This window comes from Bombyx mori, chromosome 23 (assembly GCF_030269925.1).
Source record: "Bombyx mori chromosome 23, ASM3026992v2".
Taxonomy (NCBI): Eukaryota; Metazoa; Arthropoda; class Insecta; order Lepidoptera; family Bombycidae; genus Bombyx; species Bombyx mori.
In genome coordinates this window covers 11,631,772-11,775,950 of record NC_085129.1, presented here as the reverse complement: position 1 = coordinate 11,775,950, position 144,179 = coordinate 11,631,772, and the positions used below count along the sequence as shown (strand labels likewise).

General features: G+C 37.2%; 1 protein-coding gene and 1 long non-coding RNA gene across 5 annotated transcripts; both read left to right on the top strand.

The window, feature by feature from the left end:
* Positions 1-40,099: 40,099 nt before the first annotated feature.
* Positions 40,100-43,261, top strand: LOC134201098 (uncharacterized). Of its 2 annotated transcripts, XR_009976278.1 has the most exons (3): positions 40,100-40,219; positions 42,641-42,830; positions 43,153-43,261. It is a non-coding gene; the product is annotated as an uncharacterized LOC134201098 (long non-coding RNA). The 2 variants fall into 2 exon arrangements; XR_009976277.1 differs by lacking the exon at positions 40,100-40,219 and having other exon boundaries at positions 42,431-42,830.
* Positions 43,262-52,263: 9,002 nt separating this feature from the next.
* On the top strand, positions 52,264-113,843 carry LOC101739051 (uncharacterized). 3 transcript variants are annotated; one of them, XM_038019404.2, is made up of 7 exons: positions 52,264-53,005; positions 84,396-84,434; positions 103,550-103,722; positions 104,329-104,424; positions 110,595-110,750; positions 111,783-111,953; positions 112,574-113,843. In XM_038019404.2, exons 3-7 carry the CDS (start codon positions 103,645-103,647, stop codon positions 112,733-112,735), a joined length of 663 nt encoding a protein of 220 aa, XP_037875332.1. In that variant the 5' UTR covers positions 52,264-53,005; positions 84,396-84,434; positions 103,550-103,644; the 3' UTR covers positions 112,736-113,843. The 3 variants fall into 3 exon arrangements, with proteins under 3 accessions (XP_037875332.1, XP_004932695.1, XP_004932694.1); XM_004932638.4 differs by lacking the exons at positions 52,264-53,005; positions 84,396-84,434 and adding an exon at positions 85,255-85,519; XM_004932637.5 differs by lacking the exons at positions 52,264-53,005; positions 84,396-84,434 and adding an exon at positions 96,931-97,276.
* Positions 113,844-144,179: the final 30,336 nt, after the last annotated feature.

Here is a 144,179-nt window from a genome sequence, read left to right as displayed (position 1 = left end):
TGATACATTCGATAAAAGCTTATCTATTTGCTTTGATGTAAAATTTCTTTTGATGTATTATTTCCTTTCATCGTACAACAAAATGATGATAGCTGGAGTTTTTGTGGTATTAAGTCAACTGCTATTGAAAGCCCGTATAAATATGAGGATATAAATCGGCAAAGTTGTTCAAAAAACTGCTCCGGTAATGCCATTGCAAAATCATCGAAAGCCTCACTTTTAAATATCCTGAACATTACCGAAACTTTTTAAATGTGATTTGTGGAGCTTTAAAAAAAAAACTTTCTAAATTTATTCATGATCATTTTCAGACCTTCGAAATCCAATTCAGAAGTAAATGGTGACTTGCGAGGACACGGACTTGAATTAAGTTTTTTTTACCTATAATAAAAATTGTGTTTTTCAGTGAAGTGTTCCAAATTGAACTGTGTTCCGCATTTAAAATTATGTATCTACATTTTTTTATTGTCCTTGTAGGCAGACGAGTATACGGCCCACCTGGTGGTGAGTGGTAACCGTCGCCCATGGACTTCAGCAATGCCAGGGGCAGAGCCAAGCCGCTACATTTATGTGACTTGAATTCATTTATTACTCTTTTTTTAGTTATACATAAAGTGGTTTCACATGTGAATCGTTTTGAATAACGTTTGAAGTACTTAACTTTATAAATTTTAATTTTTAGTAACAAACTATTATAAAATTTAGAAAATTACAGACATATCTGCTGACGATGATTATCACTACATAGTATAAAACAAAGTCGCTTTCTCTGTCCCTATATCTGTTTATCCCTATGTATGCTTAAATCTTTAAAACTACGCAACGGATTTTGATGCGGTTTTTTTTAATTAATAGAGTGATTGAAGAGGAAGGTTTATATGTATAATAACATCCATTAAATAGTGGAAAAATCAATAATAAATTACAGTTTCCGAAGCGAAGCGAGGGCGGGTCGCTAGTATTATATAATATAGTATTATATAATATTATATAAAACGTATGGATATATACAATATAAAAAAACGAATGGCAGCCAACTCATAAAATTCAAATGCGGGATAATATTTACAAAATATTACCATTACTCTAAATAAATATTGTGTATTAATTTAATCAATTCAGTTAATAGAATAGAATAAATACAGTGATTGTAACAACAGTTATTATTATTGATTAGCCAAAAATAACACTATCGCAAACATATCTACAAAATAATAAAGTACATCCACGATGTCGAATATTATATTATTAAAAATGCAACATTAAAAAAGATAAATGCAATTTAAGCTAACGGAAAGTTTTCACTAATATCTTTCACTACTTTATTGCTAACCTTTGTAATAAATGTAAAAAAATGTTAACATATTTACACACATTACATCTTTTACAAATACGATTTACTGGTGGTAGGACCTCTTGTGAGTCCGCACGGGTAGGTACCACCACCCCGCCTATTTCTGCCGTGAAGCAGTAATGCGTTTCGGTTTGAAGGGTGGGGCAGCCGTTGTAACTATACTGAGACTTTAAAACTTATATCTCAAGGTGGGTGGCGCATTTACGTTGTAGGTGTCTATTGGCTCCAGTAACCACTTAACACCAGGTGAGCTCGTCCACTCATCTAAGCAATAAAAAAAAACGTCCACCTGACCCCGAAAACCGGTCAAGTAGTTATAGCCAATGAATACACGAATTTTTCACACGGGGTATTCTCACTTAATTTCCCTCCCGTTAAAGAATTGGAGTCACTTAAAACTTTCTCAACATTTCGACTTCCGAAAACAAGCGTGAATAGCACCCGATGCGAAGGAGCCGCCCAAGTTACACGACGTCATGCAGTCAACTTTCAATGGACTCCTGGAGCTTTGTTTAAAACTTTACCTATTAAATAAGTTACATACATTCCATACGCGAAGGTAAATGAAGGAGGCTTTGAATAATTTCATATTTAGAATTCGATATTGAAGACACTTTAATATTTTTTTTCCAGCGTTCTGTATTCAAATTTAAACATTTTGGACAAGAACAATGTATGTATTTGATTGTATACATATTTATTATCAATAAAGAAATGTGTTTCTTCTTGATCGTACTTGTTGTATCAATTTTTCTTTATCTTAATTTAAAGCACAATATACTTTGCAACGTTAAAGTATAGTAAGCAGTATATAAACAATAGTGAGTAAATACGTATTGATAGACTAAAGCCAGCGGATTGCATAAGCCGATCTCGTAATGGGAAAGTTCTGTTGTTTCAGATTGTTCTCAACTTCCTCCGTCCGCCTTTATCTTACAATTATCTATGGTATTTACGGTATTGTTATAGTTAATCTATAGACCCTTGCAGTACTTCCAAGCTTATCGCTGCTGTTCAAATCGATTATCTGAATTATATTCATTTCAAGTATTGCTTTTTTACATTTTAAAAAGTTCACGCGTATTCAAATCGTGGACTTTTAATTTACAAACAATGTTTGTGTTTATGTAAATTACTATGTAATTAAAAATAGTTATACGATTTAATTTCACGTTTTTTACTGTCAGTACATTATTTCCGAAGTTTCGAATACTTCTGTAGTAATAGGAAATAAACTGAAAATCCTAAAACTAGTTTTAATTCCCTGCCTGTTTAACACTAATGCGTTTCGGTTTGAAGGGCGGGGCAGCCGTTGTAACAATACTGAGACCTTAGAACTCATATCTCAAGGTGAGTGGCGCATTTACGTTGTAGATGTCTATGGGATCCACTAACCACTTAACACCAGGTGGGCTGTGAGCTCGTTCTTCCTTCTAAGCAATAAAAAAAAATTAATAAAAAAAATTATATCTTTGACTCGCGGAAATCGAAGAAAATACTGGGTATATACGTACATGTATATAAAAGGTAAATGTAATGAATATTTTTTGTCAATTATCATCATCACATCTTTTTTCAATTATTTATGGAACAACGTTTAAATATTGTAAGCGCGTTACTTCTTGTACGTCAGTTTTATCGATAATAATAAATGATATATTCCATTTTTTTATTGCTCTATACGGGTACTCTACAAGGTGAAAGCCTCCACGCACTTGAGATATTAATTCGAAAACTCAATATTAATGTATTAGAGAGCAGATAAATTAGTGACATGCAAAAATAGAATAGTGTAATACGCCCAATAAATTAAAGAAGCAAATAATTTTTTTTTTTTTTTATTGCCTTTGTAGGCAGACGAGCATCCGGCCCACCTGATGGTGAGTGGTTACCGTCGCCCATGGACTTCAGCAATGCCAAGGGCAGAGCCAAGCCGCTGCCTACCAATTAAATAGTTTTATACATTTTCTATAATTGAATATTTCGAATTATCAACCCTGAGCTTAAACCCTGTGATTATGCACTGTAAGTGTTGCTCCTTATGTGCTATCAACAACAACAATAATATGACAGTACCTTTGGATCTGCACACAACATGTTACATATCAAAATATTTATTTATAGAGCATGTGACGTTTATTTAGTCGAAGCATTTCCGAAAAAAATCTCGACCGCACAATTTAATATCGCATTCACGTCGAGAAATACTATTAATAATATTCTATATGAGAAACGAAGGAGCCGTCCTAACATAGGAGCAGTTGATAAACGATGTGAATCCGTTGTTGGTAATATGCGTTTCGAATAGAAGGATCGAATTCTCAGTATCTTTAGACTTTACTTCTTGAGGTACAGGAGAGTCAAATATGGACTGAAAAATAACAAAAACAGATTTTACACTAAATCTATTTTTGTATTTTTATGGCCCAGGGCTATCGTTTATGCTTCTCGTGTGATTAAGCGTAACTTCGATATTAATACAATTACACAGGGAAAATCATTCTCATTCTCCGAGCGTGTCTATTTGGTCGATAGATCGACGCGAGAGCATTCGTAATATTGTCTAGAATCATTCATGCTAGATTTTTTTAAATCACTGGGTGGAAGTTTCTCACTTAAAAATAGTTTTTTTTTGCTAGGCCCCTTCATTCTAATATACTCTCATGAGTTTCATGTTTATTTAAATCTCTATGATGTGTATTTGAATACAAATGTTATCCCATACTTGGAGTTGAAACATCCTGTGACCTGGTCCTGTGACCGTAATATACGTAATTCTTCATGGCACGAGAGCTGTAAATAGTCATAAAATAAATTTGGAATCTCAAATTATAATAATTCCCATAAATAATTTCACTAACCTATCTAAGCACTGAAGAAACTGCCGTTAAATCTGCTTGCAAACTGTAAAAAAAATTTCAAATGCGAAACAAATATTCTTTTATTCATAAATAAATGGTTTTGTTCTCGTTCAGCCGTTTGCCATATGTCGTTACGAATATCCAGTGATGGTAATTTTCAAGCTATTCTTTCACTATTTTATACACAAAGACATACAAAATATCGAGCTTTCTGCTGTTCATTCTCAATCAAACCCCTAAATGCAATGTATGTAGATTAAACATAAATATTATAAATCTTATGATACATCGTACTAACTACGTAAAGCACGAAATCGATCAGTACTTTATAATGTTACGCCGGTAAGATTAAAGCCTTCTGTCATCAAATAGGAGCAACGAATATCAAATGAACTAGTAATATCGAGAACACTCGAGAAGTGTAACGCCATCTATTATCAAATAGTGGAAATACATATTGAAACGACTGGTCCCACCGGGAATGTCCTCGATAATTGTAGACTATAAAAGAGTTGCAAAGATGGTATGAAGTCAGTTAGTAAGCGGTTTTACTCGAAGCGAAACAGCCTACGAATCACCTGAAGCGAAGCGATAGAAGTGAATTGCGAAATTTAAGTGTTTTAAGTGCTTAGACTTTTAATTTGTACTTCGGTGAAAATTTTATTTATCCCGAGCCCTAGCGCGTAACAATAATATAAATAAGTCGCCTTCTAGCAATGAGACTTTGTCATTGTTTTTTACAAGTATTGATTGAGCATTTGCTAACGAAAGTCTTGATGATAAAAAAGAAATGAATAAATAAGATTAATTAAGCTAATTTGAAAAAAAATACTTAATTATGACTTCCTCCATAAACGAAAATTTTTTGGATGGGCTCACGGCTCACCTCGTGTTAAATGGTTATTGAAGTCCATAGACATCACAATATGGACACTATTATACACGTAGTAAGAAACGCCGCTGCTTCGCATTAGAAATAAGCAGGGTGAGGCTATGATACGGGTTCATAAGATTCTATCAGCAAGAATTACTATTCGTGGCGTAGACGAGCCGCAAATCCGTCTTCCATATACGTAGAAGTCGTCGTGGCCTTAAGGATAAGACGTCCGGTGCATTCGTTGTTGCGATGCACCGGTGTTCGAATCCCGCGGGCGGGGGTACCAATTTTTCGAATGAAATATGTACTTAACAAATGTTCACGATTGACTTCCACGGTGAAGGAATAACATCGTGTAATAAAAATCAAACCCGCAAAATTATAATTTGCGTAACCACTGGTGGAAGGACCTATTGTGAGTCCGCACGGGTAGGTACCACCGCCCTGCCTATTTCTGCCGTGAAGCAGTAATGCGTTTCGGTTTGAAGGGTGGGGTAGCCGTTGTAACTATACTGAGACCTTAGAACTGATATCTCAAGGTGGGTGGCGCATTTACGTTGTAGATGTCTATGGGCTCCAGTAACCACTTAACACCAGGTGGGCTGTGAGCTCGTCCACCCATCTAAGCAATAAAAAAAAAAAAAAAAACGTAAATGAAATAGTCAGAAAATTGATGATTGGAGAATATGAATAAAGTAAAAAATATATACGCTTACTACCATATACATTTTTTTTTTATTTTTACCGTCCGTATTCGTGTCGTAACGAAAAAACTTCACTTTTATTTCAAGCACATCGTGCAAAACAAAGGAATGAAACACGAACTACACTTATTTAATTTTACGAAATCCCGTGTTGTAATTACATAAATACAATGATCTAACATAACAGACAGGGCTTAAGCTGATAGGCTATGTTGTGAACTCAGTCTTTATCACCACCTAACGAAGCGATTATGCGTTCTGATTTGAAGTGTGACATAAATTGACTTTAATTGTCGAGGCGGGAAACGATATTGGGAACATCTAAGTTCTAGAGAGTTCTAAGTTTCTAAGTTCCAAGATATAATAACGCAGACGTTGATTCTATAGGCTGCGATGATCAAATTAACATATTCAGCTTTGAAGACACGTAAATTTAATTGGAATAGCTAATTACTAAAATTTTAATATTCGAATACTACAATTAGATAAAAACTTGACTTTCAAAGAAAACATTATATTTGTCTATTTGATTTATTCAAACGAAAGAAAGTTGAATTTCCTAATAAACGCTTGTGATAAATTTTATTTTTCCGTTATAACAGTTTTTTTTCTAATCATCCTGTTTGGACGAGATTACTATTTTCGATAATACCGACCATTATACTTAGTGTGTTGTATTTAAATGGTTTTAGTTACAAGCAATGCTTGTTTTGTGTGTGATCAAGAGTAAAATAAATACGGATAAATTGCGCGTGTTCATTTGTCATCTTTCACCCAGATCGACATCAATTCTGCAAATAAATAGTTTATCATAGTGAAAGTGAAATAACCTACTTTATTCTTCGATAATCATTAAAAAAAATATAGACACAAAAAACATAATCCTCATTAGTAATATTAGGTCCATGGTAAAACGTCATCTGCCAAGCCCGGTGCTTTGCGGCCGGAACAGTTTGCAACTGAATTCCCTTGGGTGCAGTTAGATGTCGTAGAACTGACAACTACTGGATAGAACTGCTTGTTACAGTGGATTAAGCTCATTTCGCGGCTTAAAACTAGTACTCGTGGATTCGTGGGCTGAGTGGAACTGGACTGGTCAGTTGTGTTCAAAACAATACTTCTATAGATTCAAGTGATTCAACTGACCAAACATTCGTTCACATTATTATTAGTAGTATTTTGCATTTAATAATATGTAGATACAATTGTATTTTTTTTATGTAAGTAAGTTAAAAAGGTTTTCAACTGTTTTGTTTTGAAGAAGTTGTCTAAAGGAGAAGTCACCTAATATCGATCGACGCATCAATGCTTGTGCTTAAATCCCGCAGGCAGGTAATAATTTTTGTAAAGAAATACGTACTTAAGAATTGTCCAAGATTGACTTCCACGGTGAACTAATAACATCGCGTAATAAAATTCAAAACCGGAAAATTATAATTTGCTTAATTACTGGTCGTAGCACGTCTTGTGAGTCTGCAAGGGTAGGTACCATTAGCCTGCTTATTTCCGCCGTGAAGCAGTAATGCGTTTTAGTTTAAATGGTAGGGCAGATGTACTGTAAAAATGGAGATCTTAGAACTCATATGTCGAGGTGGATGGCGGCATTTACGCCGTAGATGTCTATGGGCTCCGGTAACAACTGAAAAGAGGTGGGCCGCGAGCTCGATCGCTAAAGGAAAAAAAAAAAAAGTGTGTGTGTCCGCTCCGACGCACGACTGGAGTTTACTGGATATAAAAAATTAAACGAAACAATACGAGAAATAGTTCTATATTACGACAACACGATACACTACAGATTATTAACAAATTAACAAGACACAAAACAAACGACTAACAAATATATGAAAATACAATAATGAGAGAAACGCGCGATCAGTACGAGGCTTTGTGGCGGACTGCCGGCGCAGCAGCCCGGCGTCACCTGCAATAACGCGGCCGCGCGTTACGCATAACGCATTTCGTGTGACATGCTAGTACGATTTTGGTCCCCATAATTTTCATACCCCGGGCCTATATATGTAAATCGATTCTAAAGGAGTAAACTCCAAAAACAGAAATACATAGTTTAGATCTACTAAAAAAATGATATACGTTTTTGCGAGTCGTAATCATAATTAAAACTACTTCTACGGATGGATTAATCGTGACGAATACGAGCCCACGAAAATTGTAAATTATACTAAACGTCAAATGAAACATAATGACAGTAGAAAAACATCAATTAATTACATAGACCTTATACTTCAGTGATTAATTATTGCTAGTAAATGGTAATTTTTATTTATTTTTTTATTGCTTAGATGGGTGGACGAGCTCACAGACCACCTGGTGTTAAGTGGTTAAGCCCATAGACATCCACAGCGTAAATGCGCAACCCACCTTGAGATATAAGTTGTAAGGTCTCAAGTATAGTTACAACGGCTGCCCCACCCTTCAAACCGAAACGTTTTACTGCTTTACGGTAGAAATAGGCAGGGTGGTGGTACCCACCCGCGCGGACTCACAAGATGTCCTACCACCAGTAAAAAAATATATTGTGCTATTTGCAGTTACATAACTGCATATTTTACTCTGCCCCCGATACTTCGTAGATGAATAAAATATAAAAATATCATAAAATATTATTTTTCAAAATATTTTTATTTACGAGAGAGAGACTGTCTCATCCCCTTTATTCACTATATTCACGGTTCGTTTATATCATACTGTATTTTTGCCACATAAAGGCTTATGAATAATTCAGAGACAGTGTTCAACCTTTTTTTATGTAGCAGCCGGCAACAAAGTCGAGAAAATCACACGTGAATGCACATTTTCAGGTGTGACGAGAATTGGCTATAGTTGAAACATGATTTAGTAATTAAATAGGGCTCGTTGCTTTAAGTACCTTAATACAAAATACGATTAAGCTTAATAAGTTAAATTAGATGTATTCAAAAAAATGCTGCGTACTTTAAGACGCTTTTTTTCCCGGCAAATTGTCGTATGTTTGTATTGCATCTCAGACATTAATAGTAAAAGTAGAAGCTTAGTAGTAAAGTGAAAAATGTTCGTAAGCGCTATTGTTCAATTGTATGAATTTCTTTTATGAAGGATTTCTTCGTAGTTTGAGAATCGTTTTTAAAAATTATGTTCATCCGTTCAATAAGGTGGTGGGTACCTACAGTTTAGTGATAACTATTTTTTTTTGAAAACGTCAATAATACTTTGAAAGGAATTTATTTTAGGGTGTGCACATGAATTTAACTTAATAAAAAGGTAATATTTCGGTAGGGAGCGGCTTGGCTCCGCTCCTGGTATTGCTGAAGTCCACTTACCGTCGGGTGGGCCGTATGCTCGTCTCCCTACAAGGGCAATAAAAATAATAATAATAATAAACATTTCGTTTGTATGGAAAATAATCTAAATAGCTGATTCTTTTTTGTTAATTATAATAATTGCTTAAGCTGGTGAATGGACCGACCTGATACTAAGCCTTTACCGAAGTCCATAGAAATTTCTAAGTGAATACCGCCACTAATCTTGAGGCCTGATGTCTGTATGTCAATTGCATAAAATTAGGCAAGTTTGATGTTAATACACGATATTATACCTTTATCGTGAATATGTCTGAAGCAAGCTCTTTAGAAAAAAAGTAATTTTATTAATTTTTATATTAATTTAATTTTTTATATTAATTTAATAAATTAATTTTTTATCCCTGCAGGATTTGAATATCGTCGGTGGAGGCGTGCTGAGCGTCATCTGGCGTACGCCAAGTGGAGGGAGCGGTTGCTGGAGGAGCTTGGCCAAACTTCAGTCACTCGCCGACGCACCCTCGAGGCCCTGGTGCCCGTGCTGGAGGCATGGTCAGATGACGACATGGCGTGCTCTCCTTCCACCTAATGCAGGTCCTCTCGGGGCATGGTTGCTTCGGGAGGTACCTGTGGAAGGTCTGCAGGAGAGAGCCACATCCGGGTTGCCACCAGTGTGGGCATCCGGACGATGACGCTCAGCACGCACTCGAAGCGTGCCCGCGTTGGGAGCGCTCGCGGCGAGACCTCATCGCGGTGCTGGGGAGAGACCTCTCCTTGCGGGCTGTCATTGCCCTCATGCTAGACCAGAATTCTTGGGCGGCCATGACCAGGTTTTGCGACCTGGTCATGGCGTTCCGTGAGGCTGAGCGCGAAATAGAGTGGGATCCCTCTGCGGCTTCGCAGCGAAGAAGGCGGAGTGGGCGGCACGGGCGCGAAGCTCCCGTTCATCTCCCGTAGGGGCTGTCGGGTGCCGGGTGCGGGGGTGCCCGGTACTCGGCTGTTGGTCCGGTGGTGAGGCGGCGCAAGGTGGCTCCTGGGCACCGCTCACGGGCGCCTTATTCTTTAGGCAACGACCACTTATTTCTTCAAGGAAACTGTAACGTGTTTCATTGATGTAAAATCACAAATTATATTGGATCTTATGGTTACACTTAGCAAAGTTTAAAAAAAAACATCTTGCCACAAGGAGCATAGAGTATTTTCACGAGTGTTTCTCTGGCCTACTACGCACGCTACATCAAGTTAATAAATTCGCTCTCAGTTGAGATAGATGCATTTGCTCGTTTGTAATCGCCAGTATTATGATAGCCAACAGACAAATCGTTAAATCACTGTGTTAATTCGATGACGACGTTAATTAATTATTCCATTATTATATGTTTTAATCAGTTGAGATAGATGAATTTGCTCGTTTGTAATCGCCGGTATTATGATAGCCAATAGACAAATCGTTAAATCACTGTGTTAATTCGATGACGACGTTAATTAATTATTCCATTATTACACGTTTTAATCTAGATCGATATGCAGTCATTTACTTAACAGAGTTGGAAGTCAACGCTGTGCAAATTTAATTCATCTCCCCGACTCAGCACTTCCGATCGATGAATGGATAATGCCCACTGATTGGAACTTGCTGCTGGCTTAATAAAATTAAAATATTCGTGTATGAGAATTGTTTAACTTTCTTTTTAATGCGAAAATTATTTGTTTCCGGGACGAATCGTAAAGATTAAAAAACTTTAACGAATAAAAAAATTAAAAGATGATTGATGGATGATTGATGATGTAAAGGATGCCTTTAAAATAACTCCATTTATTACAATGGAGCGCCTTTTCAACTTTAGACTACTACAGGTTAATATTAAGGTGGACGCCAAGAGCACAATCCATAAGCTACATAAATATATACTTGGGACACAATCTACAAAAACTAGACACACGATTGAAGATAAATAAATATTTTTGTAGGATATTGGTGTTGTTGTGTGATAAGATATAAATAAATAAAATAAAATAAGAAAAAAATTGAATCAGCTAAACCTCACTCACTCACTTCCGAGGTCCGATCTCTGGTCGAGGCGGATCTCTGGTCACGGTAGTAGATAGTGGGGATCCCACGGTCAACACTACAATCAGACGCGCGCCTTTCCCGAGGGCGCAAGGCCGACGGATCCATGAAGGGGAAAAGATTTGAGTTGGCTAAGTAAAATTGTTTAATCTAGTACAATAACGACTCCAAAACCAGTTTAGAAACGAGAACTGTCTTGTACTACAGGAAATGTTACAATAACTACACTCTTAGACAATATACACCGATCTTCCCAGGAGAGATGTACGCTGTCGTTTTTTACACGGTTGAGATCGTTGGGAAATATAATACTAAAACCTTCTCAGCAATAACCTGGTTGCTCTCAATATTGGGCATACATACTACCACTACATACTTTTAATAAACGTGGTTGATACAATATCAACTCAGAATGGATACCTGGACACATTGATGACGATGGTAATTAGAAGGCTGCTTAGTTAACAAAAATGGTCTCAAATATAGCAATGATAAGAGCCAAATCTAGTAATGCACTAAAGGATTACTATAAGTAAATTTTTTAATAGAGTAATAATTTAATAAAGTAAAGTAAAATTTTATAAAGTACCTCTGTACTAACGTGTAATAAAGTATTTAGAGCTAAACTAAAACAGTTGAAGCCAGAAGGATTTGTAGAAGTCAGCTAAGACATGTACTTGGCTCCCTCAGGTTTCACTGCAGAGGAAATTTTTCACGTAAGATGAACAGTGGTCTATTTCTGCCCTGTAGCAGTAAAGCGTTCCAGTATGAAAAGTAACAGTCGATAACTTCGACCTTTCTGTCTAAAAGTCGTTAGTGCCATTCACGTGGGGTTTCTGTGGACTCCAGTAGCCACGTAACGCCAATCGGAGCGTGACGTAAACGTATATTTTGAAAGTGTTCTAAAAGTCGTAATTTATGGACTCGCCAAATTTAGACACAAGGAACAATGTTGAATTAGTTGGAATCCACTTTAATGGAATAGTAAAACTGTGTAATTTACAATCTACATATTATTATGTATAAGATATTCGTTTAGTAAACAGGGTATAAATAACAACCGTGATTCTCTTTCGCTGACAATGTAACGCTGATTAGAAGACAAAGAGCATGACAAAAGCATGTGATCTTTCTGTACGTCTCTGGCCACATTAAATCGCTAAATCATTCCAAGTGGAACTTCGAAACCGTAGGATAGTATGTGGAGTTAAGCCCACTAAACAAGTTCTCCGTCTTATTAATTACCTTGAATAAAAAGAGCATAAGACTACATCATTATTATTTTATCATTCCATACACAAGTTTAGCAGATTCCAAATTTAGATAGACTAAATCAAAGGGAGATAAATTACCTCCGTTTCTTAATTCAACGGAAATAGGAGGGAAACTGTAGGCAGATAAGTGCCGCTTCACTTTTGAGACATCGGAAACTTTGGCCGAGATAAAGCATGAATACGATATTCCAAAGCTCATTCGCTGAATAAATTTGTGTACCTACTGTAGATTCTTTTTTAGAAGCATTTTTAGATGTCCAATTACGTTATTTTATTTATATGAATGTACTTTCATGTCTGTACATATAAAGAGATCGCATTAGTTTATAAGAATATTAAAAGATCATAATATTTATTTGAATATTGGAAATCTTCTACTATGATTTATTCAAATACAAAGCTATCTAACATGGATTTTGTCGTAACAATTACTAGAATAAATATTACAATGTACAAAACTAGAACCTTATTATACATGGAAGAGAAAAAAAAATCGCTATTGTAAAAAAATGTAACGAATAGCAAGGCTTGGTAACCTTTTTTAGAAATTGATCACTGACCTTGTCAAACCGAATAGGTAGCGGTTTGGCTGGGCCCCTGGCCTTGCTGATGTTCGCGGGCGATTTTGGCTTACCATCAAGTGGGCCATTAGCTCGTCTGCCGTATCGGAGTATATAGCGATCATACATTCACATATCAAAATTTATACGTATGTATTGTATAATGTGTAAATGGATCGAAACAGTTTGTATGATTAGATTCATGAAGATTGCACTGAATTAAAAAAAAGGGCCAAGTGTCAGTAACGTATACAGTAGACTCCCACAATTTTTATTTCACCACGAAATTATCAAAATATGTTTTTGGCGTCAAAATCAATTTTCAGGTCAACGCAGAAAATTCTGGAAATTCGCGACGCTTCAAGACAATAGCTATTCTTTCGGGAGTTCGAAGTATTGGCCTCTCTATAACGATTGGTGCCCGGTGGGAGAACGAGGCTTTACTACTGGCTGTTGATGTATATATGTATTATAAAGATTTTTAAAATAACAAATAAACTATATCTATTGAAACGTGAGTTTTAATCGAACGAGAAATGTTTCCAACTTTCTCTTACGTTCGACTAGGGTAAGTTGGGTAATTTGCTTGTGCTAATTTGTTTGTCAATGTTCCATGTTCCAATACCGTAACTTTAGTTTGTAGCGAATAACCTAAACAAGTAAAAGCCGCGAAGGAAAAATCTTACACGAAGCTGGTTGTTTTCACAGACGACCAGTCCGAATTACATAGAAACATAGGTAGTTTTTACTGGTAGTAGGACCTCTTGTGAGTCCGCACGGGTAGGTACCACCATCCTGCCTATTTCTACCGTGAAGCAGTAATGCGTTTCGGTTTGAAGGGTGGGGCAGCCGTTGTAACTATACTTGATACCTTAGAACTCATATCTCAAGGTGGGTGGCGCATTTACGTTTGTAGATGTCCATGGGCTCTAGTAATGAGGTGGGCTGTGAGCACGTCCATCCATCTAAGCAATAAAAAAAATAGGTCCTACTTAGAAATCCAAGTAGGTTTTCAAATATTAGAAAAGTATAGTAACAGAATTGAATTCGAATTCGACTATAAACATCTCAAAATCGCAGGCACTACTATATGGATCTTTGAATTTTACGAGTTCATTTTAAATATAACGTAAGAACAGTGGGTAGTCTAATAGAATTATCTCTAGGAGTGGTGTTGTCGAGCCAGAGGCAACGACTTTGGCCCGACTTGAGTAGATCTCAACGAGATTGTCTTTGTTTTGTATTACTTTTCCGTGGCAGAGACAAACTTTTATTACTGTTGGATATTGTAACGGGAATGGTAATTAGTATTTTATATTGATCGTGTGGTCAACACGTGAGATACAGAGTTAAGAAAGCTTAGAAAGGTTTTTGAATTAGAAAGTCGATTAAATCCTAATTTAATATACGTATACGTTTTGTATATACTTCACCAAAAAGAAGTACATCAGAATTTTTATGCAATGTCTTTTTTTTTTTTTTTTTTTAATAGTTTCATTTTTGTTTTTATTTTTCACTAGCGACCCTCCCTCGCTTCGCTTGGAAACATTAAATTTTATTGTTAATAGCTAAGTCCTACGATGTTACCATTCCGATAGAGACACCCGTCACGTGCGGACGTGCTCGTCGTCCACTCCATCGCCCGGCCTTTGTTCGCCCGGCTTTTGTTAGCCCGGCCATTGTTCGCGCGGCCTGTGTTCGTGATACATCTGCCGACCAAGTGTGTTTCCTGGAAGTTTTTATTTGTTTTGTTTTAGTTAGTTTTGTGTTCGTGGAACATTTGCCGACAAAGTGTTTTCCTGCAAGTATTTATTTGTTTTGTTTCTTTTTGTAATTTCTGTTTTGTTGTGCTTTTTCTTTGTCCTGTAGTAATCGCGCCGCATTGCCACCTGTGTTCAATAAAACCACTCAGGTCCGAGAAGTTGGGGCCTCGCCGCAAGGCGAGTGTTTTCAAGACCCGGGGCCGCCCCACCTGGGTACTCAGCGATCATGGACGCTGTATTCGCGGAATTCCTCCGACTTCGCCACCCACAGCTCGCCTCAGAGTTTCTGGCCTTCAAGGCCAATCACACTGCGAGCCCTCTCGAGGACTCCGCCGCGCTCGCTGCTCCTGCGTCGCCTGTACCTGCGTGCAGAGCTTCTGCATTGAGCACCGCAGCCTCTGTCGTGCCTGCCGTTCCCGTGTCGCCTATACTGGCGAGAAAAGCTGCTGCGTCGTCCGCCGTGACCATCGTTTCAGCTGAGCGATCATCCGCGGCCTCCGTCGCGCCCTCTAAAACACCTACACTTGCTCGTAGGTCGCCTGCACCCGCCTCCTCGTGCTCCGACTCTGACTCGGACATGGAGGTCGACCTCGCCCCCGCCTCATCGACGGATGGATTCACCCTGGTACAGAAGGGTAAGAAGCGTGCCGCGGAGTCTCGAGCTCCCGCGGCCGCTAAAATTAGCAAAGCCGTGAACGCGTCGCGCCCCCGCCCTCAGACTCCCGTTGCGCCCCCAGCCCGTGCCACTCCGTCGCCGCGTCCGGTGGCACAAAATAAAACCCAAACCCCTCCCCCGGTTATCCTTCAGGAGAAGGCAGCTTGGGATCGAGTTTGCCTGGCCCTTAAGGCCAAAAATATAAATTTCACGAATGCCCGTAACCTCGCGAACGGCATTCAAATTAAGGTTCAAACACCCGACGACCATAGGGCCCTCTCTTCTTACCTCCGTAAGGAACGTATAAGTTTCCATACTTATACGCTCCAGGAGGAGCGCGAACTCCGCGTTGTAATACGCGGAATCCCTAAAGAGTTAGATGTAGAGCTCGTCAAGGCCGATCTGTTAGAACAGGGCTTTCCAGTGAATTCTGTGCACCGTATGCACACCGGTCGCGGTAGGGAGCCATATAATATGGTTCTAGTCACCCTCCAGCCTACCCCCGAGGGTAAGAAAATCTTCAACACACAGACCGTCTGTAGGCTCTCCGGCATCGCCATCGAAGCTCCCCAAAAAAAAGGCACTCCTAGCCAGTGCCATAACTGTCAATTGTACGGGCACTCTTCCCGTAACTGTCACGCGCGCCCCCGATGTGTTAAGTGTTTGGGCGATCACGCCACGGCCCTCTGCGCTCGCGACCAAAAAACCGCGATGGAACCGCCTAGCTGCGTCCTGTGTCGAACACAGGGTCACCCCGCGAATTACCGTGGTTGCCCCCGAGCCCCGAAAATAAATCGCCGCGTCGCCCGCCAAAACCGCCTCCGAGCTTCCGGCCCAGACATCAAAGCCTCGGCACCCTCTGCGTCGCAGGCTAAGCCAGCGTTCGTTCCGGCGGCGGTGCCCAGTGTCTCGGCCTGGGCAAAACCGCTGCCGTACACGAACACGGCTACAACTCCCTCCTCCGCGATTCGTCCCGCCCCCGCGACTCGTCCCTCTCCCGCGACTTGCCCTCCGACCGCGTCCGAAAATCTCGCTTTAGTGATCGACTTCTTTCAGTCGATCAACTTTGAGCGCGTTAACGCTTTGGGCGACGCCATTCGCGCTGCCTCCACTGCACAACACTTTATCGCCGTTGTGCAGGAATACGCCGACGTATACGCGGCATTAAATACGTACGTCCTCCCCTCACTCCGCCGGTAATCAATGGCGTATATAAGTAGAATAAAGCCCCTATCCGTAACAATAGGATTTTTTAACGCTTACGGTCTCGCAAATCAACGTGATCAGGTTTCTGACTTTTTGCGTGACCATCAAATTGATATCTTTTTAGTGCAGGAGACCCTACTTAAGCCCGCGCGCCGTGACCCTAAAATCGCGAACTATAACATGGTCAGGAACGACAGGCTCTCTGCCCGTGGTGGTGGTACCGTCATTTACTATAGAAGAGCCCTGCATTGCGTCCCGCTCGATCCTCCCGCGCTCGCTAATATCGAAGCATCAGTGTGCCGAATCTCACTGACGGGACACGCGCCGATCGTTATCGCGTCCGTTTATCTTCCACCGGATAAGATCGTTCTAAGCAGTGATATCGAGGCGCTGCTCGGTATGGGGAGCTCTGTCATTGTGGCGGGCGACCTAAATTGTAAACACATCAGGTGGAACTCACACACCACAACCCCGAATGGCAGGCGGCTTGACGCGTTAGTCGATGATCTCGCCTTCGATATCGTCGCTCCGCTAACCCCGACTCACTACCCGCTAAATATCGCGCATCGCCCGGATATACTCGACATAGCGTTATTAAAAAACGTAACTCTGCGCTTACACTCGATCGAAGTAGTTTCAGAGTTAGATTCAGACCACCGTCCCGTCGTTATGAAGCTCGGTCGCGCTCCCGATTCCGTTCCCGTCACGAGGACTGTGGTGGATTGGCACACGCTGGGCATCAGCCTGGCTGAATCTGATCCACCATCGCTACCGTTTAGCCCGAACTCTACCCCGTCTCCTCAGGATACCGCTGAAGCCATAGACATCTTAACGTCACACATCACCTCGACATTAGATAGGTCATCGAAACAAGTTGTAGCGGAGGACTTCCTTCACCGCTTCAAATTGTCCGACGATATTAGGGAACTCCTTAGAGCTAAGAACGCCTCGATACGCGCCTACGACAGGTATCCTACCGCGGAAAATCGTATTCGAATGCGTGCCCTACAACGCGACGTAAAGTCTCGCATCGCCGAAGTCCGAGATGCCAGATGGTCTGATTTCTTAGAAGGACTCGCGCCCTCCCAAAGGTCTTACTACCGCTTAGCTCGTACTCTCAAATCGGATACGGTAGTAACTATGCCCCCCCTCGTAGGCCCCTCAGGCCGACTCGCGGCGTTCGATGATGACGAAAAAGCAGAGCTGCTGGCCGATACATTGCAAACCCAGTGCACGCCCGGCACTCAATCCGTGGACCCTGTTCATGTAGAATTAGTAGACAGTGAGGTAGAACGCAGAGCCTCCTTGCCACCATCGGATGCGTTACCACCCGTCACCCCGATAAAAGTTAAAGACTTGATCAAAGACCTACGTCCTCGCAAGGCTCGCGGCTTGCGTCCTCGCAAGAAGCGGACGTTATCGGCATACATAAACCCGGTAAACCAAAAAATCATCCGACGAGCTACCGCCCGATTAGCCTCCTCATGTCTCTAGGCAAACTGTATGAGCGTCTGCTCTACAAACGCCTCAGAGACTTCGTCTCATCCAAGGGCATTCTCATCGATGAACAATTCGGATTCCGTACAAATCACTCATGCGTTCAACAGGTGCACCGCCTCACGGAGCACATTCTTGTGGGGCTTAATCGACCAAAACCGTTATACACGGGAGCTCTCTTCTTCGACGTCGCAAAAGCGTTCGACAAAGTCTGGCACAATGGTTTGATTTTCAAACTATTCAACATGGGCGTGCCGGATAGTCTCGTGCTCATCATACGGGACTTCTTGTCGAACCGCTCTTTTCGATATCGAGTCGAGGGAACCCGCTCCTCCCCACGACCTCTCACAGCTGGAGTCCCGCAAGGCTCTGTCCTCTCACCCCTCCTATTTAGCTTATTCGTTAACGATATTCCCCGGTCGCCGCCGACCCATTTAGCTTTATTCGCCGACGACACGACTGTTTACTATTCTAGTAGAAATAAGTCCCTAATCGCGAAGAAGCTTCAGAGCGCAGCCCTAGCCCTAGGGCAGTGGTTCCGAAAATGGCGCATAGACATCAACCCAGCGAAAAGTACTGCGGTGCTATTTCAGAGGGGAAGCTCCACACGGATTTCCTCCCGGATTAGGAGGAGGAATCTCACACCCCCAATTACTCTCTTTAGACAACCCATACCCTGGGCCAGGAAGGTCAAGTACCTGGGCGTTACCCTGGATGCATCGATGACATTCCGCCCGCATATAAAATCAGTCCGTGACCGTGCCGCGTTTATTCTCGGTAGACTCTACCCCATATGTAAGCGGAGTAAAATGTCCCTTCGGAACAAGGTGCCACTTTACAAAACTTGCATAAGGCCCGTCATGACTTACGCGAGTGTGGTGTTCGCTCACGCGGCCCGCACACACATAGACACCCTCCAATCCCTACAATCCCGCTTTTGCAGGTTAGCTGTCGGGGCTCCGTGGTTCGTGAGGAACGTTGACCTACACGACGACCTGGGCCTCGAATCAATTCGGAAATACATGAAGTCAGCGTCGGAACGATACTTCGATAAGGCTATGCGTCATGATAATCGCCTTATCGTTGCCGCCGCTGACTACTCCCCGAATTCTGATCATGCAGGAGCCAGTCACCGTCGACGCCCTAGACACGTCCTTACGGATCCATCAGATCCAATAACCTTTGCATTAGATGCCTTCAGCTCTAATACTAGGGGCAGGCTTAGGGACCCCGGTAACCGTACTCGTCGAACTCGACAAAGAGGTCGACGTGCAACCTAACCCATGCATCAGCCCGCTGAGTTTCTCGCCGGATCTTCTCAGCGGGTCCCGATTCCGATCCGGTAGTAGATTCATTCGCGAAACAATTGCTCTTGAGTTGTTAGGTCTCCTTCGGAGGCGCTCGGGCAGTTGTTAGCAAATCCCACCCCTCTTGGCTGAGCCTTTGCTCGCCCACCTGTCCTGGTGAAACTGGAAAGGCCTTCGGGCCATCAGTAAACTTTCAATCACAAAAAAAAAAAAATCGATGTTACCCGCGGTTATTGTCGTACCGCAGGTGACGCCGCGGGGCGGAGCTAGTCTAAAAAAAAGTAGCCTAAGTTACTCCTTATATCATCAGCTACCTATTAGTGAAAGTCTCGTCAAAATCAGTCCAGCCATTCCAGAGATTAGCCGGAACAAACAGATATGCAGACTGACAGACAAAAATTGTTTAAAAAATATTTTGGTGTCTGTACCGTATATATATTTATATACATGTAGTAAAAAGCGGTTATTTCAATATTACAAACAGACATTCCAATTTTATTTATATGTGTATAGATAACATAAAACTTAAAACGAAGATTAATGTGAATTGAATAAAGTCGAAGCTTAGTTTGAAAGCTTAGTCTTTGAAAATAAAAGTTTTTTACATCAAGTTTCCTTAACACGTTGAGCGCCATGTGTATCTTTCTGGAAACACAAAGTACCACCTTCAGGGGCCGCGTGTTTCCTTTAGGAAACACGAGCAGTACTTTATTCGTAGGCCAGTGTGTCCGCCAGGAAACACATTTCAATACATTTTACTATGAATTCTAATACCTCTGGCCTCCACGGTTATTTCGGTGTGAGTGGGTTTTTTGTACGACGTTTTGATCAAAAGTTATGTCTAAAAATAAAACCCTTTTTTTTATGACCTTTATTTAGTTTTTGTATAATCGTCTTGCATGCAAAATCCAAAAAAATAACAAATTTAGTCTGAAATTACAGAAAAAAGTTAATGGAATTTCTCAAAGCACTCTTCACACAATAAAAATTTGCACACAGAGCAAATTTTGCTAGTTTGTTTTGTAAATTTGACTTTTCCATCTACAGTTTTCCCTTTTCTTCCGTATATTTTATAACATTCTAAGCACCATCCTTTACGTTTTTTACGAGGGTTCTCCTTTACATTCCACACATGCCTGTGACGCTTGTTTGACGCTGGGCGAGGTTTTGATGTCGATGGACCTTCTTGAACTGCTGCGTATTAGCGAATCATTCCTTTGATTACTTCCTCTCTAAACTCAGTTATTTTGTGCTTCTTTTTGGGAGTATTTTCATAATACAAGTAGTGAGCATTCACGATTCTCGTACCCCACAACACCTCAAAAAATAACTTCCGATACCATTTTGTACAACGCCTCAAAGCGGACCTGTATGACACCATCTGGTCACTCAGATCTATGCTGGACTTTCCGGTGTTATAGTCTACGATGCATTTAGGCTTCACTGATCGTTCGGTTTGTACGAATTCTTTGTGAGTTATCGAGTTATCCGGTGAATCAGATAAATCAGATTGTGATTCCAGACAAAGTCTGGATTGCTACAGAATCATCGCTTGAATAATCCATCTTGAATAAACGACATGGATCATTATTATTTTTCTTTTAGAAGTTGTTTTTCACTGTATTATTATAGTCTTTTACACTGTGGTCTAGTCTTGTTTTATCTGCTTATACACTTTTTTTTCACTTTACACTTTTATCTTGAAACAAACAGAAAAAAGGGTCAAAAAACCGTTTTTTTTAAATTTCTTTAGGATTTTCTGACCCTCCTTTTTTCTGTGGTTTATTTTTTCTTCTTCTCCTCTTTACTATTTTTAAACTAAAATAATACAAAGGAAAATATTGAAGAAAGTTACAGAAAATCAAAAAAAGTTGGTGTTTCCAAAACGATACACGCGGCCCATGACAAAGATTTTTTACAAAAACTTTTTCAGGGGCCCCGTGTATCTTTTAGGCACACGTGAAAATTAGTGGAAAATCTTGGCAAAACATGCATTTATTTCATACATATTTTATTAAAATAGCATTAGAATACGAATTAGGCAAAAAAAATGCAAAGTCTAAATATCAAAAAACACGGTTTATAAGCTTGGCTCTCAACGTGTTAAAACATTAAAGTATCTCGAATTTTACAATAATAGAGTCCCACGATAAGTTTCCATGATATAACGGCGACGATTTGTTGTATGTGCTTATAAAACATTTATCACGTCTGTGTTTTCAATAATTGAATACCTAAGTTATTAGTTTCGGATAAATCTATATATATAAAAATGAAACCCGTTTTCCGTTGTCACGACATAACATGAAAACGGCTTGACCGATTTGGCTAATTTTGGTCTTGAATTATTTGTTGAAGTCCAGAGAAGGTTTAAAAGGTTAGATAAATATAAAAATATTCGGAATTAAATAAAAATAACAATTTTGTTTTTCCTTTGATGTGTCCCCCGTCGGACGGATTCCTTTTGTTTGTTTTAAGTTTATCTTAAACAAAAGTTTAGGTCTTTTATTTATCGATTGAGGCACTACGAAGTCTGCCGGGTCAGCTAGTAGACTAATAAATTTCATATAGGTACTGTAAAACTGTTTGTACAGTGTTTGGGATCACTTTATGTTATTTCAAGCTAACATTAATGTGACAAACATAAATTTTTACAGTTTTTCGCCATATCGCACATATGGTGCTATAACATCACTAATGCAATTTTTGATAAAATTGCATTGAGGATGAGAAAATCCACTATTTAATAGTTATTAGTGAGATGTTCGCTTTTATTGATGAAGTTTAAAGTTGTTGTTTAAATATTATCATTTTATTTCTTTAGTCGAGAAGAACTATATAATTGTAATAAGGTGTTGAGTTTTCAAACACTTCTACTGAAAAATTAAATAATTTGCATAAGTGACGTGATAGCACCGTATGTGCGATATGATTATAATTTTTTAAACAAAACTATAACGACCTTATTAATAGACGGAATTCTCTAGACACACTTGCTGCGCTGAAGGTCTTTTTCAACTGGTACCTACTACTTCAACAGTGTGATTGGCTAAGTTGATACAGTTTAAAATTAATTATCCTTCTTTTTTAATACTTTACCTTTAATTACTGGTGGTAGGACCTCTTGTGAGTCCGCACGGGTAGGTACCACCGCCCCGCCTATTTCTGCCGTGTAGCAGTAATGCGTTTCGGTTTGAAGGGTGGGGCAGCCGTTGTGACTATACTGAGACCTCAGAACTATATCTCAAGATGTGTGGCGCATTTACGTTGTAGATGTCTATGGGCTCCAGTAACCACTTACCACACCAGGTGGGCTGTGAGCTCGTCCACACATCTAAGCAATAAAAAAAAAAAAACAAAAAAAAAAAAAAATATAAAATGTCATAGCGAAAATTTCGATTCCATACACGATAAATACACGTTATTGATTGATTGATGTTTCCCCTTTGTCCGTGAACGTTTCGCAATAATAAAGCAATTTGACTCTTTCATTTGCAGCGCGCTGAAGCTTTATTAACAGCTGAAGCAAATTAATTGCGGCTTCAATTTTATTTTGCGGATCTATTGAGTTTTTGCTTGATGTATGTGATGGGGCGTGTGATAGTCAAACAGTATGTGCAAAAAAATATTCTCAGAAACCTGTGTTGACATCGGCTTATAAGGTTTGTTTTGCATCTGAGATTTTGGACAGACGCCGCGTCACGTTGGTTCAAGGCACGATGTCACCCGCTTGATGGAAGTCTTCCTTAGATATATGTATATACTATATCACGTCCATCACGGACAAATCACGCACCGTATGGGTACCAGAGACTGATAAACGTAATTATGTATGTGACAAAGGGCAAACAAACATATTCTTCATACAATGTTTACAAGGTGTGGGACTCCAACCCATAACCCTCGGCGCAACAGTGAGAGCCGCTAGCTATGCACCACCGGGTCAATCTTTTTTTTGCTTAGATAGGTGGACGAGCTCACAGCCCACCTGGTGTTAAGTGGTTACTGGAGCCCATAGACATCTACAACGTAAATGCGCCACCCACTTTGAGGTATAAGTTCAAACCGAAACGCATTACTGCTTGACGGCAGGAAGAGGCGGGGTGGTGGTACCTACCCCTGCGGACTCACAAGACGTCTTACCACCAGTAAAGTTTGTTTATAAAAAAAAGTAAAGTTTGTTTACCTATTAGTCCGTTTTTTTTTCATGTGTACGTAAATGATCTATATAAATCCACGGAAATAAATAACTAGAAGTATCTGATATATTAATTAAAACATTTCGTTCGAAGAAGCGCCTCGTATTTTGGTTATTATTTTAAGGTTTTCTTTTCAAGAGACTTTTTTTTAGAACGAAATCCCAAAGTACAAATTAAATTTATAACAATAAAAATGAAGTTATGTGCACCAAAGTTTTAATGAGTCTAGACTGTGTGGCTAGTTGTCTGGTCTAGGTGTCTCTGATCTGCTTTTAAGTATTTTTCTCTCCAAAACAAACAAAAAATTCTGAAGTGAATTTCTTGCAATATAGTCATTTTAACAATCTATACTTAGTCTGGCCATAAATACTGTTACAAAGCAAAACAAAAAAAAATTCTATGGCAAATAAAATTTATTACTTTTACAGCGTGTTAGTTTAATACATAAATATAAAACAATTTAAAGTATAAAAAGCTTATTCGAAGTGGTCTCCATTGGCTGCAATACAGTCCTTTAAACGTTGAGGCCAGTTATCAACAGAAGCACGCACTCTTTCCATTTGTTTAATTTTGCTTGTAAAAGTGGTTACTCAATACATCAATTGTAAAAAGTTTCTCATCCGTAAACAAAATTTTTCTATGACCTTCCTTTGCGAACCGCTTCAGTAGTTGTTTCGATTTAACCACCCTATTCTCTTTTAAATTATCAGTTAAGAAATGACCAGTACGTCTCTTATAGGCTGCAAGTCCTAAGTCATCTTTTAAAATACGCGACATGGTTCTAGGTGCTATCTTCACCTCCCGAGATAAAAATTAAATCTTTTGCTTTCAGACAGGATTTCTTCGAATTCTTTCCCTTACTGCTTTGACCACCTTTATCGTACTAACACTACGTGGACGGCCAGATCTTTTTCTGTCACAAACAGAGGAGGTCTCATTGCACCTATTAATAGCCCGGTACACAAACATTTTACTAATACCAAGCGTATGGAGAGTTTTAAAAATTGCATTTGGCTCCATACCTACTTTGTGTAATGCAATCACAGCGATTCGGTTCTCTTTATCACCCCACTCCATTTTTAATATCGCAAAATATTGTACAATGTATTGGCGCCAAAATGAGAAAACTCAATGAGCAATCATATAAAAATGACAGATTCCAAATTCAAATGTAATATTTTGTTTATTTTTAATTGTAACACTATTTATGGCCAGACTAAGTACATACAAATAAAATTAGAGTGTCTGTTTGTAATATTGAAATAACCGCTTTTTACTACGTGCATATGAATATATATACGGTACACACACCAAAATAACATTTTTTACAATTTTTGTCTGTCTCTCTGTCTGTGTGTCTGTCTGTTTGTTCCGGATAATCTCTGAAACGGCTGGACCGATTTTGACGAGAATTTCACTGATAGGTAGCTGATGATATAAAGAGTAACTTAGGCTAGTTTTTTAAGAATAGCTTCACCCCGCGGCGTCACCCGCGGTACGACAATAACCGCGGGTAGCATGAATAATAAAATTTAATGTTTCCGAAGCGAAGCGAGGGCGGGTCGCTAGTATAGTAATATTACCTTAGAGTTGGTTACACAGTGTCCCTTCTTTCATTTCAATAGTCTTCCAAAATGTATTTAGTGGGAGGATTCCGTTCAATTTTGCGTCTCTTGATAACGATAAAAAATTATTGAAACTACTTTTAGAGAAACAAGGTTATAATATAATAGGCACTAACAATGTGACTAAATGTTAACTTAACTCTCATGTTCATATCCTAAGCACACTCAAATTCCTATTGCGCGTTTATATCAATATTAGTATGCAATTCTATAATCGCCTAACGGTAAGATCAACAAATGGTGAATTAGAAATATAATAAAGCAAGTACGAGGGCGGCACTGAAAATTTCGGGAATTAACGAAGTGACACAACATTACTATTTAAAAATGTATTTATTGCTTTTCGAAGTATTCTCCGCGAAATTTGACACATTTTTCCATACGATGGAAGCAATCATTGAAGCAACCATTCCATTCGGAAGTTGGGGTCTCCAAAATGGCCGTTTTGTAGGCGTCCACAGCTTCTTCAGGTGATGAAAATCTCTGTCCACGCAATTTATTCTTTATTTTAGGGAAAGTATAGAAATCATTAGGGCTTAGGTCGGGGCTGTACGGCGGATGGTCTAGTAATTCTATGTTTTCTTGCTCTAAAAACTCTTTTGTTCTGTGCGCGGTGTGAGAACTCGCATTGTCGTGATGGAGGATGATGCGGCGGTTGCAGTTCTCTTTACGGAGTTCAGAAACGACCTATGGCAAACAAATGCTAGCATACCATTCTGCATTAACCGTTCTTTGTCCCTCAAGAGGAATAGTCGTAACATGGCCAGTTTTGGAGACAAACGTGGCCACAATTTTTTTTGCAACACTCCGTGAACGAACAACTTTTGTTGGCTTTAACTCATTTTCGAACACCCAAACTCGTGACTGGTTTTTTGTTTCGGGTTCGTACGCGTATATCCAGGATTCGTCACCTGATACAATGTTGTATACAGCATTTGAGGATCCTGCGTGGAATCTTTCGAGAGTTCTGACGCACCAAGTAACGCGAGCCGCTTTTTGCTCTTCACAGAGCGAATGCGGTATCCATCGGGAAAACAACTTTTTTACACCTAATTGTTCATGCAAGATTATTTGTATTTGACTCATGCCAATGTCTAAAGTTGCCTGAATTTCGCGGTATGTCACATGTCGATCTTCCTCAATCAGCTTACGCACAGCATCAACGTTTTCTTGGGTGACTGCAGTTTTTGGACGACCTTGACGGGGATCATCACTGAGCTTGACACGTTGAAACTCAGCAAACCAGCGATAAATTGTGGTTTTGGATGGGGCTTCATCACCAAATGCAGAAATCATCCGGTCAACACACTGTTTTTGTGTTAAGCCACTTCGAAAGTCATAATAAATCATCGCTCTTGAATTTTCTCGAGTCAATTCCATTTTCTCAACGACTAAACAAGTTTGACAAAACCTCGTGACAAGACCGAGAATCTTTTTTTAAATAAATAAATGGTATTCGATTTTTAAAACCAAGGAGTTTTCAATTAAAAAGATTTTAATATGACAGGAACAGTGGAAATATTCCATTCCCGATACTTTTAGTGCAGCCTAGTAATGAGCTACAGGGTCACCCCGCAAATTACCGCGGATGCCCCCGAGCCCCGAAAATAAATCGCCGCGTCGCCCGCCAAAACCGCCTCCGAGCTTCCGGCCCAGACATCAAAGCCTCGGCACCCTCTGTGTCGCAGGCTAAGCCAGCGTTCGTTCCGGCGCCGGTGTCTCGGCTTGGGCGAAACCGCTGCCGTACACGAACACGGTTACAACTCCCTCCTCCGCGATTCGTCCCGCTCCCCCGCAACTCGTCCCTCTCCCGCGACTTGCCCTCCGACCGCGTCCGACAATCTCGCTTTAGCGATCGACTTCTTTCAGTCGATCAACTTTGAGCGCGTTAACGCTTTGGGCGACGCCATTCGCGCTGCCTCCACTGCACAACACTTTATCGCCGTTGTCCAAGAATACGCCGACGTATACGCGTCATTAAATACGTACGTCCTCCCCTCACTCCGCCGGTAATCAATGGCGTATATAAGTAGAATAAAGCCCCTATCCGTAACGATAGGATTTTTTAACGCCTACGGTCTCGCAAATCAACGTGATCAGGTTTCTGACTTTTTGCGTGACCATCAAATTGATACAGGGTGGCCCATAAGTCCTTTGAAAAGTAAAATTTGAATAAAACGAACAGGGCGCGCGTGAGCGGTGCAGGGGAAGCGGGGGGAGTAACTTCGGTTTCTGGGAATTTAGTCGCGATGGAGCGTTTTACCGGAGCGGACCGTGCGTTTTGTGTGCGCGAGTTTTATAAAAACGACAATTCGGCAACCGTTGCGCGGCGTAAATTTCGAGAACACAAAGGTTTACACAACTTTGACGACACTCCAACTCTTCAAACGATTAAGAACTGGGTTGCTAAGTTCGAGGAGACCGGTTCGACGTTAGATAAACCGCGGTTGGGTCGCCCAAGGACGTCACGTACGGAACAAAACATAGACACAGTGACACAGTCTATTCGCGAAAATCCGACACAGTCAGCTCGTAAGCGCGCCAGAGCATTAAACGTATCCAGGACATCGTTACAACGGATTTTGAAGAAAGATTTACATATGCACCCTTACAAAATTCAGTTGGTTCAAGAATTAAAGGAAACTGACGGTATTCAAAGACAAAATTATGCGAATGAAATGTTGAATCGGTTTACTTCCTTCAATAACATAATGTTCTCTGACGAGGCTCATTTCCATCTTAACGGGCATGTTAGTAAACAAAATTGCCGCTATTGGAGCCCCATCAATCCAAAACTTAAGCATCAGAAGCCCTTACATAGTCTGAAAGTGACTGTTTGGGCCGCTATGTCAGCCCATGGTATCCTAGGGCCTTACTTCTTTGAGGATGGCAGAGGGCGCGCAGTTACTGTTACGTCGGAGCGATATGTGGCTATGATCGAAGAGTTTTTCATACCAGAATTGCAAAACTTTTCAGGCTCTAATGCCAGGACGTGGTTTCAACAGGATGGGGCCACTTCTCACACCTCTAACACTGCTATGCCCGTTATCCGTCAACTTTTTCCTGGCAAAGTTATCTCTAAGAGAGGAGACATTTCCTGGCCTCCACGTAGTCCAGATCTGACCCCGATGGATTTTTTTTTGTGGGGCTACCTTAAGGCTAAAGTATACGACACAAACCCGCGGTCAATTGAGGCCCTAAAAGAAAACATCCGCAGAGAAATGACAAGCATTTCAGCAGTGACGTGCCGCACAGTCATCGACAATTTTAGACGTCGTTTGCAAGAGTGCCGTGATCGCAACGGATTACATTTAGGAGATGTTATTTTCAAAAAATAATTCCCGTTTTTTAAGCTTTTTATGTAAATAAAAATTTAGTTCATAATGTAATTAGTTTTATTTTAATAAATTTTTTTTCATATCAAAGGACTTATGGGCCACCCTGTATCTTTATAGTGCAGGAGACCCTACTTAAGCCCGCGCGCCGTGACCCTAAAATCGCGAACTATAACATGGTCAGGAACGACAGGCTCTCTGCTCGTGGTGGTGGTACCGTCATTTACTATAGAAGAGCCCTGCATTGCGTCCCGCTCGATCCTCCCGCGCTCGCTAATATCGAAGCATCAGTGTGCCGAATCTCACTGACGGGACACGCGCCGATCGTTATCGCGTCCGTTTATCTTCCACCGGATAAGATCGTTCTAAGCAGTGATATCGAGGCGCTGCTCGGCATGGGGAGCTCTGTCATTCTGGCGGGCGACCTAAATTGTAAACACATCAGGTGGAACTCACACACCACAACCCCGAATGGCAGGCGGCTTGACGCGTTAGTCGATGATCTCGCCTTCGATATCGTCGCTCCGCTAACACCAACTCACTACCCGCTAAATATCGCGCATCGCCCGGATATACTCGACATAGCGTTATTAAAAAACGTAACTCTGAGCTTACACTCGATCGAAGTAGTTTCAGAGTTAGATTCAGACCACCGTCCCGTCGTTATGAAGCTCGGTCGCGCTCCCGACTCCGTTCCCGTCACGAGGACTGTGGTGGATTGGCACACGCTGGGCATCAGCCTGGCTGAATCTGATCTACCATCGCTCCCGTTTAACCCGGACTCTACCCCGTCTCCTCAGGATACCGCTGAAGCCATAGACATCTTAACGTCACACATCACCTCAACATTAGATAGATCATCGAAACAAGTTGTAGCGGAGGATTTCCTTCACCGCTTCAAATTGTCTGATGATATTAGGGAACTCCTTAGAGCTAAGAACGCCTCGATACGCGCCTACGACAGGTATCCTACCGCGGAAAATCGTATTCGAATGCGTGCCCTACAACGCGACGTAAAGTCTCGCATCGCCGAAGTCCGAGATGCCAGATGGTCTGATTTCTTAGAAGGACTCGCGCCTTCCCAAAGGTCTTACTACCGCTTAGCTCGTACTCTCAAATCGGATACGGTAGTAACTATGCCCCCCCTCGTAGGCCCCTCAGGCCGACTCGCGGCGTTTGATGACGACGAAAAAGCAGAGTTGCTGGCCGATACATTGCAAACCCAGTGCACGCCCAGCACTCAATCCGTGGACCCTGTTCATGTACAATTAGTAGACAGTGAGGTAGAACGCAGAGTCTCCTTGCCACCCTTGGATGCGTTACCACCCGTCACCCCGATGGAAGTTAAAGACTTGATAAAAGACCTACGTCCTCGCAAGGCTCCCGGTTCCGACGGTATATCCAACCGCGTTATTAAACTTCTACCCGTCCAACTCATCGTGATGTTGGCATCTATTTTCAATGCCGCTATGGCGAACTGTATCTTTCCCGCGGTGTGGAAAGAAGCGGACATTATCGGCATACATAAACCCGGTAAACCAAAAAATCATCCGACGAGCTACCGCCCGATTAGCCTCCTCATGTCTCTAGGCAAACTGTATGAGCGTCTGCTCTACAAACGCCTCAGAGACTTCGTCTCATCCAAGGGCATTCTCATCGATGAACAATTCGGATTCCGTACAAATCACTCATGCGTTCAACAGGTGCACCGCCTCACGGAGCACATTCTTGTGGGGCTTAATCGACCAAAACCGTTATACACGGGAGCTCTCTTCTTCGACGTCGCAAAAGCGTTCGACAAAGTCTGGCACAACGGTTTGATTTTCAAACTATTCATCATGGGTGTGCCGGATAGTCTCGTGCTCATCATACGGGACTTCTTGTCGAACCGCTCTTTTCGATATCGAGTCGAGGGAACCCGCTCCTCCCCACGACCTCTCACAGCTGGAGTCCCGCAAGGCTCTGTTCTTTCACCCCTCCTATTTAGCTTATTCGTTAACGATATTCCCCGGTCGCCACCGACCCATTTAGCTTTATTCGCCGACGACACGACTGTTTACTATTCCAGTAGAAACAAGTCCCTAATCGCGAAGAAGCTTCAGAGCGCAGCCGTAGCCCTAGGACAGTGGTTCCGAAAATGGCGCATAGACATCAACCCAGCGAAAAGTACTGCGGTGCTATTTCAGAGGGGAAGCTCCACACGGATTTCCTCCCGTATTAGGAGGAGGAATCTCACACCCCCGATTACTCTCTTTAGTCAATCCATACCCTGGGCCAGGAAGGTCAAGTACCTGGGCGTTACCCTGGATGCATCGATGACATTCCGCCCGCATATAAAATCAGTCCGTGACCGTGCCGCGTTTATTCTCGGTAGACTCTACCCCATGATCTGTAAGCGGAGTAAAATGTTCCTTCGGAACAAGGTGACACTTTACAAAACTTGCATAAGGCCCGTCATGACTTACGCGAGTGTGGTGTTCGCTCACGCGGCCCGCACACACATAGACACCCTTCAATCTCTACAATCCCGCTTTTGCAGGTTAGCCGTCGGAGCTCCGTGGTTCGTGAGGAACGTTGACCTACACGACGACCTGGGCCTCGAATCTATACAGAAATACATGAAGTCAGCGTCGGAACGGTACTTCGATAAGGCTATGCGTCATGATAATCGCCTTATCGTAGCCGCCGCTGACTACTCCCCGAATCCTGATCATGCAGGAGCCAGTCACCGTCGACGCCCTAGACACGTCCTTACGGATCCATCAGATCCAATAACCTTTGCACTAGACGCCTTCAGCTCTAGGAGCAGGCTTAGGGACCTCGGTAACCGTACTCGTCGAACTCGACAAAGAGTTCGCCGTGCAACCTAACCCATGAATCAGCTCGCTGAGTTTCTCGCCGGATCTTCTCAGCGGGTCGCGATTCCGATCCGGTAGTAGATTCATTCGCGAAGCAGCTACTCTTGAGTTGTTAGGTCTCCTTCGGAGGCGCTCGGGCAGCTGTTAGCAAATCCCACCCCTCCTGGCTGAGCCTTTGCTCGCCCACCTGTCCTGGTGAAACTGGAAAGGCCTCCGGGCCACCAGTAATCCTTAAAACAAAAAAACAAAAAAAAAAGTAATGAGCTATCATTACCCGCCTGATTTTTTTCACTGCCAACACGTATAGTTATAAAATTATTTAAAAAAAATACATTTTTCTACTCATTTGCTGGTAGCTTAAGGCGCTACCTCCGCTGTGGCTGATGGGTGGAATGATGGGACGCAACCAGAAAGAATTTGCTAACACTGACCCTAGCAAAGGTAGTGCCCAAAATCTATCACTAAATCGGAATTGCGACTCACTGAGACGATCCGCTCAGTAACTCAGTGGACTTTATCTATAGGTTAGTTCGCTCAGAGAATAAATACTTCGTCGTTATCGACGAGTTCGACGAGGACGATTATAAAAAAATACATACATAGTATTCATACGACACATTCAGCGCTTATACCGAATAACTTAGATTCAGCGCCATCTATATTGCAGGGTAGTGAACTGGCAACTCGAACGGTTCGGAGTTCCAAATAGTTTTATGTATATTGTGTAGATGACGCTTTTACTGTTTTAGTTTGATTAGTTTTTATTTTAGTTTTTTTTTTTTTATTTATTAAAAAAACGAATGATGTCGATCAAAGTTTTTTTATCATATTTATAATTGTTAATTTCAAAAATTCTAAATATATTTATCAAAACATTATCATTATATTATTATAAAATTATATTTAGTTTTGCTATTTGGCACTAGATGTCGTGCCAAACCTATAGCAGCATTCAGTTTGTTTTATCTGAGTCGTCTATTATCAAAGGTGGCAATCTGTGTATTTGGACAAAAAAATGTTATTGATATGGCGATACAGATTGATTTGAATATAATCGTCTCCTTCAAAGAATACGGTTCAAAACCTGCATTAAATAAAGTATTAACTTAACCTGTTATTTATCTAAGATGTCGGTCAGAAGAGTTTTGTGACTGCCAATGGAATACAAAGTCAATAATTCGTTTTTCTGATTTACCCATAATTGTCCAAGTCACATTGCCGGCTTTGATAATAGTCAACTCATCTATGGACTTCATTAACAGCTTCAAATTACGTGAGCTGTTAACTCTTGTGTTCATGTAATAATATTTATTTATAATAAAGATAAATATGTGGTGTCTGTATTAGTTTTACCGTCTACACTTTTTGTTTGGCAGGAATTTAATAATGATACAATAATTAAGTAAACGACGTATGTAGGTACCTAATACTGTAAAAAAAACTTCTTAAAGATTAAATCTCGCTTAATTCGAATTTGCATATTTGTATACAAGTTGCCATCATTCCAATTACAATATAACAATAACTAGAGGTCCCGCAGTAGTCGAAATTCGACTATAATTTATTGGAATTGTAAGTTTGTACACTATTATGATTTTATTTTATACTTCTATAATCACAAATTTCGCCAAGACTACACTATAAAAAATATTAACAAAGACAAACCATATTCTATTCTCAATTTGACAACAGACGTCAAGAACAAAAGTTTGACAATAAATAGTATATATATGCATGCGTGTGTGCGTCAAATACATGGTATGTAGTGTGTGTAATGTTTTCTTTATTGATCTAACTATAGGCGGGCCTTGCACGTTGTCCCTCTCGATACTCCCTCGCTCTTACATATCGAGGCGTCAGTGTGCCGTATCTCGCTGACGGGACACCAGCCGATCGTCATCGCATCCGTTTATCTCCCCCCGGACAAGCCCCTCCTGAGCAGTGACATCGAGTCACTGTTCGTCATGGGAGACTCTGTCATTCTGGCAGGCGATTTAAATTGCCACCACACTAGGTGGAGCTGCCATCGTACAAACGTTAACGGTAGGCGTCTCGACGCGTTTATAGACGACCTCACCTTTGAAGTAGTCGTTCCCCCAACTCCAACATGTTATCTGTATAACATCGCGCTCCGTCCGAGCACTATAGACCTGGCATTGCTTAGGAACGTACCTAACTCTGCGCTTGCGTTCCATCGAAGCACTGTCAGAGCTCGACTCAGACCACCGACCTGTCGTTATGCAGCTCGGTCGCCCTCACAACCCAGTCACTGTTACGAGGACCATGGTGGATTGGAATAAGCTGGGCACGTGCCTAGCCGAAGCCGCTCCGCCAATCCTCCCTTACGGCCCGGATTCGAATTGGCGAATTGACATCAACCCCACGAAAAGCACAGCGGTGTTCTTCAAAAGGGGTCGCCCTCCGAACACCACTTCGAGCATCAGACTCCTTAATAGGCGCACAAACACCTCCGCCGTTAGCCCCATCACTCTCTTTGGCCAGCCCATACCGTGGGCCTCGAAGGTCAAATACCTAGGCGTCACCCTCGACAGAGGGATGACATTCCGTCCCCACATAAAAACGATTCGCGATCGCGCCGCGTTTATACTAGGACGACTCTACCCAATGCTTTGTAGTCGAAGCAAACTGTCCCTCCGTAATAAGTTAACTCTCTACAAAACGTCATGACGTATGCAAGCGTAGTGTTCGCTCACGTAGCCCGCACCCACTTGAAATCCCTTCAGGTTATTCAATCCCGATTCTGCAGGATAGCCGTCGGAGCGCCATGGTTCCTAAGGAACGTGGATCTCCACGATGACCTGGAGCTCGACTCATTTAGTCGGTAAGTATCTACAGTCGGCATCGCTGCGCCATTTTGAGAAGGCGGCACGACATGAGAACCCTCTCATCGTAGCCGCTGGAAACTACATACCCGACCCAGTGGACCGAATGGTAAACCGTCGACGTCGCCCAAAGCACGTCATTACGGATCCTCCTGATCCATTAACGCCGCATCCACAAGCACCGGTCACCGTCCTCGTCGAACCCGTCGCTTGCGACGAAGGGCTCGACGAGCGAACTAACCCATAGACACAGCCCACTGAGTTTCTCGCCGGATCTTCTCAGTAGGTCGCGTTTCCGATCCGGTGGTAGATTCTGCGAAGCACTGCTCTTGCTAGGGTCAGTGTTAGCAACTCTCCAGTTGAGCCCCGCGAGCTCACTTACAAACGTTAGGGCGAATCTGAAATAGCTTCTCAAGGCTATCAGCATAGGTAGGAAAAAAAAATTGATCTAATGTATCTTTTATGCATTATTTTAAAAAAATATTAGCATTGTGCACTTCTTCTCTATATTCTCTATAAGTGTGGAAAATTTCATACTCCTCCGTCCGCGCAATTTTCGTAAAAAGGGATACAAAGTTTTTGCTTCACGTATTAATATATAGATGAAATAAAATAATTTTGTTAAAATTCCTGTTCTGCACTTTATATTGTGAAGAAAGCTAGTGTCGAAGGCGGCTTAATTGTGTTAGCATAGCACCGCTGTTCTCTTAAGCCACAGTGACCATTCGTCAAAAAGTGGGTCGTGGTACCATCGATACAATAAAACGGGTTACGTTCCTGAAATCAATTAGCACAACGTCCCTAGGAACTGTTTTTAAATGTTATGCCTCTCTCATAACTAATACCGGCGATGATTTGACGAGACGTACGCTCATCAGCTTATTGGGACCTTCTCGACTATTATTACCTATTCACTATTTTGACCGATAAGCTGAAAATAGCTGGTAAGGACTGAATGCGAAAGACAACAGACTGAAAAGAATAGAGTATGAAGAGATCTACACTCATTATTGGGTGGACACAGGTTGAAGAAGAAGAAAAAGTGGAATACGCTAGTGAAGATGGAAAAGCCTCCTACATTACCTATTTAGGCAGCCAATGTTTTTTTTTTCAATCTCTGTAACCTTTGACATTTCGAATACTTTACACTTTTTGTGGTCACGAACGACAACAGTCATGTAATTACAATTAAAAAAAACGAGGTCGAATCGTAAAAATTGTTTTAATTATGACCACGACTCGCAGAAATCGTAGGGATTATTAGATTGCCGTTTTTCTTTAAATTTCGCTTTTAAAGTGTCCTCAAAAATCTTTTATTTCTCTCATTCTAACTTGGGCAGAAACATTTTTGTGTGATCACGTCCAATTTGCGTCCGCCATGATGCGTGGACGCCGCCTCTTGCGTTCCACCAATGGAATGCATTCTGCATATAATGACATGCAAAATTACCCCAAGTCTCCCGAGTGAATGGTAAATTACAGTTTCATGTAGTACATAAAGTATAGGTTATGCGCGGCATTTATGCTGGTGCCTAATTATATTTATTAAAAGAAACATTTGTTTTCACTATTAAAACTCTAATATTTCATAAAAAGTTGTCGTTTATTATAAATATAATTACGTAAAATAAATTAGGAATTATTTTGGTGTGCCTTATTAACGTATATAAATATACCAATAGATGATTTAATAGTTTAATGAGGACAATTATTTAACTCTGTTTAATGCATTAGGATACTTCGATTGTTTGTTTAAGTAGAACTATTTCATGTCTATTTTAGTTACTAATACTCGTATATATAGTTTAAAACCACGCTTAAACAGCAAACCGAACTAACAATTCATTTCATCTTTTCTTTATCCCTTTGATACTGGGTATTTATAGCGAAGCTATTTAAGTGTATGTGTAATGTATAGTCATAAATTAGATTCAGATATTGTGTACAAAACATATACACATGCATATAAGCTTGCATTCTTGCACAATAAAAACATTTTAAAAGTTCAAATATACCAAGAATCACGAACATGTTTAATTAACTTAACACGATTAAACGAAGCTGTATGTAAAGTTTCTTCCAAGGTTTTTGGAAATAAGTTCCTCATGGGACGATGCGGAGGGGTACCCTTACCGGGAAAAAACGTCCGTAACGTAAGATGTTTATTTTAAAAAGAAACGAATCGCCTCATCCGTAAACTACAATTCTTGTTTGACAGGAGAATACCTATTAAATTTCTCGCCAGATTTTCTCAGTGGATTGCAGTGTCAATCCGGTGGTAGATTCTGTGAAGCACTGCTCATGCTAAGACCAGTGTTAGCAAACACTCAGGTTGAGCCCAGTGAGTTCACCTACCAGCCACAGCGTAGCTGGAATAGCCCTTTAGACTTTTATTTTATTTTATTTTTTTACTGCTTTGATGGGTGAACGAACTCACAGCCCACCTGGTGTTAAGTGGTTACTGGAGCCCATAGACATCTACAATTAAATGCGCCACCGACCTTAAGATGTAAGTTCTAAGATCTCAGTATAGTTAGTAACAGTGAATAGGTAGGGGAGAAAACAGAAGAATGAAAATCGAAATACTTTTAGTTATTAGAATTTTATTCCCGTATTCTCAGAGATACTGGTGGTAGGACCTCTTGTGAGTCCGCACGGGTAGGTACCACCACCCCGCCTATTTCTGCCGTGAAGCAGTAATGCGTTTCGGTTTGAAGGGTAGGGCAGCCGTTGTAACTATACTGAGACCTTAGAACTTAGATCTCAAGGTGGGTGTCGCATTTACGTTGTAAATGTCTATGGGCTCCAGTAACCACTTAATACCAGGTGGGCTGTGAGCTCGTCTAACCACCTAAGCAATAAATAAAAAGATAGCTGGATTTTAAACTATCATCTACATTTTCTGATCAGTTTTAAATTTGGTTATTCCATAAATTGATTGAGCTGCATGCTGCTTTCCAAACTATAGGTATATCAATGTTAGTGTTAATAGTTATCAACTTAGTGTTAAGTGGATACCGAAGCCTTTGGGCGTTAACTTCTATCTACCTCAAGACATGAGGTTGAAGTCACCAATGAATTTTATAACGTCCATCCCATCAGACAGAAATAATTAGGGCGCTGCGACCTTATACATACAGTCAATGAATTTATGCACAAGAATTACCGACCCGCGACAAAAACTCGTACAGTCAACCAAAGAAAAGTTAATCTGTATTCACTGACAAATCCTGTCATCATTAACCCATACCTCCACGAGAGTGTAGAGCCGGCGGCAAATTGACGTAATTTTCGTCGACAAATGACATGTATCGACAGTTGGAATGTCATTTCGTAAATTACCGTCTGTCATTAGTTAGTTGATATAATTGGTTGGGGTCACGCAGACTTCGGAATGTCGGTTAGGTCTTGTGATAATGTAATACGCTGTATTCTCGCTAAAATCAGCGTTACGATTTCCCTGCGTCGGATATTAAAATATTCCAACAAAAATATTTGTGGTACAGCGTGTTGTGGGCCCATTCCGGTATATTACTGGTGGTGGGATATCTTGAGTCCGCACGGGTAGGTACTACCACCCTGCCTATTTCTACCGTGAAGCAGTAATGCGTTTCAGTTTGAACGGTTGGGCAGCCGTCGTACTGTTAAATCTGAGACTTAGAACTTATGTCTAGAGATAGGCGGCGGCATTTACGTCGTAGGTGTCTATGGGCTCCGGTAACCACTTAACACCAGGTGGGCCGTGAGCTCATCCACCCACCTGAGCAATAAATAAGTAAAAAAGTCTAGAAATCTGCCTAATCCTACCGCAATCCATGTCTACACGGGACAGTTGTGATGTCAATCAATTGCAAGCTGTACATCATATCTCTATTGGCAGCGTTCAGGTTGAGATATTTATAAGTTCCAGTTACTATCGAACACCAAACAGGCCGTTGTTAACTCCATCTACACAGTAAAGAAATATGACATTATCATAAAGTTAATACAATTAAAAATGCTCTTAAAATTAAATTCGAAAATAAACAGGTACCAATGATTAATTGGTTAATTATAATACAAAATGTTTAATTATTATCTAATTAGATCACAAAATAAAATAAAGTAGACTCAACCTTTTGCATGTTTTTTATTTATGGTCTCAATTGTGTGACTATTGGCCCAAGGTTCAAATCAGAACGTATTGCTAATACGCAACATAAACAACCACAGTGGTGTTGCCCACTTAGTGTCTCGCCGGATCTTCTCAGTGGGTCACGTGTCCGATCCGGTGGTAGATTCTGCGAAGCACTGCTCTTGCTAGGGCCAGTGTTAGCAACACTCCCGGTTTGAGCCCCGTGAGCTCACCTACACGTCAAGGATAAGCTGAATTAGCCTCTCACGGCTATAAGCATATAAGATAGGGAAAAAAAAAGAAGAATCACGGTGTGAATAAGTAGAAATACGCGTGCGGGATCACAAGAAATCCTACCAGCGGTCGTTTAATTCAATGTAGCTCTTCACTTAATGTAGCTCATCTTTGAGTTCGTTTATTGCCAAACCAGTTTTGAAAGAACTCCGTTTATCTGAAATTTCATTTCACGGCTTATCACAAACGAACACGCCACCTAACACGACAGGATGAATTTCACACGCTCTTAGTTACGTATTTAATTAATTTAAAACGATTATACCTAATTAAGGAGCAGTTCAAACACTTCGAAAGAGATTAATTTGCTGTAATTGCCCTTAAATACCAATTATGTTTTTGTTTTGAAATTCTCAGTTCAAAGAGAGCTAAAACGTTAACGTTTGCGTTTTCAAAGATGGCGTTTGATTCGATATCGAATAAAATGCAATTTTAGTACCTACATTCACAAAGGAAGAATTGGAAATAGGCTTTAAAAATCTGTAAAGTTAAGCTGGGCATTGTGGTAAATATTTATGATACATCTTTACGTTAATATTCAATACAATTTTCATATAGTGACATAGAGCTGATATAGAACAGTGTGCTTAGTGCGAATTTTGTAACTTCTCGATCGCGTAAAAGCTAACTCAAATTTGTATGGAGTTGAAACAGCGCCCCTAGCGGCAAACGAAGGGTATCTGTTCCAACTCCATACAAACTCCACAGAAGATATTCGAAAGAGGCCTGAATCGCGCTAACGAAATTGGCAAGGGAAGTAAATAATAATTTAATATGTACTAGTAGTCCCCTAGTAGTCGAAATTCGACTATAATTAATTGAAATTATAACTTTGTACACTATTATGATTCTATTTGCAAAGACTTTTATATTTCTATAATCATAGACTTCACCAAAAATACACTTTAGAGAAATATTAATAAAGAAACAATATTTAATATTTTTTAAGGGATTTTATGACCTGGTAACTGAGCCCTTTAAGTCATGTCTTATTTTAATGTATATTCATATATTTACAAAAATGATATTATGGAGTGAAATGAAATGAAGATGATTAATTTGAGACATTAATCAACTGGGATGAAATTAAATGAGATGATATGAGACGAAGTATAATCTCTTTAAATGGTGGTCATTTACGAAGATTTTTTCAGTGGACTTTTTGGAGGATCCCGAGAAGTTACGTCCAGCGGCTTTGTTTAATTTTTCCACATTTGTGCACTTTCACAGATATTAAACAGTTAATAAACCACCCTTATTACACATTTAAACCCCAAGAAACACTAAATAGACAAAATAAAACAAACTTTTTGGCGTTCCCGCCAAAAAGTCATATTTAATCTATTCTCAGTTTGACCACAAACTATAAGCATTATGAAAAGTTTGAAATTAAACAAAAAGTGTGCATGCTTGTGTGTGTCAAATACATATTGGTAGTGTGTGTAATGTTTTTTTTTATTGATTTAATGTATTTTTATGCATAATTTAAAAAAAAACTATTATCATTCTGAACTCCTTCTCTATAGGTAAGTGTGGGAAATTTCATACTTCTCCGTCCGCGCAATTTCCGTAAAAAGGGGGTACAAAGTTTTTGCTTCACGTATTAATATATATGTAGATATAAAATACAAGTTCCGAACAATTTGGAACATCTTATGTCTATCGAGAAATACGACCCGTTTGTCGGAAGATCTTCCTTTTGTCGTTTATGTATGAACTAAGATTACAAGAACTGTTCCCTTGTTCAAGTCCTGTTTAATCTAAAAACCAAACAATTGAATACAAATTAATGTTCTAATTTCAACGACAATGGACACGTAATCGTCACTATCCAAGTTCTGAGAAACAAAGAATTCACTTTCAATCAGTGGCGTCGTTCTGTCTATCTCGCTGTACAGTATATTATAGTACTAATAAAATAAGTCAAATGTAGTTTTTAGAACAATGATAGTGACGCTATGCGCAATATCATTATTAAGGTGAGAAATCATAATTGTTTATGTGGTTAATTTTCAAATAATTTCCAATACTCGCTTATTAATACAATACGTGAAAAAAAAATTTTGTGTTCTTCAAAAAATTTATACTGAGCAAGTAGAATTTAATATTGATTAATTTAAAGATTTAGCTTCACAAATAATATATTGACCATATTATATTGGAGTTATAAAAAAAATAGATTTTTTTAAACTTCCTTCTAAAACGTCAATATCGTGTTGCATAATAACTGTATAATGAAAAAACTGGAATTTTATGCAACTCGACTATGGACACATTATTCAGTTCTACACGCTACAACCTTATATTACTTAAGTCAGATGTAAAAATATATCTCGTGCTAAAGGCCATTGATAGTGCAATGGATTGTAATGGAATCTTTCTGAGGTCACGTACGCTTGGAAAAGATTAATCAACCGATGACTTGTTAAATAATATTGTTTACTTTTTGGGTTTTCTTCGCGGCCCACATTTATTAATTATAGTTTCATTCGTTTTTATTTTGATTTAAAGAGGGTGTCCGCGTCAGACGGCTTGGAGACTTCGATCTAAATTTAAAGACGATCTTATTATTTGAGTATGTTTTCTTAAATCAAGTACCTACATTAGCTTTGTTGGTGTCTAAGAAAATGTGACGCGATTCAGTGGAATCGTCTATATATTTATACTATAATTAAACTAAATTTAAATTACTAGGTAGTATATTAAGGTTCTTCTTTTTTTTTCTTCACTAGAGGGGTCGGCACAGCGAATTTTTCTATTCCGTTCTCTTTCTTCTATCATCCCTCATCTCAACACTCTCTTCATTCTCATATCATCATTCACACACTTCATCCATGTCTTCTTCGGTCGACCTCTTCCCTTGCACTCTACCTTTTTTTTTTTGCTTAAATGGGTGGACGTGCTCACAGCCCACCTGGTGTTAAGTGGTTATTGGAGCCCATAGACATCCACAACGTAAATGCGCCACCCACCTTGAGATATAAGTTCTAAGGTCTAAGGTCTCAAGTATAGTTACAACAGCTGCCCCACCCTTCAAACCGAAACGCATACTGCTTCACGGTAGAAATAAGCAGGGTGGCGGTACCCACCCACGCGGACTCACAAGAGGTCTTACCACCAGTAAACCTTGCACTGCCATTTCCATACATCTCCTAGTCACATGCATCTCCTCTCTACGCATCACATGTCCATACCACGCTAACCGTCCGCTCTTTAATTTGTCAATCATCGGGGCTACTTTCACACTTCCTCTGATATATTTCACTCATTCCTTATCTTGTCCATTCTTGTCACTCTACATATCCATCGCAACATTCGCATCTCTGCCGCATATAGTACAACCTACAATACCTATAACTAGTTTATTAAGCTTATTATACTAAAATTAAACAATTGTTCAAATTTAAAAAATAAATATCCCGCATTAAACAGCCGTCAAGTAATACGAATTAATATTTTTTTAAGTAGTAATTGTACTACGTTTTAAGAATGTACTCAGATAGCACAGCAGATAAATAAATAAAAATGTGTGCGTGTACTAGTGTACACACGTAAGAAGTGAAACTTGTTTATGGCCTTATTTTTCGAAAAATGATCTACATGCAACTTTCTAGAAATTGGTTAAATAAAGTTAAATTAGATAAAGTTTAAACAAAAGGATTTTATTATCATAGACATGAATACAAATAATACAATTATTTCACTTTACCTTTTTGCTACTAAGATTATTACAGCATTTCATTAATTGTAATAGAATTATTACTATCATTGTCATTGTCATTATATATTTTTGTAATTAATGGCTTATGGTAACTGAAATATGAAATATATGGTTTACATTCCACGAAATTTAGTGACCGAGTAAAAACTCCATCAATTGTAGTGCCAGATCTTGTTGTTGACGTTTGAGGACTGTTTTTCATGGATAAATTCAATTTATCTTTCAGAAATTCAACTAGCTTCAAAGAATTTTCCGATGCAAAATTTACATTAAAATCTCCACTTAAAATCATCGGTATTTTATAATTATTGTTACCGAGTAAAGAGGCACCTTCACTTGTGTACGGCAACAATGAATGGTGAAGAAAAAGATGGCGCGTAACGGAAAAATGTGACGCGTAACCGAAAAATGTGACGGTAAATTTTTTTCCAACGCCGATAAAGAAGTTTCACTTCAATAACCGGGAACAATTTTCAGACGGTCATCTGGCCTGCAATCAGGATTGTCTGTAGTATTGGAAATCAGAGTCTAATATGTATACATATTTGTATACGTTTGAACGTATACGTTGTATATATAGATTATAGAATCAGATATTCAACACCAAGACCAAAAACAAAAGGACAAAGTGGGACACGATTCCACGGCTCTTGGTCCAGCCACGAACTTCATCTAATTATTATGGTTGTCATTGGGTGAATTTCATTATCTGATATTTTTATCTAACATCTTTCACAGGGATAGTATGGTCGGGAACTGAACCTGTCACTAACCACATGATCAACAAAGCGGTGCATCGAATTTGAAATAATTCTTAAGATTAAAAATAAAGAAATAATATATTAAAGTGAATATCATTCGTAAGATGAAACGTACAAAACAATAATAATAAAATTTAGGTTAATCTAACAAGCTAGGCGTCTTTTTCGTGAAAACGAACCTATAAATCAAACAAAAGACCATCCTTAAAAAAAATTTTGCGCAAAAAAACCTAAATACTAAAAGGCATGTTTGGAAAAGATTCGACGTTAGTCCGTATACTATTTAAATATCGAAGCTTTACTTTACAAATAATGTTTGGGGTGACCAACATCCCAATATAGTTAGAAATGCCAGAGCTGCTTAAAGATGAGCTTAGTGTATAGTTTAGTGGGAGCCCCAAAACCTGTTACGTATAACAAAAACTTGCGAACGTCGAGAGGAATACGCGCTTTGTGCAGACTTCATTAGTCTCTGAACACGTAAACTGTGATTTTCAAAAGGTCGGGTATATCTATACTAATATATAAATCTACAGTGGTTTTTACGGATATTCCGTTATAACTACTGAACCATGCATCGGATTAACTTGAAACTTGGTATCCATGTAGAAAATACATGTACTTAATGGGTAGGCTAATATTTATATGAGTGTTGGACCCCCTAATAATAATGACAATAAATGATAATGTTAATTTTAAATGCCCAGCGAAGCGAGCGAGTACGGCTATTGTTTATAAAATGAAAGATTAAATCGTAAAAATAGTTGAGTTTATGTCTGCACTTCGCGAAATCCGAAAAAACTAATGTGTTCAGTTAACTTTTCGACGCAGCCATACCTATAGCACTCGAACGCATAATTTTTTTTAACTTCAATATATTTAAGGCTAAATTTAATTGAAAGTCCTAAATTATTTATTCAAAAAGTCATTGATAGATTTCAATGACGTTGTCTTTTATTAATGAAAAACAGCTATTTAGATTAGCATAGAAGATAATTCTTTACTGCACCGTTAATTTACTTAAGAGCTCATTGTTTGATATATTATTAGTGACTTTAACTAGAACTAGGGCCCATACAAGTCTGTGGAACCTTGAAAACTACTATGACGACGCTTGTAGCTAAAAGTAAGTATTGTACTTTTTGACGAAGCATGTTGCTGATAACTCTATTTCTATAATCTGACGAAGCGTGTTGCAGATAATAATATGTACTTTTAGGTTATTAAAATAATATTTTGTGTAAATGTTTGGAAATAAATTTATATTTTGATTTGATAATAGAAAAAAAAAGAAAAAAGAAAAAAGAAAAAAATTGTATTTAAAAAAAAACCTTGAAAAGTCAATTCAATTTAAGTATCCTTAGAGCGATTTTTGTTGGAAATTTGTATAGAATATTAGACTCACTTAATCGATTAGTATATTTAGCGCAAAAACTGCAAAGCCTTCGTATTCAGTGATTTTAATCTGACCTATTAGCCCGATTACCTGACCCGCGCTAGCGTCGCGTGACAAACCACATGTTAATGACAAGCTTCATATACAGGGGGGAAGTGACGGTGCCGCTTTAATTAAAAAAAACACGCATTTTAGTAATCCTTATGAAGAAATAAAAATAAATTTACAACAAGTAAATAAATTAAACGTAAAACAAACATTAGTAGTTTTTTCTTAGAAAAAGGTCAGTGACCTTGTCGAAGGCTATAGCGTGTGTAAAATCATAGCAATCGAAAATATTATCGTACATCTGAACTATTCAGTTAATATGAGAGATTTAATGTGTTCTGTATTGAAATTATACGACGTCTACACCCTGGATGTTGAAACGATAAAGGCTATAATGGTATAGAAATAAAATTTAATCTAAATTTTTAAATAAAGATCTCTGTATGTACGTTTTCTGTTCCTTTGTCGTCGTGTAGACGCCGAAAAGGCTGGGAGATTTCGATGGAATTTTCAGAATTTTTTTAGACTGTCCTAGTGGGTGATCTTATGAGTCAGGATCTTTGGTAGCAATCCGATCAAAGTTCAATTAATGTTCGGCCAGCAAAGCGGGCCCGGCTTAAAAAATATCATTAAAAAGCTTGATCAACAAACGTTCTTTAGCTGATGACACACAAAAGTCTTCTAATATAAATAGACGTAGTAACATAATCTAATACAAAAATTATTAACGTCCAGTTTGGTATATTTTCCGATTGCAAAAAAACTACTATGCTGTAACGTGGGCGCAAGACAACATGGACTCAGAAAGTGTTTTAACACCATTTTCAAATTTAGGTATTTGGGACACACATAGCAGGAAACAAAGGAGCCGTCGTAGCCGCTGGCCTATATCTTCTAATTAATAGCCAGACAGATTGTGTAGCTCTGACCTCGGCTTGGTCAGTAGTGGTTAAATTGTTAGATCATTTCAATTTAAGGTGGCCCTTAATGCCTCTTCTTATGTGTTTTTTTATTTTTATTACTTAGATGGTTGGACGAGCTCACAGCCCACCCGGTGTTAAGTGATTACTGGAGCCCATAGACATCTACAACGTAAATGCGCCAACCACCTTGAGATATAAGTTCTAAGATCTCAGTATAGTTACAACGACTGCCTCACCCTTCAAACGGAAACGCATTACTGCTTGACGGCAGAAATAGGCAGGGACGTGGTACCTACCCGTGCGGACTCACAATACGTCCTACCACCAGTAACTATATATATTTTCTGTTGCTTTTTTTCAGTTAGGTAAATTATGAATTCGTTCAAACCTAATTGTCTGGATAGAGTATTATTGAATTTCATTATCAAGACCATCGCAAGTTTTACCAATCAATATCGAAGCGTCCTTGATGAGTGAGTCCAACAAAGGAATTGTGCTTATTAAATTTTAATACACTGTCATACATTGTTTGACCAATATCAATTGATGTTTTACATTCTGTATCGCATTGTTACGAGAGCCTTGTAAGGCAACCTTGTAAGGCCTCTGCTTTGTCTTGTTATCGTATTTAGCGTACCTGTGGGGTTTTGATACTTGGCAGAAATTCACAATATTAATGTAGATCGTCTAGTAACAAAAGTATTTTGAATTAAAAAAGAACACACGAGTCGAAACAAAACATCACTCATACTCGTAACACGACTGACCTATCAATATTTATCGAAACATTTTATCGATATCGACGTAATGAGATCGTTTAATGAAAGTATTTCCTACTGCGGATTATTAACCAAATTTTTAAGTGTTAAGCTTATAACATATAAAAAATAATTAAAAAGTGAAGTCCTATACAAACTTCCGTGAACAAAAAAACTGTAACAAGTATTTGAAACGTCTAAAGAAGTCAAATAAAAATAAGTGGCGAATTTAAACCTTAAAAATAATTACGCTAAGTGTAATTTAAAATAACAGACTAAGTATAATCAAATTTGTTTTTTATTTTAAATTATTTACTAGCTTTTAATTTCGCGTGTTTTTATTATTTAGTGACATTTAGTGGCGATAGACGAGCCTATGTCTTAACTGATGGCGGACAGTCACCGTTGCTCACGGACATTAACACTGTCAGGGGCATGCTAAGCCATAGTCTCTTAAATCACTACTTTCTGTAAAATATTATATTGTTATAAATGTAAATAGGGCGCGAATTATCCTGAACTGAGTCTGTGTAACAAAATGGACTACCGCTCGAAGTTATTTCGTTTCTAATAGCCTATTTATGCAACTTACCACATTACTAAGGCATTTACCACAATCGACATATACATATAATAGTAATTACGGTGTTTAAATAAGAAAAGACGAAATTGCCTTTCTTCTAAACAACAAGAAACAACATTTAATGCCCTTTCTTCAATAATTCTTTATCACACATTTCACAACGTCCATTAACCGAAAAATTATCTAAACAACTATCAATTGTCATATGACTGATTGACATTCAATCATTCATTACATCTCCCCCGCTGAAAAGACAATTGTAAGAGGCAGTGAATTGTTTTACAATTGTTCATCACATCAGATAGACACTGGACAACTTTGTTATATGGTAGAGGTTTGATTCTGCTTTATTGTGTCCGGTGTCAACTTCATAGATCGATTCTGAAATCTTCTTTAGTATTTTGTAAGGCCCTGTTCTCAATTCATCCATTTTCTTCCTGTTTAGTTTATTTCCAATCTCCACATAAACACTATCGCCTTCTTCCAATTTATACCCTTCTCTGTAGCATATAAGAAAGAAAAATATATTTGCTGGTCAAATATATTTTTCTTTCTTATATGCTAGAGTTACAGGAGCAGCAAACGGGCTGTAAGATTCCTCTATCCATTTTTTCTGTAGTAGCTTCGATATTTGACTTTCAATTTCTGTTCTGTCTTCAACTGTGCATCTATACGGACGTTTTTAGGACGACGTAGCAGTATTTATCTACCATCAAATCTATATGGGCTTCATAATCCTGCACAGAGCCAACATCATATTTGTCTTTAGCAAAACAGATTTGTATTTATCTACTAATTTCTCAATTTTTGATAGCTGATATAAATCTAGATGATTTACTGACATTTGAAATTCATCAATGTTTACATTCATTGAAATTAATTTCACACAATTTGATGGTATTTATAGTAGTACCATTTTTTACTATCTCAGAGTATAGTTCCATCTCTCTCTTCTCTTTCTCTTCTATTCTCTCTTTAAATGTTTGTTCTTTATTTTTGTCACCTAGTACATCAGGAATTCCGACATTTGTTACATTATTCTCATTAGAACAATCTTCATTTGAGATTATGCTTTTCTTTTCGGGATATTGTATGATGTTAAGTTCTTCATTTTGTATTAATTTGAATTTTTTTATACAATCCAAACCAATTAAGAAGTCATAGTTAAAATTTTCATTATCCACCACAAAAATATCCATATTTCTTTCAATATTGTAGATTTTTATTTTTAGCGTCACCATACCTTTCGTTTTTTTCTCACCATTAATAGTTTTTAAGTTTACAACTTGCATATCACTTGTCTTCTGTTTCTCTTGTATTTTCAATAATCTTGCATTAATTAAAGAAACATTAGATCCAGAGTCATAGACTCCAGAAACCTTCAAAGTGTCATTTATTTGTAAACTTATTTTTATTAATGGTGGTATTTCTAGTTTTTTGGGTTTGTCTCATTCAGTTCTATTTCCAATTCTGAATTATTTACTGTTTTAACCACAGCTTTCTTATTTTTTTCTTTGAACCAACAGCTGTCCTCTGGGTGGAACCGTTTCCCTTTTTTCTCATTTAAACAGATTGGGCATGGTTTCTTTTCGTCACTCTTTTTCCCTTTATTATCTAAATTATATGAGCTGTTCCTTTTTTCATATTTATTTTTCATCACCAGATATTCCAATTTTCCAATCTCATTGTAAATGTCTTCCGTTCCTTGTAATGTTTCTCTGTCAATCTTGTCCGCCACATAATTGGGTAAACCAAATGCTATGAGATCAATAATTGTTCCGGTATCCACTGTCTTCCTGACTTCCAACAATAATTTCTCCTTCTTTAAAGCATACTGAAGTAAGGATCCCGATTGATATTTAAAGGCAAGAGCATATATAGTGGAGGACCATCCTTTATTCGCAAATGTATCACAAAAAAAAAAAGTCTCCCATTTGCTCCATTCTGATTCTACTGTAAGCTTCATCAGCATACAACTGTACCAATCTACACTAGCATTTTCTAAGAAGTTCTTCAAAATTTCATTTTTTTTTATCCTCGTTTATTTGGAAACGTTCACATTCCTAATTAAAATCTTTGATCCACTGTAATGCATTTGAATTACGGCCGTTAAATTTTTCTATAATAAAATCTTTTGCAATTTTCGCTAAATTTTGTTTTTCTGGTTTCTGCTGTTTTTGTTCTTGTAATTTTTCTAACAAATTTTCAAGCATGTGATATGATCACTAGATGTCGATTCAGAACTAACAGGTTGTTCTCAAATCTCTTCCAAATAACAATCATTGAATTGCAAATTTTGTTCTTCATCCAAATATGTTTTTGAAATTTCCTCCGTCACAGTTATCCATATTTTCCTCGTTTGATGCCTTTTTACTGAAGAGTTTTTTACTCTGGTGTAGTTAGGAGTAGTTGTGATAACCTTATGAAGATTTATAGGTTGATATTCGACTGGAATTCCAAAAACTTGTCCGCTTGGTATAGCAATGGAAGTTATGTATACGAGGTTTGTTTTTCCATCCGCCGTTGATTTCATTGTAAAATCAAATCTTAATTTCTCCATTTTCTCAATATATTAGCAAAAATGTTGTTTTATAATAGTAATTACGGTGTTTAAATAAGAAAAGACGAAATTGCGTTTCTTCTAAACAACAAGAAACAACATTTAATGCCCTTTCTTCAATAATTCTTTATCACACATTTCACAACGTCCATTAACCGAAAAATTATTTAAACAACTATCAATTGTCATATGACAGATTGACATTCAATCATTCATTACATACATATTTCGGTGAAATATTCCATAGCATTCGTTACGTTGAATCATCGTGTTAGATACATTCTAAAAAGGGAAAATCACTTATTTGAGTGATTACAAAGGCTGAATGTGTCATCAATGCCTAGTTTAATTTAAATTTAAATTTAATATTAATATCGTTTCATATTTTATAATATGCGTTCACATTTATTTATAACATTCAACGTGCGAAGTGAATAAAAAAATATATTATATTTTATTAGCATCATCAATTCAATTGTATAATGGAAATACATTATACATACTAGTTTTAACTCCCTTCTTTGTTTCCATAGAATATGTTTAAGACAACGAGTACAAAAATTAATGTCCTTTTCTCGGTAAAGAATCGATTGTAATTTTTTCTGTCTTAGTTGAAGCTCTTGAGCAAGTTACAGGTGCGTAGTTAATTAAATATATTCAGGGATACTGTAAAATTATGTCACACATTTTGAAGTCGTCGTGGTCTAAGGGATAAGACGTCCGATGCATTCGTGTTGAGCGATATACCGGTGTTCGAATCCCGCAGGCGAGTACCAATTTTTCTAATAAAATACTTACTTAACAAATGTTCACGATTGACTTCCGCGGTGAAGGAATAACATCGTGTAATAAAAATCAAACCCGCAAAATTATAATTTTCGTAATTACTGGTGGGAGGACCTCTTGTGAGTCCGCGCGGGTAGGTACCAACCACCCTGCCTATTTCTTCTGTGAAGCAGTAATGCGTTTCGGTTTGAAGGGCGGGGCATCCGTTGTAACTATACTTGAGACCTTAGAACTTATATCTCAAGGTGGGTGGCGCATTTACGTTGTAGATGTGTATGGGCTCCAGTAACCACTTAACACCAGGCGGGCTGTGAGATCGTCCACCCACCTAAGCAATAAAAAAAACAAAAAAAAAACAAAGAGAAGAAAACTGAGGTTTATTTCTTTTCGTTTTACTTATAGAAAAATCTTTAAAATTATTAAAAACGTTCGTGTCGTAGGATTTGAATTTATTTGCATCACTCGATACGAGTAGATATACATAACGGGGTCGAACCCATTCCGGGCGGAGCGCTTCAAATTATGATTGAAAGCGAAAATAAATTTACTGAGGTATACGAACATAATCTATGTCCGGGGTTTTTCGGGTTCGTAGCGAGAAGAGACCTGAATAACTGGGAAAAACTCAGTGTTGTGTCTCACGTGGAAGACGGAAATCGAGGAAGATCTCCGATCGACTGACAGAATGACGTTGTCAAACAAGACAACCCAGGCAAACGGGTGAGACTGCCAGCTGCCAATTGCTCTAGTACCAAAAGTTTGCCAGTCCGGAAGCTGTGGTCGCGATCCTTACGAAGAATCGATACGAATTTTGAGCAAAATTAATTGATACTACCTCAAATTTCTACGTATAGAAACGAGACTGTCGACGATTTGCTACCAGAATGTTCTTGGTTACTTTGGTCATATTGCTCGGCGGCCACCAGACAACTTTGAAGGATTGATTGTGTTGGGCAAGGTAGAAGGGAAAAGACCCGCCGGCCGGCCACCAAACCGTTGGTCGGATCAGATAACTGCGCTCACTGGACTCTCTGTTACCAACGCCCTGAGAGAAGCCGAAAACCGAAGCAAATGGAAGCTGAGGGTACAAAGAGCCACGAAGGGCTTTCAAGGACACGACCTTCAGCAATGAAGTATTCGACTAAGAAGAAGAAGACCTCAAATTTCAGATCATCTTTTTACCATACAGATTTTACTATTCAGTACACTTTTAAGCGCTGATGCTACTTAACAACCACTGGAGTAAGTAAAAATGCCTAAAATGTAAAATACACACAAACGAACTTCATGTTAAAATTTAGATATAGTAGGTCTATTAACATTGGCTGGAGAAATAAATCAATTTGATACCTTATAGCTTAGCAGGAATATATATATACCATAAATTTGTCAAAACTCAGTCATAAATAGTTTGTCTTTATTCTCCGCTACGATCAATCTACGATCCCTGTTGGGTACGTATTTTATTCGATTTCTATTATTAAGTATTCTATACTAATATTTTGTTCAATTAGTGTAATTAAAAATAGTGTTAAGTTCCCATCTATCTAAATTTGGAGTGTTTTGTTTCCAATTTAATATTAAAACCATTTTACCATCTTTTTAATGGATAAAATATGTATAATATTAAATTCTGTATTTACTTTAATAATTGATACTTATTGCTCAATTTTTATTTTCAAACTAAGAATAATATTTATCAAAGTCAAAATGTAAAACTTAATTGACTATGTGAGATAATATTCATTACAATTCTGTAACTCAATCCATCTATATTATGCGCCAATATTTCAGCCCACCCATTAAACTGTATCTTCATTAACTTACTTGATCTTTTTGTATCATGTTACAATATATTGAATGAAAAAAATTAGAATTTTAGGTAATAATCATTAGGTACGCAATTTTGTTGAAATTAATTTGAGAAAATACAATTTTGACAATCCAATACTGTTTTCAAGTATCAAATCTGTTCAGTCGCGGCATTCGGCGTATATTAACGTCCACGGAACGCTTGGCCATAGTTCCAGTGTGCTTTGATCTGCATTTAGTCACTCATAGTCGACTAGACGAAAATAATTCGTAGATACGTGTAGCGTGGGCGCCGCGAGCCGATACCTAGTTCTCAACCGAAACGTTGGAACGCACGACGCCTCGCGTTACGCAACGTACTGTAATCAACGTAAAAGTTATGTTCGTGTAAGTCACTGACAACACGACCGGTCTCGGCGGCATTATTTTCGCGGTTATTATTGTGACCGGCTGGCTATTAAGATTACGGATGTATGCGTGTAAATTGTATACGCCTCCGATGTTAGTTTAGCTGCGATAACAAAAGGCGGACGACGTGCAGTCATTTTTAATTCGTGACGAACGCGAATATATTTTTTTTTCGTGTTTGATTTTCCAATTTTGAAACGCAACTAATGTTGCCAGTTGAAATCGAAGCGTTTCGAATCGAAAAAAATATTTTGAACTGTTAATTGTTTACGTTAAGATTCGTTATCGGTTACGCTGCAGCGATAAGAGGCGCGCTGACTTAACGTCACAAGATAGTGAAAGCAAGTGCAAGAACATTTGTGTACTTGAACGGATTGTTTTGAAATCGATATCGATAATACCGATTCATGAATAATACATACAGGAAGGAACACGCTACGCCCACTATGCTAGTTTAATACACCCAGTTAAAACTGTTAATTGTATGTGTGATTAAACAGTACTTATCGAAGTGCAAACGATGATTTAAAGTGATTGAGTGTTCCAATTGTACGCGGTAAGTATATTTATTTATTTTAAATTGAATTTAACGCAGTCTACGGAGGTTCGGCCACCGGCCCGAAACAAAAAATAGTTCCCAACATTGACACGTAAGATGGAAATTTTATTTGTTTAACTATAGAACGAGTTTATAACGATTGTATCGTTTTCGCGCCTTTCACAATGCGCTCAAAATGAGATACTCCTACATTACGAGATCGCGTGCGTAAAGCTTTTAAGTAATCTATTTTTTCTAATAATAACTAAGGAAAATAAATAATTAAAATTGAAATGTTATTAAATGTATATTTAAATAAAAATACTACATATTTCTCAGCGACTTTCTTATACTAATTCTAGAAATTTTCCTTTTACTTTTCGGCCAATTTCTAAAAATTTTGCTTTCTGTTCGGTGATTACTTGAATGGCCCCTTAGGCTACTGGCGATCAGGTAAAGAAAAAATAGGTACTGCTTCTTTTGGGACCACCTGCCCGATCCTCTCTAAGGAAAGTCTAACAGCTAAATGATAGCTACCTGTTAGACTTCGTGAATCGACCAGCTAAAAAGAACCGAGCGAAAGCACTCTATCGGCTGATATCATGGACTAAGTTTCGTGGAACTATCTGAGTTCGACGAGAATAGCGACGAGTGCTTTAGTAGCTACTAGTCTTCGAAGTATTAGCGTCCAACTACTGGGTCTATAGTCAGCGGCAATTACGGCATCGTATCGGCTTGATGTCATAAAGTAGCATTCCAAAGCCGTTTAAGAAATATGGATTGTTACTGATATTTTCAGAATATTCTCGTACCATGGTACTTCGACGACCAACGTAAGAAAGCGGGATTACAATATTTGAAGGGAGACTTGTGAGGGTGACGTTAGACGGTGCACAGGCAAAGCAAAGAGCGCCATGTCTCAGTTCCATAGAACATGGAGAGATACGAAAATATCTCTTAAAACCAAAATGAGACTTGTCCGAGCTCTGGTGTTCTCAATCTTTCTCTATGGTGCTGAAATCAGCTGATCGCTACCGCATTGATGCTTTCGAGATGTGGTGCTAGAGAAAGATGCTACGAATCCCGTGGACAGCATATCGGACTAACGCATCCATATTAAGACAGCTCAATATCCAAACCAGATTCTCTATCATCTGCCTCAAGAGTTCTTGAGTTCTTCGGTCAAATTGCCAGAAAGAGCGGTGAAATTTGACTGATTGAGCGGTAGGCAGCGGCTTGGCTCTGCCCCTTGCATTGCTGAAGTCCATGGGCGACGGTAACCACTCACCATCAGGTGGGCCGTATGCTCGTCTGCCTGCTAGGGCAATAAAAAAAAAATTTAACTGGCAAGATTGCAAGCAAAATATTTCGTGGCCGCAATCCAATGCGACCAAATCCGCACCACTCTGGATACCACCGTCTACGACGCCATACACACAGCCGAGAACAGAGGATGGCGAAACATCATCCAAAGAAGGATAATGAGAGGAGATGGTCACGATCCTCAAACACGAGGAATGCGACTCAGGGAGGATGCGTAATATTTGAATCGTTCGGAAGTCCCCTAAATTCATAATGTTGGAATCTAGCTGAACATTGAATAACGGAATGTTTTTGTAATTCATAGTCTTATGTTAATTGAATTTGATAATTTTCACATCCATGCTAATGTAAAATTGTGTTTGTTTACACAACGTATCGTTACTATAATAATGAAGAGAACTGAGGACTGGTAGCACATGGTCACCTGGTCCCAAACTAGGATTCCCCGTACTATGATAACCAAAGACTGATATATATATTTAGATATGTTATATACATTTATATTTAAAACGTATATAAATACGTATATAAACCAGACGAAGAGCGAACAATCCTGCTCATGATACAAATGTTTGCCCTTTTTTTTTTCCTACCTGAGTTAGCTAGGCTGATAGCCTTGAGAGTCTATATCAGCGTAACTCTAGCGTGTAGGTGAGCTCTCGGGGCTCAAAGCAGGAGGTGATGCTAACACTGGCCTTAGCAAGAGCAGTGCTTCGCAGAATCTACCACCGGATCGGAAACGCGACCCACTGAGATGATCCGGTGAGAAACTCAGTGGGCTGTGTCTATGCGTTAGTTTACTCGCCGAGCCCTTGACCTCGAGAACGGTGACCGGTGCTTGAGGTACTTAAAAGCACCGTTAATGGATCGGGAGGATCCGTAATGACGTGCTCAGGGCGACGTCGACTGTTTACCATTCCGGTCCACAGGATCGGGTATGTAATTTCCGGCGACCACGACAAGAGGGTTTTCGTGTCGTGAACATGGGAACCGAACCCGCGACCTTCAGTCCAGTAGTCGACACTAGCTACTGCACCACCGAATTAGTCTGTACTGCAATGTGTGTATCATTTTTTTTTTGCAGTACATACTTTACGTCTACCTATTTATTCTTTTAAATTATAAAACGACATAATAATATATTTGACTCGTACTTTTTTTTGCTTAGGTAGGTGGACGAGCTCACAGCCCACCTGGTGTTAAGTGGTTACTGCAGCCCATTGACATCTACAACGTAAATGCGCCACCCACCTTGAGATATAAGTTCTAAGGTATAGTTAGAATGGCTGCCCCACCCTTCAAACCGAAACGCATTACTGCTTCACGGCATAAACAGGCAAGCTGGTGGTACCTACCCGTGCGGACTCACAAGAGGTCCTTGGTTGTCTATTACGAACTATATTATGGTTACACTAAGCATTGATCCAAGTGGCTGTCGAGCAGTATATTGAAAATAAAGAGATTCATTTGAGTGCGTGTTCGTCTGACGTAGTGAACTAATCTAAAAAAGCAAGCAATGCTTCTTTGTATGTTTGTCCTCTATTTGTTCCTTAGTCATTCTCACGATTATGATAAAACTTGATCCAGCTATTGTCAGTTATTTAGGTACATTTTCATAGTACAATCAAAGTGCGACAGATGACGTACCAGTAGATTCAAGAATATCTTACTGGAACATCTAGTAGAATCTGAGAAAGACGAATCCGAAGATACTGAGAATGAATCTGTTTTAAGAGACCTAAAAGACTAAGACATACATTAAAAACAAAAGTTGCGAATGTTTGGCAATCCAAGCGCTTATTAACAGTTGTCACGTGTCTTTTTTCAAAGTGTGCCAAGTGAATATCTTCGAATATATAAAGAAGAAAAAAACAGATTAAGGGTTTCATATAATCATCTAAGGTTCATCTAAAGTCAAACTAAGCGGACTGGTATTTTATTGCTTATACTTACGGAGCACATTTGGCTGACGGGTAACGCGTTGTTTAATGCGATGCCATGTGGAGAAACTCCCACAGAACCATCGAGTTCACACCCATGTTGTTGGACGCTACTGGCCTTGACAAGGAGCAACTAAAGCACAGGTCACAGGTACTTGTTGAGCTTTTCGAAGACTTTGACGTCACAGTTATCTCATAACGTCAGCTAATTAAATTCATTCACGAATTAGCTGTCCTAATTGATACTAATCAATTGCTAGCTACCCCTTCCCACCTATAGTAATTATATAGTGTTATGATAATCCCCTCTAATGCTATTAGAGTAACTCTGCCAAGAGTTTAACGGATAAGCAGAAACACAAACCTAGAGTAGATTTTTTCTAATTCCAATCTAACTCGTGCGGAAATTTTTCTTGCCGGTACAATTGTACAGACAATTTTCTCACAAGGCTGGATTTGTTTAGACTGTTTTATGTTAACTCATTTCGCTTCAGACTCGTGAATTTTTTACTTACAGACATTTTACTTAAGTATACACTCTGACGTTTTAAAAAACAAAACACATTCAACCGATATATTGTATTTTGACAGTGGTATATCTATACTAATATTATAAAGAGGAAAGATTTGTTTGTTTGTATTGAATAGGCTCCGAAACTACTGAACCGATTTGAAAAATTATTTCACTGTTTCGAAATTACACTATTCCAGAGTGACATAGGCTATAATTTTTTTTTAAATAAGTGCTATAATAATACTCCAATAATGTAACCCAAGGTGTAAAAAAATTACATAAAATATTCATTACATCGCGCGCCCTGCGAAAACTATTGATGATAGAATAAAATAATGTACAACGACTTTTCAAAAAGTGTCGCGACAGCATAATAATATGTCTAACTATTATAGTTATGCCGCAATGTGTTCTTTTATTAAAAAAAATTAAACAACGTCAAATATCATTGAAATTTTTGTTAAAGACCCAAGCGGAGCCAGAGCGGGCCGCTAGTTATAAGTAACAGTAGAATTTAAAATAAAATAATACTCATAGCTTATTATTTATCCCTCATCGTAGAAGTTTCGCTCGAGATGGTATTGCACAAGTCAATTATGATATCAGGTTTAGAATAGTCGTTATGTCAGCGTAATTAAAATGTTGACCTCATGTTCAGAAATTAACAGCATCTATATAGAAATTCGATGAAATAACTAGGCAGATTTTACAAAGAATATGAAAACTTTTTAACAGGGCAGCGAATTATGTCACGAATTACAGGAAATTGAATCTTTAATCGAATTGCGGAAAATTTTAACGGTTTTTTATTTATTTAATTTAATGTAATACTACTTCTACGGCTTAATCTCGTGTTCTTTCTTCTTATTTCCGACAATTCGAATACTAAACACTTTCGTAGTTACGAATGAAGATATTTCTTTTTTATTTTTCACTAACAAGACCGATATTTTTATATTTTAAATCATAAATGAAATGTAACAACGGCTGCCGTGTTTTTTTCTTTTGCAACTGATAGATTTACAACGCCCCATCCACTCCTGCTATTTGTGTTTCCCGAAGGTTAAAGTCTGCGTGATATCAAATGTTGCGATCGAATAAATACAATGTACCTACTAATTATTAGATGTCTGAAAATATATTATATACTACAGTACATATTCAATTAACAAAAAACGATGATATTTTAAGGATCTTAATTTGAAAACATTCGTGCATTGTAAGTTTACTGTTATGGTTTATTTTTTAATATTTACTTAAATTAGGTCAATTAATATAGAATAAACAGTAAATGGGCAACAGTAATCTAAATGTAAGAACACTGTTACATCGTGCTGGAAATTCATCAGCAATTAGTTTTGAATCAAAGACAGATATGAATAAAGTTCAAAATCCTATCATTTTGTCCTACACAGTTTTATTTCTAAATCCGGTTTTGTATACATAACAACACATTATTAAGTCATCAAGGTGTAATAAAAAAAGAATTATAACATGATAAATATTACACATATATAATGATATGGAATACTTCAGAATGAATAAATAATAAAATACTTAATTACGTTTTCTGTGATATATTAAGAAAACAACATTTAAAGCTCTTTTTAATCTCTTTTAAAATTAATATTTTAAACAGTGTTATTATGTATACAAATATATAAAACTATAGTGTTTTTATGGATGTTCCGTTATAACTACTGAACCATGCATCCGATTGACTTGAAACTTGGTATCCATGTAGAAAATACATGTACTTAATGGATAGGCAAATATTTATATGAGTGTTGGATTCCTTACACCAGTTGCGGGGGCGTTAATGATGAGAATCTTTGTGGGGGTGAAAAATAATAATGTTGTATAGCTAGTAATATACAGGCAGGCGAGTGATTCCATCTAAGAAAAAAGAAAACTAAACAGTTTTAAATGTTTTAAATGATAAAAGTTTTTCTTTACAAGTTCTCGTACATATTTATAAGTAAGTATGTATAAGTTTCAGTACAAACAATCAGTTGACTGTACTATTAAGTGGCTTTATTTTTATTTGAAGCATAAATATTATAGTCTGATCGCAACAACGCAAAAACTGCGGATATCTTTGCCTTAGTAACAAAACACGAGTTCAAGGTTAATGAACTTCACTATAATGCTTTGAAGGTGATCAAATATATCGAGTCTGATTTAAGTACGTTGATATTCTAGATATTTCGAACAAAAGAAAAACATGTGTTCTATTCACGTGTGACAGGAGTGAAACCTTAGAAAGTAGTCTGTTTCATTATTTTGCCGGCTAAATCCGATTTTTTTTTTTATTGCTTAGGTGGTTGGACGAGCTCACAGCCCACCTGGTGTTAAGTGGTTACTGGAGCCGATAGACATCCACAACGTAAATGCGCCACCCACCTTGAGATATAAGTTCTAAGGTCTCAAGTATAGTTACAAAGGCTGCCCCACCCTTCAAACCAAAACGCATTACTGCTTCACGGCAGAAATAGGCAGGGCGGTGGTACCCACCCGCGTGGACTCACAAGAGGTCCTACCACCAGTAAAAATCCGATAGATAGATGTATATCCGAAATATTTTTGTCCCTTTTTATCATAATCTTCACGTTTAATCGAGTATCGAATCGCAATGGTAAATTTTTACGCAAGTTTTCAATTAAAAAAATGTTATTTGCATTTACCAATCCCAAGCAAGAATTTTCTCTTGTGTTGTATGTAATGAGCGTACATTTTTTTTTTTTTTTATATGATTGAAGGATTACTGATGGCCCGGAGGCCTTTCTAGTTTCACCAGGACAGGTGGGCGAGCAAAGGCTCCGCCAAGAGGGGTGGGATTTGCTAACAGTTACCCGAGCGCCTCCGAAGGAGACCTAACAGCTCAAGAGTAGCTGCTTCGCGAATGAATCTACTACCGGATCGGAATCGCGACCCGCTGAGAAGATCCGGCGAGAAACTCAGCGAGCTGATTCATGGGTTAGGTTGCACGGCGAACTCTTTGTCGAGTTCGACGAGTACGGTTACCGAGGTCCCTAAGCCTGCTCCTAGTATTAGAGCTGAAGGCGTCTAATGCAAAGGTTATTGGATCTGATGGATCCGTAAGGACGTGTCTAGGGCGTCGACGGTGACTGGCTCCTGCGTGATCAGGATTCGGGGAGTAGTCAGCGGCGGCAACGATAAGGCGATTATCATGACGCATAGCCTTATCGAAGTACCGTTCCGACGCTGACTTCATGTATTTCTGGATAGACTCGAGGCCCAGGTCGTCGTGTAGGTCAACGTTCCTCACGAACCACGGAGCTCCGACAGCTAACCTGCAAAAGCGGGATTGTAGAGATTGAAGGGTGTCTATGTGTGTGCGGGCCGCGTGAGCGAACACCACACTCGCGTAAGTCATGACGGGCCTTATGCAAGTTTTGTAAAGTGTCACCTTGTTCCGAAGGGACATTTTACTCCGCTTACAGATCATGGGATAGAGTCTACCGAGAATAAACGCGGCACGGTCACGGACTGATTTTATATGCGGGCGGAATGTCATCGATGCATCCAGGGTAACGCCCAGGTACTTGACCTTCCAGGCCCAGGGTATGGGTTGTCTAAAGAGAGTAATCGGGGGTGTGAGATTCCTCCTCCTAATCCGGGAGGAAATTCGTGTGGAGCTTCCCCTCTGAAATAGCACCGCAGTACTTTTCGCTGGGTTGATGTCTATGCGCCATTTTCGGAACCACTGTCCTGGGGCTAGGGCTGCGCTCTGAAGCTTCTTCGCGATTAGGGACTTATTTCTACTAGAATAGTAAACAGTCGTGTCGTCGGCGAATAAAGCTAAATGGGTCGGCAGCGACCGGGGAATATCGTTGACGAATAAGCTAAATAGGAGGGGTGAGAGGACAGAGCCTTGCGGGACTCCAGCTGTGAGAGGTCGTGGGGAGGAGCGGGTTCCCTCGACTCGATATCGAAAAGAGCGGTTCGACAAGAAGTCCTGTATGATGAGCACGAGACTATCCGGCACGCCCATGTTGAATAGTTTGAAAATCAAACCGTTGTGCCAGACTTTGTCGAACGCTTTTGCGACGTCGAAGAAGAGAGCTCCCGTGTATAACGGTTTTGGTCGATTAAGCCCCACAAGAATGTGCTCCGTGAGGCGGTGCACCTGTTGAACGCATGAGTGATTTGTACGGAATCCGAATTGTTCATCGATGAGAATGCCCTTGGATGAGACGAAGTCTCTGAGGCGTTTGTAGAGCAGACGCTCATACAGTTTGCCTAGAGATATGAGGAGGCTAATCGGGCGGTATGAGCGTACATATGTGACGAGATCAAGTATGAAACTCTTGCATTAGACGCCTAACCTAACGTGCAACCTAACCCTTGCATCAGCCTCCTGAGTTTCTCGCCGGATCTTCAGAGCAGGTCGCGATTCCGATCCGGTAGTACATATTCTCGAAGAAACTGCCCTTGAGTTGTTAGATCTCCTTTGGAGGCACTCGGGCAGCTGTTGGTAACTTTATCCCAGTTAGCCTACCCTTCAATCGAATTGTCTTCTGTTTTTTTTTGTCTAATGCTTTTCTTTGTTTCTTTATCATCATCAAGATCAGTGTGAAGCTCACGTTGTTATTTCTATGGCAATTTTAATTACATAATACGTCTCCCTCCTCCTGCCTGAGTCGCATTAATCATGTCTGAGGGTCGTCACCATCTCCTCCCATTATTCTTCTCTGGATGATGTTTCCATCCATCATGCCATCTTCCTCTGTCCTCGGCGGTGGTATGGCATCGTAGACTGTGGTATCCAGAGTGGTGCGGATTCGGTCGGACCAGCACATTGGATTGTGACTATGAGATATTTTGCCTGCAATCTTGCCAGTTACTATAAATTTTTCAAGATTGTCACCGCTCTTTCTGGCAATGTCACCGAAGAACTCAGGAACTCTTGTGATAGATGGTAAAGAGTTGGCATATTGAGCTGTCTTAGTATGAATGCGTTAGTCCGACAAGCTGTCCACGGGGTTCGCAGCATCTTCCTCCAGCACTACATCTCGAAGGCATCAATGCGTCATTCCACGTCTCAGGACCATAGAGAAGGATTGAGAGCACCAGAGCTCCCTAAATAAACAAGATTACTTTGTTAGAAATATCATACGATGAAGAACGTATCATAGGGTTGATTAGTACTAAACTTTTAAACCCATTACGTCAGGTCAGAGTCCCGTGAGCTCACCTACTCGCTCGGTTAAGACTCCTTGAGGTTACCAATATAGGTATAAAAAAAAGGAAAAAAATAAATACCCTACTACAAAAAGTCCAAAGCAAAATTATTTAGGCATCACGATACGGATCTAGTTTATTTTCTGCTAATTTATGATTACATTAAATTGTTTTGGCGTTTTTAAAAGAGGATATAGGTGCGTTTACACTCTACTTCGCGTATCGACGATTACGGCTGTGAAACGTAATAGTTATTGAATTAAATTAATATTCGTTTATAAAAATACATTCGCAATTTGGTCAGCGACTTGAATATTTAATTAATATTACTTTTACGGTTTGTTCCAACGTTTACGATTTTCGTTTTATTATTTCGGATGTTTCGAATACTTTACAGATTTTCGTGGTCACGGACAACTTTTTTTATTGCTTTGATGGGTGAACGAGCTCACGGCCCACCTGGTGTTAAGTGGTTACCGGAGCGCATAGACATCTACAAACGCCCCCCCACCTTGAGATATGAGTTCTAGGGTTCTAAGGCTGCCACGCACTTCAAACCGAAACGCATTACCGCTTCGCGGCAGAAATATACAGGGTGGTGGTACCTACCCGTGGAAACTCACAAGACGTTTTACCAGTAGACTAAGGTGTTATACGTTGACATTTGAATTTTTTTCCGCGACTTGCAAAAACCTAAGAAAAGGTATGATAATAATAATAAAATAATAATTGTAACAAACTACGCTTGAACCAGACGGAAAGTTATAGTTTACTTAATTCTGTTGTGATTTATTAGCTTAACCTATAGACAGAGCCCAGAGTTTCTCGCTGGATCTTCTCAGTGGGTCGCGTTTCCGATTCGGTAGTAGGTTCTGCGAAGCACTGCTCCTGCTGCCAGTGTTAGCAACACTTCGGATTTGAGCCCCGTGAGGTCACCTACAGGTTAAAGTGAAACTGAAATAGCCTCTAAAGGCTATTAGCATTAGGCAGGAAGAAAGTCTTGCTGTTAATAAATATTTTTCAAATTTAAAAACAGAAAACTAACGGGACTAAACACATTGAGCTGAAATAATTACGTATAGATGGCGCTAGACAGCACGGTTGCTAAGAATTTTACAATCTTTCAAATAGTTAAGCTACTCGACTATAGATGGCGCTGTAATGGAAGCATTTAATTTGAGATCTTAATTTTTAAGTTTATTACGATTTATTTTTAGTTTTTTATTAAATGCTATATTTCATGGTGTGCATAATGTATCTGACATTTATTAAGCGAGTAAATGAGACACTAAAATATTAAAGAATAATTTGCTTCATAAGGAGATGTAGATAGAAATTGTCACCATGTCATAGTTTGATTCGGCACGTAAATGAATGACCAACTTGACAATGATCATTTTGCAACATTAAGCATGAGGTTGGCACACCAGTTTATGAACTTCTAGTCGCAGCGTACATTGAGAACAAAAAAATAAAACGACGGAAAATGAGGAATCAGTGGTAAAGTGAGTTAAATTTTATAAATGTTACTGTGTAATACGACGTATTTGAAATACGTATCGTGTGATGAGTTTCAATATATATTCTTACTAATTCAAATTTTAAGAAATATATTAAAAATATCTAATTTTTCAAGCAGCCTTTTACCTATTTTATCTTGATTTATGAACAAATAAAACGCTACTTAATATTGATACTTATTAACAAAAATGGGAAAGACCATGAAATAATTAAATCATCGTTTTAGCTACCTTAAATTTCTCTGAGAACTAACAAATTTTTTCGCGTTTGTTTACGTCCATGAAATTCCGTACTGAATAATTCTGTCTCAATCAGTGAGTTTTTTTTGTATACACAATAGATACGGTAATCACTTAACGTCAGATGTGCGATTAGTTCGTTCGTGCATCTACGCCACGGAAACAAACAACAAAAAAAACACAGAATTGAATGCGATTTAATTCGGTAAAATCCCGCACGGCGCGAGTGTGTCGCCGTGACGTCAAACTAGACGTAGCCATCCGTGACATAAGTCAGTGACGTAGCTTTACGTAATAGCGACACGCTGCTCGCGAAATCAAGGTCACCGCATGCGGTAAACGAAACGTTATTATAATGTTTCGATTATGCGGTCCGATGTTACATAATTACGTTTTTATTTATGTTATGTGTTAATGATTATGTTATTCGTGACAGCTTTTTTTTTTTTTTTTAAAGAAAAATAAAACATTTTCGTTGCTTGTTTTTTTTTTTTGTGTGTGAACAGAACGTTTGAAAATTTCAATGTCGGTGGTTTATGGCCCGTGTTCACATTGTCGTTTTAGTCAATATAGAACGTTAATGTGTCTTTATTGTTTATAAAGACAATCTCTGTATACTTATTCAAGTCCGAAAACGAAACAAAAAAACAATAATTAACGTTGACCTTGAACAAAAATAGACACAGCTAATTACAATTTCCTCGTCATTATAATGGGTCATTGACTTACCAACATGAGGATAAAAGTTAATACACATATGAAGTACCATCCTTATAGTAGTGAGATAATTAATGTTCCATACTACTTATGCAGTGGTTGCGTGTTGTATTTCTTCTATTTTCTGAACAAAGTAAGTACGGTTCCAATAAGATATAAGTTCAAAAATGCCCAATTTCTTTTAATTCAACTTCATGGCGAAATAGATTCACGATGCGAAGTTTGGGCCAACGATACTGAAAACTTATAGATATATCTTGCCTAACTTCAGAGACACGAGCGCGGAAAATTTAATTAAAAAATTTAACACAAATGGAAAAAAAATGTCGTTCTTTTCCATTCACGGAGCGGTGAAAATGAATGACTCACAAATCCATTCACTATAAAGAATTAAATTTGCATTTAGAACGTAATGGAATAATACAATAGCAGGTTTCTCAGTCAGTGTTTTGCCGTCAGAAAATTACTCGATGATTCCTTCTTGGGAGTCAGGATAGAAAATTTCCTAAAGGTTTACATGTCTGAGCTGTGACGTAGTTTCCTATTCTTAGAATTTTTTTTGTATTTCTGTTGATGTGGTGTAGGTTTCACTGTCCACCCTCGATCGAATGGTTTCCGAAACGCACGAAACTCGAAAAATACAACGTAGGTGGATATTACAGATTATGTTATAATTATGCACATATATACATATTTTTTTATTTTTCTATATTAGGTTTTTTTATGTACCAATTTTATACCGCAGGCAGGTACCAATTATTCTAATGAACTACATACTCAAGTTATCTTCACTATTGACTTCCACGGTATAGGAATAACACCGTATAATAAAAATCAAACCCGTAAAATTATAATTTGTATAATTACTGGTGGTAGAACCTCTTGTGAGTCCGCACCGGTAGGTATCACCGCCGTGTCTTTTTCTGTCGTGAAGCAGTAATGCGTTTCGTTTTGAAGGGTGGGCCAATCGTTGTACTATAAAACTAAACTAACTAACTACTATAAAATGTCCCACAGTGGGAGGCGGGATTGAAGTTTTTGATGCCTATGGGTTTCGGTAACCACTTAACACCGGTTGAACCGTGAGCTCGTTCACGGATCTAAGCATTAAAAATAACATAATAATTCTAATGCTATTGCTTACCAAAAAAATATAAATTGAAGTCTCAATACCATACACAGCATTGATACCGCGGTTGTACTACCTACCATTCTGTCTGGAACATGTGGATCAGCATTGATACCGCGGTTGTACTACCTACCATTCTGTCTGGAACATGTGGATCAGCATTGATACAGCGGTTGTACTACCTACCATTCTGTCTGGAACATGTGGATCAGCATTGATACAGCGGTTGTATTACTTTCTGTCTGGAACATATGACTGATTACCGACAAGAATAGACGTGATGGGGTACGCTTAGGGAATACGCTCCGGTTGTAAGAATTCTAAACGAAGAAAAATAATTAAACCTTATATATTATTAATTTACACCGGTAAAGTGGATGGAAAAAGTTATCTGGGGCGCGTGCCAATACTTTGGTCTGACCAAATCCGCACCGCTGTTGAGTCCAAGATACAGAAACAGATGGCGAAAAATCGTTCGAGCGAAAGTAATAGAGAAGAGTCACGTCCCCACAACTTTTAGGAATTCCATGCAAGGAGGAGCATTGTTAAGCATAGGAATGCATCTGCCAAATATTTCCAATACCACCCTTGACTGATCTCTGAGCAACTAGGCATGTAACTAAAGATGATAAAAAGTCAAAATCAAAATAAATAAAAAAATTGCCCTTTTAAGCAGACGAGCACACGATCCACCTGATGGTCACCGTCGCTCATGGAAATCACCAATGTCATGGGTATAGCTAAGCCGCTGCCAAAACGCAAATATCAAATTTTTATTTTTATTTAATTTTTTTCGTTTTTTTTGTTCTTCCACATCTTTACTTTTCAGGACTGAGTTACACGATTTTATTATTTGTTTATAATAATCAAGCTGGCCTTAAAATGATCAATTCCTGTTTTCCTTATAACTTCTATTATGAATGGAAAAATAATTAGCATTATGACTAAACTGTATAACCTCAATAAGTTTCCCATTAATTATAATGGTGAGTGAGGCTATAGACGCAGTTTATGTGCAATCAATACGTTCAAAGTTTAACAGTTGGAGCGGATTCAAAGTACAGAGATCCTATGGGCTTTTAATTGTATACATTTGTATATGTTAACGTTCTGTGATTCACGCGTTGTACGTAGGAATGACTTAAATTGCGTTCCGTGAAAAACTGTTGGGACCATTTGAAATGATGATGACTGACCGTAAGCATTAAAAAAACCGTTTTCAAGAATTGAAATCTTATATATAAAATTCTCGTGTCACAATGCTAGTTACCATACTCCTCTGAAACGGTTTGACCGATTTTTATGAAATTTTATTTGCATGTTCAGTAGGTCTGAGAATCGACTACTATCTATTTTTCATACCCCTAAGTAATAAGGGTTGTCCACCCCTAACATTTATTGTTTATTTTTTGGACAATTTTTTTTTTCTTATTATGAGGCATTATGTGATTGAATGAGGTTTTGTTATTTTTATATTCCCTCATGGTTCATAGCGCTACATGCATGCCTGTTTCACTCATTTACCACATTCTTACACACACACACACACTTACAATAAGTTAGTTTTTTTTCTACTCTAGAAATTCCCTAGAAATGTTATATATGGCAAAAAAACGTTTGCCGGGTCAGCTAGTGTTTCTATAGTTTTTTTCTTTTCATCTTCGCGATAAGAGGATCCCAGACGTTGTCATATAGACGCAAAAATGCTTCGCTATCCAAGTAGGGTCTTATTTTATGACTTTAATGACTTCACTTAGCCTATGTGGAGTTAATTTATTTTTATTTACGACAATGTGAAATTTGTCAAGTCACATAAAATGGTTGGCACCACTGTCTGTACACTTTTTATGTGCCCGATTATTTTTGATGTCCGCAATTAACTCCTTATCTCCAATCGAAGTGCGTCTCTTAGTTTGTGCTATGTATGAGAATCACCACACCAGGGCCCAGCAGATGGAAGCTACACTTAACATACCTTAGGCGCTGGCTCTATCTCTTGTGTGGTCTATTGAACCATTAATTCATCGAATAAGTGGCGTGACACGATAACGCTTCTTATCATGGCCGTCTCGAGCTGCATACTCGACCCAGACGAGCGGGCAACATACAGCCGACGTCACCCTAAACTCGTCATTTACCGATTCATTCCCAATGCTTTTAGACATTCCAAGCACTGGTCACTGTTCTCGTCGAACTTGTCGAATTCATCATGCAAGTTATCTCACAGACAAAACCAACTGATTTTCTCGCCGGAACTGTTCAGTCGCAATTCCAATGCGGTGGTAGAGTAAGCGAGGCACTGCTCTTGCTAGAGCAAATATTAGCAAAGACTTCTTGTGGCTACCGGCGATTCTTCTTCTATACCGTTCCCTCACTACTGAGGATCGCGACCACATGTGATGTTTTCCACTGTGTTCGATCATGGGTGACATGGACCGCATGGTACAGACTACCACCAAGTTTTTTTTTTTTATTGCTTAGATGGGTGGACGAGCTCACAGCCCACCTGGTGTTAAGTGGTTACTAGAGCCCATAGACAGCTACAAAGTAAATGCGCCACCCACCTTGAGACATAAGTTCTAAGGTCTCAGGTATAGTTACAACGGCTGCCCCACCCTTCAAACCGAAACGCATTACTGCTTCACGGCAGAAACAGGCAGGGTGGTGGTACCTACCCGTGCGGACTCACAAGAGGTCCTACCAAAACCAATCTTACTAGATCTACCGGGGATTAGGTAGGGAAAAAAGAATATTAATTTTCACAATATTTAAATGTCAACGAATTGCCGGTGCTTTAGTTGTAAGTGACCACGACGGTTCAAAACATCCGAAATAATAAAATTAATACAATAAATGCGGAATTAAATCGTAAATGTAGTTTTAATTGTATATAACTCGCGAAAACCGAAAAGTATACTAATAAGAAAGTCTTTAAGGAACAAAGAGAGCTATCAAAGCATCATCTCTCTTATCGTATCACTTTTTCACGGTCCGCGTTATTATCTTCGTTAAATATGTTTGACATTTAAGCTTTAAGTGTATTAATCTTTGTTATGATTGTTTCTTGGCACCAAAATTAAACGAGGAAGTCCAAGCCTGAGCCATTTAATAAAATATACACAATTTTAAACCCTGATGCTACTTTAATGATTACTTAGTAGGTATAATAAAAAAATCATTAGAAATGACGCCATCCACTTAAAATATTTATTAATATATTTTACAGGTGCTTAGCTCGCACTGATGTAGATTATAAAGAAAAATGTTCTGGAAATAAAATAAAATGCTTTAATAGCAATTACAAATAGAAATAACGAGTTTGACGTGACAACGTTCTATAATTCGATAGAGCCGGCTGCACGCACGAAAAAACATGACTCAAGCGGCATTACCTCGCTGTGAGGCGTTCCGTTTAAGGCTTGAAATGCAAGCGAGAGCGCGCAATGAGCGACAAAGAGGTACAATCAGCCTCCGCGTTCGGCAGCGTTCGACATCTGTCTCTCTCCTACTTGAGTGAGCGATGCATCCACGTGGACAGCTGCTATACAATAATACATTTACATGTTTTCGTCAAGTATGAAGTTCAGTGAAATGTGAATGTGGTGTCAATTGTTTATAGCAACGATAATTGCAATAATTGAAAAATGAAACCATTCCATCAGTATTTTTTTATGACGTTGTCACGTTCAACTATCGTCAGTAAACCGACTTTACAGACAACCGATTTATTTATTTATTTGATTCTTGTTGAGATATTAAGCCATAGTAATAAAAATGTTGCGTCATGTCTCAAGGTGGTGGAAACAAGGTAGGCTCTGAGCTCCTTCACCAGAACTCTCATTTACCATATTACAAATATCATAAAGAGTAGGTAATTGAAATTTAAGTGATCCTTGAAACGAATCATTCAGGATAACGTCATTGTCCTACCAAAATTGTACAATAAGATAAATCTATGCGAGCTCACAAAGAAACTAGCAAAAAAGTCTGTTGACCATAGCAGTAAGTTGATACGTGCTGGTATATGGACCGCTGCTTATACTCCTTTTCTGTATCTAAGCTGATGGTCTAGAGAGACCATGTCTGCGTCGCCGGGCAGTAGGTGAGCTCACAGGGCTCAAACCTGAAGATGTTGCTAAGATAAACCCTAGCAAGAGTCGTGCTTCGCAGAATCTACCACCGGACCGGAAGCGCGACCCACAGAAAATCCGGCGAGAAATTCAGTGGGCTGTGTCTGTGGGTTAATTTACTCGCCTAGCCCTTCGTCGCAAACGACGGGTTCGACGTAAACGATGACCGGCTTATACTCCGATGAATTCCTTAATCACCTCATATGAGCTCCAGTGGAAGAGAGACACCATATCAGCCATATCTGATAAAAATACAAAAATGAATTGCTGTTCGTTAGTCTCGCTAAAACTCGAGAACGGCTGGACCGATTTGGCTAATTTTGGTCTTGAATTATAAATATTGGAAGTCGAGAAATTTTGGATAAATTTGTGGAAGTCCAGAGAAGGTTTAAAATGTAGACAAATGAATGAAAATGTTCGGAATTAAATTAAAATAACAATTTTGTTTCCTCCCGTCCCCTCCCGTCGGAAGGATTCCTTTTGTTTGTTTTAAGTTTATTTAATACTAGCGGCCCGCTCCGGCTCCGCTCCGGCTCCGCTCGGGTCTTTAACGAAAATTTCAACCATATTTGACGTTGTATTATTTTTTTAAATAAAAGAACATTTATTGCGGCATAACTATAATAGTTAGATATATGCTGTCGCGACACTTTTTGTAAATAATAACGTGTTCTACAAAGCCGTAGTACATTATTTTATTCTATCATCAATAGTTTTCGCAGGGCACGCAATGTAAAGAATATTTCACATAATTTTTTTACACCTTGGGTTACATTATTCTAATTTTAGTAGGGATCCCTATATTTTTTTTCAAAAAAGATTATAGCCTATGTCACTTGGGAATAATGTTGCTTCCAAACAGTGCAAGAATTTTTCAAATCGGTTCAGTAGTTTCGGAGCCTATTCAATACAAACAAACAAACAAAATTTTCTTCTTTATAATATTAGTAAAAACAAAACTTTAGGTCTTTTATTTATCGATTGAGGCACTACGAAGTCTGCCGGGTCAGCTAGTCTATAAATATCAGAATACTTAATAACAATTGTTCCATTAGACAATCTAAATTAAATTATAGTAACGATATTATAATGATCTTTTCCCAGAAATGAGAAGATACTTTTAACAAAGAAAATACATGTTAAAGGATAATAGGTAGTTTTCAACTTGAGACGATTTTCAAGTATTCTATAATACATTAACGAAGCATTTATTGTCACTGGCGTTAAATATCATAGCCTTGATGTCTCTGGACATTAAGATGTACGACCCATAGTCACAGCATTTGTTCAGCTGGTTTTTTCATTACTCATTCCCGTAATAATTTGCACAGTACTCTTATAAGATTGACTCATGTATATCTTAACGTGCCTGAAAATTAGTCATTGCCTTATTTAAAGATATCCAAACATAGTTCGCCACTATTGATAAAATCATTAAATAGTATGATTTTCTATAAATAAAAGAAATCGTATGAATATTGTTTTAAAGGTATTTATGAGAAACACTTGTAAAATAAGGTATGTACTTACGTAATTAGTGTGAAAATAAAATAGGCAACTAGTATAACATAAATATAAAAAATAAGAATAAATAGTTGAATATCTGCCTCTAATTCCCTTCTAGACAACAGTCAGAAAAGAAACAACGTTAAAGTACAGGGCCGGATTTAGAGGTCTGGAGGCCTCGGGGCAACAGAGGAGTGGAGGCCCCCTGGCTCCAAATTATTTTCCAATTAAAATGAACTATTTTATTCAGTCAGTTTTTCAATAAATAATTTATTGTGAAATCACGTAGATTCTCTTAGTATTTAACAAATATACATAAATATAATCAGAGATAAAAATTATCTGAAATTAAATTTTAGTGTTAACGTTAACGCTTAGTAATACAACGACAAAAATTAATCTTGTCGGAATTTGAAAGTTTTTTTTTCCAAAATATCTATTCTGGGGGCCCTTTGCTTGTGGAGGCCCCGGGGCTTTCGCCCCGGTTGCCCTCCCCTGAATACGGCCCTGATAATGTACTCATAGTCTTTTCTAAAAGTGAAATGTACCTAAATTTTGTAATTTCTTTCGTTTTCGCCGAGATGTAGCTTCTCTGTGTTTAATCTGGCGTTATTTTGGGAATTTTACATTAGGAACACTTACTCACTGGCAACTGTTGTAGTCATTAATAAACAAAAACTCCTAGCTCTAGCAAAAACACTTAGTCTACCACCCGATCGGAATCGCGACCCACTGAGAAGATCCCACGAGAAACTCAGTGGGTTGACAATTGTAAGCGATTCATTCACTGATACTGATACATTGTACATACTGACATATTGTAAGCGGAGAGCATCGGATTCTAAAGGATATGCCCGATTTAGTCGTATCAAACGATACGTCTAAGCCGAGTTTCAAATCAGATAGCTACCAGAACCGACTGCCCTTGACATGTCAGGTCTCTTTCTGAGGCGCTCAGTTGCTAACAACTAGCAAATACACATCTCCCAGCTGGCCGTGCTCGCATATCTACCCCGGTGCAACTGGAAAGGCTTACGGTCGCAAATAATCTTTCCATCCTTAAAAAAAAACTTAGTTGACTATTAGCATTTTGTTAAATTTAAACCACATGGGCTGCTTTAACGGATGCGTGCTGACCGTAAAATCACTGAGTCAGTTGTGTGTGATCCGGAATCGATGATTCATCCATTCATCTCACACCGTGAATGGACCACCGTGAAATCTAACGTTTTGTTCTGTAATCCGAGATTTTACTAAAGTTAATAATTTACATCATTTGAAATATTGCAGTGCTCATATAAAAAACTTATCTCTCTGGACAATTTACTTGAGGTAGAATTTTGTATCGGAAACGAATTTTTTTCATTTTTCTCTTTATTGTACCTTTATTAGTTAATTTTCATCCGGGAAAACAATGGGGACTCAATATATTATGTATGTATATTATAATAATCAATGTTTTGTCAAATAAATACTTTGTTTGAGAAATTACTCTTTTGATTCCATACGATTCGATAATAAAATATAAATTATAAAAAAATTAAGAAAAACCTTTTCATTGCTGATTAAAACAAAGTGAAAAGACATACCCCTAATACTAAGCTATAACTATCAGCTATTTTTATTTCGAAGTTATCATGAGTTCGAGATGTTACCATGTACATGTAACGTATGGATAATTTTTATATTTTGTTAATTTTTATTTTTTGCAAATAGAATGGAAGTGCTAATGTAAATATATATACTACAACTGTTTCCGTATATAGCGGGTCTTTTACGAAACATACTAAAAACTTTTTGGTTAATAATTGGGTAAAGATAGTGTTTACGAAATCTTTACTCTCTTTTGTAATTTATACCAGAGTATCATATGAAATATTCAATAACGTCACAGAATTATGAAAACTTCAAAATAACTGTAATAATGTGAGGCTTATCTTGAAAATGGCAAGCGTTACGAAATATTGAGCGGTGAGGTCACGTTTGTGGCAAGATTTGTTAATGAGTAACTAAAATAACAAATCAGTTGAGATTGTTAGAGATTTTATTCGTTACCAGTGTAGGTAACCCGGCCATGCTCTGCTGCGGCAATCGGTATATTTACTATTATTTCAACCTTAAGACGAAATACGATTAATTTACTGGTGGTAGGATTTTTTGTGAGTCCGCACGGGTAGGTACCACCACCCTGCCTATTTCTACCGTGAAACAGTAATGCGTTTCGGTTTGAAGGGTGAGGCAGCCGTTGTAATTATTCTGAGACCTCTGAACTCATAAGCCCCATCCTCATAATCCTCAAGAACCCATCATTTATTAATTTATCAGTTCAATGTCGAACAGCGGAGCAAAATTTCATTTTTATTACTTTTAACCACATTTTAACAGGCAGGGAATAGAGGAAGGAAATAGTGATCCCAACGGGTACGTAATGGTGATAACTATTTTGATCTGTCTATTTTTTGAGCGATAACGCGTTCCTAATTGAAGGGTGGACCAGCTACTATCTTAGAAAATCAAGACATTGATTTTTAGGCGGCGTTTAGGTTGTTATATCTCTAGGCTACATTAGCCAACTAACATCACGCCAACCTTAATAACATAAAGCTCATTTGCACGTCTTAAACGTATGAAAGAAAAACATAAGGAAAATCAATAAAATAAAAAAAAACAATATTTCGTTCCCATTCAAGTTACAGTGAAGCCGGTCGGATAAGTATAATGACGTAGTAACTACGTCATTACCGCCCACTGATTTTATTACGATATCAAGAAAATATAGGAATCGGGCCTGTCCCTAGTTTCTTAATCATGATCTTGTGAGAAAAAAACACAGGGATTGTGTAAACGTAAAACAAGTGAATATCGTGATTGCATTGCTGTTTTTAAAACTATTTTTTATTTTATTTTATGTTCTTTATCTTCAATCATAAGCATTTGTAAACCCAAGCCACTTTTTTTCTCCTACCTATGTTGATAGCCTTGAGAGGCTATTTCTGATAGAAGTGTGCTAACACTGGCCTCAGCAAGAGCAGTGCTTCGCAGAATCTAGCATCGAATCGTAAACGCGACCCACTAACGGCCAGTCCCAATATCGGATCCTCGATCGCGAGATCGGTTCAATCGGAGATCGAAAACGATCTCCAATCTGTGTCCCAATAACTATGGATAGCAAACATCGATCGATTTTCAAAATGGATCGCCGATCGATCTATTTTGTGAAGTTGACTGAGAAGATCTAGTCGGGAGACTGAACTAGCGGCCAATATTCCGCTAAGCGGTTGCCAGAGTTCGAATTCAACACAACGTATATGCTGCATCTTAAGACCTTAGGGCGAGTTTAATTTGTATTTATACTATTAGGATAACGGATGGCTACCCCGAACTTGAAACAAAACACTTTGTGGCAAAATTAGGCCTATTGATGGTGATGACTTTATGTAAATTGAGTCATCTGATGCTTCTCATACCGTTGTAGGAATCCGGAACAGAACTCTTCAACAGGATGCAAAAATCATGTTAGGTATTATTAGTTAGTCATCCCGGGAATTCCGATACAGAGTCGATATGAAACTGGCCATAATATTTTCAAGATAAATCACCCTTGTAAACTTTTGAGTGTGAATTGATTTACCGGATCGTTCGAAATCGAAATTGAAGATGACATTTTCAAATGCGATTCAGAAAGAGTCCTAATTAGCAAGCAGTCGTTAAGCTATGCCTGTGACACTGCTGCTGCCCATGAGCATCGATAATTGTTAACCATCGGCTAAGAGGTATGCTCGTCTTCATTAAAAAGACAATAAAATAAATCACTAGGAGCACTGGAAGTGAAGCTAGACAGGACAATGAACCCATATTTATGAATTTTGGCACGTCGTCAAAATTAAGTAACTAATAATCAATAAACTAACCAATTACACCACAGTCGGTTTTAGTGAATCAACCGGTGAAAGTGACCCTGTTTCATTTAAGAAAAGAAAAAAAAAAGCAACAAAAGTGAGTCACTATGGCAGAGCAAATACGATCAATTGATTGTTTATCCACTTAGACGATGACTTTTAAACAGGCATTCTATGTCACTACTTAGCTACCTACCTTCTACTTGCTTGCCAATAAATCTTAAATATTTTACATATTATTTAAATTTTATTACATCATGTAAAAATATTTCGAAACAATAACTTTAATAAAATAAACTTGGATCAATGTTAAAATTATATTAATAGTACTTAATATTTTAGTAATGACAATTATCTTAAAATACAAAAATTGCTTTAAGATTTCCAAAGTTTAATCTAAATGATGGATTAAATGGCACGCATATTAAATATGTGCAAAAATTTAGACAAAACCTTCACATTACATCAAGACTCTTTTATTTAGTCTAATTTTAGACTGTCATTTTAGAACAGTTATTATTTATTTGTCGTTTAACTTGACCTAAAACGGTAACATATACATACATACATCTATACCAAAAAAGGCGATTCTAAATATATTCTATATTGAAAAACTAAAATTATGTTTTCCTGAAGCATTTATTGGCAGTAGGACGTTTTGTGAGTCCGCACGGGTAGGTACCACCACCCTACCTACATATTTTTACGGTGAAGCAGTAAGGCTTTTCGGTTTGAAGGGTGGTACAGCCATTATACTGTAAAAATTGAGACCTTAGAACTCTTGTCTCAAGGTGGGTGGCGGCATTTACCTAGTAGATGAGCTTCGGTAACCACTCAACACTAAGCAAGCCATGAGCTTGTCCACCCATCTAAGCAACTAAAAAAGCAATTACTTTAAAAAATAAATACCCCTTTCACTACTAATCAAAATCAATTCAGAGCTACCAGGGAAATTTAACAAATTTGTCATTTGGACCATAGGTCACGGTTAGCCAGTTAACAAAACCATCAGCTCTCACGACCAATGCTTCATCTGAACCAATTTCAATGACATCATGATTTACACCGAAAACATTCAGTACCTTTTTAGTCTACTTTGTTTAGCGAGGAATTTCAGGTTGATTTTTGATTTTTATCTAGTCTGAATTCAGAGAACGGAAATAAGTGAGATAAATAAGTTTTTGCTGCGCCTTTTGCGTCACAACTTCGATTCCCCGGCCGGAGTTGTGACATCATTAATTTATCGGGCCAGCTATGACGTCTTATTCTCTGATCCGGTACACGATTTAAGTTTTAGTAACACTTTTCTAGATAATTGCTGGCGGATGTGGAAAACCCTTAGCACATGTAACTCTTAGTAAACGAGGTACTTAATGAACTTCAACTTCTTTAGTGCAATGTATTTTTGTATTTATTTCTATATTATTGATGAATATGCACAAAAATATTATTATGTGTCTAAATATCACGGGGTGAAAGGCTCTTTAGCGTAAGCGACATTCCGATTAATATGCGATATTTGTCTTTGTAATTAAAGGTCCGCTTTGTTTCGTATTAGCATCAACAATTCGATGTTTTTAATTGAACTTCAATTCGGTTTACCTTATTTAAATAGATGAAGAAGTGTTTTTGTTATGATATTTTTTCCAAATTTTAAATAAATTTTCCTTTCAATTTTTAATAAAGCTATAGTGTTATAAAATGCCCGTTTTCAGTTGTTAACGGTTAAATAGTTACCGATGCACTATGTTTTACTAGCGGTTTACAGCATAAATGCCGCCACACACCTTGAGATATTACACAGACGCGGATTAAAAGTTTGCTTTGATTGTTGTTATATGGTATTATTACTCCTGCATCCTAGTTTTTTTTTGAGAGGAATGATTATCGGTGGCCCGATGGCCTTCTCAGTTTCACCAGGACAGGTGGGCGAGCACAGACTCGGCCAGGAGATCATAGAAGTAATTCGTGAATATATCTTAAGTATGTACATATTTCATTAGAAAAATTGATACCTGCCTGCGGGATTTGAACACAGACATAGTAGCATCGGTTGCTACGCGTAAAAACCTGTGAATTTTATTTTTTAGGCCACGATGGCTAAGCTTCATTTTGATTTCGGAATAACATTAAAACATCGTTTTTCTAATTTGACCAAAGCCTTTTAACACTTTTTACGTGAATACGAGGACTGGTAGAAGGAGGAGGATGGTAAAAGCAAACGGATTACCAGTAATTTATAAGGTATTTTCTTTTCTTAAACTTCTCCAAAGTTTTAACATTTACTTGCGAATTACAGACACGAACCATGTTTTAGTTATTCTATTATTTCTAATATTTTTCATTTCCTAATTAATCAGAAATGTTTGCTATTAAGTTATCTTATGTATTACTATTACAATTTAATATAACAACACTTCAGTTGTATTTTAACAGTTTAAGGTACAATTTCGCGATGCGTGGGCATAGCTTCCTTTCAATAGGGACCCAATTATTTCTTAATGAAAGCGGAAATAGAATACGCGTCATATAAATAGAGAAACCTATCCTACATTACATTTTTATTAATAGCTTTGTTTCATTAAATACATATCCGGTTACAGTAATTGGCTGTAGATTCAGAAAAACTATTTTATTTATAACTGTGTCACATTATCTTTACTCGTATGAGTATACTAGCGTACTCGCCCGCTTCGCTGGGCATTTAAAATTAACATTATTATTTCTCATCCCCACAAAGATTCTCATCATTAACGCAACTGGTGTAGGGTATTTATTGTCATTATTATTAGGGAGTCCAACGCTCATATAAATATTAGCCTATCCATTAAGTACATGTATTTTCTACACGGATACCAAGTTTCAAGTCAATCGGATGCATGGTTCAGTAGTTATAAAGGAACATCCATAAAAACCACTGTAGATTTATATATTAGTATAGATTAGTATAGATTACATAGCTATTGCAATTCGAGTGCTGCTATATCGATATCAAATCTCACTTGTTCCTGAACGTCCTTTTTTTTCAATGAATTTCCCTCATCTAAAAATATTCAGGCAAGAAAAAAGAAATTTTAAGTACCATTTTCACTAATTGTCACCCGATTTTATTTGCAACGTAGATATGGCGAGTAGGTATAGATAGGTATCGTTTTGGAAATATTTGTTTTTGCTGGGTTTTTTTCGATCTTATTCATTTTTCTCGACATAGTCGTTTTTTTGGTCGGAATGTTAATACCAAAAAAGAGTGTAAATGTGAAACATAAAGTTTATATTCAATTAGCCAAACTAGAAAATAATTAAATTCTTTTATTATTTTCTTGCACGAATTAGTAATACCGAATGATGCTTAATTCGTAATGTGGATATTCGTTATGGTTATGGAATAGAATTCAGATCTGACATCTCAAGGAATCTCGAAATCCATGTAAGCGCTGGTTGTTTACCTAAAATATTTCTGTTTATATGTATATATTTTTGTCACATTTTCTCATTTTAATATTCAAAAAGTACTCATAATAAATAGTCACATAGTTGAGTTAGTGCTAAATAAGGTTGTCATGTTGGCAAATAGCGCAAGTGCGATAATTAATCTACTCGATTAAATAAGTGCATTAAACGTGTTGTAGTCTCATGAACAAACAAACATCAAAATAGTATTTAAAATAATCTGTATAAAGGACTGCCAACATTTTTGTCTATCTATTTTCTTAATTTGTAGTCGCTAACGGCTAAAACGTAATTGGCCCATGCTTTTAAATGTTACACTACGAAAATATGAATTTTAGGAAAACAACGAAATAGAAGTGTGATCAGTCTTGAACCCGCAATCTTTCGATAGAAAAGAGAATAGATGTTTCAAATGTTACAGTCATATATTTATTTGTTTGTTTATAATTGAAGTTATAATTTTATATTTGTGTGAACTAAGATTTTTATATTTAAAAATGCATACATTGATTGTTTGAAATGAGTATTCGTAAACATGATAAGGAATAATAGATTTTCATTCTGTCGCGTTGAAAGTGTATAATATAAATCAGGTTCCAATGTATTACGGAACTGTTTTCGATTAGGTACATTAACTTTGTATGTGATTCGAACTAGATAAAACTGGAAGTATATGTTCTCTATAGGCAGAGGTCGGCAATCTTTTCAGTAGCAAGAGCCAAAAATAACAATTTACAAAATTTCAAAGTTTTTAACAAGTCACTGGAGTGCTCTGAAGAATTGTTTTTTTTTTTTTACGATTTTGCCTTCAATCCGGAAACCATGAGCAAAATTTTCGGGGAAGAGCAACCGTTTTTCCGGCTCAATTCAATTTTCCATTTATTTTGGTTACACCTTGCTATAAATTCTAGTAAGTTTAATTCTAGATAAATCGTGATTTATCGAACATTACATGCACATTACATTAAAATAACCACAGGTTTCATCTAGCAAAACTGGTAGGCCTTTGATCTGTAACTAGTTATTTGAAAGTGTCGTGAATCATATAGAACGACACGCGGATTCGAAACTAAAATGTTGTTTCGTCTGACAAACCCCGTGTCTTTCAAAGGTCGGCTTCGTGATCCACCTTTCGAGGCTTTTCCAATACGTACTTCATAAGCTGCACTTTTTTGGAATTAAATTCATTATAAAGACGTATGTACAAATCAGTGACGTCAGAACGATGGAATCATGAGTCGTAAAAACGAATCAAGATATTTGAAATAATAGTTTTATGCTTCAATTCAGTTCGCCGTTTGGAAATTGGGCACCTAAATTAGTGTTGATCAGATTAAATTTACTTAAAATTAGTTATAACCGCGATGTTTTTTTCTATTTGAAATGACCGCTCGGGTTGTGTTAAAGACCAGAGGATCATATTACTGGTGGCAGGATAATGTCAACCGGCACGGGTAGGTGCTATCACCAAGCTTGTTTGACCAGCGAAATTGTTGTGGAATCTATTGGGAAGAGTTGGAACAGCCTTACATTAGCCGTAATGCAATTGTTAATTAGACCTTGTGGTTCAAGTTGAGTGGTGGCATTCACATTGTGATATCTACCATATATAGCCATATATACCATATATCTACCATAACATATGTGGCACTTAAGTAACTCCCGGTGGGCCGTGATCTCGTACAACTGTCATCACAATAAAAAGAATCATACATCACAATGTGAATCAAACTACTCGCATTTTCTCAAATGATTAAGAAGAATATGGAACTTCAGCAACATCGATTACCTATATTCCTTTACCATACGTACATACATATATCTTGGGTACTGATATTAAGGCATTTCATGGCCTTACGTCTGCTCATTCCTGCTTAAAAGCAATCAAGCCAATATGCAACTGAGACTTGAAACTAGTTTTTCAAGGCACATAACATTACGCGGACCGTGATTTTCTTTTCTCATCTGCCTTAAAATAATAAAACTAAACTATATACCTAAACTTATCACCGTTTGTTTATTCACACCTCGTACTTTGTTGTATTACTATTTGAATAGAGCTATCTCAATATTAAATAGTTGTCGTGAACTAACATGGATTCGGCTGGCGGAAGCGTGGAAGGAACGTTGTGATGTATTTGCGTCATATCCGATTCTCCGATGGGCCAAAGTACAACTCGGAAGACATTAACCGTGCTTATGGAGGTTCGAACTACTGACGTATTATAGAGAAAATGAAATAAATTGTTGATGACGTTCGTTTTATATTGCGTGCATGGGTTAGCAAGCTCACAGCGTGATGCTGCCACATACTTTGAGACATTGAAGTCTATAGTTATCCCTGATTTGATATATTACATTTAGTAAATACAAACACACAAAAAGTCTTCACTAAATACCGAACAGCTGGCATTGGTATATATCACTACATAGTATAAAACAAAGTCGCTCTCTCTGTCCCTATATCTGTCTTTCCCTATGTATCTTTAAAACTACGCAACGGATTTTGATGCGATTTTTTTAAATAGATAGAGTGATTGAAGAGGAAGGTTTATATGTATAATAACCTCGATTAAATAGTGGAGAAATCAATAATAAATAACAATTTCCGAAGCGAAGCGAGGGCGGGAGAGTGGGTGGTGGAAAGCATACTTGTCATATTCGTACATAACATACTACGTAGAATGAGTGTTATTAGGGTAGGGCGATTGTTTTTTTTTTCCTTAAAATACACTTTAACAATTCCTGGAGATAGTGTATGAGAAACAAGTCCACGGAATTAATTGAACGTTCTGGCTCGTGCCAAGCAGTTCAATTGACTCTGTTTGTTTGATGAGGTGACTCAACATGCAGATTCATATTTTGTACCTCACTATTTAACAAACGAGATTAGTTCCTACTATGAATAATCCAATTTAAGATCTCTCAGTTTTATGACTTGCTTTTCTAAATTCTCGTGAACTCATAAGAGCAAGTAAAATTTTGCTCTGTCACTTCTAAACAATATAACGAATCTTGAAGTTCATCGTTCGCTATCAAACATTAGTGCCCCGCGAACAACCTCACTCAAGGTCCTCGTTCACTGAGCGATACGTCAAGTTCATTGATGAATTGCCTTTGTGTTGCTCTCTGTACGCACACGCCGCAAACGAAAATGCGTCAGCGGAAAGTGCACTTGTGTGCTCGACTGTACTCATGGGTGCGTCGATTTCTATATCAATTCTAGCGAAGCTGTTATGTGTGCGTGTACGCATGCTTGTTTGTGACAGGACGCTTAACAATAGCCGGAATAGGAAGCGCCAACGGCGAAATGGGCGTGCAGACTGACTCCCCAGACAAGATCCGTAAGCGGGTTCTTGCCACTAGATTTAGTTTTTGTTAATTCGTTAATTAAGCGCAAACAATACCAGATCGGACGGCTTCACGCATAGAGAACACAGTGCTCCGATTGTGTAAGCGTGTTTGCCCGTCGGAAATCCTGGTTCATACTGTCTCGTTAGCAGATAGTTATTGAATACGATGACGAGACAAAAAAAAAATATCCGATTGCTTATTCCGTAATGGAATATTTTAGTAAATATTTTCTAATTAACATCTACAGAAAAATTGGACTTGTTATCAATTCATGTATGAATCAGAATGCTAAAAACTATTAACTAAACGTAGCAAGTAATTAAGCATTATAACCGTCCTTACATATTAATATACCTAGAATTTATTATTTGATATAGTCTTAATTGAGTTTGAATTTAGTATTCTTTCCAAATTCCGGCAAACCGAGATATTTTTTAATAATGTACATAAAATTGCTAAGTGATTGAATGAAGCTTGATTTTTTTATTGATTAGTTGGGTGGATAAGCTCACGGCCCACCTGGTGTTAGCCCATAGACACCAATAATGTAAATGCCGCCATCCAACTATGAGTTCAAGTCTCAATTTTATATTACAACGGTTGCCCCACCGTTCAAACCGAAGCGTATTACTGCTTCGTGGCAGAAACAGACAGGGTGATTGTGGTATCTACCCGTGTGGGCTCAAAATATGGCCTATACTACACGATGTTATTCTTTCACCGTAGAAGTTGTTCGTGAACATTTATTAAGAACGTATTTCAATAGAATATTTGGCACCTGTCTGCGGGATTCGAAACAACAGCGCAGTCGCATCGCTCAATATACGAATGCGTATATTGAGCGATGCGAGCGAATGCATCAAGCGTATAGTTCTTTAAGCCGCGACGATTTCACGATTTTGGTTTTAAATATTCACTAGAACCAATACATATACGGTTATGCTATGAAATAAAGTTGAAGGATTCCGCAGTGATAGATAATATAGTATATTTGTCAAAGGAGAGTCAGCCCAGCCACCTCGAGTATCAGACGCTTCTACATTCCTTTAGCCTATCCATAGTAGCAGAACTCTCAATTGCCTACCCAATTTTTTCTCGAATTTTCTATTTTTATCTCAGAATATCTTTTTACTGGTGGTAGGACCTCTTGTGAGTCCGCGCGGGTAGGTACCACCGCCCTGCCTATTTCTGCCGTGAAGCAGTAATGCGTTTCGGTTTGAAGGGTGGGGCAGCCGTTGTAACTATACTTGAGACCTTAGAACTTATATCTCAAGGTGGGTGGCGCATTTACGTCGTGGATGTCTATGGGTTCCAGTAACCACTTAACATCAGGTGGGCTGTGAGCTCGTCCACCTACCTAAGCAATAAAAAAAAAAAAAAGCAGACGCGTATACGTCTTACATGGTACACCAAGATTCCTGCCTTATCCGACCCAGGCGACGGGGCAACGTAAAGCCGCCGTCGCTTTAAGCTCCAAACATGCCTTGTCAGATCCCCGGATCCACTCTTGGTGCTTTTAGGCCTCTCAAGCACAGGTCACCGTCGTCGTCGAGTTTTCGTCGTAATCGACGAGTGAGCGGTGACCGATCTAACTCACCGACCGACATGGCTCACTGAGTTTCTCGCCGGATCTTCTCGGTGGGTTGTGAATCCGATCCGGTGGTAGATTCTGCTTTACTGCTCTCGCTAGGGCTAGTGTTAGCTAATTCTCTCAAGCTGAGCCCGTTAGCTCGCTTACCCATCAGGGTGTAGCTGGAATAACCTTTTAAGCTACCAACGAATAGGTAGAGGAAATAATTGTTTGACACTACCTCTGAAAAGAACCATTATTCAATCTGAGAATTCTCGCTTATTACACATCGATTGCTTCAGATCGTACAAAACCTATCGATAAATTTTCTCAAATTTTTCCTCACTATAATACACAGTAAGCGTAAAGCCTCCTAATAATGTTTTGTTTTTGTTTTATAAATATTCCGAAATTGAAAACTTACAGTGTCTCATGTTATTGCATATTACAGACAAACAATTCGTTGACAGTTTACGATCAACAAAATATTTGTTTAGAGTTTTAAAAAAAAATTAAGAACAAACAGTATCATAAATTTTAAGTTCAAAAATACTTCCATTATTTGACCTTCCCTTGTTCCTTGCGATCGTATTTGAATTATGACAGGCAGGTATTATTGTAACACACAATTACTACTCAAAAAACCTTATCCTATCTTTTCAAACTAATATGATATTTATTGCGATGCCGATTAAGGATATAATCCTCTGCGTTTAGTTTAGTATTTTCAATAGAGGTGTTTCGGAATTATTTAAGTGTTCTAAAGACCTAGGTCACGAAAACCAGTGCCTACACCCTCAGGCCTAGAAGCTAAATGCTAGAATTATTAAAGATATGTAATCACGATACCATAAAACATGTTCGAAATCTGAAATTGACTCCGTTTTTTAATGATGTGCCTTTGTTTACAGGTTGCAGATACAAATCGAGCATTAGGCGTACCTAAAGCAGTAAGTTTTTGTAAATTTTTACCTTTTATATTCCTTTTATGTTTGTACATCATTATATAAGTAATCAGTACAATTAAGATTCGTATTAGCTACAAATGAGACTGAAGTAAGTTCGTAGTCTAAAGTCGGTGTTGATAAATTTAAGGTTTTCAGTATCTTAACCCGTTGAATCAAGTAATTATATCGATTTCTGTTACGAATGCACCAGAATATCTAGTAGACTCCGGGAAAGACCAATCCAAAGATAGTGAGAATGAATCGTATTTCTAAGAGACTTAAAAGACTAAAACTTACTTTAACAAACAAAATAAGTGAAGTTAGGCACACGTCATTTCGGATCCACACGATCCACGAACGGTGCTTTCTCGTCGGATCTTCTCCGTGGGTCGCGTTTCTGATCCGGCGGTAGATTCTGCGAAGCACTGCCCTTGCTAAGGTTACTGCTAGTAATGTCATCAGGTTTGAGCCCCGTGAGCTCTTCTTATTGTTAGGTTACACTAATATAGCCTCTCATCAAAGCTATCTACCAGCTTAGACAGGAAAAAAAAATTAGGCTGTCCTGGCGCTTAGTAACAGAAATCGACATAATTACTTCATTGCGCCGCGTAGGGCACCGGTGACCTACATGGTAGTTAAAGTGTTAAAGGACTTAGTCGATATTGACGTTGGTACTGTGTGATTCTACTTAAATATTTATATTTTTAATTTAATTAAGATTAATTCACTAAACATAAATAAAAAACTTTTTTATTGTCATATCACAATTAATGTTGACTGGAAAGGAAATTTAAACTCAATCTTATACGATGTCAATACAATCATACGTCAAAATCGAATTGACAGAACACGCCGCAATCACAACGTGTTATGTGAAATTTAGAAATTGATTTTTTGATTGTATATTTTTCATTAATTTTTGAGGGAATCGTTTATTTCAATGGTAAATGGTCATGTATCATGTATTGTAAATTGTATGGAACACTGGATATCGTAATAACAGTTGGGTGACCCTAGAAGATTGCATATTCAATATGTTTACCGAATGGTTTCACCGAAGAACAAAAGTTTACGGACAGCATTTTCAGGTAGTTAAATTAAAATTATCTCTATACGCTCTCGTTGCTAGACATTGGGGCCTATTCTTCGAAATACTAACTTCAAATAATTTCGAATCCTACATAAATTATTTAAAAAGGCTATTTGCGTCCACCTTACGGAACAGTAATAAATTTATCTCGATTTTATTTTACGCAACTGGTGAAATTCTAAAAGGCGGTTTATTTTTTTACAAACAAATAGTTCTAACGGCGTCCACTTTACCCCCCAAACAACAGTCACAGATGTAGAGTGAGCAATATTATATAATAGTAAATGAAATTGATAGAACGAATTTAAATTTAGTTACCAGATGAAGGTATTGCTTATTTTGCAAAGATGTGATTCAAATTTTGTAAAAAAATATTTCGTCACAACGTTTTGAATTTCGAAATATATTTCTCGGATAATCATTTACTGTTACATATTAATATGATAAATATAGTATAAATATTTACGAACGAAGGAGAGATCTAAGAAAAAACATGCACAAAACTGTAGTACATTTTTTTACGTGCACAATATACGCAATCCGTTTTATAAAAATATTTAAAATGTTACTAATCATCCTTATGCGTCTTACCGTGTCTCGGTACCGTTACCGTAATGATCCCACACATGTTGACAAGCACTCATTCCCGATGAGTATTTTCACACAGGCTTCTTTTCCTCAAAGCTCATAGATTCGATTAATAGCAGACGTGCCACATTGTTAAACAGGCACATGAAAATAAACTACGAAACAAAACTTTGGGTTTGGGTATGATCATTGAAAGCGTGATTAAAAATTTCCTACATTGGCCGAAAATGAAGAACTACAAAAACTTTTTTTTTTATTGCCCTTGTAGGCATACGAGCATACGGCCCACCTGATGGTGAGTGCTTACCGTCGCCCATGGACTTTGGCAATGCCGGGGGCAGAGCCAAGCCGCTGCCTACCGAAATTATTCTATTGTTATTCTATTGTTCGGAAAATAATCTAAATTGGTCCTTAACGAAATTTCGATGTAACGTTATCTCAATACAAAACAGTGATTCCGCGATTGCGTGAAATAAATATATTCCTATTTTGTCAAAATAGAGTTTATTGAATCCCTTCTACATTTTCATAAATTAATCTATAAACGAAACAAAAAACAGATCACTTCCCACTCCAGTTTTTACTACTATAATGGACCTTTGATTTTAATTGTCCGGCTAATTACGACATAATTTGACGACGACAAAGTAATGTTTTAATTGTACACCCTACTTGTGTTTTCTCACTAATTAACTTTTTAATGATTACGTCATCGTCCAGTATTCATGATAAATTCAATAATAAAGCATTCGAAATTTAAAATCTTATACGTAAAATTAGAAGATTAAGGAATTGCGTTTTCGCAATTGTGGAGCCAAAGACGGTTTGCGTGAGCAGCAAGTCCTTAGTTCCGAACGGACATAATTTTCGCGTTATCCACGAATTTAGGTCTTGAAAATTGAAGGCAAAAAGGAGAGGGGCCAACCGCCGTGACTTGCCCACCCAGCCGGCACCGATACCGGCTTGCAACGTCGCTCCACCGCGGTCGTTGACGAATACCGCCAATTCCTGCGCCATACAATTTTCAATTCAATAGGACGTAGGTCCATATCGATATCCCTACGATTCTCAACTTTACTCCGTTCTGTTTAATAAATAAACTCGCTGGGCAGCAGCAAAACTAATTTTCCGACAGAGATAATGATTAAATTGTTTCGGCTTGTCAAATCAAACGAAATTATGGCGTTATATCTTGTTTAATAGCGGTACGTTTATGTTTTCTTGCATGCCTCCGTCGATACCCCCGAGTGAGATTTCTACTTTAATTGATTTCTTTTAGATATTTCATCATGTTAAGGATATTGCGGTTATCTAAATCTATACCTACATTTTATTAAAATATAATTGACTATGTATGCAATAGTAGAGCGAATTAGAGCGTGGTTTTCAGTAAAAAAAAGCTCATATCTTCAGTAAATCGACAAACAAAAATAATAATATACCATTTTACAGTCCGATTATAATACAATCAATTCTAATGTTAATAACTTGTTCAAATAATTAACCAATAACACACGTTGTTATACAATCGCCTCTAAGAAAATTAAGGTGACGAATGAAATTGCAATTTGGGTTTGTAAATAAAACTCTTCACTTTGGAATGTACGAGCGTGCTACGAGCTTTCTGTGTCATCTTAGACGCCGCTCAAGGTCGCGGTCAGTGTACAACTATGCATACGTAATAATAATTTCACTGTATGATTCTATCATCTCACATCTTCGATTCACCTATAGGCGAATTTATAAGATTTATCACACACAAGTTTAAAATGTTTTTGTATAAAAAAAAAGCAATCAATTATGTAAATGAGTTTAATAGTTATAGGCGCCGGAAATTTCCTTTGTATAATAAAATTAAATAATTATAATCACGCCTGGGCGTCATTAAATGACAATTGATGAAAAATAATAAAAATAAAGTGGTTATTTCTCGTCGAGATATATCTGACGTGATATTAAACAACCATCGTGATACATTTCAGCGTAATTTCAATTGCTTCCATTGATAAAATTGATGCAAATCATCGTGACTATGGTATTGTTGAGGTGTGTAATATAGGGAAACACCATATCCTGTATCGCTGCAAACGTGAGTAATAACGGTTTCTGAACTTTGTGATAAATACAATCGACCTCGAATTTGCGAGACGCGACCTCCATTCTGACGTCACGAATTACGCACTGAACAGGTTGATTCTTTTAGGCGTCCATTACCTTCTATGCTAACTAAGCTGTCTCGGACTGTTTGGATAGGACGCAATGGAATTACGGCTTCAGTGAATGTCTCTTAGTTATCTTGCTGTGTCCACACGTGAGACGCTCAACGTTGTGCAGTAACGAGTTACGTTATAATAGGTTATTTATTACATTGATTCCGGTCTATTTCGATGAGTCACTTATTTGATCACGTATCGAGGACGATTTTCACTTAGTTTGGAAATGCTAATTAACAACTATGTTGCGATAAATGGTGCAATGAAATAATAATTTCTTTTTTATATTTAAAAAATAGATTAAACATTCTAAGGGTTCATTAAAATGAAACAGTAAATCCACAATCAACAATCTTCTACTAACGAGGCTTGAAATCTGGAAATGATTTTAGCAGCGGCTTAGATGATCCTGCTAATTTTAATTTGAGGGGCTGTGATCCACACTTGGGCTGCAGACTCGCTTGCCACCGTAGACAATAAAAACATTATACGATCATAATCGATTATGAATTATTATAGTATAATTTTATTAGTGTTTCAAAATGTGGAACTTTTCGAAACTTAAATTTCGTGTCTTCGATGAAAAGCTTCACCTAAAGGGATATTGAAATAATATATAAGTTAACAAATGCGACCAGTGCATTTTCATCATTTTTGGACACACAAACTGAAAGTCCAGGAGTCAAACAAACAATTCGATAACTTGTCAACTTTTCAAGTAACTTTGCTGAACCATAAAGTATAATACTTAACCCTTTAACTGCCATAGGATACTGGTACCCTACGCAGCGCACTGAAGTAACTATGTCGATTTTTTTTACTAAGGTGCCGGAATATCTAGTAGACTTTAGAAAAACGAATCCAACGATACAGAGAATGAATCTATTTCTAGATCTGAATAGATTAAAACTATATGTTTAATATAAATCTTACGTTACGGACGTTTTTTCCCGGTTAGGGTACCCCTCCGCATCGTCCCATAAGGAACTTCGTTCCAAAAACAAGAGAAGGCAAAGTTAAACAATCCAGGCGCTTAGTAACAGAAATCGACATAGATACTTCAGTGCGCTGCGTAGGGCACCGGTGACCTACAGTTAACGAGTTAAGGAAATGCTAGACTGTTTTTTTTTTTTTTTTCGAGTAATAAACCATCCTATTAAGTGTTGTATAAGGCGTTCGAATACAAACATGTTAAATAAGTGACGATTCCTTGCAAGCAAATTATGGTAGAAGCAACATAGATAGTATGGCATTGCACAAAATTCCATCCGTCCTAGTTTACGATCGTTCCAATCGCCTAGGTATTTCGCAAGCAAAATTATTTTCTCCGGCACTATGCAACGCTGGGGATTTACGTTGTAATATGATGAAAGTTCTGTTAATCATTCACTTTGTAGAAGTGAATGTGGACCTTGTAAGTTCATGATTAATATTTTTAGTGCATTCAGTGATCGGAACAAGGCTTTTCACGAGCGTCTACAAATACTGTCACTGTGAATGTCCCTACCCACCTTGAGACATGAGGTCGGAATTTTGGTAACGTTGTAATAACGGGATGCCTTTGTGTCTTAGGTTAATTCATCTGTCAAAGATAATCAATCATAGTACTATTTTTTCTGTAATGAAAATAAAAACAAAAAATATATATTGAATTTAGAGTTTAAACTAATCTCAAATATCGTTTGACGCAATATTAACCAAATTCATTCCTACCTATACCAATATGAATAATAGTCTTTATTACAATGTATATACAATGTTTTTTTCTAACAACACGAACGGACACCCGAATAAACTAGTCTGACAGCCGTAAACATCTCAATAACGCACTAACTCACCTTGAAATTTCCACATAACCTTAACCATGACTTGTATATCTCAGCGTGTCGCAAACTTGTCTGATGCACTGATCTACGTAAAAAATTTTTTATTAAGTCCACGTCCGGTAAGTGGGCGTATTGTTGGTGTCGTACAATTTATCAAACAAACATCCAATGATACCTTTATTCACACCGTTTTGAAAATTTCACGGTCGCCTCTTGTAACGAATTTAATTGTGTTGCGTGCGCATTCTTCATTGTGATCCCTTCGTTTATAGATCCGCCGCGTTCGAACTCACAATGGTAAAATTCTCGAGGCAGTCGCAAGAGTTTTTGTTCGAAGAGACCTCCGATGCGTTTCAAAATCTACTACCGTTAAAGCAAAAACAAATAACGCCCTTAAAATGGGATTCGTCACAATGGCCTCGTTTATTGTCTCATATATTATGATGTAGTGAAAGTTAGCGTTCCTTTTGTCTATAATGGAAGCTTAAACGGTAAACAAAATATATCGGCAACGGAACAAAGGCACAACAGAAGTCGAACTGGCTCGTAAACATTTTGCAAACATTTAATGTCTCTCTATACATCTTAATGCATGATGCGGCAAGAATGACGCGTTGCGAATTTTAAAAATATGTATTCACTTTTGTTTCAAAAGTGGAACGGATTTGTCTAAGTTCAGTATATATGTAAATAGTATCTAATAACATTTTAGAAAAAAAAGCACTTAAAACAATAATTTATTTATGTATTTTGAAAAGACGGACATTTCACAGTTTGTTTTTTAAGTTGTGTTTGGCGTCAAATCTCAACGTTGAATTTCGTGTTATGTAATGAAATATTTATAGATAAACTAACTACAAAAGTAGGTTAATACGTTGAAACCTCTGGTCTGTCTTTGCACGATCATTGTAAGTCATAATTTAAACACAAACCGTGTCGGGAAACTGAAAATTCAGTGTGCCCGTTCAGTATTTTCAGCGCAGTTCAATGTTTTGTAACAGTGTATTCTGACAGATTTAGCATTACTATGATGATGTAAGTGCTACTTCTTGTCGATAATACGTACGAAAAGAAAATTTTTCGTTCAGTGACGCTTCAAACATAAACTAAGCCAGTGTGTTTTGAAGTTTTATGTGAACTTTATATTTACGTTAATGTAAGTTAATTATTTCAAATTTCGAATTATTTTATCAGTAAAGGAGAAAAGGATAAATACCCATCTGATGGTAAATTTTTACTGCCGTTTATGGACATAAGGAGCATTACTAATCTCATACCGCTGAAAAAGGACCAAGGGGGGAATTATCATCCGACGAGTTCATTCTGAAGCATGGTTGTACGTAGCACTCAGTATAAATGAAATTAATGCATCTCTTAGGAATGAATATTCCTCGGTGGTAGAGTGAATGGTAGAGTGGTAGAGTGGTGAAGAAATGAGATTCCCCAAATGATTATAATGATTAGAACTCACCTAAGCTGCCCTCTGCTAGCATTCCTAGTCCTATATAAGACTTATTAAAGATAATATTTTAATTAGCAAAAAATTCAAAAAAAATCTTTTGTCAAAGATGAGCTCGTCTATCGACGATCCTACCTACTTTTTTTATTGTAAAAAGTCAAAGTAATAAAGATAAATAAAAATAAGAAATACCTAAAAAGTTATTTCACAAATTGTCGGACAGTGTACTAAACGTGCCATAAGAATATAAAATATCAATAATAAAGTCATAACGTCGAAAGATTCACTCTTTAGATGAGTCACCAAAGTTTTCACGATGCTCTACGTGACTCGTTGCAAATTGTTCATCCCATCCCATATTCTTTTTAAATTAAGCAATATGCATTTTTAACGGGTAAAATGTTCAATTTAACCGGTCAAAATTTAAACTTACTTATGTTAGGTATACACTAATAGTGTTATTATGAGCCTTTACGAATAGATATTATCACTATCTAGGCTGTCATTGCCACGAAGCTAATATTCGATCCATTTTGAAGATAGTATACCCGTAAAAATTAAGACCTAGACCACGTATTCTAAGGTGACGACAGTATTTACATGCATTTCTATGAGCTTTGATATTCACTTATCATCAAGATGGTCATGAATTCACCTACCTCCACGAGAGCAAAAAAACATTACATTACAAAGTGAGTTTAAGTTATCTTTAAAATAATTTAATTCGACATCCTTGCAGGATCGATTCTCATTTTTTTCTTCGAAAAATCATTTCATGTTTGCATTGTTATCGCGCGTTCGGATTTACCAAGTTATGAAAAAATGTTTAGTACATGCGGAACATACGTAACACATTCGGTAAGAATGTGTCACACCTTTAATATGTACATGCATACCCTTGATTACCCAAATATGTTTTCTATGAATGTACTTATTACTAGTTCCTTTTTCGCTTTTTTTCTTTTAATTCAAGGATCATCTATATATTAATACGTGAAGCAAAAATTTTGTATCCCTTTTTAAGAAAATTACGCGGACGGAGGAGTATGAAATTTTCCACACTTATAGAGAATATAGAGAAGAAGTGCACAATGCTAATATTTTTTACAAATAATGCATAAAAGATACATTAAATCAATAAAGAAAACATTACACACACTACATACCATGTATTTGACGCACACACGCATGCATACTATTTTGTCAAACTTTTGTTCTTGACGTCTGTTGTCAAATTGAGAATAGATTAAATATTGTTTGTCTTTGTTAATATTTTTTATAGTCTAATCTTGGCGAAATTTGTGATTATAGAAGTATAAAATACAATCATAATAGTGTACAAACTTCCAATTCCTATTACTTATAGTCGAATTTCGACTACCGTGGGTCCACTAGGTAATTTAATTATTTCAATAATATCCCTTGTTATATTCAATGGAATGTTTTTTTCTATCGCGTAGCCCACTGAGTATCTCGCCGGACCTTCTCAGTAGGTCGCGTTTCTGATCCGGTGATAGAACCTGCGAAGCACTGCTCCTGCCAGGGCCAGTGTTAGCAGCACCTCCAGTTTGAGCCACGAGAGCTGTTTTGCTATAAGATGTAGTTTTAGCAGGTTTTTTATTATAATAATAAAATATATGTAGTGTATTTGAACATTGTATTAACGCAATATAGAATAAAATTATAATTAAATATTTAATATGCATTACGCAGAAGATTAACACATTCCACAAATCAAGTTTATCCCTGGTTCCAAAGTTTAGTTCTGACGTCAATTATTTCGAAAATGTAACGCATAAGTGGAATAAGATTACGTTCTTGTTGAATTATAGAAATAACGCGGAATATACATAGAAATAACTGTAAATCATACGTGCCATTTAAGTCAGTGTCAATACCGTAGAAAATCGTATGTGACTCTGGTCGTGTGTGCCAAGGATTTTTGTCGATTTGGAAATTTGGAGATTCTCGTGACGAACGATGGTGTTCTTATGAACTGACAAAGGTGTGGTTCTGTTGATACTAGTTTTAGTGACGTCTTTAAGATTTCAAGAATCTTATACATCATCTATTTGTCTTTATGTTCGATATGATATATCTATTTTGGTTCTAGGAGCTTTGAACATAAATGCATCAGAGACTAGGAGTGAGAATTGTAATCGAAAAGAAAAACAGTAGATGAGGATATATTTAAAATGTCGATTCGGATTTAAGTATTAAATTGTGGGTGGTCGATCGTTTAGTCGTCTACGAGGAAAAGTCGAGGTAGACTGCCGGTCGCCATTCTTATCAGTGAACGAATGTGCGATTCTCGTAATGACTTTTTATCAACAGGAAGCTCTGATGCAGTGCTTCGTTGTTGCGCAGGTGTTACAGCGTCACCTCGATGCTATATTCCTTCAAGGAATCGACCGATGACGCAACTCTTCCGTTATAATGTAGGTGGTGTTCGGCGGAACTGTATCGCTGTGTGTACAGGACACCGCGGATTCTCGACGTGGCGAATAGCTTCATAAATAAGATTCGCACAGCAGCTGCCTTACATCGGATACTGATCATGCAAATAGTTTAAGAACTTTAGTTCACATAACAGGCGTTGTGCATTTCGAGAATCGTACAAAGTAAATAAACCCTAATTATTTCGTGGAAAAAAAATTTGATTGACAGATTTCGATATTAAGGTATGGCATAGTCAGACGTGTCATCGTTTTTCTAATCTAATGCAATTTGTGATAATTCAATCTTATATCAACCGAATAGTTTTAATGATACGCACTGTTTACGTTAACTATTATCTGAGTCAACTGTAAACAGAAGTGACTAAATTGCTGTGAGCTATGTGTTTATGACTCAAGATGAAATTTTACCCTGGAGAAATTTCAACAGATGCCAAACAAAATATGTTTCGCATCACAGACATGCCATTCGAATTAATAATCGTTTAGTATTTTAAATTGAGAAACATATTTTTTTTGCTTACTAGTTTTCAGATAGTGTCGCAGCCCACCGGAGCCTTGTGTTATGCTGATAGGCTTGAGAGGCTATATCAGCGTTACCCTAGCGTGTAGGTGAGCTCTCGGGGCTCAAACCGCAGGTATTGCTAACACTGGTCCTAGCAAGACCAGTGCTTCGCAGAATCTAAAAGATCTTTTGGCGTAAAAAAACTATGGATTTAGGCATATTATGAACCCGAACACCTGAACATGGGTAGATACCAATCAATTGATATTTCGTAGTCATAATCGTGGGCTTGGGTAGCTATTTAAAACTAGGTGGGCCGTGAACGCATCTACCTATTTAGTGCAATACAAAAACTGCTATTGTACCTTTATATCGGAAATTTACAAATAGAAACAGTTAGAACTACCATATCTACACCAAAGAGTTTTTGCAAGGAAAAATGTACTGGAAATGCTGAGCCCGGTCAGTAAATTAAGTTAGAATAATTAAATTTATCGTATTATCATCGGTTTTTTTATAGCTATGCAATTTTTGGAGTGTTCAGAAGATGTCTTACCTTGAATGTTTCGGTTACATAGATACAAGTCAGTAAAAATGTGTTAATAAACACAATATGTATGTAGTGTTCATGTGGATTTTTTAAAATATTGACACATGCTTTCTAGTAAACTTTTAAATAATAATTGATAATAAATGCGAATTGGTTTGGCAATACGCCATGCAAACATCATTTAGAGTATTTTGACCTATTCGATTTTTACGACGGCTACTAGCCTTGACGTATTTCTAATCATAATCATGATATTAATAGTGAACCAATTAAACTAGTTGAAATCATAAATCTAGAAAATTACGAATAATAATTGTGCATCCATTAAATGCCTTACTCATAGAGATTCCTTACATTCAGTCATAGTGTCTGAGACAATTAGGAAATGAACGCACCATTTTTTCTAAACTATGATACAAAAATTTTAAACAAAAATTTAATTGTCAAAAATTTATTTTTCTTTGGTTCTACTACATACTGTGTACATTAAATACTCATTTCTTGAGTATAATTAGTAAAATTGGATGAAAAATGTATTCAGTATCGTGAAAAGGATTAATTTTTATGATAACGTTTAATAGTGCCTACCTTTAATAGTGGTAATCATTAAATAACAGATGTTGCACAAATTGACGTCACGTCACTATCAAATTTATTTGGGATATCTATTACATAGTATTTTTTGTTTATTAAATCAGTTATGTTTTACGTCACAGGCATGTACGTATATCTGTTTTGGGTTTATTCTGATTGTTTACTTTCCATTAAATTTAAAAAATATTTAAATTAACAAGAGCTTCGTTATGTGTGACTGATTTAGTCTGTATCGTAAAAATGTTTGTATTTAAATTTAAATTAAACTTTTGTCGATTTTAGTTTTACATTAGTATTATTTTTAGATTGTCATTTCACTGCGGCAACTTGACAACTTGAAAGAAAATCTCACCATTGAAAAATAGTGCGCGTAAATCAGTAAGATTAAAATTGTAAGCGGCTTACATTCTATAAGCTATTTAAAAACCATCGTAGGTTTTTAAATTTTTTTGTTAATTTTTATTTAATACCGAAACCATCTTCGTATTATTTTAACGGGCACTAGAGATTTAGGAAGAGAAACAAAAGAATGTTTAAGAGATTTGAAAAAACAATAAAGTTCGGAACTTAATCTTTTTTTAATGCCGCCATAGAAATTGATATTTGTTAAGTTGTCTGAGTTGAGTTTAGCGTTTTCTATGATTTAAAATTTATGACTGTTTTTAAATGCAGTGGAAGTTTTTTTTTTTTGTATTGAAATCTATTTTTCCCTACTTAAAATGATAAGCAAAATGTTCAATTAAAATATTTCACTTTATCTTACGCTTCGTAGTGTTTTTAGTACAGAGAACATACATATATATTAGCACAATATATCTTAGAACAATCTGACAATGAATGACTCACAAGGCTCAAGTTTAAAAATTTCAGTCTTAATTTCGAAACGCTCTCGTCATAGCGTAAAAACCCATGAAAGGCTCCTTCACTCTCGTTATAAATCGATAATTTATAAATGCATCTACGCAATAATCGAATTATCGATTAAAAAATAAACAAGTTATAAAAGTCATCCCTTATCTACTGGGGCTTAGGCTAAATAGGCCCCTCAACATATAAAGTCGGTTTAAACTGGGTGTGAATGGGTCCCGCCCCCTGCAGCCGCCGCCCACCATTGGCCGCGTCGTGCCTACACTGGAGAGCCCCTACGTCGATTCGTCATTCCTTGCCCCCCACTGCCTTCAATGTATGACAGTGTACACTGGCCTTTATCTTACGCGCGGTCACACAAATCCATTTAGTCTCTGACACGACACGACGCGTGCGACATCGCAACATTTTGGGGGATGTCAGATGCGATCGTCAACTGTTATGGATCATACTAACATACCAGCTTGTGCTTTGTACAGACATATCGGTACTGTTATAGTAAGGCTGAAGATGGAAGTGTCAACCATGCTATGTTGGAGTCGGGATGTGTGCCCGGCGTCCGGTTGTCCGGAATCTATGCACAGGCCCTCCGGATGTGAACAATGCGCTAGGACTAGATTAAATAGCAAATGTTGTGACTGTGATAGTGTGCATGTGGATAAAAGCCGACCTTACAGATCGAGCACAGCAAGAAGTAGTAAGCAATCACTTTTAATATTACATATATTTTCCGTGTTTCGACTGCTTTCATTTAATTATGTTCTATCCCAAATCAAGTTGCTATCTTTTTTAAATATTTAAAATTCGTTCCAAATTAATATTGTAACAAATAAAAATATATTCGAATTTTTTCGAATTTATACTGTTAAAGTGCTAAGCTTTTTTGAAAAACAGTTTACCGAGTTGCCATCATTCTAAAACAGATATATAATTTGATTATGGAACTTAAATAAGGAAACACAAAACTAAGTTCTATCTACTTTTCCAAATTAATAATTAATTATAAATGTAAAATAATAAGCATTAAATTGTACTAGTATATTTGACTAGTAGGTACTATATAATAATTCTGTATTATAAACAGTACATCCGGTCGAGATTGATGTTTATCTAACTATTTGTGTTCGATACCGGCCACGTGACATATTTAATTAGCTCCCATCCTTGATATAATCGCAAAATAGGCTCGATTTCATAAAAAAAAACTATCACTCAATTCTTCCTTATCGCACCTTTCACATATGCTTTTTCCTCATAGGAATCTGTTTTAATGATGATGAGAATTATTTATTATAATCTTCCAATAAATAACAATCAAATGAGTATGAAATCGAGGCTACAATTACATATTTTAATTGTAAAAACATCAATAATTCTCGAGACGGAATTAAACAAGATCGATGCAGTCTTGTGTCCTTAAGCGGAAATCAACCGCACAAAATTTTGTTTTTCCGTTAAAATAAATTTATTAAAATGGAAAATTGTATAGTTCTAAAATGTTACACTTATGTATTTTTTTTTCTTTTCTTTGATTACTCGTAATTTCGGGACAAGAAGTCAACTTCGTTCATTATAATTTTTTAATGTATTTTTAAGGCTTAGTTATATTTTCCAAAATCATACATACGCCTAAAAAGAAATTTGAAAATTAAATGAAGTTTTTTTTTAGAGTCGTTTTTTTTTTTAAATTTGATCCATAATTAAAATAAAATTCCCTCTGCCGAAAAAAAAAGGGTTAATTATTCCAAACATTCATAAGCAATCGAAAATTACATTTTAAAGTTGCAAATTGTAGAAAAGTTGTATGCAATTAGCTTAAAAATAGGTTATATGATTTTTATGCCTAAATAATACTTTGTTATTTGGAGACAAAAAAACGGCCAAGTGTGAAATACTTCAGACAATTACAAATTAACCACACTCAGGTAAAAAAAGCTTATCGTAACTTAATTTAAAATCATAGTTATGTTTAAAAAATTCAATACTCGCTAATAGCAAATTAGTGACCACTTTAATAATTAATAAAAATAAAACATAATTTCAAAAATATAAGTTTAAAAAAAAAGTCAAAATTTACTTTTTTACGAAAAGTTTTATTTTTAGAATTTTAGGATTGTAAGGAATATTTTTAATTGTTGTTTGATTCGTTTTGGAAAACCCTCAGACGTCATAAATTGTTTAATGAACACGTGAGTCATTCAAAGTAATCAGAGCATAAAAAAATTTGATTGAGAAACTGATATTAATGTCCTGGCGTATACAATACTGACACAAAACGTAACCTCTCGCAATGTTTGCTTTCATGCTGACGTACTCGTACAAGTATAGATATGGACCTTCAAAGTTTTAGGAAAAATGTTTATTTTTTTATGTCGTCTATCTAAATCGCTGCCTACTCTTTTCAAGCCGTGTCAAAAGAGACATATGAAATAGAAACGCTGAGCTAGAGGCCCTTGTAGGATTTCATGGTAGGACATACTAAAATACTGAAAATGCACTGCCCATATGTACAGGAAATGTTCATAATGTCTGCTCCGAAAACGCGACATACATATATGTATATACTAACATATTATCCAATGCTGAGTGGCATCTGCTAACCAAAACATAGATATGAAAGCATTTCTTTCATATTAAATTGCATTTGCGTTGAAAAACATGAAAATGTTTGCACATATTTCATGTTAATTCCTATAACATTGATGAGCGAATAAGTAAAAGTGTAGTTATCCCTACGAAATGTTAGTCAAGTTCTGATTGAAACCATCTAGGTAAGAGATTGGTAGCACGATATTCATGTCCGAGTCATTAAAATTTTTTACACGATAATTACCGAGATTTTCACATAAAACCATGTTAAACGAAGTAAGTCAACCGATCTAATTATGAACAGTTATGTCAGTGAGCTCGTCCCGTAATTATGGTGTTTAGCTGTCACGCATTTAGTAAGAGATGTCGAACCCGGCTTAGACTCGCTTAATTAACCCTTTTTATCAACTTAAATAAACAAGAACACAAGTCTTACATGTCGGGAAATGTTTCGAATTACAACGTCGTGTATACACGTATAGGCACTTCGTTCAAAATGATCTCTTAAAGAACAGTTACATAAAATTAATACCGTCAGTTTTTACGTTATTAAAATTAATTCGAGAAAGATTTGCGCTTGTTTTTGTTAATTTCGAAGCGGACGGGCGAAAATCGAACATCATCCTCGCAATGCTATTACCATTTAGAGAGGTTTTCAGTTAATCAAGAGTGGTATCACAGGGTGTCTCGTGATACGCGCCGCCACGCGCCTCTCCCGCCGATAATCGCACTTATTATGCGCAGTCAAATTTTACGAGCGCATCGGTTGTTAACCAGCTATTTAAAAAAAATGGCATGATTCAAATTAAGACTGTACCGGAAAATAAGTGGCTTTTTCTATAGACCGATCAACACCATTCGATATTATTATACTAATCGATCCAAAAATGCGTATTACCCTTTTTTATTAACAAAGTATAATCCGATCGTGCTGTAACGTTGATTTGACAATTTTGTAAATGCAATCGAAAACATTAAACTGAATGCCAAAAACCAGATTTCGACATAAATTACCGAAATTTACATAATTATTCCAGAGGCGCCTGCAACATCCGGGCCTCCGAACTTTTCTTGGTTTTCGAGTCGAAATTCTAGTTAGCGGGTGCGCGATTTCTTTTTAAAAAGGTTAACAAGATGCTCTCGTTTGATTCGTTTTTCGTGCCGCGAAGCCTTCTTTTGTGAACGGGCGAGCTGTTAAAAAATAAACGAACTCTTTGTTTCTCGGGGAGTCGGACCGACCTCCGACGCGGTCCCTGCTTTTTTATGCCCCCTTATAACCTGTGTAATACCTACGTGTAGGTATCTACAGTTTTTATGGTCGCCCGGTCAGTTCTTCAATGGGCTAAGGAATTCGATCGAGTCTCATTGTTCATCTTAAATATCTCCACGTATCGCTGTTTGAAGGCTACAAAGAGGATATCAATTACTTGCCGTCCTTTCAGAAAAAGCTCCCGTTTGTTTTAATTAATGTCAAATAAATCCTATTTAAAAACATAAACGTTTTGAAAAGTTCCTCAGAGCCATTATGATAAAGAAAATGACTAGCATTAACTGAAATGTTTATTTTTTCAAAAAAAAGTTTGTAATTCAATTAAATACATACTGTTTTAGAATTAAATTCACATCGTTACGTTTCAGTTTTTTCTAAATATTCATGCGACGTTAAATCGTGATGTTATTCAAAATGATTCAATTAATCCCCTATTTTTTCATTCTATCTTAAATGTGATCTCAAAGAAAATATTTGTCCCACAGTGACTCCACGTCTTTTACGAGCTGACCTGTTATTTTTTTTACATGAACTTTTGACGGAACGGTCTCGCGGTTGCTTTTGACCGGCGCACTAATAAAATGTTATGATCGTGTGTTTAACGCGTGTTGTGTGTGTCGGGCCTTCCTTTTGACATGATCGTTATTGCCCCTCTGCGGTCTTTTGTACCTTCAATAGTTACAACATTATTATCGTGTCAATTTGAGGGCAATATAAACCGAATCACGGCTAGTTAAAGGTTCGATACTTTTTTGTTTATGCAAATCGTGATCGTGTGTTGAGATAGGATCGTATCGTTTTCTCTTTCGCTCGTAAGCTGAGGGCGGCATCGGGACTTCACAGGCTCTAGTTAAATAATAAGCGGCAAGGCGCCCTGTAACTATAATTTTCTTTTATTTGACCGCCGCTCTGCCTCCGGCTTCGGAGCGAAATCGACGCAAAACGCTAACGAGATGTAGAAAAAAAATACACGCACACATTATTATATGGTTTCGTTGTGTGAGTGTGTATTGATGAATTTGACTTTGGGCACATCTTGGGTTATTTTCGACCGTTCCCACACGTTAATCAAGTTATGTGGAATCCCAACAGAATTAAGGTTGTTCCTTATTCTAATTGTAACGTTCCATGAACAAAATTAAATTTTAACTAATATTTTTACAATCTTCATGTTTTGTTAGTTTGAAAATGATGACTTAATCGTTTATATTGTGGAGAATGTGATAACGCTACGAGATAGATTTCTGTTTATTTCACGAAGATTTCGCAGTAAATAATTATGTTTTCCTTAAACAATGTCGATGATTGCATTGTACATTTTAGCACAAATAACTGAACAGTTTATGTCATTAGTCACATCTAGACGCAACACTAATGATTCATACGTAGACTGAAAAAATAACTTTCTTACTGAGTAATGAAATTTTTTGGCTGATCAAATAATGTAAGCGGCATCGTTTATAATAATAATACCTTTAATTTTTTTTCATGGTAAAAAGACCTAAATTGTTCGTTCAATAAATATTGATGGGCACATATAATTATCGAGCTGATTACAGCACTTGAACTTTAAAATACTTCTTACATCAGTTATAAGCAGAATCGATCTACATACTACATATACACGTGTAATGATATTTATTCATTGCATTATTCGCTGGACATTCGCACGAGTGTTTCCGATAATTCGATTTATCGTCACGGGAATGTGACCGCGTAATCACCATATTTGTTTCACATGATGCTGATTAATTAATGATCTATATTAACGTAATATTTTCTTTGCCTAAGCACAGGAGTCGTTTACGTTTTTAAGCGAGCGCGATGTAGACGAATTTCCTTGGCAAATTTTCAATGAAACACTTCATATCCAGTTTTGTATTTAAATAATTGGATGAACACTTTAATTGTATATTTAAATTGGAAACAACAGATGCACGCAGAGTACACCCGTAACTTAATGAAAAAACACGTCAATCACACATCAAATTATTACCTTTAAAGTATATAATGTATTCGATTTTAATGAGTCAAAGTTTATCGTCTCGTTAAATGTATCCACAATCTATAGTACTCACAAAGCTGGCAACTGCCAGTGTGCCTTCTCACACAGACAGATGTGGCAATTTAAATGGTATTTTAAAAAAAATTCAACATACATATTTACATTTTATTCAAACCGACCATTAATCTCATTATCACCGAGAACTCTAAACTATTAAATTATTCAAATAGTTTTTAATGCAAAAACTTGTCCATTAGATATTATCCAATTACGACGCAGTGAAGTTAAGTAAAGTGTGAAATACAAAAAGCGTCGGTCGATCTTAACATTCAGAATGCATTACAAAATTTATAACATACCATGTAAGAATTCGATGACATTTTAAACGAGTTGCCTTAATAAATAAATAAAACGGTACACCATTAAAACTTGATAATCAAGTGAAAATTTATAATTCACTTCCTTCCTGGACTCAAACAATGCAGCCTTAGAGTTATTATAACTGAACGCGAAAGCGTTTCGACCGGTTATCGAACTACAAAAAAAAAAAAAAGGTTGATACGATTTCGTTATCGATAACAGAAAAAAATCGTGTTAGTGATTCACACAAGTTCAGTGGACAATTAGCAAAGGCTGTCCACCTTTGGGCCGAGTTGTATTTATTCATCGGATGTTTAACGATTACCATAATCGATAACATCGCGCGTGCCGCATACGGAACAAGCTCTCGAGCGTTCATTCAATCAGATGCTACAGAAAAAAAATATATAAACGTGCGCTTTCATTGAAAAAGACAAGACCGAGTATAATAGAGTCGATTTCACGAAGGAAAACGAATGTCCACGAATAGGGTTGAAACTCGACGATATCGACTTAAAAATTTATAAAAATCCATGATCAAAATTATTTAGTCTTTGTTTCGGTTTTATAACCTTCATTTGTAAATAATAAAAATGTTACTTAATAAAAATTTCATTTTTCATATATTAAAAAAATATATTTTTTAGACGTGAATTATTATTAAGTGACATTTTTAGAGTTGGGGGTACTCAAAATGATAAATAGTTGTTAACACAATATTGATTTATACTTTTTCTTTTACTTAGGATACGTCAACGTTTGCGCGGCGGTTTGCCTGTTATTACTTGTCGGGGGTCTCACGCCACAGTCTTCAGCAGCACCTCGTAGAAGCCGCAGCACAATGCAACGACAAAAACGTGCAGCTGATACATCTGAAAACCACCTGTGGAGCAACCCTTGTGACCTTAATAACCTTACTGTAAGAATATATATCTTTCATAGTATTTTAGTTACGATAAAAATTTAGAATTAAATTAGCATTCTACATTCGACGACTTTAAGGAAAGATTTGCTCCTGTCTTATCGGTACGAGAAACACACAGGATATGAATAGAATATGTACCGTATTATGTCACTATGTATGAGAAGATTGACTTAGTATATTATCTTTTGTTTCTTACGAATATGATATAAAGTTATAAGTTAAGCGGCTCGGAGGCTTGGAACTAGAGCTAGACTCTAGGTCTGCGGTCGGGGAACCGGAGTAAATTACCCCAAATGGGGTAAAATGAGATTTTGGAGGGTAAAAATGAAACTATTGTGAGTAAAAAGTATATATTGAAGTGAAACTTATTTAGAATAGTCGTGATTTCAAATTCGATGAAAACCATGGGGTAATCATCAACTTACACAAAAATATTTTGGGGTAATACTTAAAAAAGTTCCCCGACCGCTGCTCTAGGTCATACACCTAATAACAGTACAGTAAAATTAAACTATTAAACTCATTTGAAATATAAGTAGTTCCTGTTTAAGTTTAAAGATGATTTTTTTCGTTCACATTTTTACTCGTCAATCTTTACAGACAGTCAATGTACCAGATCCAAAAACAGTCGCGCCGAAGCTCATCGCGCAGGCTACGAGCGCCTACAGGTCGGCAACTAAATACAAGGATACATTGGTAAGTTTAAAAAACAATCTTCGGTTTCATAGACTGATTCAATGGCATACTAGTTAGCTTCCCAGATTTCTAGGCCGATGTTCGTGGGTCCGATTCTCACATCGGGCATACATTCATGTGATTGCTTGCTCTGTATTAATAATTGGGTAATTTGTCTAAGCGTATATGAGCATGTAAATCAGTCTCTATTTCCTGTAGTACAGGGAATACTAAATTAGTTAGATGACCGTATGTGACTTGTCTCCGGTTATTATTTTTATTCACTGACGCAGTTTGGCTCTGATTAATGTATTTAACATTTTGTATATACATATTTATCACGACAATGGTTTGACGAGGCGGCGTCAATTAGAAACTATACTGACTGTAACTATACTGAGACCTTAGAACTTATGTCTTAAGGTGGGTGGCGCACTTACGTTGTAGATGTCTATGGGCTCCAGGAACCACTTAACATCAGATGGGCTGTGAGCTCGTCCAGCCATCTAAGCAACAAAAAAAAGCGAACGTATTCGAATTTATAAATGAGCGAGTAATTGAAGCTTATTAGAAAAAGTCGCATTACTGTACACGCTGCTACCTACGGCGCAATGACGAGACGCGCGCGTAGTATTTGCGGCCGAATCTATATGCCCGCCGCGTCGCATTAAATGAACGGACGAAGCTCGCGACCGACCATTACCAATAAAACTTAGTCAACGTCGTCGCATGCCTTCGGTGCTCATTTGCACGCAGATATTATTGATTTATGTACGGGAGATGGTACTTTTCCAAAGGCACCGAACAACTCAAAGTAGGACGTCCTGTGCACCCTTTCGATTCATGAATAATTCTAGAACTAAATAGATTATTTATGGGAAAGTTTAAAATCGACACATTATCATCAATTTTATGGTTATGATTGATTGAGTATCCGGGTAATAAATTTTCAATTCGCCATTGTTATCGTGTTGGCGTTGTGCATAATATGGCTTTCGTTTGTGTCAAAGAAGTCTCCAAAAAGTTAGCATTCATATTCTTGTATAAGCGGTTATAGATAAACAAATTGTACAATGAAATACTGGTTGTGAGATAGTCAATGACACCATTAAATTGAAATAATCGCCGATGTTGAGGATTAAAGAAATCTCCATTAGATCGGTACACTGACTTGTTGTATCCATCCATCGCAACGTAGTTTTATGTTTCATGAGACGATTTAAATCGGTGTCCTATATGAGGCAGTCAGCGCAAAAGTGTCCTAAGCTTATCATATTTGGTATGGAGATAATGAGGTTGGAATTGATTTTTACACTATAGGCAAAAACAATACGCGCAAAAATAATGTTTGCAAAGCCATCTTTTCTCTATGGGTGAGACTATGGATAGACCGGTTTTGCATCAATTTTTTTTATGGTTTAAATAAATTGCAATGTATAAGCGCGAATATGAAAAATGTTGGGCTAGGCCACTTTTGCACTGACGGTCTCATATAGCTTGAGTAATAAAATGTTGCAAATGTAAAAAAAATGGCCTGTTTAAAATTCAACGTGTACACGTATTTTGGTGAGGTTTTCTCACCGTTGCGAGCGATGCAGTTCCGAGATTGCGAGCGTCGCTGTCTTGCTCGCACGTCCGGTCCGGCTGCGGCCGTTTCCTCCCTTTTCAATTATAATTTCGCATTATACTACTGTCACGTTAAAACGACTATCGGCGACAAACTTTATTTTACTAATTTTTTTTCCTACCTATACTGATAGCCTTGAGAGGCTATTTCAGCTTCGTGCTTCGTAGAATCTTCCACCGGATCGGAAACGCGACCCACTGAGAAGATCCGGGGAGAAACTCAGTGGGCTGATTTATTTTACGAAAATTAGTTTAAAAAGTCGTATTACTCCTAATATTGTAAGACTAATGCGACTCTCGTTCACAGAGATTTTAAGAACCTTGCGTAATTTGATATTTCATTTAATAATAATTTTAATTAGAACGGCGAAAGAACTAAATATATTTAATATTAACAACCTCAGTTTTAATAACTTGTTATTATGTTAAATGTCAAAGTCTCAAATGCCTTTTTTTAAATACATCATAAAATGTTCAAGCCAGAAATTTAACTAAATAAAAATGGTCTAGCTTTAATACGCATTTTCAAGATTTTATGTCTTTAGTTAGAAAAGTATATGAAGTCTTATTTCAGGGCCACACAAAGATCGCAGACATTTCAACCTACATTCATGAATTCGTAAAACATTCACGAATTTATTAGAAATAAGCGTTCAGCATTTTAATACAACGATTCATATGAAGGTTCTACGATTCTGATCCGAGGAATATAATAATTTCCGAATCGGAAGTAAGGTGGACCGATCAACAAGAAATAATAACGTGTCGATGTCGCGCCTCGAATCGCTTATGGACGTTTCTTCACCACGAACTGTGATACGATAGCGAGACAAAGCTCGAAGCGTTTACATTTCGGCGATTGTATTGATATTAGATCGATTGAACGGGTACGCGGCCGTCGATGGTATCGGAACAATGAACGATTTTATGATGAATGTATCGAGTTATCGGCGGCGATGTTCGCGCAGTAGGTATGGTAGCATTGTAATAGGCTCGACGGTCGTAACGACGGCGACGTCCTGTTCGCTGCCTCCTCGTAAAACGACATTATCGACTCACAGTAGCCGGAACGAGGTACAGGACGGTGCGCATACGCGTCGAATACTGATTGCGCATTAGTATTGCGCGACACACCTGCCCGACGATTTTTTTCTGTCTCTGCCCATAATATCGGTCATTCGTTACTAATGTCTCATATTTATTGCGATTTAGACATAGGCCGGTGACGATGAACCACCATTGTTGCCCACGTTACAAGGACGTTTACGTCTTCTTTGTTTGATCTCCATCGGTTACCATCCGAAATTTCGTAGTTAGCATATTAGGCATGCAGTTTGCTTCGCGTTTAAATTGTGCTTTAATTTAAAAATTGTAATAATTTATCATAAATAAATCAGACAGTCACATCTGTCGTCAAGCCCATTCCGTATAAATAATAACTGGCCGCGTCGTACTAAGAAGGCAATAACAAATTCAACGAACTCTACCGGTACTGTGTGACTGGCCACCGTGTGAATGTGTCATAACACTCAAGCTTTTGACTACACCGGTGTCACGTTATCGCATCAGATTTTCGACAGCGGAATCCAGTTCGCTTCCTTAAAACGTCCCCCGAGTAATTTTGAAGGTAATTACTATAAACGAAGGTAGCGCGATTCAAAGTGTGTAATCCAATCGCGCGACTTGATTTGACGCGGCGCGCCTCACCCCGTGTCGCAGTTGAACACGTTTTGATTACTGCTTATGCGACGATAATCATTGTAATAGTGTCGTTATATAAGCATGAATTACATAGCTATATATACGTGTACGTACATAGCGCGATAGTGTTGTTCACACGGCGACATGCTGTCTGCAGTGTTGGATGTGTACGTGTGTCGTAAATATATCAATGTGACGCGTATGTGTGGGTGAATGTTTATTTGATAAGCTTCCGATGTTTCGAGCTAGACATTCGGATGCTAAGTCATCGGATACCTTACTTGACTGCCCACCCACGGTCATTTTGAATATATATTTCTATTATATAATCGATTCCCGCTCTATATATATAGAACATATTAGGTCGGCTATCAATACTCGAGTTTGTTAATAGGGCTACCTATTAACAAACTCGAGTATTCTCGAGCCGTCAGCGACATGTTTTAAAATATGTTCGTTTTACATTTCAAAAACAAAAAAATGTAAAAATACCGTCTTTAAAATGAATATCTGGTAGAGGTATTCATTTATTAATTTCAATATGATTCCTAGTAGCATTTTATGAGATGTTAGCGATGTTTTATTTACGCATTTATGCCATGCTTAAGCAACTAAAAATCAAATTCTGAATTAATAAAATAAAAATTACATTTCGAATATTCAAAAGTAAATCCGAGAATGCGCTAACAATTCATAAGCAAAATATTACGATCTCATTGCTCGCTGTAGGTAGATTTCGGACATGGCGTGATGGACCGGACGCGCACCTGTGTATTTAGACCGCCACTGACTACATAGCACATTCCATCTCCTTGCCATGTCAACTACATACATACATATGTATATACTTATATATGCTTTATTGTTTTTGTCTGTTTGCAATATTCTGTTTGCATTAACTGTCCTCGTTTTTTTTAACTTTTTTGTTTTTATCTTGGAAAGCAGATGATCATAGCTCACTCGTAAGTGAGGGATCACCGTCGCTCATAGGCGCCAACGATGCCAGAGTCACAGTTATGCGAGTGCTTATAACCACTAAGAAATCTTTTCAAATATCGTTTTTATATTTCGTAAGTTTTAATTTAATCTCCGTACAATGACTAAAATGAAAGCTCTTAGTATTCAAATTTACTCTAAAGGCTCGTATTACGTGAATGTGCCAATATTTTTCAACGAGCTTGTATTAATTCCCTTAAGGTCGGTATTTAACAAACGCTCGGCTAATACGTTTGTCCATCCAGTTACCTCATATCAGATTATTTCGAACATAATAATCGTAAATTCACTTCATTACGTCTATTATCAACGCGTTTTACATTAACCGGTATCTCAATTTCGATCGTACAAATTAATTTTTGTGCGACGCTTTTGAAAATTTCAATTGGTTTCCGAATATCGAGATGTCCGTTCGCGATAGCATTATTGCACAATGCGGCGTTTGCGGGGGATTGTCGCCTTTCCGAAATCGATTTTAATTAATCGGTATTGTTGGTGTGGAATGTTTTCAAAGATGGGGATGGCGTTCGTTACATCTGCCGCTGACCGTTTGATTCGCATTCGTTTTTTTTTTTATTTTTTTTTATCGAATGTTTCCGCTTTCGTTCATACTTCGAACGCGTATCGCAGTGCACTCCCGACGAATGTCATTTATTGATTCGTCACCGAATAATTTTAATATCGATTTCAGTCTCAACTTACAGGCGACCTTCTTATAAATAATCTATGCGTCGGTTCGTGTGACGCTATTAAGAACATGAAACCTTAATACACCGATGTACTTATTTTTTATAAGTATCGGACAGTACAATAAGAGAACCACGGGGTCTTTGGGTCAATAATTAGCTGGCTTAAGATACCCTCGTTTATTGAATAGATGATTATCTCGCATCTAATGTCCACTCTACCGCGAACCTTCACTCTTAAGCAGCATCATCCAATTAAAGACTAAACTAATTTGGTCCGTTCTTCAATCCTAGTATACACGCTTCTGATTTCTAAGAACAATTTGCGACTGGTAGTGAGTGCGTGTGGGAGTTTAATTTGATATGCTCTACTATTTATAAGAGATTAAAACGCTATGACAATTATTTACCATTCATTGGTTCAAAAATGTTTTTAATTCAATAATTATCTTAATAAAACATAATAACCAATTTTTGACCTACATATATGAACTAAAACTATTCAAGAGCGGTATATGGGTCGCGACCGTCTGGCGTCTAGTGCGAAGTGGTTACCAGAGATAAGTATCAACAACAATAAAAAAGAACACGTGCTTTTAATGGCAGAAATATGCAGAAAATATAATTTCCTATTCCACTCCCTATAACAAAACACATTGCTTCTTAGAGACAGTACCTAATTAGCACATCGATCTTGTTATCAAATCGAATATAGCTCGTCCGAGTCGGGAAAGTCTTGCGAGAAGTAGCTTCCGGTGTGTCGCCCTTTTCTACGAAACTCAATGAATTGTTATATTAACATAATATTCTATTTTCATCTCTCATAGAATTGAACGGGACTAAAAAAAACATTGATTCATTAGGATACTCTTATACGATATATATTTTTTTATTGCTTAAATGGGTGGACGAGCTCACAGCCCACCTGGTGTTAAGTGGTTACTAGAGCCCATAGACATCCACAACGTAAATACGCCACCCACCTTGAGATATAAGTTCTAAGGTCTCACGTATAGTTATATATATAACCGTGATTCTTGTATTATACATATATATATTTTACCATATAATTATGTTTGAACGACTTTCTACTGAATATGTTGCATTAATATTTTCGTCACTCACATTATGTTGAATTGAACGTAGTTATCAGTTATAATTGTTATATTTCTTTTGTTACAGGCGTTGCAACTGCACAGTTTCCAGAGCTTCGACGAATTGATAACCCAATGGGTAGGAAACGAGTGGCTTAGGAAGTTTTCGTTCTCTGCAGAGGTGCTGCCTAAAGATAAAACACTTTATAAGGAGGCATCGGAGGAACAACTTGAGAGTTTAATGGTAAGTTGTATTTTTTTTTATTCTCGGTCTCGCTCGTGTAGAGTCACTGTTGTAGAGATGCCTGTGCATACCATACGATGATGGAGGAAAGCAACGTCTAAGTCGTGTCCTGTCCCTGCTGATGTCCATGAGGTTGAACCGTGGCCACCGAAACCAATGAACTGATTCCAGGATCAAAAATACGTTATCCACTAAAGGATGCATTCTTAGAGCCTTTCTTCTTACTGGTGGTAGGACCTCTTGTGAGTCCGCACGGGTAGGTACCACCGCCCTGCCTATTTCTGCCGTGAAGCAGTAATGCGTTTCGGTTTGAAGGGTGGGGTAGCCGTTGTAAATAAACTGAGACCATAGAACTTATATCTCATGGTGGGTGGCGCATTTGCGTTGTAGATGTCTATGGGCTCCAGTAACCACTTAACGCTAGGTGGACTGTGAGCTCGTCCACCCATGTAAGCAATAAATAAAAAGAAGCCTGATCTGTGTGAGAAAGAAGAATAGAGTTGAGCACAGCAAAACTGTTTAGTACACAGTTGGAAGACAGTTGGGTTCTCGTATTGCACAGCCCAAGAATCAAATAAGTAGCCGATAAAGTTTTACGGTCATGAACGGGGTCATATTGTTGTTACCTAAACGAAAACAATGATCGGAGAGCGATGTACGTATTCGCTGATGTCAAAAACGTGCATCCGTATGTGTTTTTCGATCGATTTCAAAGAAACGACATCGTCGGTGGCACTCATTGTTGTCCGCCGGCCATCGTTTACGTGAGAACCGTAATATTTCGCAACCATATTAACGTAACCGTCGGGCGCAATCAAACTCCTTCAGAAAGATAATCGACGAACTTTAAACGTATTATCTTTTACGTATTTGTAAATATATATTTTTGCATTTGTAAATTGATTGATTTTTCGTCATTGTCTTTAATTGCAAAAAAAAAAAACTTATCTTAGGTTACGATATCATTTGCGATAGAGCACGTATTTTTTTTTTCTCGCTAATTTGTTAATTCTTGCTTTGTTCTGTCTTCAGGGTAACATCGATACTGTTCTTCCATCGATGTACAAAGCTCTAAAACTGATAGTGGCTGGTTTGCACGCGTTCTCTAACGGTCTCAACGACAACATCATAGCTGACGAAGCTTTGAAGGAGAACACCAATCAAACTATGCACGATGTTCGAGCTGTTCTCTGCTACTTTTCTGTGAGTATGGTTATCTATATATTAATACGTGAAGCAAAAATGTTGTACCCCTTTTTACGAAAATCCCGAGGACGGAGGAATATGAAATTACCCACACTTAGAGAGAATATAGAGAAGGAGTACACAATGCTAATATTTTTTTACAATTAGGCATTAGGAATACATTAAATCAATAAAACAAATATTACACACACTACCATGTATTTGACACACACGCACGCGCATTTATACTGTTTTGTTTATTGTTTAATTTTCTGTGGTCAAATTGAGAATAGATTAGTATTTAGTAGTCTTTAATATTATTTGTCTATAGTGTACTATTGGCGACATCTGTGATTATAGAAGTTTAATAGTATTTGACAATAAAACCATCATAATGGTCAAACTTATAGTTTAAATTAGTAATTATAGTCTAATTTCGACTACTAGGGAACCACTAGTGAGTTATAATTTTGTCTACGTTGTTCAGATGAATTGCGTATATTCAGACGTTTCTTTTAGATTTTTCATAGCATTTTAAGTTACTTGAAAGAAATATTTTTATTATATAAATGAAAAAGTTATTTTGAATTTCAATACGTACTAATTTAACTAACGAATACAATATAATTTTGTTGCAGGACATTATGAGGGCGCGAAATCTTGAACTCATTCCACTACCTGAGTCTGAGGTTCCGGTCATACCATCGGATAATATGGTGACCGACGGACTTCTCATCTACAGAGACACTCTCAACTATTTGGAATACTTGAGACAAGTCTTCAAGAAGCTGTATGGTTAAATCGTTTGAAAGCTCATGACTGGCCAAGAGGCTGCCAATGAAGAGTGCTTCCTCCTGGCTTTCCACGGCTATCGTACTTATTCTTTGGTGCTTAATAACCTTAACAACTATACTCTTCAGTTGGCGTATAATGTTGGGTTATTAATCTCATTGTAGTTAAATTATTCGCACCTTTAGATATTTTAGCTTATGAATGTAGTAAAAATGTCATTGCCATTACTTTGCCATTTTGGTCTAGATCGAAACAGTTCCTTTGTTTTTTGTGTAAATAGTGACGAATTTAAAAATAAAAAGTATGTGTATTATTTATTACGTGCAGCGAATTAACTTTCTAAATTTTCCGATTATCCTAGTCAAGGTCTAACTTATTTATTTGGCGCTTAAATTCCACTTTAGTTTCGGTTTTTTTATTTTTTTATTTATATATTATTTAATTTAGATTTTAATTTCCCCGTCTTTAGTGTTGTGAAACGTATTTTAAATGTGCTAATCGATAGTTTATATTATCATAGAGTTTATATTATCATAGAGTTATGATAATATAAACGATATATATGAGATAGTTTATATTATCATAGAGACTTACTGTACGGCATACGTTCAAGCAGCCTTGATTGTAAAGTTTGAAGATTTAAGTGGAAAATACGTTTCATGAGCACTCCGAAGGCAGGGTGGTGGTAAGGCCCAATCATTCCGTGGACGTTGATCGACGACAATGTTGGTCAAATTGTTTTGTTGGCCCGTGCCTGTCTCTTGTGAAGAATCATGATTGTGAAATTCGATAATTAATTCTATCGAAACTAACATTTATTGCTACGACCACAATAAAGTCGAGGCTACATTACTCCGTGAACTTACCTTTTAATTGTATATTTTAATTCCTAATTTCACAGTATTACTTGACACTTTGTTAACTATTTATACTGTTACGGAAATCCAATCAAATGTGTCGTCTAGCTTTAATAGAGCTGTTAATTGTATAATTGTAAAGTACAGTGCCAGTGTATTTATGACTTAATCATTATTTGTACAGTTCAAATGGTACTTATTTATAACTGGTGCAAACACTGGGATTTCTGTGTTTGTGAAATTAAATTATTATTGCATTTATATGTGTTTTTTTTTCTCCATTGAATCCCTCGCATTTTCGATTGTAACGTCATATTTTTTCCACAGAACACTTTGATACGTTACCGACAACTACTCGCAAACGTTAAGAAGTTTCTTAATTTAAGCAAAGCATAGAAAATTACAAAAATGAAAATAGAAAAGGGAAACATGTACTGAATGTGAATGTGTACAATTAAGTAAAAATAAATTATGAACATTGCACATGCACTTAAAAAATTACCACTTTATATCTTAGCTTCTTTTGCTTTCAAAACAAATACAAAAGGCAACACTAAACTTTGTTCCCATGAAACGTATGGAAACAATTTCACGACTTTACACAAGACATTCACGACCTCATATTTGCGTTGGTGACTTAGTCGCCCTGACAAATTAGTGACTCTACGACGGGAACTCTGAAAATACTAACAAAAAAGATTACAACAAATTTTATTCATAACTCGCACAAGCAAAAGTAGATTTTATTGCGTAGCCTTAAAGCTTGAAGTCGATGGATTCGCTTGGTCTTGTTTAGTTCTTGGGGTGTAAGCTTTAGCTACTGATCACGACCTCTCAAACGTCCCCGCTCTATTTACTTAATGTGTTAGTGATGACGAGGTCATAATTTGTCGTCGGGAGTCCACTAGGTGTAAAATTTGGTTTGTGGATTAAGCGGGAGAATCAAAGTGTACTAATTTGGCCCCCTGCATTGCGACAGTTCTTTGAAGGATGTATGCTGTTAACTACGTTTGAATGATGGAGATCTCCCAGGAGTAACCAAAGCTAACATTTCTGTGGATCACGACCAAAACCTTTTTTTTTAATAAGCCGTAACGCTTACCAACACATGGATCGTACTGTGATTAATAGATGTAGATTTCTAGGCCATCTCATAGTCCACGTAGTGTTAAACGGTAGCCCAGGGATCGCTACGTCAATATTGCCATATACTTTGGCAGTCGTAGTGGGCTGTGATTTTTATTTTCTTATACTCGTACATATAAAATTAATACAACTTTAAGAAAGTAATTTAAAAGAAAAATTCACTTAAGCTATTTTTAGTGTATATAAAAATATAGATTGAAGTATCTGTTCGAACATAGTAAACGCAAGCGAAATGACTTGATTTGAGGATAACAAAGGCCAAATATAGTTTGAAATAATTAGTAAGTAATTAACAAAGTAATTAAGTAAAGCAGTCAATATTTAATTAATCATTAAAGTTTTCAGATAGCCTACTTCCCAAAATGGTTTTTAATCAATGAAAATTTTACAAAAGGTGAATGCCAATTGTGTTTTATAATGGTTGCCTAATACTTAAAACTAGAACGCATGATTGATTCGTAGCAGAAATATCCAGGATGGTGGTACCTACCTGTGCGGCCGTACAATAAGCCTTACCAGTTAAAATAAAAAAAAGGCGTGATTCAATTATCTTAATTGGACTTTTTACATTCCACAATTATTATTTAAAAAATGCCAATGAATAGACGGCTTAATTAACAGTACTGTGGAATTACTATATACGATTACGTAGAACATACAATAACCATCATACCAAGAACGCTTCAAACTATAATCTTTAATAATGAATCATTACATTCGCACTGCAACATTAGTATTTGAATGTGCGTTTCCCTTTTATTTTTATAACATTGAAATAATTATAAAAAAAGATGAAACGAATTCATTTTGCGACAACTTGAATGAACTGTCAATTTATAGAAAACAATTACCAAATAAAAACATTAATTACTAATCCAATTTTGCCAGAACAATTTAATGATGATCAATTACTGGTGGTAAAACCTATTTACAAATAAATAGGCAGCACCATCTTACCGATTTCAATCAGCCGTACTTTCAATTAGAACACCAGTTAAACGCAGTTGATTCTTCTACCCCAAATATTAATCCGGGTGATGAAAAGCCGGCTATCCTCGACCCACGCTGGTTCTGACCCAGCGGGGTATTCCGTAGGATAACCCATTCTAACCGGCGCCATCTAGGCGGGCTCCGGATAGCCTGCCGACCGAGAGGGCTGGTGGTCGTGGCGCCGACGACCGCTGGTCCGGCGTCCCGAGGGGGAGGGTGATGGGAGAGATGTACTCCGCACTAAGCGCTTCACATCCCCCCTTTGCCTTTTCATGGGTTCTGTCTCATGCGAGGTTCGGACGCGGGTTGTTGAGCGACAGGAGGTTTTAGTCAGTTCGACTCCGACATGCCCCGCCCTCCATCCCCAGGGGAGGGCGGAAGACCGGCGATTTCCTCCTGACCAAAAAAAAAATATATCCCCAAATATTAAAGAGTGCAAAAGCTTCATAAATAGGTACATTTACCGTTAAAACGTTCCAACATAATTGATATGTGTCAAACATAAAGAAAAACATTACTATTGAAAGACTCGGACCAATGAAACACGTCGAAAGTAATTTTACGAGGCACTTTTCTCTCACGCACCCTCTCTCTCCATCGAACCCTAAAAAGGGCACGAAATATTTTCACATTCGTTTAACGATCCGTAGCGGGTCACAATGGTGTTTGGGGCGCACCGAGCGAGCATGCAATCTTTATCTCGCTCACGTTCCCTTGTTTTATTTATTAGAAAGATTTATTATTTACCACGCGGCTCGCACACGATGGGTCACGAATTTGGAACGAACAAAAAAAATCCTGGTTATGTTAATGCGCGAACCGTTTGCACGTGACAATCTTTTTTTTTGATCATCCAACTTACATGAATTAACTTGTAAGTTTCCTGTTACGAACACACAGTTCGAGAGGAGAAACTGTTGGCGGCTGAACCCAAAGGCTTGACCCTGATTTGTGGGAGCTGATATCGTTATATTGTTTTTCAAGATCACGAACTTATTGGGCTCCAACATTTCAGTAAAGTTCTTTATATTTGGAATTAGCCGCATTAATTCGACATATCTTCTACTTCTAGAACGACTGACACTAATTACACAGCAATTTTAAAACAAAATTTTCATGTTACTGATGGTATTTTTTACAAGCATCGCATTCAATTAACCTGTTCAATAAAGTCGATCAGTCCAAGTAAAATACTGATGTGCATGTCCTAAGGGCGTACTAGTTAGTACCACTAGTAATAAATTATATTATTTTACTCGGAGGATAGCCGCTGTTCAATGCATTTAACAATTTGATCTGATGTCTCAAGATGGTTAGGTATCCTCATGCACTTCATTACCCAGATTCATTCGCGAAGCAGCTGTCCTTGAGTTGATAGATCTCCTCCGGAGGTACTCGGACAGCTGTTAGCAAATTCCACCCCTCCTGGCTGAGCTCGTGTTCGTCTACCTGTTCTGCAGAAACTGAAAAGTCCGGGCTATCAGTAATCCTTGCTTCACAAAAAAATGGTCCATATCTATTAAACAGTTGGTGGGCCAAGAGCCATAATCAGGTCGTCACGTAATAGGTACCTCCGATATTTTTGCGCATAAATGCGAGTCTTGTGATTAAGTCACACTTGACCTACGATTAACCACACGTCTGCCGTGACCGAGTAGACAAACAAACGCACAAAAGAAAAGTCAAAGACGACGTACGATCCTTGTTTGACAGTATCCGTGTACACTGCGAGCCCTTTCGCAAATATCGGCATACTTACGTCATACAAATGAAGTAAAGATGTTTCTCTTATTTACTTAAAATAAATATTTTAATTTTGTTTTTGGTTTCTGTAGATTCGTGGCTTAATTATTCACCTCGATAACATCCTTGAGAAACTGATTTAGGTTTAATGAAGTTCTAAAAACGACTGTGTACTTCCCCAAAGTAGGTTTGGATAGAAGATTCAGTGGTAAGTAGCGCTTTGGCTGTATCCCTGGGATTGCTGTCGCCAATGGGTAACGGTAACTATTCGCCATTAGATTAGCCGTATTCTCGTGTATCTACAAATAAAATAATAGATGTTCTAATTTTTTTTAATAAGTTCTCATGTTATTATTTCCTAATTTGAGTAAAGACAAAATGATAGGTTACTTAAATGGTCAATCGAAATGGGTATGCAACCGCATTCTATAGTTATATGACTTGCTGCTCTAATTGCCCGTTACCGAATCATCTCTATTAGCAATAACCTCAATTTCTCTCCACTTTTTTAATGGTGGTAGGACCTCTTGTGAGCATGTAGATAACACCACCCCGCCTATTTCTGTGAATAAGTAATGCGTTTCGGTTTGAAGGGTGGGGCAGCCATTGTAACTATACTGAGACCTTAGAATTTATATCTCAAGGTGGGTGGCGCATTTACGTTGCAGATGTCTATGAGCTCCAATAACCACTTAGCACCAGGGGGGCTGAGATCTAGTCCACCCATCTCAGAAAAAAAAAATCGATTTGAAGACTTGATAGCCGTCGTACTGATGCAGTTGTGATATTAATTAGTCATTCTTACAATCCATTAACATTGAGTGGACCTTGAGCTCGTGTATGCCATTAAAATGGACGTCATAAAGTATGCATTCCCTTTCAGAGGACGATTTCTAACAAGATCCGCATCATGCTATATTTGATAATTCAATTAAACGCCCAGACAGTGTAGCAGACGAAGTGATTGCAAGCAATTAGGTATCTTTTCGTCCTCAAAGGTCATACAAGTTCCGTACAAGAGAAACAAGTGACCTCGTAATGTATTGTATTTGAAATGCAGTAAGCGACAGGGTTTTCCCTATTTACATAAGTCGTTTTATCTCGCACGCAGGAACGCTGCTCTCAAAACTGTGACAGGAAGTGCGGTGGATGCCTTTCTTCAGAGACTCTGAATCTTTGGTTAGTATCTTTTTTGCGTTAATGATTTTGATGAAATTATGTTGCTTTAACATCTTAATATTACGCATGCAAAAGTTACTGCAAAAGTATTAAATAAATAGCCGGAAACAAATCACGCACAATCATCCAGCCCCAAATTAAGATTTCCTCTATTATGGGTCCCAAAAACTGACAAATATACTATATAGGTTACTATATACTACTATATACGTTTAAACATATACATATGTACATAGATATATTGTACTTTGTACTTTTTTGTATTTAATGTATGGCACTGTTTATTTGTTTTTTGGTTTTTTACTGGTGGTAGGACTTCTTGTGAGTCCGCACGAGTAGGTACCACCACCCCGCTTATTTCTGCCGTGAAGCAGTAATGCGTTTCGGTCTGAAGGGTGGGGCAGCCGTTGTAACTATACTTGAGACCTTAGAACTTATATCTCAAGGTGAGTGGCGCGTTTACGTTGTGGATGTCTATGGGCTCCAGTAAACACTTAACAACAGATGGGCTGTGCGCTCGTCCACCTTTCTAAGCAATAAAAAAAAGAATACTCTCTCCCTCTATAGTTAATCAGCATCCAGACAAAGCGCAAACAAACCTGTTCAATCACACGAATGGTAGCCCGATGTGGGAATCAAACCCACGACCTTCGGCTCAGCAGTCAGGGACACTACTATTGTAGCATCAAGTCGGTCAGTCCATCATATGTAGCTTGAATTAGGATAAAAAGACATAAAGTTCAAGAAATAGCGTCGAGGGGTGTTCGTTATAAATTGGTATTATAGGCATGTGGCAATTAAGATTTATGAATTTCGCTGTAGATAAACGCAGAGGTTCTAGGTAGTATGGATAAAATTTGTTCCGTTAGTAGGCAATGTTTTTTTTTATTGCCCTTGTAGGTAGACGGTCATATGGCCCACCTGATGGTGAGTGGTTACCGTCGCCCATGGAGTTCAGCAATGCCTGGGGCAGAGCCAAGCCGCTGCCTAACTATGTGATGGTAAAAATACCATTCATTCTTTCAAACCATTCATTCATCAAAGTAATTGTAGTAACACCTCAAGTTATACCTCAAAGCACTCGGACACAAGGAATATACGGTACAAAACCCACAACAAAAAATTAATTGTACGGTTTCCTTTTTTTTATTGTAATTTATTATTGGACTTGTTTCATAAACAATCAAAATCCTAACAATATCGATTTACGACGTTTCATTGTCATTAAATATTTCCACTAACTCGATTAAATTGAAAATATAAAACTATACGATTAACAACCAAAGATTTATAGCGTCGCAAAGTAACAAACGTAGATTGAACATAATTACCGTGACTCTAGTCGTTATTATCAATTGTATACTGGATATTCTACTGCAAATCGTAATAGAATCGGAAAACCCAAACCACAATGTTACGCAAAACTATTCGCATATGGAGATCGAACCTTGTTCGAATGAAATCTGCCTCAACTGAAGGCTATCAAACATGGAGATAAAGTTTTATGTCCTCTGGTAAAGATACAATTACTTTAATTTTTGTATCTGACTAATTGTGTTAAGCCGTTATCGATATTGACATTTTTAATTATATGCGATTTGGTCTACAAATGACTGGTTTTAATCGACAACTGATCGTCTGATACTTGTCTAGAATATCGCCATCAAATTTATTCCCGTGACTCTCGTAAAAGGCGATCAAGGAACTCACAGGAGAATGGGTAGCAGCATTCTCTTTTTTTTTTTTCCTACCTAAGCTGATGGTCTTCAGAAACCATATCAGCGTCACTGGACGAGTAGGTGAGCTCACGGGGCTCAAATCTGACGTTGTTGCTAACACGAACCCTAGCAAGAGCCATGCTTGGCAGAATCTACCACCGGATCGGAAACGCGACCCACTGGGAAGATCCGGCGAGACACTCAGTGGGCTGTGTCTGTGGGTTAATTTACTCGCCGAGCCCTTTTTCGCAAGATGACCGGCAGCATTTTCGAAGTATTATGCTAGTGTATTGCGATCTTCAACAGGCATTACCGGTCATAGATAATATAGACCTTTCATATAAAGTTTCTTCAATGAAACATGCCTATATATAGTATATTATTTATATTTAAATCAATATTTATAAAACCTTTTTACATTTCAAATTTTTTCATCCCTTCTGTTTTGGCAATCATCTGTCATCCTTCCTTTTTTTTCTCAACTTCCTAAGTCGACAACTAAATATCTACCTAGATGTGACAGTGGCCTTTTTAGTAGCCAAAAACACAATTAAGACTTAGGGTTTATGTCTCAAGGTGAGTGCTGGCATTCACGTGGTGAATACTATAAATCTTCAGTAACCACTTAAGAAAGATAATTAAAATAGTAGGTTTATAATAGAGATTTTGACCTCATGTCTAAAGATGGGTGCCCCTATTCGTGTTACAATGACAACGGACACTTTATGCCATGTGGGGCATAAGCTAGTTCACTCATGTAATCAATAAAATGAGAATTATTACAGTTCATAAAATCCAACTTTAAGTGAATTAATAATTATATACATTATTCAAATTAGATCAAATTTCTCGGTTCACTTTTGATGAAGTGGTCGTGGTCGTCACTTCAAGTGTTGGTGGCAAGCTTCACAACACGCTGCCACTCTTCTCTGATGGGCGCCATCCTTGTACATTGATGTAGTCATGATGATCCATTTACAAGTCTCAACTAGGAACAGAGAATCAGCTTTAACCGTGTGTTTCAGTCTGTATTCTTTCGACATGAACCTTAATGTCATATCTCATCTTAAAATAATTCATTTCATATGAGTGTTTGTATCTATTTTCGGCAATGAGGCCGGATATCGAGGAATTCCGATTCAGTTCATTCCTCACGCGGTACCTGCAATTGTAGTAATTGTGATTTATGACTCACAAGTTATGTTAGTCAGTAATTTAAAATGTTTTTATTGATTAGTGGGCAGGTTAGTGCCCATTACGCTTACCAAGGCCCATAGATACTACCGCATACATACTGTCTCTTCTCTTGAAGAATTATATTAAAATCTCAATTGCGCTTATTTTCTTTCTTCGAATGGCAGCTGTTTGAACTTTGAAAATAGAATACGATTATAAAAATATCTGGCGACATGACGATATTAATAAGAAAATATTAATTAATATGAACTACTTATATTTTTCCTATTAATAATAAATTTTTATCAGAGATCGATCGGTTTCTATGATTTATTATTTTATGTTCTTCAACCATGATTTCTTTCGGAATCCAGTAGTTTTGATTAGTTACACCACCCACAAAATGAATCAAAGCATTTCTCTAGACCTTCTTTAACTGACGCTTGGCACTCGTTAGACCACTGGCCACAAGTTAAAAAGAATAATCCTTGTACTTAGGTTTGCGTTAAGACGTTCAAGTATGAAAAACAGCAAAGTTGATTGAAAGAAAAATTACGTAATTAACTGTTTTCTATGTTTTTTGTCTGTATTTGTTGTCATTTTCAGAAAAGTATTTGTCATACTACCACTGTTAATGAAATATTAAATGTGGATTGTGTCTTTATTTTACTATTTTTTTGTTTTAAGCACAAACTAGATTATGACCGGTTTTTTTTTGATAACGCCATCTTGTTGTGTCTTTAAGGCGGTTAGTTGCCCTCAATTAAGAAAAATAGTATTATTATTCGCCAATAGATATCGGGAAGAGTTGATTATTGAAAACACGAATAAAACAACATTTTCTGAAAATAGATCGTAACTAGATCGATTTATCACACCCGAAATCCCCTGTATACTAAATTTTATGATATATGATATATATTTAATAATTTTATGAAAATCGTTGGAGCCGTTTCCGAGATTCAGATTATATATATATTAATATACAAGAATTGCTCGTTTAAAGATATAAGATAACATAAAATTTAACCGGATAACAATCAAGGTTTAGGTATAAACAATAAAAAAATGATAATGACATTATAAAATGATTCAGTTATTTTTTACTTTCATCAAGATTACCGTAGACATATTAGCTCATCAGACCCGAGTTAAGTCACCATACCAATTATTATACAATTTATTGCTGTATTAATCAATCGGTCATGGTTATTTTAGGTGATTTCATATCCCGGAATTCGGATTGAATTTCTAGGCAAAAACTGTCTAACAAATCGATGTTCTATTGTACCTTAACGGCTTTTGAACAATATGGAAAAAGAAAAAAGTACTTTTAAATACAAATAACATTTTTAAAGGATAAATTAATTTTAGTATCTAGAGGTTTGATTTCAAGCCGAGCTACCAAAGATTAACTGTTTTAAAACCAGTGCGATATACATTGTAATGTATCCATTGTCATCAACGACGTCACTTCCATTCGAAATTATCATATTAAATCCATATTATGCAATACAGTCATCGGCCTGGTATCCACTAGTTCCTGTCATTGTAACTGAGTTCCGATAGATCTCATACATCCGAATCATCAAGGCCGGCTCCACGGATATCGCTAAATGAAAGTGATTCATACCGCTGTGATAAAAGTGGCGCCAATACAGTGAGCAATGCAAACATGTTAGCGCTGCCAAGTATTACACAAAAACAAATAAACGATATAATAAAAATTATTATGAAAAATTATAAAAATACCGCTTTCTATGTGTGCGTGCGTGTGTGTGTGTGTGTGTATGTGTGTGTGTTTTTCTATTGCACTGATCAAAGAATAAAACAATACAATACAAGTGCATAAATAAACAGTTACTGTAAAGTATAAAATTCGCGATTACCATACGTTTTACAAACACTAGTCATTCATCAAACAAGCCAGTCAATGGGTGCCATATTTGCATTGACTGAATCACTCGGCCCGTTACGCTTGCCGCCACCGCCGAGACTTCACATATAAAATCCAATTGTCACACATCTTTATAGATGAACAGGTGAATATATTGTGAGTCACATATAGGCATTTATTCAATGCATGAATCATTATCATTTGATTTAATTTAGATACTGTCCTTTAAAACTTAAAACCGGTAAATAGTGGCTTAACTGTAACCCTGATATTACTAGCATTGGGAGACTTTTTTTTTTACGAACCACTTTCACTATTAATGTTTAAGATCGTTTAAATTTAAATACTTAAAGTTTACAACTTTTAAATTTTAAAATTTATAATTTGCGTATCGTTCGACTTGTTGTGAGCACCAACGAGATACAACTTGCATTATTTTTAAAGGGCTGAACAACCGTTATATAATTTAATTGAAAATTCAACCTTATATCTACAGGTGAGTGACGACTCTCATGTCTATGACGAAAAAACCACTTAAGTACGAAATCTAAAGTGCTTTTAAAGAGGATCCATGGGTACCAATCTATCTTGACAAAATGCAAATTTCGCGGTTATCCTTCGTCGACCACAGCGCCAAAAAGTCTGACTTGTTTTAATCAGATCTAATTTATCAGTCGTTGACATCGTGTGGTGACGTGTCTAGTCGAATTCAGTTCAACTCAAGGCGGACTGGTAGCTGGGGCTAGTAATTTAGCACACCAGTGGCGCGAAGATGGTGTAAATCGCACTTTGAGGTTTTTTGTCATATGCCTTATCTCAAGTAGGATTGTTTTGGCAGTTTTTTTTTTTTTGTAGTTTTAATTTAGTTAGTTAGTTAATATATAAATTAATTATATATTTTTTGTGTGTTAGATATTTTTGGGTATTGGATAGAAGTCGATATTAAATTGTCACTGTCGCAACTTGAATGTCGCATCCACCTCTAGATATGGAATCGAACTCTCTATTGTCTTGTAAAATGACGATGCCACCCATCAAAATCGAAATACATGATTGATTTGCGGAAGAAACAGGCATGATGGTTGTACCCATCCTTACGCGCTTATAGTACACTACTAGAAAGTACCAAAAGCTTTAAATCTTACTTAGTTTAATAAAAATCTTCTTCAAACTTCCACAAATCGGTCAACTTTTGGTGTTGTATAATCTTTTACGTACACTTACAAATTTCTGAAGCGAAAACTTTATGCCACGTTAATAAAACGGTATAAAAGTTTGAGATTATGTGCTAAATTATAGTTAAAAGTTGGCTCCAGATGTACATTTCTGACGTCTGGCATATTTCCAAAATAATTTAATAAAGAATAATCAAGAACACACCAGAATAGATTACTCTAAAGACATTCTATTGAATTTAATAAAACTAAATCGTGTCCAAATATTCATCCTTAATGATAAAAAACATTTGTTTTAAAATCATTAATTGTCCAATGAGTCCGTTTCTGTGAGAGCTCTGTCACAGAACTGTTAATTTGTGACATGTATTTATCTACTGACACCGCTTGTTTTCTTAGGCTGCCGTGAGCTATTTCTGTTTTTTTTTTATGTTCTTATATACTCGAAGGGTGATTGTAGTTTGTAGTGGTCCATGGTGGTATAAAAATGTTTTATTGCAACTCAAAATTATGGATTCAATCACTTTTAAGGCAGACGCATGCAACACAATTGAGTACTTGTAGTACTGTTGTACTACTAATATTCCAAGATCTATGGCGATGTTTGAATTATGATTTATATGGGCTTCAATAACTACTTAACGCCAAATTGGTCCTGAGCTTGCTTTTTTATTTAAAAAAAAATCAATTTTTATTGCAGTATACACTCTTGAAAATTTATCTCAATAAGCGTTTTGTTGAAATAAAAAAAATTAACCACAGAAACCCGGAAGGTAATATGATATTATAAGAACATTGTGCGCATTGTACAGGTAAATAAATACCGACAATTTAATGATCTAAATGCTACCCGAATATGCGATTGCACGTATGAATGCATGCGGCGAACCTTTGCTTAGTAAGTGTTGCGGAAAATTAGTTGATCATTTCATAAACGTTTTGTAACGTGATCCTCTGATTAAAATATCATAGGTATTTAAACTTATTAATTTAATTAGCAAATGAACGATTCCTTGGTTATCGATTGATATTGCACGTATTTGCTTGAGTTAGTCTGTCGACTGTCGATTGTCGACGTTGATATTGTATTATAGAAAAGAAGTATAAACTCCAAAACTGACAAGCTCAACTCACAATTGATTCCTTGATGCACAATGAGCTTGAATCTTACCAGTCAGAAGAATCGACTGACTTTTATACAGGTGACGCGCGTATGTATTTCTAATATTCGAATCTTGGAACAACCTAATTTACATCATATATACATTTAATACTAAAGTAAATACTAAAAGACCATCATAATTATAAAGTATTATACGCACACAAGTCGAAAATCGGCGGATGTTAAAATAAACACCAATTAAAATTTCTTAGAAATACATATTTATAAATCAAGATGCAAGTATCAAACAACAATATTACTTCTACTTGGCACCAATTTTTTTTTAACAATATATATTTCCATTTCATACTTTCTAGTACAATCAAAAACTAAATTTACGAAACAAAATTAACCAATTGTGAATAAATTACATTTTTTTTTTATTATCTGACAGGCCGTACTATAAATTACTCAAAAAAACACGGCGGCGAAAAAACATGAAACGGGAACGACTTAGGTCAAATAAAAGAATTTGATCTTAACAATAACATAATCGGATGCGCCGGCGCCGTCCGGACGAGTCGCGATCAGAGAAATATTATAAAACATATAACAACGAACGTGTGAAATCACGGTGACACCACACGACAACACACACAAAAAACTTTCGAGTTTTTCTCGAATTGTGTAGTGTTCCGTATTTCTAACATAATAACATTATTAAGATTATATAGAACATACGCTTTAAAAAGGTTTGAGTGTGAGTTAAATAAGTCCGCTATTTAATACAATATTACAAATACTTTACAAATTAAAAATAAAAATATTTAAATTTTCAAATTTACAATTCATTCATTAAAAAAATTTCAAGTTTTATATTTTTACGATAATTACTATTGATCTACCATGCAAATCTTAACGTACGATTAACTATCAATGAACAAAAAAATATTTCCACCCCATTCAGGCTACGAATTTTACAGAAAAACAAAAGGTTTCAGTTGTAATTTAACAATTAACAGTTTGGCTCATAGAAATTTAACGTTAGTAGGTATAAGTTTTTCAGCATTTTTTTGTCTTCCAGGCTTCGAATGTTATTTTTTTTATAATAAATCAAGAATTTATATATATATAGGACAAAGTTTTTTTTTTTGAGTTCAGTTAGTTTCTCGCTAGATCTGAATGAATCACGATTTCGCTTCGCAAGAGAAGCCAGAACAGTTCCTCGAGGCTGCTTATAGATAGGCACATAAAAATAAAAATTACGGAATTTTTAACACTGAAAACCAATCGCTCCCAGTTAACATTACTGAACTCTAAAAATCTCCTTCGGAATTGCTTTTATGTTTCAAAGAGCTTAATTTTTTTGGGGACCAATATTGATAGATTTTATTGATCGGTATCATCAACAAAGCTTTAGCCTCTTACTCTAACACAGCGCCTCAATAAGCTTCTATGGTAAAAAAAAACAAACACAAATTATAATATTTCTAAGGGAAAAATAAATATCTGATAAAAATCAATGGATTATTTATTCTCAAAGCGAATGTTAATAAAATTAGAACAAGTAAAAAACCAAAATCCCTGACCACTGTTTTGCGAAAGCGATACAAAACGAGGCGAGACGAACCGTCTCAATATTAATTGGACATAATTAATAAAGCACCTAAAACAAACTCCACCCAGGCTCCCGACCGATGTTTCTTGGTTCAATCATTTTATCGCTGGACACAAAACAGAATGGAAACTCAACACTTTATTTCGAAAGCCTTAAGGTTGTTAATTCAAACGTTTCAATACGATTCAACTGTAAAAGAATGTTTATCATTGTGTGTATCTAAGGCTTTTTTGTTACAACATTCCGTACAAAACGCGCGTTGTAAAGAGCCCGACGATACCACCCATTCATGAGGACATTGGTGACCTATTGAGATTTTAGATTGTAGTCATAACATGGATATACTTTTTATAAAACAAAAACTCTTGTTCTACTTTATTATCTTCAAAACCAATCTATAGATACTTTTTAAACTATCTATCAACTAAAGAAGCCATGTATATGCATGCTATAATGATTCCAGTTGATTTTATGTCGATGCAATTAATAACAACCACATATTAATTATATTTAGAATATCAGTCGTATTATAAAGTAATAAACACTTTGTACTTATGTTTCAAAGTGAGAGCGGTTTTCTCATTGTGATGTCTATGGTTTTCGATAATTACTTCACATTGTAAGCTCGTTTGCCAATTTATGTGCATGAAAAATACACAATTTTTGTTTAATTCAATTTGAATGATAATATTTGGATATTCTTTCAATGAAACAATGAATGTTGGCATTTTCGATTTGTAGATTATATTCTTTTATTATAGTAATAAAACATATCCACATTATTCTAGTCATGTACAAAAGCCCACACGCGCGTCCGAAGGCAGCCTCTTGTAAAATCGACTTTGGTCTCAAACAACACTTCGGCCTTTTGTTGTTCGGCCTCGGAGGGACAAATTTACGATCACACCTCGCTACGGATAATGAGTATCAACTGTGCTGTTAACACCTTGAAGTATCTTGAATGAACGTACAAAAATAAGCATATCAAGAGGGTTTGTATGGAACGTTTGAACTACATACCTTTTTTTCTATTGTTTTAAGAAATACTGAAGCATCTAATGTAGCATATAACATGTATCTATGCACTACTACTAAGCTACTAGTATTTGTAATGATTGATGATAATGTAATTAGCAACATCCAATAAAAAGGGTTCGACTTTTTAATAAAACATATTACAGTAATAATCCCTTCATTATTGACATTTGTTCTTGATTTTTCTAAGCAATATCTTTAAGTATTTTTTAAGTAGTACGCATTACGTAGGTTGTTTTTGTTACAATTGTACCAATGCTACATGCATTGCATGGTAGAAATCGAACCTGTAGATTTTCGATTATACATATTAGTAAATGTAAGTAATATTTAATACTTGCATATACAATCACCATTAATAATACATATAAGAAGTACAAACGGGTAGATGAAGTGTTTGAACCTTTACCTATTTTTTTAGTAATACACCTTAAACATGAAATCGAAGTATCAATGCATAGTTCGCCTTCATCGAAATACACAGGAGTATATTTGTGAGTGCCAAAGGCTATGCAGATCCCTTAAAAATCACGACTGGTAGAAAAGTATTGTAATATATTATATTATAAAAAATTGGAATACATAAATATTCGAACGTCTTGAAGCTTTTCGCAGCGGTGACAGATTACTTAAACAACACCAAAATGGTAACATATAATTAGCAAATAGTTCGATAACAAACACGACCCAACGCCTACCTCGACGCGTTCACATAAAAACCGTATGCAGAAAAAGCCGTTTATGATTTTAAAGATTTCCAACACCCAACCGAGACGCTTAGAAAAAAATAAACAATTTACGAGCACTTCACCCCCGCTGTAACCATTCAAAGGCCCGATAATTGTATATTCTTTTACAGTAGTATGTATTTGTATGGCCGATGAAGGCATCAAAAAAAAAATGCATTCAACTAAAATCACAGGCGCCTTTAATCACCGCTATTGAGATCTAACGCGGGATCAAAGCGTTCGCGGAGCCATGACGAAGTCGCCTCTCAAAATATTGACTTAAGGTTCAAGTTGGCGTCACGATTTGTCACGCTTTTTTGCGTTCAAACGGATGCTCGTGTCAAACGCCTCAGTATTTTGAGTTTGTTTTGAAAATTCTTTTATCTGATGTATTTGGTGTTTCTATTCAGCTTTGGTTCATCTGCCTACATCGAGGGAGCGAAGTGCCCGGTACTCGGTGGAAACATTTACTGCCAATAATTTAGACGTCAAATAGGTACGTTTTTGTCGCTGCTCGGTTGACGTGACGATCATTTCTGGGTTATTTATGACTTTGACAGGATCCCGGACAATATGCGCAGGGATTCGCGGCAGCTTTGAAGCCAACCTGCGTGGGCTCGTTGGTGGTATTTCCGTTGTTTTGTGTAGCTTTTGTAACGCTGTATGGAGCTGGAGGCACAGCGTCTTGGATATTGCAACTAAAATATTTTTAAATATATCCCAAAATGTTAGTTTTGATTAAAAATTATGTCGAATTTTCACTAGTGTGGGATTGTTAGCCTACAAGGCTACGTATCATCAATCTATCTGACGTAGGCGTATGCGCTTTCAGGTCAGTTTAGACGAGTTTTTAACTCTATGTTTCTATGTCACGTATTCAGGTTCTCAGGTTCATGTAGACCCATAATCATTCAGCACCGAAAGGGCCATCCACCAGTCTGTCCATTTAGAACAAAAATGAAATGTGAATAAAAAAACACGGTCCCGAAATGTTTTTAAATTTTGGTTTCGTAGTAGCTTTAAATTTCAATTAAAAAGACTTCAACGAGCGCGAAAGTTTGAAACCACGAACTTGGTGTAGCACAACACATTTTTAAATTGTATTTTCACAATTTATTTTAAATTTCTTCCAATTTCTATCTCTAATAACTGAAAAAGTTTCAAGATGCAAATCTCATGGAAGGATGCGCAAATTCAGAAAAGTGACTTATAAAAACATTTAGGTATTTGAATACATCCGTTAAAATTTTCACACCTAAAATCTAAAGTTCAAAAATAATACGACCGACTTAATCTGATTAAAATGACACGCCACATGCTGTCTTCTCTTCTACAATAAAATCGCAGGATGCGTCACAGATGGCCAGGCGCATGCGCACTGACAGGTGAGCTACCACAATGATCGAACCAAGTCCTTTCAACAAATAACTTTATCGATAAAAACGTATATAGTTTGTATCGATTTTTGTGACAATAAATAGGTAGACAAGGTCATGCCTCACCTGGTGCTAAGTGGTTACCGGAGTTCATAGACGTAAATGAAGTCGAAATTTCGATTGAATAATTTAATTACTGTGTCTTCAAACTATAAGGTCCAATATCTAAGATGAAGTCGTCGTGGCCTAAAGGAGAAGATATCCGTTACATTCGTATCCAGGCGCCGGTGTTCGAATCCCGCAGGCGGATACCAATTTTTCTAATGAAATACGTACTTGGCGAATGTTCACGATTGACTTCCACGGTGAAGGAATAACATCGTGTAATAAAAATCAAACCCGCAAAAATTATAATTTGTATTACTGGTGGTAAAACCGCTTGTGAGTCCGCACGGGTAGGTACTACCACCCTGCCTATCTCTGCCGTGAAGCAGTAATGCATTTCGGTTTGAAGGATGGGGCAGCCGTTGTAACCACGGAATAGATTCCGTGGTTGTAACTATACTGGGACCTTAAAACTTATATCTCAAGGTGGGTGGCGCATTTACGTTGTAGATGTCTATGGGCTCCAGTAACCACTTAACACCAGGTGGGCTGTAAGCTCGTCCATCCATCTAAGCAATAAAAAAACGATAAAGATCCATGACTGTTACAGGGCTAAAATGAAATGGCACAACCTACCCTTAAATGCTCAGTAAAAACAGCTAATCTCTGTTACAGGTGAACATGTTTGCTGCAAAATCACACCATATCTAGATTATCTTACCTGCGATAGAGTACCGCATTTGTACGTATTACCACTTTATATATTTCTGCCGCAAAGCAGTAATACTTTCCGGTTTGAAGAGTGGGATATCTGTTGTTTTTCTACCAATTTGCTGATAGCTTAAGTGTAATTTCGACTTCGCGCGGACGGGTACCTATCCGTTCACGGAAACAACCTGAGAGAATTTCCTAACATCAGCCCTAGCAAGAGCAGAGTTTCGCAGAAACTACCACCAGAACGGAATCGAGACCAACTGAGAAGATCCAGCGAGAAACTCAGTGGGCTGTGTGTCTATAGGGTCTGTTGTACCATAGAGAGAGAGACTTAGAACTTATCTTTTATGGGTTTTGAGCGTTTTCGAAAATGGAGCCACTGCGTTCATTCACAGTACGTTTCCAGAGATTTTCTTTGCCACGTACCATCCGGCTTTGGTGTGAGCTCCCCTCCACGGTGTTTCCCGAGCGTTATGATATGTCCTTCTTCAAACTTGAGGCTTGTGGAGAGTACTTAATGGTAGGTAGCGGCTTAGCTCTGCTCCTGGCATTGCTGACGTCCATAAGCGACGGTAACCATGCACCATCAGGTGGGCTCTATTCTAGTCTGCCTACGAGGGCAGTAAAGAAAAATTTCTCAATATACCATTGTTCCTGTAATCTTCCCGATGGATTGAAAATACGTTAAAAAAAACATAGCAACATGATAAATATATTCACTAAGAAACATAAAATACAAATGACTTTATTACTTAAATAACCGTGAAGACCCTCACGGTGATTTCAAAAAGTCACCAATTGAAATGCAATTTTACAATTGAAAATAATCGACTGAGATTTATATTAAGAATTGTTGTGTAATGTAGTCATTTTGTGAACGTGTTAAACGCTTCTTAAGTTCCCGAACAGTGATTTTAGCAGTCGTTCCGCATAGACTAATAACCATAAAACCACGAAACAAAAGCTACACCAACGAAAATATCATGTTACCGCATCGATAAGACCCTTGTCCAAATATTTAGTATCATAAAACCGATTTACGAATAATATATAGCACAATCGGCAGACCGCATTTGTATTCAACACGAATAAAAGTTATAAAAAGATTATGTCAGTCATTTTAACTTCTTTTGTTGAAAATTAAAAAGCGAACTGCCGCTTAGAGCTCACGTCACGTATGAACACGTTATAAAATGTGTCTTTCATAAATTAAAAATGTACGTTTGATATATTAATGTAATTTAACATCGTTGCCGACTCCGACACTATGAGGTTCTTAAAGTCGATTTTGGTATATCAACTAAAGCGATTTAAAGGGAACACTAGTTTAAATTAAAAAAATCATTTTAAAAAGCCAAGACTCAAATGTGTTTGATCCTTAATATTAACATCGTTGCCGACTCTAAGTCTATGATGTCCTTAAAGTCGATTTTGGTATATCAACTAAAGCGATTTAAAGGGAAAACTAGTCTAAATTTAAAAAATCATTTTAAAATGCCAAGACTCAAATGTTTTTGATCCTTAATATTGCATTTGGTTCGGATACGTCCTTTGTGAGCAAAAACTTAAAACGAATAGAAAATCACGTCCGCAAATAGTCAATCAAACATGTAATGTAGTATATTAACATATGAATAAGCCTCGTCAATAAATTCGCAAATCGATTCGTATACATCATAAAAAAGACATCAAAATCAATTTACGATCAGACGTGAAATGAGAGCCACACTGACAACGGAACGAGGCGTTTAAGAGAACTGCATCATAATACTAAACGCAACCTTGTTTTTATATGTAATATTATAACGAAAAAAAAACTGTTCATTGAGACAATAGTAAAGATTGGAGCTCAAAATAAATTCTGACATGGTCCATTTATCAAGGCAGATAGTGATCGAGAGGCACCGGCGCGCTCGCGGGCCGAAATACCTTAGAGGTTTATTCACCTAATTCTGTCAAATTTATAAGTTTAATTAAGTCGTTGAGAGCAAAACTCAACAATTTGCATGATGTCGTGCAAGTGACGACGATGATGGGCTAATTAATTTTTATCAGTCGTCTTCGGACGGGCTTAAAAGAGTCGTAAAAATTGTATCCTTTTATAGGCATTTTATGATGAGTTCTTAAACAAATTGATCCAAAACAAGACTTTAGTTTTAAGGATTTATTCATTTTGACTTGGTCCTTCCGTTTAAATTATTAATGACACGTAATGATCGGTGTTGTGATTCTCCTGACCAATGACAGCGATTGAAACTGACAATACGCGATCCCGTTCACAGGGGTGAGCGTGATACTCAATTTATTTTTTACGCCCAATTATTCCGTCTATTATCGTGGTATAAACATGCTTATTTATGAGGCATATATCTCAACCGCACCCGGTTTTATTGGCAGTAAAGTATGAAATTGTGTATTAGTGAGCCTTTCACATCCGAGTTTCATATCAGCGAGGGACATAACTCGAGATTTCGTTTTGGCTCGGCGTTTTGAGTTGCGCCGGGATGTGTCGATGTCATATTTTTATGGTAATATATATTACAGTGATGGTTCCTGAGTTCGGTTTACGGCTTTTTGCCACTTTGTCCGAAAAGATTCGTCTCAGACTGAATTTGTAAATTGTGTGGAATTCTCGATTGTAAAATTGGAAGTTTATAGCATTCGGATATTATAATGAAAACAAAAGGGAGAGTTCAATTTTGCGGTATAAACGAATGAAGAGTAATATTACATTTTCAAAGTACATACGTTCTAAAGATACTAATACAATTGAATACAATATGTATTATCTAACGTCGTTTAGCATTGGATTGAGATGACTTGAAGATCACTGGTGGTAGGACCTCTTGAGAGGTGGGTGGCGCATTTACGTTGTAGATGTCTATGGGCTCCAGTAACCACTTAACACCAGGTGGGCTGTGAGTTCATCCATCCATCTAAGCAATAAAAAAAAAGATATATTTAACCAATTTTTTTTTTTGTTTTTTACAAAATATATACGGAAAAATATTTTTCTTGTTGACTTTCGTAGGCAAACTTGGCACGATGGCATCCGCGTAGCCGAGGATAGGCAGAACTGGTGCAGGATAGTACAGAAGAATTATTTAATGGAGACCACGATCCTCAGCATTGAAGATTATCGACACAAGGAGAAGAAGAGGAATACGCAAACGAGCACATAGCCCATATGATAGTGAATGATCACCATCACTCATTGATATCAGAAATATCATGGAGACATCCAAGCTGCCGCCTCCTACTTAACTTTGTTATACGCAGCTGTAGTTATAAATAATTGTTTTTTATTGAATTCGAAAATGCTTGAACTTCTTTTAAGTTTTCTGGCAAACAAAGAACATCAAAAACATTTTATGATAATGAAATCAATATTTTTATGAAAACAAAAATATACCTGTTCAATAATGAATCGAAATGATACAGCAATGCTAGCGAGGTTCAAGCCTCGTTACGAGGCCACCAAAGAAGCTAGACAAACAAACAGGTTAACGATCTTTCATAACAAAGCAGATTCGATTTAAATTTTGGCAATAAATTAAGGGAACGACACACAAAAGGGCCGCGCTAATTTTGCCAGAAGGTAAAGTCGCCGCTTATGTCTCTATTTCGAGAACAGACCCACATCTGTAGAGAAACATACCGCCCCCAGACTCTTGAGGCGGGTGTACTCGTAATAAATTAATTACGTGACAACAAAACTGTGAGAAGTTAGCACTGAGAGATGGAAACGTGAACACAAAATTACCACCCGCTGTTGTGAGACCTCACCGAGTTGCTCATGCTGCAGCTATTTTAAAAACTAGTCATTTTGCCCAAACATCATCATCAATTACTACAGCATTTGTGGTCGTCCTTAACAATTATTTTTCGATTCATCACTATCCTGCTCTTCTCCCAGTCACCTGGGGTCGGCGCAACATGTTTTCTCCTTCCATACTCTTCTATCATATACCATTTCTTCCCTCACTCCTTACCCATATCGTCTTTCACGAAATCCATCTATCTACCTCTTCCTCTATATCCTTCCACATTCATAGTTAACATTCTCTTACCAACCTCATTTTCATTTCCTCTTATCACACGTCAGTTATTTTTCGATTATAATAATGAATAAATAAAAAAAACAACTAAACGAGAGCTTTTTAAATTTTGGACAATCGAAAAAATAGGAGTTTCAATTTTATTTCAGTTTTTTTTATTACGGATTAAATGCGAATTGACGATATATTGAAGCTCCTGCAACATAACAAACGTTGCTGTCACATCACACCGCCTTTGTTCACCCAAATTCGTCCTCCCTTTTCGCCTTTTAAGAAAAAAAGAGATAGGTGGCAGTCGGCAAAGCCTTTAGGCCGCGGTCATCATTTTTCACGTCTCATTCAATAACTCGATGCATAGTCGCCGAGATAGTGATCGAATTTTTAAATATTTCGATGGGCGAGCGTTGCATTCCCAAGGATATGGTGTTACTTTGCGTGCGGAATGTCGGATGGCGTATTGTTAAAATTAAACCTACATGGATGCTGATCTACCTGGCAACAAGACGAAACATCAGCGCTCTTTCTTTAAACATACATTTTAAATGATTTTCTTGTATCTCTAAATCAATTGACACTCGTAATAAACTTAAAAACGATTATCTTTTAAGGCTTTCAAATGAAATTGTAAATATTTCGCACGAGTCAGATTGAGCACGATCTCCTTGGATACGTTTTTACAGTTATTAATTTATTCTAGCTTCATCGCTCTAACTGGACCTTTTGAATCTAATTTCATAGTAAGGCTAGTTCTGGTCATCATTCATACAATTATTCCGCAATATGACTAGCCATTGAAATGTAGTCAATCCTAGACAAAATTCAATGCTGCTTATCTGTCCACATTTTCAAAATGAAGAATGCGTGATATATAATAAATACCGATTTTAAATGAAAAGATTTGATATTTTTTTATTTTTTTATTATATGCGATATACCTCGGTATGCGTACATAATTTAGCGGTTCCCATCTCATAGCTTAATTCTGCCACAAAGCAGTCATGCGTTCCGATCTGAACAATATAACCGCTGTTAATCTGGAGAAATGAGAATTAAACCTCATATTAGATTGTTATATCTATAGGCTCCTGTAACCCCTTAACTACAGGTGTACCGTGAGATCGTTCAATCAAATACGGGAAAACATTTAGGATCAGACACAATACGGTCACAAAATCTTTAAAGACTCTTCCAGTCGAAGCCTTAATAAAAAAATACCACAACCACTATTTTATAGTATATTATCTCAGGAGTTGTCGTGAAAAAAACAAGAGATTTGCAAATAAAAGCCCACCAGGATATTCAGTCTTCAGTAACAAAGCGACAAATAGTGAATCATCCATGTAAACTGTTCCATTTGCATCACTGCACACATTGTTGTTCCGTTCTCGAAGCGTCGGAGCATCGTCAACCGTATAATGTAATTTATTTATAACAATACGAACAACGGCCCAAAGAGTTTTACAACTAGGCCTTCATTCTTGTGAAATAACAATGTTGGAGAGGATTACACGGGTGACATCCTTTAGGATTTTTGGTGAAGTTCATTTGTTTTCTTCTGTTTCTGTGTGCAGATAATTAAATGTTCACTTTTTTGTTTGCTTTGACGACAAAACGATTTCACGGCCCACCGTAAAGTTTCTATGGGAGCTCGTAAATATAGTCGACATAAACGAATCAAAAAAAAAATTCGGATTTCAGGTTAGATACTTAAATTTCTTCTATTTTGGAAATACATTTACTTTTCAGATCGAAATTCTTTCGAGCAGAAAGTAGGCTAGATTATAGTACATATATGTATGTAATAATTGATAATACGCTCTAACACCAATAACTATGTCAGTAAGCACATGCATGAAGATACAAAGCATTACTGGATTCTAATACTCTGCATAGTGCTCCCACTAGGTCTAGAAGTGAATATGATCGGCAATAGCTTGTTAAGCAACAACAATAGTATTTCAATTTTTACCTTATATGGCAGATGAAGATAATCACCGGATAATGAACGGCGCTATCAGGAAGTCCAGTAGCAAACTGCTTGAGGCTCTGTAAATCTTGTTTGAAGAAAGATATATCATAGCCTTCAGGAGCCTTAAAGTACTATGGATGAACGCAGCATTGTCATTAGTGAATACAGTGGCGGGTGATATGATTGCAATAAGTTTTTAGAAAACGGAATCATCCTAAATGATTATTCAAAGCACTCTTCACGAAACATACGGTAAAACTCAAAGAGCAAGACTCAAAGGATTCTTGAGACCAGACTTACGAACAATTACAAAACGCAGTACGCAATAATATTCAGACATTTCTTCCGGAAGCAAAGAAAAATGTATTTATTTATCGTTAACAACACACCAAAATAATCCACAGTTGCTCACCAGAAGACTTGTATTGCTAATAAAGGCACAAACCCGGATTGAGCATACCGGAGCGGCGACTTTAACGGATTACCAACATTGTAACAAATGAAAGGTTCCAGAGACCAAAGTTTGTAAGCAGGTACAGTTACATCCATTGAGTGGTAACCAACAGATTTTAATCTGTAAAACAATATTGCAAGTCTGCGGACCAACAATTTTAGGATATCGCTTATCTCCGTTCATCTTTTCGGGAGTAATCGCCGGTTAAACCAGCCGCTGTGTGATACTGTGACCATTATTTTATGCCTTATAGAAATATTTTTAGGTGTTATTTTATATTGCCTTTTTAGGACGAAAAGCATACGGTCCTGCTGATAATGATGAACCCTAGTAATGTCAACACAGCCAAGCCACCGTTGAATACTATGCGAAAACCTCATTTGAAAAAAGATAGAAAGTTCAGGAGGAATTGCGGCATTAAGATTACTATGTATTTAGATAGATATGGGTGTTTACAGATAGACATGAAAATTAGTAGACAAAAAAGCATAGCGGTACATGAAGTAAGTTGCAATTATAGTACAAGACAAGCATGAGATCATAATGTGTACCATTATCCCACCAGCACCGCTATCAACACTGGTGTATACAATTAATTACCTGGTAATTCACAACTTTTAGAAAATTTTAAAATATAATTATAGGTATTATTACTTATGAAGATGCCGTTTTACAATATGTATTGTCCATTTGTAACGTAATTTATGTACGGTGGTCAATAAGTTCTAAATACAAATAAATTTTATTTTAAAGATATGGAATTCATGATGGCGACGAATAACATGGATATTGAAATGGAAATTTAATAAATTGGCAGTCAAATAACAGTCACTCTAGTCTTGTTACACCTATTTGTTGGGACAGAATATTATCTCCGAGATTATAGTCCAGTCTCCATCGGCACTTTGACGCGTTAAATGTTGCAGAATTCTTTGCCGTGTCCTTTGTGGATTGTCGTTTTGAATGAACTTATCTGTTTACTTAATCTACAAAGGTGTAAAATTTGTGGTTTCATTGCATTCGGAACTATTTATTCTTGTTCACTAAATAAACGGGAGATTTATCGTTTGTTATTCGAAAACTTGAAAATTTTATGAACTTTACTAAATTAACCGGAATAATTCTAACTTTTATTCAAATATAAGACTTATTTCGATAGTATTTAATGAGCAACACTATACACTGCTAGGCGTTAATTTGGCTGGTCCCTGGACATTGATGAGATCTATGAATGTCGTTCGAGCTATGAATGTGATGACCTATGAATGAGATCTATGTCGGTCGACCACTCACTATCAATCAGGTGAGCCGTGTGTTCATCTGTCTATAAAAGAAAAATTTAAAACTGCGCATTATATTGTTGTAGGTACGTATACCAAGACCAATTTGGTGTTAAGTGCTTTATTGGTAGTATGACTTTTTGTGAGTCCGCGCTTGCAGGTACCACCACCCCGCCTATTTCTGCCGTGAAACAATAATGCGTTTCAGTTTGAAGTGTGAGGCAGCCGTTGTAACTATACTGACACCTTAGAACTCATATCTCAAGGTAGGTGGTGGCATTTACGTTGTAGATGTCTATGGGCTCCGGTAACGACTTAACACCAGGTAGGGTGTGAGCTCGTCCACTCATCAATGCAATAAAAAATAAATAAAAAATAAGTGGTTGGAGAAGCCAGCATCATAATAATAACAACACTCTTGAGATGTGAAGCCGTTGTCTCCATGGTGTTGCAATAATAGCTCTCTGTCTTATAGCCAGAACAGATGACCCGCTTTGTGCCAAAAGTAAGCGGGATGACGATCACCAGTCGATAGAGCTCTGACTACTACAGTACTATCAGTAATGACTGTTTTTCTGTACGTTAATTAACCATCCTGCCGAAGCCTGTGAGCCGATATAAAATAGTATTCAAATTTCAACCTTATGTCTGAATAGTTGCATCCACTTTCTGATTTCTACGAGCGCTACGAATCTTAATTGAGAAATTAAATTGAAATGTACTTTTCAAACTACATAGAAGCTTTATTAGTAAGCCTAACTGAAATAATAATTTGATCGTAGCTTTTTTTTTCTTTTTTTTTTTTTATTGCTTAGATGAGTGGACAAGCTCACAGCCCACCTGGTGTTATATTATAACTTATATAAATAACTAACTAACTAATATAAATTTATATTATATTATAAATTTGCGGGTTTCATTTTTATTACACGATGTTATTCCTTCACCGTGGAAGTCAATCGTGAACATTTGTTGAGTACGTATTTCATTAAAAAAATTGGTATCCGCCTGCGGGATTCGAACACCGGTGCATCGCTTCAACAAAAATGCACCGGACGTCTTATCCGTTAGGCCACGACGACTACAACGACATTGGCGCAAAGTAATAAAATTATTGTACCGTCATCGACCTATAAATACGTGTGCGAGTTGATGAAAATTATATTGAAAGGTTCTGTGATACATAGATCAATAAATAAATATAGGTTTTTATTATTGCTTAGATGGGAGGACGAGTTCACAGCCCACCTGGTGTTATGTGGTTACTGGAGCCCATAGACATCCACAACGTAAATGCGCCACCCACCTTGAGATTTAAGTTCTAATGTCTCAAGTATAGTTACAACGGCTGCCCCACCCTTAAAACCGAAACGCATTACTGCTTCACGGCAGAAATAGGCGGGGTGGTGGTACCTACATGCGCGGACTCACAAGAGGTCATACCATCAGGAATTACGCAAATTATAATTTTGCGGGTTTGATTTTCACTACACGATGTTATCATCGTGAAAGTCAATCGTGAACATTTGTTTAGTACGTATTTCATTAGAAAAATTGGTACCCGCCAGCGGGATTCGAACACCGGTGCATCGCTCAACACGAATGCACCGGACGTCTTATCCTTTGGGCCACGACGACTTTAGACGGCGACGACGGATATAGGTCAAACTAATAAAAGCGTATTAAAATCACGTAATTGGTACGGAAAATAAATGCATCGTAAAAGTTGTAATATTTTCAATCTTAATAGATTATGTAATCCATTAAAGTATCCATTATAAGTGTACTACTATAAAGGGCTAGTAAAAACACGCCAGCAAAAACCACAACAGCAGTAACAGCCTATTCCGTTTGGAAAAACCATTTTCATTACTTTTTTTTGTCTCGTATTTTGAAAGGTTTTTTTTTTCGATACACTGACTTAAATAGTTTTAAAAAAAACCTATTACAACGCTTATACGTGTTTTAACGAAATAAGTAAATTAATAGTTTTATATTGTTCACGACGTCTACTAACTAAATGAAAACCGCAGAGCTCGCTTCAAATAAAACACCGATATCCGTTTTGAAGCTGACTCAACACAGTTGGGCCATGAAATAAACGAGATAAAATTAATTAAGTGTATAAGTATTTTAAATAACTATTTAGTTTATCTATCTATTTAACTAAATCATATACATATATTTATATCTATTTATTTTAACTATTTATCTATTTTAAATAACTATTATTTTAATGCAATTATAATTACTTTTAAGATTTATTAGTATCGTGGTGCGACCGAAGAGCCCAAAATGTCAATACTTCATACTCTACATCAGACCGAAGAAGATTCTGCAAGTGAGAGGAGTTTTTGAAGTCGCCGTGGCTTAAAGGATAGGACGCCGGTGCATTCGTATCGAGCGATACGACGATGCCGATGTTCCGATCCCGCACGCAGGTAATATTTTTTCTAATGAAATACGTACTTTAAAAAGAAATATACGCAAATGACTTATACGATGAAAAAATAAAATTACGTAATCAAACCAAACCAAAAAAAATATGCGTAACTACTGGTGGTAGAATGTCGTGTGATTTCATGCACGAGTTAATTCCGCGACTTTGTCTAATTCTGCGATGAAACAATAGTTCCTTTTTGAAAAATACCTGTTTGAAGGGTGGGGCAGCCGTCGTACTGTAAAACTGAGACAAGTCTCAATTGTTTAAAATGTATAAATTTTTTTCCCTTTTTTTAGGAAGGTATTACTGGTGGTCCAAAGGCCTTTCCAGTTTCGCCAGGATAGGTGGATGAGCGTAGGCTCAGCCAGGAGAGGAGAGTGGGGCTTGATAACAGTTGCTCAAGCTTCTCCGAAGTAGACCAAAAAGCTTAAGGGAGGCTGTTTGCAAATGCAACTACTACTGGATCGGAATCGCAAGCTACCGAGAAGGTCTGGCGAGAAACTCAGCGAGCTGATCTATGGATAAAGTTACAGGTTACAGGTGAAGGTTAAGAGTATAATTACAAGTACCTATGCCTGCTCCTAGTGCTATAGGTACAGGGGCCTAATAATAGAGTTAAGGGTCGGACCATATATCGGATGGTTCCGTAAAGATGTGTGTAAGGCATCGAAAGTACCTAGGTAGGCTAGCTTGACCGGGGTCGGGAAGTCATCAGCGGTAGCAACAATGAGGCGATTATGATAAGGCATGATCTTGTCGAAGTACCGTTCCGATGCCGACTTCAGGTCTTTCTTGATGGTTTAAGATATTCGAGTACATGCTCTTTACTTTTAAGTATCAATATAATTGCCGAAAAAACTTATCTACACATTTTCTAATGGTTCTAACAGATTGTATGTTATTATAATGTAGACACATGCCGAACAGAATGTTTGTATTAAGTTTAAGTTATTAGATTAATGACTGTTACCGAGGTTTGTCCTCGAGCACGTAAAGTTGCTCTTTTAATGGCTCATCCGTTATTCGACCTAGGAGGGCTATCATAAAATATTTGAATAATTTAATGTACCTAACTGTTTTATAATAACAAATCTCGATGCTAATAATTAGGTCCAAGATTTAAATGCAAAATATAATTTTTTATTGAAGATTTCGTTAGTTTATTATTATTATTTTCTCACATATTCTTTTTTCGATTCAATTGATTCAAATAAATAAATAAAACAAAATTAAATTAAATTAATTTAAAAATAAAAAAATTAAATTAATTAAATTAAATGAAACAAAAAAACAAAACAAAAACAAATTCTCGTTTCACCACAATATCACTACTCTATTTACTTCGTAAAGTTATTTTTTGAAAAATTTAACTTTTTTTTATTTATTTATTTTTTTTTATTTATTTATTGCCCTTGTAGGCAGACGAGCATACGGCCCACCTGATGGTGAGTGGTTACCGTCGCCCATGGACTTCAGCAATGCCAGGGGCAGAGCCAAGCCGCTGCCTACCGCTTAATACTCTCCACAAGCCTCGTTTGAAGAAGGACATGTCATAGCGCTCGGGAAACACCGTGGAGGGGAGCTCATTCCATAGCCGGATGGTACGTGGCAAAAAAGACCTCTGGAAACGCACTGTGGATGACCGCAGTGGCTCCAGGTAGTATGGATGAACTCTACTCCGGTGGCGGGCGGTGCGATGGTAAAAACGAGATGCCGGTATCATCTCGAACAATTCCTCAGAGCACTCCCCATGGAACATACGGTACAAAATACAGAGGGAACCGAAGTCCCTCCGCAGACCCAGAGGTTCCAAACGATCCGTGAGACCGGGATTATCGACAATCCGAACGGCCCTCCTCTGTATGGAGTCAAATGGAAGAAGCTGGTATTTGGGAGCCCCGGCCCAGAGATGGGAGCAGTACTCCACGCGAGGCCGGACTTGTGCTTTATAAAGCAAAAGCCTTTGTCCAGGCGTGAAGTACCGCTTCGCTCTGTTGAGGACTCCCAGCATTTTGGACGCCAACTTGGCTTTGCCTTCCAAATGACTCCGAAACTGGACAAATTTAATTTTTAAATTAATTTTTTAATTAATTTTAATTAATAAATTAATTTTTTAATTAATTTTAATTAATAAATTAATTTCGTTAAATTGCTGTCTGAAGGTTGAAAAAAAGCGCTGGATAGCCATCACTTTAGTAACATCGATAATTTATAATTGCTGTCAAGTAGCGACTTCAAATCACATCCAGTGATCTAGATTGACGTCAAGAGTCTTGTTAGAATTGGAACTGAAACTCATTATAATCGAATGCTAATATAGTTAGTTACAAATATAAAGATTGCATCTTTTTGTGATTGCCTATAATATTCATTGGATACGTTTGTCAGTCTATAGTGTATTTATTACTACGATTATATTATATTGTGTAATTTCAATTCGTAAATGTTTTGACTGCCATCTGTTGTCGAGTAGCTAATACTAGTGATCTAAATCGAAAAACGATGATAGTTTTTCATTGTAATCATGATCATTAAAACATATTTTATGTTTGTTCCCCATTCAATGTCACTGAATATTTTTGTAAATTATCGAGTATTTGGGGCTAGCTTTGGTGTATAAACCACAGATGGCGTTACAAGTATACGGCTATTAGTTTTTGTTATAACAAAATACTTTACTGCAATTAAA

Bases quoted from the DNA above. Each gene is read 5' to 3' on its own strand.
- LOC101739051 (XM_004932637.5), top strand. From the start codon at position 97,003: ATGCGATCGTCAACTGTTATGGATCATACTAACATACCAGCTTGTGCT. The intron at 97,277-103,549 runs GTAAGCAATCAC...TCTTTTACTTAG, and splicing joins ATCGAGCACAGCAAGAAGTA to GATACGTCAACGTTTGCGCG. The intron at 110,751-111,782 runs GTAAGTTGTATT...TTCTGTCTTCAG, and splicing joins AACAACTTGAGAGTTTAATG to GGTAACATCGATACTGTTCT.